Raw genomic sequence first — 110,293 nt, 5'->3', positions numbered from 1 at the left:
ACCAAGTGTGTCTTGACACAGGTGAAGAAAAAGGAGCAAGTCTGGAGAGTCTTCACCCGCATGGACTTTTATAGGATACTGCCTTGGGATCTACTGCTGTAAAAAATATGTAATGCCTTGTTTTTCCCCCTTTGTATTTTCTAAGCAATCTTGGCTTTATCATCTATAGATTGTATAGGCTTCAGATTCTCAGAAATCTGATCTCTACTATTGGCTGAGAGTACAAGTGAATTCCAACTTATTAAGGAGCTGTGCTTTAAACCCAACAGGAAAGCAAAAACTGCTCCTAGTCAAAATTACCCTTGAAAACCCCTACTAACTATTAACGGGTGCTATTTGAGTTCAAGCAATACTTTTCCCTTTGGAAATTGATAAAAGCACTGCAGTTGGCTCCTGGGGAGACGTGGAGAATCTTGTTGGTTAACCCTAACAGGACCAGGGGTACAGAATACATACATACATGTCACCATCACCCAATATATCTAATTTAGCCAGGTTTTCCAGCTAACAGGAGTAGGTGACAAGGGGCTATGTCCCAGGAAAATGCTGGGCAGATTTCATGTGGTGTACTCTTCCCACTGGAGGCCACAGGGTCAGCATAAGCCAGGGGATAGGATAGCACTCTCCAGGGGACATGTTTGTTGGGACCAGCACATAACTCCCTGACTGAATCCCGAGCTAAGGGCCCATTTAAATGAAGTCAAATGAAGTCTAGGTGACTAAATGACCTTGTGTGGCTTTCAAACTTTTTGACTATGACCTATAGTAAAGCATTTTACAATCCAGTCAAGATATGCATATATACCTTAAAACACATTTCAAAATTGGTACTTACCCTTAACAGATGTGATGAACTGATTGATCTAGTCTGTACTATTCTGTTTTTTAAAAATGCTGGTGACAAAGCTACACATGTGATAAAAATGCATAGAAATAACAAAAATGAGTGCATGTGAAACTGGTACAATCTGAGTGATGCCAGGACTATAACCACATCAGTTCCCTGGCTATGATACTAGCTATACAAGATGTTACCAGGGGTGAAAGGTACACAGGATCTCTGTATTACTTCTTACAACTGTATGTGAGATATAATTATCTCAAGATAGTACAGGAAATGAAAATGCTGGTTGTGATTCAGTCAAGAAATTTCACGATTCATTAACGAGCCTCAACCCAGCTTGAGCATTAGATGGAGACAAATTAAAAGGGAAAGGAGCCTGGATGGCATGGCTCAGTGGCTGAGCGTTGACCTATCAACCAGGAGATCACGGTTTGATTCCAGGTCAGGGCACATGTCCCAGTTGCAGGCTTGATCCCCAGTGTGGGGCCTACAGGAGGCAACTGATCAATGATGATTCTCTCTCATCATTAATGTTTCTTTCTCTCCTCCCTTCCTCTCTAAAATCAATAAAAATGTATTTTCTAAAAACAGGGAAAGGAGATAGAAACCATAAGGATGGCCCTCAGACCACTTTAGGTGCTCCTAAAATCCTCCTGGTAGTTTTTTTTTCCTTTTCCTCCTGATAGTTCTTTACCAAACAAACTTTCTGAACCAAGTTTATTTTAGGGATCAGTGTCCTACTAAGGGACAGCATACTTTGCTAGGCTCTGTACTATTTGCTAGGTAAGAATCTCCCAAAGTGAGTTTTTTTGGAGTGCCAGTTTCTTGGGCTGTTTATATGAGAACCACTTCGTTTGCATCAGATCCACACCTAAATACCTACCTGCAGAATCACACACTTCCTGGAACACACTGGGGAAATGCTATACATTATTCATGATAAAAGAATAAGCCAGAACACACTTTAATGTGCCTATCACTGTCCTGGGAGTTTCTTGGCTATAGCCAGACAGACTTAGTAACAGAACTTTAGAGCAAACTTATTCAAGTTTAGTCAGAAATACCAACCAAGAGCTCACTAGCTAGCCATTCTCTCTAAGCAGCGGTTCTCAACCTGTGGGTCGTGAACAATGAAAATACATCCTGCATATCAGATATTTACATTACGATTCATAACAGTAGCAAAATTATAGTTATGAAGTAGCAACGAAAATAATTTTATGGTTGGGGGTCACCACAACATGAGGAACTGTATTAAAGGGTCACGGCATTAGGAAGGTTGAGAAACACTCTAAAGGAAGGCTTGAGGGGCTCTGGAGCCTGAGGTTTTCCAGTTCAGGTCTGCAGATTCCTCATCCTCCATCTTCCTCTCTTTTGGACTCACAGTCTAGAAACCCAGCAAATTCTCATGTAAGATAGAAAGATTTTCTTTATTAATGACCCCAACCGTATTTCTTTAGATACAGGAGTTTTGAACTCAAATACTCAAGAGAAAACAAGTTAAGATTGCATTATCCTGCAACTCATTACCAGTAACATATTGCAAAGCAAAAGAGCTTGGTAGGAGGGTGGAAGGGAAGGGGAGTGAGGAGGGGAAGATAAAGAAAAGGAATTAAGTTGATCAAGTGGATTTTTTTTTTTTTTTTTTAATTCTTGGGAACTATCAAGTCCTTGCAAGCACAGCTCGTTTCTGCAGATTATTTTCCAACGTGTACAAAATGGAACCTAAATGGAGAATCCCTTGAGAACCTGAAGAGGTGCAACATTAAAAGCTACGATTATCCAGTAGCAAGTGTTCCATCCTTCAGTTGCCAGCCACTTCCTCTTCCTGTTCCCAAGAGTTAGCGGGATGAAAACGTCTTCCCCCTTTAAAAGCAGAGAATAAGTGTAAAGGCTAGTTTCGGGTTCACCTTACCTTCGACCCACACTCCTGAACTAGGGATGGGGTCCCAAAGAGACACTAAGCATGAGGTGGAAAGGTTCCACCAGCTCTTTCATTCTATTGAATACTTTCAGGTACCAGGAAAAACCTGCGCTAAGTCCATGAGGACATTCAACCTCCCCAGTAGAAAGGAGAATCATTTGTCCAGTTTCTGGATGGCCTAGATCTACTTGTGTAACAGTGGGCTCAAGCCTTTTCCTGGTAGAGATCAGGCTCCTTCTACACAGCTTATAGCTTTTTGGGCAGCAGATGGCAATCCCATTTTAAATCTTTCACCATGGAGGCAGAATGATCAAAGAAGTAACCCTCAACTACACTGTGGGTTACAGAACACCTGCCTGGCTAGGCTTCTGAGTTGTGTTCTACCCACTAGTCCCCCACAAGGGCAGCTTTGAGAACAGGTAGGTTCTCAATGACAGAGTAGTATTTGCTAAAGCAGCCTGGAAGCAAGAGCTGAGAACTATGGGAAATTTTTCCTGCCCTGAATGTCCCACCACCCCGAAATGAAGCCATCCCACCTTTAATAAAAAGCTCATGAGCATTTGATTCTGGCAGAGCACTGTGGGTGCTGATGGTTGGCTTCTGATCCAGGCCATTTCTTGCAGCTGGCCTGCCACCCTATTACATGCTGTTCATGGTCCTGCAGACCCCTTCTGCTCCGTTGTACCAGGGAGTGAGTGTGTGTGTGTGTGTGTGTGTGTGTGTGTGTGTGTGTGTGTGTGTCCTGGCTTCTCCTGCCCAGCTGAACCAGTTAACTCCTGCCCACCCTTAGTAACAATCTGGTTTTGGGGATGGCTGCAGTTGTCTGCCTCCCCCTTCCTTCTGCGGCCCACCTCTGCCAAAGAGAGGCTACGGGACAGAAAAAGGCAAAGCTGCTCTTTGTAAGTCCCAGGGAGGATGTTTATGGGCAATTTATTCATTTCAATGACTCATCCTTTCCAAGTTCCCCCATCAGGATAGAGTTGTTCTATCCTGCCCCTCAGACAACTGCACTCACTTTGCAGCGATCCTCAGGAGCACCTGTTGGCGTGTAGCAGGGTGCAGGAGGCATGGGGGAGACACTGGGCAGTGGCTGCCTAGTGGGCTCATCTCCTGAATGGACAAGCAGGCAGCCCTGTGACTCCCTGTGATGCCCAGTGTTTGGTGTGTGACAGGCTGGCCAGGTCAGGCTTCCTTCTGCTGTCCCTAGCTGCTTGTTTACCTCCTGGGCTCTACCAAACTGCCTTCTCTCCCCTGAGTTCTGAAAGTGGCACAAAATGGGTTGCCTCATACTCAAGGTCACCAAAGTGGTGCCTGATGAGAAAAGTACTCCTGTGGAAAGTGAGCAGAGAAAGAAGGGAGGTTGTAAACTCCAGGATGGAGGCAAGGTTCTGGAGGGGCAGAAAGAACATGTGTGTCTCAGCACTTATACCTGTTTCTGCCTCCCCCGCATTCGCCACCCCATTTTAGGATAGGCCAGAAGCTGCAGAAGGAATCATGCTGCCATTTTGTTGCCAGAGTACCTGGACATCTCTCTAAGCAGAGGATCTAGTTACAGGCTGAACAGCACTCGGCTCTGGGCAGGAGGCACAGAGCTACTCCAGAGAAAGGCCTTTGGTACTAATTTCCTAAAGAGACCAGAAGTCTCCAAAGCCTTTGCCTGAAGAAGTCAGGGGTGACTTTAACTGCTGTCTGGTGTTTCAGAGGTTGAAAACCCTCTACTCAGGCACATTAAGAGCCAGATACTCCTTTCATCCAGTTAAGTGGCAGCAGAAACTAACTTGCCAGAGGAAACTAACTTGCTTTATGCATACCACACCTACCAAAGTTACCTGCAAGAGTGCTAGGTGTTGGCAAATACACTGGGTGTGAGGGGCATGGGGGGTGGGGGGCTGCAGGGGAATGTGGGAGGGAGGCTTAGGTCCCCTCAATACTGTAATTCAATGGGCACAAAAGACAGCAAATAAGCACCTATTACCTTATTTTAAGAAAGGGATTGCCTAAACATCACCAGAAAGGGAACCAAGGCCTGGCACCTAGCACAAAGACCTAAATCTCCAGGCTCTATATCAAGAGGCCTCTTCTGTACACACTCACCATTTCCATCCCTGATAAAGACAACCTCTTCTCCATGCAAAATGCCTGCTGAGGAGCAGACCAGGAAAAAGAACACTGGTGTGTGTTTCCAGGCCTATTTACTCAAGTAAATGTTGTTAAAGTAAATTGCTCCTTCTTCAGGAAGACCTTGGGAAGGATAACACTGACCTCAACACAGGCCCAAAGAGAACACAGCCTATCTGGGTAAAAGGTCCCGTTGTGTTCTAGCTGCCATTCTTCTAGCTCACAAGCATGTGGGAATAAGGAAACACAGCCCCGCCCACTCAGAAAAGAAAACCTGTTCACCCCACCTTTAGTCTGTCTGGTAGCTGAGACCCAACCCTGCCACCTCACATATGGATAGCTCCTGCCCAGATCCCTGAAGGGCCAGGCTACCAACACCCACTATTTCCTGCTTAGTGAGCTCAGGAGAGGAAGGTGGTCTTGCTGTGGGCTTGCCCTACTCACGTGATTGTTTTCATTTCTTTCTTCTCGGCATCTGGGCGTGCACGGTTCAGCACCTTGAGGAAGTCGGATGTTTTTGCCCGCATACGTGTGTGAATATAGGCCTGGAGGCAAACACATTGAGTACTGAAGCAGAGTCCTGTACTAGAAAGATAGCTTTGCTTTCACTAGAAGTTATCAGGAAGGTTTGGAAACATACCCTGGACTGACACAGGGCCTTGCAGGGAAGCAGGAGGCATAGATTCATCTCTCTGCCAGGGGGAGTGGTGGTAGGGGGAGAGATGAACAAGACTATGATTTCCTGACCTCTAGAACCATCTACTTAGAGTTCACAGCAACAGCCTGGACTACTGGATGACTTTTTGTTATCAGCTCTGGTGGAGAGAATGACCGAGAGCACAGGAGCCGAGACGTTGTGGCTCCTCTCACCTTAGAGCACTTGATGTGGTAGTGCAGGTAGTCCCGGAACGTGTGGATCAGGTTGATGGTATTGTCTCGAGCGCTGGCATTGGTGTGGCGAGGGAACAGCACTGGGGGGCACAAACAAGGAGTCAGCATGTAACACCAATGCCAAAGGCAGGAAGACTAGTAACCCACGGTCAGTTCCCATCTCCTGCTTAAGTACCATCCACTCGTTTCATGCCCAGGCTGTCAGATTTTCCTCCTTGAGACCAGGAAGGGATAAATACCTTAACTAGGGCACATGCCAGCGAGTGCAGGTGGGGGACACTGAGAAAAAGGAGGAGATCATGGCAGAAAACAGAGTTCCCCAAGGAATGGGTGTGGCCCTGGCATTCATCCCAGGTCCGGATTCTGTGGCTTTGCACTCCCAACATAATAAAACCTTGCCTGCCACATGCCCACTAGCTCCTGCCTCTGCAGCTCAGCAATCTCTTTGAAAGGTGATACTAGTATCTACTAACTTTGGAGAAAACACTTTAACTTAAGAAATCAGGATTAGGCCCCAGTTGGTTTGGCTCAGTGGATAGAGCATCAGCCTTCGGACTGAAGGGTCCCAGGTTCGATTCCAGCCAGGGGCACATGCCCAGGTTGCAGGCTCGATCCCCAGTAGGGGGTGTGCAGGAAGCAACTCATCAATGATTCTATCTCATCACTGATGTTTCTATCTCTCTCTCCCTCTCCCTTCCTCTCTGAAATCAATTAAAAAATATGTTAAAAAAAAGAAAAAAGAAATCAGGATTAGGAAACCTATGCCTGTCCTATGTCCTTGGTACTGAAGTAGAGTAAAACTTCGGAGAAACTAGATTCAGACAAGACCCTGTATTCCTGTGGTGAAAACCAAGCATTACGGTATAAACAATAAGGACCTGAACTTTCTTGATGAGGACAGGCAGGAGGGACTGTCTTGGATGGAGGCTGAGAAAAGCAGCTCCCATGGCACTGACCACCTAAAGACCCGTGCAGGCACTCAGCCCTCTGCACCTGCACCCCCGCCCCTGCCTGCTTTGGCCTCTTGAATCCTATTTCCTGCACCTACTCTACTCAGTGGTTTCACCATCAGCAAAATCCTAAGTATGAAGTTTTGCTGAAATGAAAAGGAATGTGCCCCGAAAAGAAGTGACCACCAGGGATAGGATAACTACACTGTACAGAACCTAAGATGCTCATGGCTGGAAGTTTACCATCAGTTTATGTACCATAGAGACATGTACTGCCAATTAAACTGCCATATGCTATGAAATGTAGCTGCATCCTGACCTCATGAAAAGAAAAAATGTGTAGCTTAGATGTAAGGAAACAGGGTAAATCCACTCGCTCCTTTTAGCACTGAGGTGAATTAATGAAAACTTCACGAAAGGGGTCATTTTAGGGCATGAGGTACAGTGTGTGTACACAACGTTATTCCAAACTGTCAGCTCTAACAATGAGCCAAGCCAGCTCACTAGGCAGAAGCAGCTGTAAGATGGGAAGACCTGAATTCCTTCAGTGGAAAAAGTGGAATAAGTGAATCATGGTTGGAGCTTCAGCCTAACTCCAAAAAAAACCCAAGATATGCCAAATGACACAGAACTCCCACCAGCTGCTCAGCAATGCTTACCTCCCAACACTTGACATCAGAGGCTACCCTGCCCCCCTTAGGTTTTAAAACAGGAAAAAGGAGAGATGACTACTGTACATGACCTGTAATTAGTGTCTTGTGACACCCCCCCCTTACAGTCATGGCAATAGGAACAATTTGGTATGCTTGCTTTTGCCCCCTCCCCCTTTAACGAAGGTCTGTCCAGGGCAGGCAGTCTGCAGTCTGAACGCATCAAAGGCACACAAACATGGCGACCTCACCCTGCTTACCGAAGGTAATGTAGCCAATGTTGTCACCCACGGCAGCATCGGTGTCTTTCAGCTCCAGAGGAGGTTCCCTGTGGCTAAAGAGGACCTGTGGGGCCGTGTGGCTGGCTCTGCGTCCTTCTTTGAACTCCTGCCAGGACAAGCAAAGATAATCTGGTGTAAGATGAATAGAACTTATGTTACGGGGTTTGCCCTAGCTCCCTGGACCAGTAGATGACTAAAACTCAACTATACCTAATGTGAAATATTACAAGTGCTGGCTGCTAACAACGCACTTCAGATTAAAAAACGTAGAAGTCACAATGTACTTAAGTTCAATATTCAAAATGCGATGAAAATCATTGTTAATCTTCCCTTTCTCTTGTTTTAGAATATCATAGGTGATAGAATCATATCTGAGATTAAACAGATGACAAATTGCAAAGCACTGCGAGAACCAGATTACGTTTAAGATAAGGGCTACTACTTAATAGTTTTGTCGATTCAATGAGAAGGAGGTAATATTTTTCAAGAAATCTTTAAAATTTCTGGATGAATGGAACCCAAGCTTAAACTTGGTTAAGACTTCAAGAGCAAGTCTCAATTCCTTTTATCTTTGCATATACGCCCTGATGAGCAGACCAATTTTTTTTATCACTCCCCTCACCCGCATCTCCACTTTTTTCAGTCTCATGAATACCACATTTTCTCTGGGCTCTGGGTGTTAACACAAGTCTTGTTTCACTGAAATATCTTAGATCCTGTTACTATTTAGAATTCATCAATGAGAACTTTAGACGAAATTTAAGCTGTTCATGGGGCAGAAGACAACGCAGTTAAAGAAGCTGAGTTGTCCTAGTGTTCACTGAGACAAGGAGACCGTGTCACATGAGAAATGAAAACCTAATGTTTAATTCTGGCTCTTGAATGGCCCTGGACTAAATAAACAGCCACCATGCTGCATAAGAGCTCATCACCTTTAACAAAACGAGCCCACCCATCCTTATCAAACTACAGCAAAATGACTGAGGATAAGACAATCAGCCACTCCATCCTTGTTCAAATCTCCAAGTCTCAAGCTTTTCCAATCCATACATTCCTGTGTAAATAGAAAAGTGATACAAGGCATCCCTGTCTCAACCCAGATCTGTAAGAACTGAACTAGATTTCCTAGCAATGCCAGTAAGACCAGATGATCCAAAGTCACTGAGAGATGGCAGAAGGATGGAACCAAGGGCTTAACCAAGACCTGAGTTTTATGAGCACTAAAAGCATGTTTAAACAGCCGCTCTTCTACTACGCTCAGCTATGACCTCTTTAATAATGCCATCCCCAGCAGTCTGGGGCAGCTGGCTTCTCTCTCCTTTGGTTTCCCATGTCTTTTCTACAAACCTCTACTATGACACTGCACTATTTATTAATGCAGCTGGCTTCCCTACCAGGTTGTGAGTTCCTCAAGCCAAGGATTCTGCTTTATTCCTCTAGCTTTTCCTTTGTCCTTCAAAGAGGCTGCCTAGCACATGGATTGCTGAATAAAAAAAAGCATTTCTACCCTAGCTGACTTAGTGTCATACATTCTACAGGAAGGAACAGAAACTATATTTCCTTTTGGAGGTAGGAATAATACACATTGATCAGGAAGCCCCCAGCAAATTAATGGCAAAGGAAGGATAACACTTGAGGAGTTCTAAAGTCTACTCTGGGATCTCAGTTGGTGGAAAATAAATCAACATAGCTAGGTTAGGTTACTCCCTTTTGAATTTTGTTCTCCAAAAGAAAATTATTTGGAGAAGCTGAAAAGGAGTTAAGAGCATTCAAAATGGAAATTCCTAAAGCAAAACTCTAGAGATTGCCCATCTCTAGAAAACACCTTTCATTATGCAAAGTGGCTGGGAGGTTTTCTAACTTCTATCGGTTTTACTCTTCAGCCTCAGGGGAGAAAACAAAACAGATAATAACCATCTGCCAGCATTTTTTTGTGTTTAGTAAGTTTATCGAAGGCTCCAATTCACTTATAAATGCGGCATTCATATCCAGATAGGGTATTTATAAATCTGAGGTGAAACTACTATTTCATTAGTTCTGCAGACAGAAAATAATACATTTAAGACTTAACAAATATACAGTATTCTCATTTGGGACTATCCTTCAGAAATGTCATGTCTTTCTCTTTGGTTCTCTCTCTAAACACTTAAAAATCAACCCACCAACCCACCCAAATAGTTTCTTTCCTTAGTGTCTTTGCTACATATGTATCAGCAATACTATCTCTTTTTTCTCCCTCCAGGTAGGATGTTTTGAGCATCACAATACTATTTTTCTTTTCTGCAACAGCACAATTTATTACAGAAGTTCAGAATAAATCCAAGTATCTACAGAAGTTTAGTATATGATACAGGTAGCATCTTGAATCAGTAGTATACACATGGGCTTTCAAATTATTGCTATTGGGACCAGTAGGTAGTCATGGCTGGCTGGCTGGGTCCATCTTTTATGTTACAGTCCAGGAGAAACTCCAAACAGATAATAAAAAAAAAATTATGTGTAAAATGAAACTACAAATTCTAGAAAAATAATACAGGTCAATTTCTTTTCTTTTTTTTTTTTTTTTTAATATATTTTATTGATTTCTTACAGAGAGGAAGGGAGAGGGATAGAGAGCCAGAAACATCCATGAGAGAGAAACATGGATCAGCTGCCTCCTGCACGGCCCCCCACTGGGGATGTGCCCGCAACCAAGGTACATGCCCTTGACCGGAATCGAACCGGGGACCCTTGAGTCCGCAGGCCGAAGCTTTATCCACTGAGCTAAACCGGTACTGGCCAATTTCTTTTTTTCTTTAAATATATTTTTATTAATTTCAGAGAGGAAGGGAGAGGGAGAGATAGAAACATCAACGACAGGAGAGAATCATCAATCGGTTGCCTCCTGCACGCTTCCTACTGGAGAGCAAACTTGCAACCCAGGCATGTGCCCCAACCTGGAATTGAACCGTGACCTCCTGGCTCACAGGCCCAACCACTGGGCTATGCCGGCCAGGCTAGGTCAATTTCTTTATAATCTTGAAGTAGGAAAGGAGTGTCTATGACTCAAAATCAAGAAAGCCATAAAGGACCAGATTGATCAATGTAATTATGTGTAAATAAGCACTTCTGCATGGGGGAATAAAAAGACCACAAAATCTAATGACAAACTGGGGGGAAAAATTGCAACTCTTATCACAGACAAATGGCTAATCTCCTTACTATATAAAGAAATAGAGAAGCCGAAACCGGTTTGGCTCAGTGGATAGAGTGTCGGCCTGCGGACTGAAGGGTCCCGGGTTCGATTCCGGTCAAAGGCATGTACCTGGGTTGCGGGCACTTCCCCATTGGGGGATGTGCAGGAGGCAGCTGATCGATGTTTCTCTCTCATCGATGTTTCTGACTCTCTATCCCTCTCCCTTCCCCTCTGTAAAAAAATCAATAAAATATATTAAAAAAAAAAAAGAAAGAAAAGAAATAGAGAAGATCAATAACCCAACTGAAAAATGGGTAAAGAACATAAAAAGACATCTCACAAGAAGAGAAAAACAAAAACCTTCAACATAATAAAATATGTTTTGACCTTGCTCATAATGGAACATAGATACCATTTAAAAACCATTAGATTGAAAGAAATCCAAAAGTCTGACAACACTTTCTGAGGAAATGGGCATGCTAAAACGGGTGGAAGGGAAAATGGTACACCTTCTGTGGAAGAGGGCTTGGCAATATCTAACAAAATTACTGACTTTGGCCCTACCCAGTTTGGCTCAGTGGATAGAGCATTGGCCCAAGGACTGAAGGGTCCCAGGTTCAATTCTGGTCAAGGGCATGTACCTCAGGTGCATGCTTGATCCCTATCCCTGTTCAGGGTGTGTGTGGGAGGCAACCAATCAATGTTTTTCTCTTTCCATCTCTTCCTCTCCCTTCTACTCTCTAATCAATGGAAAAAGTATCCTTGGGTGAGGATTAACAAAACAAACAAAAAAATTACTGACTCTGACTCTGTTCCTAGGTCAGGAAAATATCTTATATCTATATATATAAAAGCCTAAGTGACCGAATGACCGAAAAACCAAACAACCAGTTGCTATGACCGCACTGATCATCACAGGGCAGACACTCAATGCAGGAGCTGCCCCCTGGTGGTCAGTGCACTCCCATAGCCAACCTCCCTCAGCCCCTCCCCTGCGCAGCCAACCTCCTGTGGCCCTTCCCCCTGGCCAACCTCCTGCCACCCTGATCAGCCCCGATCGCCGGCCAGACCAAGGGACCCCACCTGTGCACAAATTTGTGCACCAGGCCTCTAGTATTATTATATAATAAAAGCCTAATATGCAAACTGTCCCCTCAACCAGGAGTTCGACCACTCGCTATGATGTGTGCTGACCACCAGGGGGTGGTGCCAAACATGGTGGGTGTCGGCAACATGGCGCTAGCAGTGGGCCACAATGGAGGTGCTGCCAGTCATGATGGGCCCTGTTGAGAGCAGGACTGTGATGGGATGGTGGAGCAGGTGAGTGGGTGGCGCCAAGCCAAGGCAGGTGCGAGTGGGGCTCCCAGGTGCAGAGTGAGCTGGGCAGGGGCCCGATGACTCAGACAGAGGGGGCACGCGGGGGCCCAGGGGCCCAGAGATCAGCTGAGACCTGCCCATCCACACCAGACACTCGCGCTTCGATTGCTAGCCAGGCCTAGAGGTCGCACCCATGCACAAAATTTCATGCACCAGGCCTCTAGTATATTATATATAATCACACATATATACAGATAGCGAGGGTCCTCAAAATATTATCTTCACAACTATCTAAAGAGGCAGAATGCTTGTGTCTTGTCCCTCAACATACAGAACCCAGTGGTTTCCATTTAACTTTTCTTAGTTACTGACTTTAAGATCTAATACGGAAAAATTCTAGTTTACCATACTCCAATCTCCAAGAGTCATTAATTGCTTCTCACAGAATAAGCATTGAAATGATGACATCTACGAGCCTTTCTCTTTGTGGGCATACATCAGCTTATAGATAGGCCTACAAAGATAATGCACCAAATCCAGGCACTAGATCATTTATGTGAATGGGGACTGGAAACTCCGTCTTTTTTCTACAGGCAGTAGCATCCCTCAGAGTGTGTCTGCCAAATGACAAAAGCAGGAATTGGGTTCTGATCAGGCTGAAAGTGCGTGTTGGCATGGGAAAACCCAAAGGCCCACAGCAAGCAGACCAGTGACCATGAGGGACTCCAAACAGTGTCCCAGGTCACAGCACTCCGTGCCAGGCATCCATGGTTCTTTCTCCTAGAAATTTAGAATCACTGGTCCAAGAAAATGCACAGATTATTTATTTTGGGGGAAAAACTGGCAAAGTCAGTCTAGGTTTCTATAGTCATTTCAAATAAGTGACCCCAGACTTTAAATTTGGAGAGGGAGGCAGGCAGATGGCTTCCTGAACACAGCCATTCCACATTCCCAGACACCATATGAGTCTGCACAGTGCCAGGCTGGTCACTAACTGGAGATACTGTCAGTGCAAAAATGCAGAGACTTTGTTTTCTCTTTTAGACAAGTCCTCTACCACATGTACTGTGAGGGACGAGTTTACATTCATACACAAAAAAAGAATACACAAAACTCTCCTGGGAAACAAATCTCCAGTACACTCTCCAAGATAAGATCTGTTTAGAGTATAAAAAGAAGCTAAGATGTCGCCTGGAATAAAATGGAACAAGATTGGTAAAAACCAGCCAAATCTAAATATATACTTCATAGCTTTTAAAATTAGTTCGCTGGTCTGGATTTACCCCAATTTCTGAGCTACTGCATTTAATTCCCGTCAATTCTGCACAAAAATATATGAAGCTCATGTCTGGAGGCTTACATTTTGGACCCAAGATATATATATATGTATGTATCTATGTACATACACACACACACACACACACACACACACACTTTCTCTCTCTCTAACATACACACAAAATTTATTACTCTCAAAGGCTGGAAGTATTCATATTCTAATTCTTCTGCATAGGGGCTACAAAATTAGAGTTTCTGATTCATTAGTCTACACACAAAAAGCCATGACAGATGGATCAAATTGAGATCACTTTTGAAGATTTCCCTAGCCACGTCGTAATAAAGTACCCTCACTATATTAAGCACAACTATCTTTCAACCCAAGACTCTGTCCCAGAATTCTTAAATCTCATCACCCTGCTAAGGAACAGAACGAACATAAAGTTTTTTGAAAATTTAACCACTATACTAGGTTTTGAATGCTAAGCCATTTCAGGAGGAATCAGCCTGGATACCACTTCATCATGAGCTCTCATGTCCCAGAGCCAGCAACTGATTAGCAGGTATCAGACCCAGAAATCTAGTGACACAAGTCAATAGACCTTGCCAGAAATCTGATGAATACAAGAGGATAGGAAGTGTGACCAAGCTTTAAATCAAAGACCCCCATGGCAGGAAGGATGCTTAATATTTTAGTCATATTGTTAGTATGTTAAATATTCAAATCACCCTCTAGTCCAGTCCTACAAAGGCTAAAACCACTAAGATACATTCAGTGAGTTTGGTGGGGGCTGTTTAATTAAATCTTCAACAAGGTCCAACATCAACAGAACTGAGAGTTCTCTTTCCTGTGCCTATGGTGGGTTTTGGTGCCAGGTTATAAACCACCACGCTATGGTTTTGCCCCAAGATGTTCGCTCCATACCTGCATGAACACCTTTCCAATGACCACATCGTCGTCATCCTTAAACACTGTGCTGAAGACTACCGTGACTCTGTCCTTTTTAGACTCAACATACCTGAGGGGAACAAAACCCATGAGTAAGTACAGAATCAGAATGGGGTTTTGTTAAGAACTTGATCTACAAGTAAATTAGGAGGGTAAAGTCATAAATCTCTTAATTCATAAAACAAGGTATGCCCAGTGAGACTAAGTAGTTATGGCCAACAAAGTCCGTATAATAAATGCATGGCCTGAGAGCGGCAGGAGATGAAAATCACCAAAGTAGATGTTATTAACTTTGTCTATATGATATGAAATGGAATCTCGAGTTAGTGATTCTCTGAACACCACTTTAGAAGTTTTACTTATTTACATTCAGTGAGACTCACAGCATGTAGATGACGCAAGAGTTGCAATAACACAGAACCTATGGGCACCCTCTACCTCCTGATTATCTGGCTATATTACTGAAGGGGACTCAGAACTATGGTACCTTTAAGGAAAGCACTGGATTCTCTTTTTATCTTTTGCCAACGTTCAATACTGGAGACTAGGGAAGTAGCCTCCCCTCTGACCTCAAATCATACATCCTGGCTTGAAGAATTTATGAGAAAGACACTTCAGAGGAGGAGGGTTCACACAACAGTCTAAGGTTTGACTTGGCTGTATGCCTTTTGATAAGCGTGTGCGACAGCCACACCCAAGCTTCAGGACCATATTCTATACTCACATGGTCTCATCATCCCTATAATGGATAACTGCCCTGTTCTCTCCTTCCTTGCCCTCTTCTTGGAACTGGAAGTATTTCTCAAAGACAGAGGCAAAACAATTTCGTTTCAACATGCCAGCCTGATGCACAATGGAATCCTTGGATGCAGGCAGATTTTCAAGGTCGTATAGCAAAGAGACATTGTATCCTGGAGGGAAAAAAACACCCAGTATGATATTATTAAAAAAACAAAAACTTTCCAAGTTCTTAAGACATTTTATTTTGTCTCCATGATCATACTTTTAACCCCGGTAGAATGCTGTCCATTCCCACCTACCTCATAGGACAAATGAGGTGAAATAAAATCTCAATTCTTGTAACATCACTGTAAATATATACAGCTAATTAACAAATGCTATGCAAAATTTGAATCAATATTGAAGATGACTGATTACAAATAAATGGATGACACACTCTGGAAAATTTGATTAAAAATTTAGTGTTCTATGCACAGTTGTGAAGGGGACTGAGTAAAATTTTTGAGATTTAATGTACCAAGTGCCAACAAACTGGGCATCTTTTTTTTTTTTTAATATCTCCTACTGGGGATTGAACCTGAAACCCAGGATTGTGCCCTGACTGGAAATTGAACTCTTGGTTCATGGGTCTATGCTCAACCACTGAGCCACACTGGCAGGGCATTGGGTATCTTTTTGATAATAAAAATACCTCCTATGTAACATTCCAAGTCCTTTGTGGAAGGAGGCAGAAAATGGAAAAATCTAGAAAAAAAATATCTCCAGTAGTTTTTATTTGTATACACTACATTTTTCAAAATGTTTGAAAATATTTTATTTCATTTGGTCTCCATAGGAATTCTTTGAAACAGGCAGGTCAGATGTTTATTCTCATTCAGAGGGAAAAAGAGCTTCAAACAGGCAAAGTGCCATGACCAATGCAGCATGATGGAGAGGTAGAGGCACCTCTATTTGGAGCTAAACACAACTGGAGCCAAATCCTGGCCTTGCCACTTTTGTGACCTTGGACAGATTGCCTAACCCCTCTAACTCTTGCATCTGTTAAAAAAGGGGGTGGTGAGATGGGGGAGACTATTGGGAGACTTAAGAGAAAAGTACAATATTTAAAGTGTCTGGAACACAGCGAGTCATCAATAAATGAGGCAGAACAGGACTGAAATCCAAGGCTGCTGACCACTGCACTATCCTGGCTCCTTACAGCATACCGAGTACAAATGCCAGCACACAAGGCTGGCACACTTGACTATATAGTGATATGATTAATATGTGCCCAAATGCCTATAGATAAATATCTGTACATCACTGAGGATCATTTCATATTCTAGGCAACTGATGGGAATACTTTTACCAGAACTGCAAAGGATTTCATATTGCTGAACATCTTGAACCTTTAATTTAGTTTTTTCCCAAGAACATTCCTCAGTCTGTGTTTTTTGTTGAGTCTATCCTCATTGAGAGCATGAGCTACGTAAATCTCTATTCTAGATAGTGCTTAGCACATTTTTGGCCCTCCAATATTAAATAATATCAAGCATTATTCCTTTTTAGGGACCCAAAAACCAGTAAGCAAAAGACTACAAGATTAGATAAAAAAGGAAAATATTTAAAGTTGAGGTTTGCTAGCTTTAAGAAGCCAAATAAAACAAAATAAACAAAACCATTGCTGAAGTCAGACTTTAAGTAAGGCTTCTGATATGATGAAAAGAACATACTGAGGATGAAGAAAATAAAAAATCTAGTATGCCCTGCTGCGTTTTCCAAACTTGCCCAGATAAATCCATAGAAAAAGAGGAGAGACACTATTTTCACATGTTTTGCACTTGTGTGAACACAGGTCTGTAATCTGACAATGTCTGTGCTTTAGCAGGGAGTGGAAAAAAGGCAGGTACAAAGCATAAGCTCTCTGTGTTTACTCAGGTTATCCTGATAGATTTTAGGATCTGAGCTGTGACAAGCATGCCCAAGAGTTCCTACGTGATTTTTCTGTTTTAGCTCTGATTCTTCCTTCTCTTCTCTTCTCTTCTCTTCTCTTCTCTTCTCTTCTCTTCTCTTCTCTTCTCTTCTCTTCTCTTCTCTTCCTCTCTCTCCTTCTCTCCTTCCATCCTCCCTCAAACTCCTTGATTCCTCTTAAAGTCTACAGTGTTATTTACCTTTGTTTTTTATTTCTGCAATATATTGGTACCATCAATTTGGAGATTAACACATTTCAGCATTCCTTATGGATGACAGTTAAAACTCCCATCCACAAATACTCCTAGTAACAAGTTACATTCCAAAGGTACCTTTCTGTATTTGATATTTTGCTTCTAAGCAGCATATAGGAGACAGCAAGTATTGTAAGGGGAGTGGTGAGTCAGGGCCATATCAGAAAAAAGAAGTCAATATGCTAGCAAAAGTAATTGCTATTAAAAGAAAGTGACAGACACATCTTCCTTCTTAAAACAATGTATTAATCAAGGTACCACAGCAATAATATTTGAGTAAAAAACAATACCCTTAAATGGTCTTACTACCTGGTCCAACTATGGGGCCCAGTTAAATGCCTCAAAATTTGAGATGATCACTTAATCATTCAGGGATGAAAATATTGCTTTTCTACTTTAAACTTCCTTTAAAGCAGTATAACATAGCTATTCTAATCAAGGATGGCAATGGAACTTTTTAATTCCTGTGGCCATTTTTGTTATTTAAAAATGTGAGAACAATTGTGAATATTCCTTTTCCTTCTCCAAAATGTGCTGTGTACAGAAAAAGGTATTACTAGGGATTGGGGTGGGAATCAATATTTGCTTAGTCTTTTCAAAAGGCATCTTAATCACCACAAAGGGGGCTCTCTGGCTGAAAGAATAATAAGAAAGTCAACTGGCCCCTTTAAATAAATGTGAAAAAACATACACCATTACTGTACACCACTCTGTGTACCATTATTGAACAATGCAAAGCCCCTTAAAAACTATTTTTATGGAGAGTTGAAATGGGAACTGGGGTCATACAGAAATATTTGCAAGATAATAAACAAAATCCACTGGCTAAAAAAAGCATAGTACAAACAGGGCAGGTCTCTTTTCGTGTCTGTCCAGTCATATATATTGCCACGTACCTGATTCTGGATTTACCAAGAAGCTCCCATACACTCTCTTTAGTAACTAGAAAATACAAAAACAAATATGTTAATCCAAAGGTCATGATAATTTCATTATTTTTAAAGCACTGTGTTTGCCAAGCTTCTCCTAAGCCAGCATTTTTCATTTCGTTCGGTAGATGGGAAACGATAGAGGGAAGCAGATTTATCTGAGATACCAAGCAAGTCACTCACAGAACTATTAAATCCAAAAGGTTAGCTTAGGACCTGATTTTCAATCAAGGCTCATCCTTTACTCTTTTAGGACTTGGTCACAACCTCCAGATCATACACTGCAGGTAAACATCTTTTTTTCAATAGAGCAGAAGGATGCATGCTAAGTGAATATAGATAATATTAGTTATCAAGTAAGTACAGCCAAACCATTAACCCAGGTGAATAAAGAGATAAAATCACAATTTTTGGGAACTGATTCTAATTAGCCTGCTCATTTTGAATACTTTAAAATTATTTTGCTCATCACCAGCTTTTTAAAGGCAAGACAATGGATAACTGAATCTTAGCCAGTTATTTATACTGATGGGTCCACAGAAGACTCTCTAAAGGCATTTTCCCCAAAACCAATACTTACTGCTGGCTACTTTCCAGCTTTTTGAAGTAAATGATAAAACCTTTTCACACCTCCCATTTTTTCTGTGCTAGTGTGACTGCTTCACCTGGTGGAAATTGCTCTTAGGCTGCCATGGGTTAAGAAACAAACTTTTTATTTTGGAAGGAATTGTTCTGACTTAATGTTACATTGGACACATTAAGCACTAAAAAGATAGCTATTTGCCCAGCTGACGTGGCTCAGTGGTTTAGTGTTGACTTATGAACCAGGAGGTTACGATTTAATTTCCGGTCAGGGCACATGCCCGGGATGCAGGATCGATCCCTAGTGTGGGGTGTGCAGGAGGCAGCCGATTAATGATTCTCTCTATCACTGATGTTTCTCTCTCTCTCTCCTTCCCTCTTCCTCTCTGAAATCAATAAAGCACAAACTTTTGTTTTAATTATAGAAGTTATACCTGCATGTTTTAAAAAACTGCATTCGCCAAAGAAAAGCACTGTAGACACAGGCAGCAACAGAGTGGAGCTCCATGGGGGCAGGCACTCTGCTGTTCACTGCTGTGGTCTCAGTTACATATACCCGCACATCAGGACAAGCAATAAATAGATGTGACTGAATATCAATGTTTTTCTTCTAATCTTATTTTCAAGGTGCTCTCTAGGTATTTTTTAAAAAGCAGCAGACCATATATTTTATGTCCCATTTGAGAAAATTATAACATGGTGAGGTTCTCCGTGCTCCCATTCTTAGGTATTCCTTAATATTTCACATATTATTTAACCATTTTCCTTTAGCTGGAAGAAATTCTCAAACTGCAAAATTCGGATAATGGGGTGGACCTCAAAGCATGAACCAGTGATCAGATCAGTTTGTATAAAGGCAAAAAATAAATAATGCCACATATAGTTCCTATTTGGTGACCATATAGCCACTGTGAGGTATCTCTTTCACAGAAGAGGAACTGAAGGGGAAAGGTTCAAGGTCTTGGAGTTTCTTGGTGGCAGAGAGTTCTGATCTTCAGGTGTCTTATATGCTTCTTATAAAGAATTTCTGGGGGAAAAATAACATGCACATCTTACAAGAATCTTAACTGGCACACTGCTCCTGAGCTACACTTCTGTACTATGTGCACTGTTAGTATTTGGAGGAAGCGGAAATCAGATATGTCAGAAACCACAGCCCCTAAGATTAGGTTTACTTCTAGGGTTACTAAGGTCTAAGATCTAAAAGGTTTTTAGAGCCAAATTTATAACACATTCAACTCCTCTGTTCCCTCCCCTTGATCAAACCAGCCAACGCACCTGGTTTACTTCACTTGCACTTTTAACTATGATTCACTTTTCAATTTGTGCCCACTCTTCCAACCTAACACCAGGAGATGGTATAGATAACCTATCAATCACCCCATCAAACCTTCCCACCATAGAGGCGGAGGCCTTACGCCTTGAAAAAGGGCCTGTGACAAAGTAACAAGCTTCCTGTGGTTATTGCAGGCTGGTCACTGTTTAACCAACCCAGGGAGCCACTTACTGTGCACTCTGCTCCAACACTGTGAATGTTACTCACTCCACCCACTTGAGTGGGTGGGGTTGGTTCTTTGACCCTTGTGGTAGCTCTAAGAAGAGCAATGTGTTCTGGTGTTCCATTGGAAGGAAAGCACAGACTGGAAGGAGATTTAAGAAATCTAGCTTAAGTAACACTTCTTTCCCTTCTAAAGATTATTATAATTATTGCACCTAGATCTTTACAGAGAGAGGACTGTGTAGGGAAGATCATTACACAATTTGGTTGGCTATTCAACTGTTTAACAATTATTTTCAGGTCGCTATTTTACAGATAATCTAAGCAGGGCCACTTTAAGAGTCACTTATTTCTTCTTGCTCTCTATCTGGTAAAGAGAAGAATCAGCTACTATCTTTAATATTATCCTTTATATGATTAGATCTTCTTCCTGAAGCTTTTCTTTCCCAGGTAAAATAACTATGAATACAAACTCTTTAAACATTTCTTCTTCCTTTGAACTTAAGAGGCAAATCAGAAAAGGTTTTGACTCTTCCCTTGAATTTATGGGGCAAATCAACTGCATATGAATAACTAAGGTAAGTGACTACCAATGGCTTTTGGCATTGTTTGGTTAACATATAATTTTAGTTTTTAAACTAAAAAATTATTGAGATTTCTATCATATTCTTTTGCAAACAATCTTTTCATTACATAAATTTTAAATAATCAAAAGCTACTACTCTTAATCGGAAAAAAAATAGAAATGGCTGATTAAGAAGAACCTAGCTTGTTAAAACTAAAAGATATTTGAAAACTGATTCAGGAACTGAGTCATACTTCCTGCTTTGAGACCCAACCACAATGTGCGCACACTGGTGTAATAGCAGTTTCTTTCTTCCATAAATGGCTCTCCTCAGAGCAAATATAGTTCAACAGGAACCAAACCTGCTACTTTAACTATTGAAAGAAACCAGTGAATAAGGCATGGCCACCAAGGGTTTCACAACGCATGGACAGCCTTTCATAGTTCCCCTAAGGCAGTCATAGAGAAGAGGAGGTACTTTAAGAGGCCAGCTCTAAAGAATGTTAAATGTAAAAATTTAAATGGAAGATTTGTGCCTACATGTTCAGAATGAAAAATTATGATTATAAACTTTAAACAGGCCAGAATTAATATACCTGCTTGACCTGTTATAGAAATAGAAAGGAACCCATCTCATTCTCATGGTAGCCATTTTTCTATCAGTCAACGAAGAGTATTCTTTGCTCTAATTTTAGAACTAAAGCTGTTTTTGTTTTCAATGGTTAGGGAACATCTTTATTTCTCTAGAGTAAAAAGCAAACAAAAAACCAAAACCCTGGTTAGGTGAGCAAGCTATCCAGAGTGGCCAGTGCCAGTGGGGGAAATTCAGTGCCATGGATCTTTTCTCTGGGTGGCAAGTTGTCAACAAAGGGAGCGGAGAAAAACAAAGGGTGAGTCCCAAGGAAAATGATGTGGAACTTACCTCATCAGCACCATGTGCCTGAAGTTCCTTGTAGAATTTCAAAGAAATACTGACCATCACTTTTGTTTTGTCTCCATTAGGATTTGAAATATGATAGAGGACCCCATCAAAATCTGTAAGTAAAGTAAGTAAGATTGCTTAACTTGGGAATGGGGAATAATATCTCAAAGTACCTATCTGTTGCAGGCCATAAGAAAGTCCCTCTTTTTAGAAGGCATATAAGTAAATTGACATTTATTTTATTTATTTATTTATTAATATATTTTATTGATTTTTTACAGAGAAGAAGGGAGAGGGCTAGAGAGTTAGAAACACTGATGAGGGAGATCGATCTGCTGCCTCCTGCACGCCCCCCACTGGGGATGTGCCCGCAACCAAGGTACATGCCCCTGACCGGAATCGAACCTGGGAACCTTGAGTCCGCAGGCCCACGCTCTATCCACTGAGCCAAACCGGCTCGGCGACATTTATTTTAAATCCACGTGGGCAGTCAGCAGAAACACTGGGAACTGTTAAGTTCCCATTTCTTTGCTCTTTTCTAAAATTACAAAGCTATCCTTACCTTAATCACAGCTTGGTATTGGAAAATTTTTTTTTTTTTTTTTTTTTTTTTTTTTTTAAATATATTTTATTGATTTTTTACAGAGAGGAAGGGAGAGAGATAGAGAGTTAGAAACATCGATGAGAGAGAAACATCGATCAGCCGCCTCCTGCACATCTCCTACTGGGGATATGCCCGCAACCCAGGTACATGCCCTTAACCGGAATCGAACCTGGGACCCTTCAGTCCGCAGGCCGACGCTCTATCCACTGAGCCAAACCGGTTTCGGCTGGAAAATTTTTTAATAAAACTTTTATTCTGACCTACTTTAAATGTATAAAAGTTAAAAGAACAGTATAATGAACCCCTATTCCTATTATGACTTCAACAATTATCAATACATGGCCAATCTTGTTTTATTTAGACACCGCCCCCCCCAATGGACTTGATTCTAATCCAAATCCCAGACATCACACCATAAATATTTTAGAATGTTTTAGAATTTCTAGAAAATAAATAGACTTTTAAAAAACCCACAACTACATCACCACTATCATGCCTAAGATTTTAAAATAATTTCCTAATATCGAATATCTAGTCAAATGTCCAAATGCTATCTCAAAAAAGTTTTCTTAATACTGTTTTCTTATTTGAATTCAGATCCAAACAAGGCCCACATACTGCATTTGGTTATCCCTTAAGTTTCTTCTAATCTATAGGCCTCCTTTCTCTTTGGCTTCTACCTTCCTGTAGTACACAGAGAACTTGCCCTACATAGTTCCTGAAATTAGGTGATGACTGCCATTTCTTTAGGGACATCTAGCATTCCTAGCTAGGAGGGTATGGGGACTGTGCCTACCTACCGCCAAAATCACAGCACTTCAGACTTCAGCTTCCAAGATCATCTAGTCAAGTATTCTCATTTTACAGAGGGTGGCTGTATAACTCAAAGTTCACAGAGCAAGAAAGTAGTATTATCGCTTAATTCTTTGCAGGGAATAGAAAACAGTAACATCTCTAACTTTTTGAATAGGTCTCTGCATTTTTGTGTTTCCACACTACTCTAGTTCTAGGCAAACTGAGATGGCTACTTGAAGATAACATCTCAATATTTCAAAATTAAAAAAACCCCTTATTTTGTACCACAAAATTAAACCCAAACTTCCAAGATAACAGCAGGCAATTTTATACAGTTCATAAATTCATAAAATAATTATCTATAGCCTGGCTGGTGTGGCTCAGTGGTTGAGTGTCAACCTATGAACCAGGAGGTCACAGTTCAGTTCCTGATCAGGGCACATGCCTGGATTATGGGTTTGATCCCCAGTAGGGGGTGGTATGCAGGAGGCAGCCAATGAATGATTTTCTCTCATCACTGATGTTACTATCTTTCTCTCCCTCTTCCTCCCTCTCTGAAACAAATAAAAATATTTTTTAAAATCATCTATAATAAAGACCTCATAACGATTTGACAATTTAAGGGATAGTGCTCCAAATGTCAAGGCTTGTTTGAGGAACAAATTTGTTTTCTATTTTTTAAAAAATATATATTTTATTGATTTTTTACAGAGAGGAAGGGAGAGGGATAGAGAGTTAGAAACATCGATGAGAAACATCGACCAGCTGCCTCCTGCACACCCCCCACTGGGGATGTGCCTGCAACCAAGGTACATGCCTTTGACCGGAATCGAACCTGGGACCTTTCAGTCCGCAGGCTGATGCTCTATCTACTGAGCCAAACCGGTTAGGGCTGTTTTCTATTTTTTTATTGTGTCTTCTCTTTATAGAATTGAGATAAAGACACTTACCTGCAAATGTTACTTCTACTGCTTCTGGTTTGTTTCTGCAAAACAAAAATTCTTTAGTTAACTGTATTGCTGCTTGCCTTCAAGGGGACTTGCAAAGGCTCCTGAGTTTTATTTAAGATCAGACCACTCTGATGCAATCTTATGCTTACTGCTGATCTGAATACACAATTCATTTTTTCATACACCTGAATCTTTGGATTTACTTAAGGTGGAGGATAAAAAAAGGGAAGCAGGACAGATGCAGCTTTTGTTTCCCAGCCGATGTGGAATCTCTGTTGTGGCTGGTGCTCAGAGCTATTGTGGTTCAGCTCTGAATTCCTTAAGATCCTGATATACATGTTTATATTTATGAACCACAAGATGCCATCTTTTGGTCAGTGCCTCCCCTCAGGACAGTAGTGATGGAGGTAGTACATTCAGCAGGAAAACTGCTAAAAAAATATAGAATGCTTTTAATTTATTCAAAGTAAAAGGATGATTTCAGGCCATAAAGCAAAACAGAAAGTTCTATTCCATTTCAAAGCCAATATAGAAGTCTTCCTGCACATCTCCCTCTCCCTTTGTATCACCGAAGTACTCACCGCTCTCCTTTATGAAGCCACCTTTGACTGGTTCTACCCTAGTTTTGTTTTGTAATTGCAATGCTATACTTCCATAGAAAGTGTAGCACAAAACAACATTGTGAAACCGCTGAGAACAGTCAAGACACTTGTTTTCCAACTGTAGCTTTTTCACCAGGACCATATTTTCAGACAGATTATTATCCATAGTGTGTATTTTCTGATCTACCCATCTATAAAATGAAAGAACACAAGTGATCCTACCTACCTCATAGAACTGCTAAAGATAAAACAAGAGAACAGACACGAAAGAACCTGTCATGGAAGGCAGGCAGCCTCATAAGCCTAATACTCTCTGTGCACTTTCCAGCTTAGTCTGGTACATGCACTTCTATTTGATAAATGCTATTGAGCTATTACCTAGAAAGCATGACATATATCCTGGCTATAAACAATAATAGTCAATTAACCCCCAGTGAAAAGCTACTCTACATGCTCTCCCCACTTCTCAAAGCCCGATGGTAGGAAACAAATGAAAACTGTTTACCAGCTGGCTACCACTAACTCAAATGATTCTACTTTGTTTTATGGGCCAGTAGATAAGATAGACACATTTTCACATTTATTCTTGCCTAACTTGCTCAGGATTTCATGCTCCCTCACCTGTAAAAGGAACCAAGACTGAGTTGCCCTCCAGGGTTGCTGGGAAATAACGGGATATATAATGTGGTTTATGGCTCGACTATTTAAAAAAGCTGCTGCAGAGGCTCAACAATACCTTTCAAGGAAACTGGCTTCTTTTGAGTATATGTTAGCTCTGTTGAAAAATCAAAGCCATCCATATTGGAAAAACATGTTGGTATCTCTAAGAATGGAAGCATCAAGTGGGTTTATGAAAAAGCAATGAGTTCAGAATATGATGAAAAGAATGAGATGAACATTTAAATTGCTTCTGATCTTTCATTTGAAACTGGAGCCAAGAACAGAAGCAAGGAATGGCCAACAACCATTCCTTATCTCTAGAAAAGAAGAGCAAAGAAGAAAGAAGTGCATTTTAATCTGTGGTCCATTTGAATGAGATGTTAAGAGGCTGCACAAACAGGAGGAAGCACTGAAGCATATTTTCCTGGAGAAGGCTGGCTGTGCCAGAAAGGGTGGAGGGTTTATAAAAGTTGACATTGCATCATGTAGTAAGTAGGTGGTGGTGGTTTTCTTTTTTAACCTTTAAGCTTTAACTCAGCCAATGAAAGACTGAGTTCCTCACTCTCCCACTTCATTAACAGACTGAGAAGAATCAACTAGAAATAAATCACCTTAGGGTTCCAAAGAAACATTTTGACTCTGAAATTTTACATTTCTCTAGTCTGTAGAGTTCCCTGAGCACAGATCCCTAGGAGAGAAGTCGCTAAGATCTGTTCTAAGTGGTTTCTGCCTGACTTGAGAATATTTGTCAAATCACTGCCATTAATATTTTAGTTTACTATTTATGGCTGCACAAAAGGTTGCAGAGGAGAGACAGGCTGCAGAGAGCACTAGGCCAAAGGAGTCTGCGAGAGAAGTCATCTGGGAGTTAGAGGTCCGAGAACTGTCCAAACAAGGAGACCATACTGAGTATGAAATATCCCATAATAAGATCTATCTCAATTCTAAGACCAGGTGTTTGTTGTTTACTCCTGTGGCTTAAAAATATCATGGAGCAGAGGGGTGTAATATTGGTCTGCATCTTGGTCCACTTAACCTTAATAGGCCAAATAGATAAACGGTTATTTTCGGTTCTACCATCTGCTGAAGTTTCATATAGTGAGGGTGAGTTTAATCACAGAAAAACCAAGTTCTTCAGAGCTGACGGTTCAATGCAAGTTCTATCACCTACTGGCTATGTAACCACAAGCAGTGTTACTCTAATATTGCTGAGTCTCAAGTTCCTTTTCTAGAAAATGGAGATTAAAACACCCACCTCACAAGGCTGTTGTGAAGACTAATTGAGATGATCCGGCACAGCAAAGTTTTGTAATCAGTGTCTTATGACTAAGTTAAAGCTATGCTGAGATAATGATCCCCACAGCCCTGAGGGCAGTCCAGTGGCAGGACCTTGAGGCTAGGCCATTTACCCAAATGTACCAATCTATGTGTGACATATCATAAATAAGGTCAGGAATCACCAGTGCTGGGTGCACGTGCACAATGCTTAGAATGTATGTCTACTCCCCATAACTCTCAAGAGCAGTTTTCCCCACTGTAAATGGGAACTTCTGTCAAAGTGCACATTTGAAATCAAATGAAGCCATATTACAGCTTATAGCAAAGTGCCTGGTTCACAGAAGGTAACCAATAAACTAGTTTTTCTTCTAGGTGATGTCAGAGGAGACCAGACTTTGAAGCCACAATTGGGAAAGGTTTTGGAATTGTAATTCCAAGAATAAGCAATGGATCAGCAGTACAAGCCAGCTGAAGATGTCCTCAGGGTTACTGACTGGACAGCACAAGACACTAAAACATAGTATATTCATTCAAGAACTGTATGGATTTCAAGAACTGTATTATCCAATCCTCTTTTTCCATGAAGAATTTTGGAGTTTTTTACTCCCAAATATATCCAATTCCCTTTGGGCACTTAAGTCTCTCTTCTAGTTATCCCTTTCCATAAATTGAAGGAATTATTGAATTCTGCTCACTATCTTACTATAAAGATAGTAAAGATCTGCTAAAGCCATATGTCAAAATACAGAGGAGAGGATCTAAAAGCCAATTCACACCATGTCAGAAAAGCAATAAACTCTTAAAGAAAGTAAGAACCATGCTAGCTGGCTTTATCTACTTCAAGAAAACATTTACCAAACTGACAATATGTATGTGAGGAAGCCCGGTGGGGGTGGGGAAAGATGACTAAAATGACAGACCCTGCCCTGAAGGAGTCATCAGTTGGTGGAGTGTAGCTCTGGGGCTTCATGCCCAAAGCAGTCCCAAGGAGGCCAGAGGACAGGCAACAGTGTGTAACTATAATGACCCGTAAAAAGACCAACCAGATCTTTTTAGCAAATCAGCCACTACATACAATGTCCTAATTCCAAGTCATTTCAAACCAGTTTATCTCTGAGGACATATGCAGTATAGCTGGGAATGAGAACAAGGTATCAGCAAGATTTAATTTATTCCTTTCTTTTTCAAATATCTCTTCCCACAGTTCTCACCCACACCAATTGGCAATGCTTGCTTACTGAGCTTCACTCCCCCTCACAGAACTACAGCTCCCCACAATATGCACAGCTGTGGCAAGGAGCCAGAATGCACTTAAAATCAACAGCAATTTGCATCAGACAGCATTTTCTCAATCTTGGACTCCAGACTCTAGCTAAGTTGACAGCTTAGCTTTTGAGGCTGAAAAAGTTCTTGGTGTGTACAGAGTAACAAAAGAATTTAATTAACTTGACAGATTACTTCTATTTCAATTGGGGGGTCTGGGTAAGAATTCCTAACTGAAAAGGCAAATGCTGTTGACAAGACCTTGCACATGAGGTTATTTGCAATGTTGAGTATAGCTTTTTAATCAGTCACTTTCTCTTAGTTTGTAGGCTATTGGGAAGACAACTTACCAATAATCATCATTTTGTGAGGATATATGAATCATTCCAATAAGCCATTCTCCCAGGAGTGTGGTAGGGAAAAATAAAAAGCAATTTGTTTGGAATGAATCTTAGGCTTTGTCGGAACTGCCTCCAAATTAAAATGTTATCATGACTAAATGTATTCTTAAACAGCATAGATGATAGGACTGCTTTACCCAATGAGTGACTACCAAAGGAAATTTAGCTTTTTAGTAGGATGTCACAGGCAAGAAGACCCAATAGGATGATCTGAGGTGCATCATGTAAAAAAAGACCAACCTCAAAAGGAAAGCTACTGCCAGTGTTCTGAATTATATGCCACAGAACGGTTTCAAGGCTATCTCATGCTTACATTTTCAGTAGCTGGAGGAGTGCTTGCTGTCCATGAGAATATTCTGCGAGAATGGAAATGTTACACATCTGTGCTGTTCAAACACCACAGCTTCTAGCCACATGGGCAAACTGAGCACTAGAACTGTGACTAGTGTGAGGAACTTAACTTTATTTCACTTTAACTAGCCACACACAGCTACTGGCTACCATATAGGATTATGACAGAGTTGGAAGATTCACTCTGGAGAGGGTTGATCTGAACTATAATCTCCCAAATGGTTTCTTCTGAGAAGAGTAAAGGAGGGTGGAGCTGACCTCTCTAGCAGGTTTCCGCACAGGCAAAGCCTTTCAAAACTCCAGGGTTTCTCCTCCAAGCTACTCCTTTTCCTTAATTTAGTTCTCTGATCTTCAACCCAACACATTTCACCCCTTAGCTGCCTCTGCCATTAGGCTCTCGCAGAAAGGCCCCCCTTTTCTGTCCTGCTGGTGCTGAGCACTAGTAGGACCCCATACATGTTTATGATGATCACACTAGTTAACCTTTGCTGGAAGTTCTACCCTAGGCATGTGCCTTAATAAATACTCAACTACTTCTCTGTTGCCTCACCTTACCTGTATGCCTGGAAATTCACACCAGGGTGTTACATGTGCAATCCCAGGAAAGTCCTACTTCCTAAACTGGCTATCATGGTCTCGTTTCAAAGATTTTCAAAGTGCTTTTCAGCAGAATGTTTTGAGCCCACTTATTTAAAGTCACGTCACTAAGGGAAGATGGGCCAGAATAAAAGCCAAACCTTACTGCCCTGCCCCAATATCCAACACTGCTACAACATGTACTTTGTAAGAAATGCCCTAGAAGTTATAACTTATGCCTTCCAGACTTGAGTGACTACTTTTAAGTCCTCTAAATTGGTTAGTTGGTCCTTTTAAGAGTACTTTTCTAAAAAGAATAGAGCTGAAGTTCTGAATAATGGGCTATATTTTGGAACCACAAGTTATTAGTACACAAATAGATATGAACAGACTCCCACAGTACAAGGCATGCTCCTACTTGAAAATGCACCAGCTTATAACCACCTAGGTCTCATTTCTTTACTAGTCTGGACTTGAGAATGCACTTAGGATCAGCTGTGAAAATGCAGAAGTTAATTAACTTCCTCTTGTGTGCTACACTGCTCTAAAAGTAGAGAGCAATCACCCAAAATAAGTCTGAGCTGATTCGCTTCAACATTTAAAATGTAAAGGAACTGGTAAGTGGAGGCTTAAGACAAGAAGCAAGTTAGCCTAAAATATAAGCAACTGCAGCCCCTGGCAGGAAACAAAGCTGCCGTTCACTGTATGCATTATTTCAAGGAAAGCTGTTCTTGGTTTTACAGATCAAAATCGGTGGCCTTATAAAAGATATAGGAGACACAATATGTTCAATTTCAGCAGTGGGTTAGAAGTATCTGTCTTTTAATGCCTCCAAGCCACCGGTTCCTATGACTACTTACAATTTCCCTTCTGCCAATCCTCTCCCATCTATGGATCGCCAAGCATCAAGTTTCCTTATTACCAGTTCCGTGCTCACCAGAAACAGCCTGCACTTATTTCCTCAACTGTGTAACCAAAATGTGAAGCCCCGTCCTCACAGATGGGGAAATGGGCAACGGGACTAACCACAGGGCGCTACAAATTAGAAGCTAAAATCCCCTGCCTCATGTTTTAAAAGCAAAGCAGCTTTGGGGGAGGAAGGAGGCTGTCTTCCACGGAGTCTTACGTTTGACGGCGAAGGCTGCCTTGGCAATGTGTCCCAAGCCCACGTTTAAAAAGGCCGGTGGTAGAAAAGGTTACCGAGGCCCTTCACACACCGGACGATTTCAAGTGTGTACCTGGGCCAGAATTACCACAGAAGAAATCACAGATCAGGGAGCTGGAATAAGAACGTAAGAGATAACCAGATAAAGCCTCATGGGTGGGGGAAAAGAGAATGTGAGCCTAAGAAGAGAGATAAGGAAGGGGTGTGGATGGGGAGACTATTAGCTTTGCTTGAGAAATAGAAAACAGAATGGCCAGTGTCTCTCACAGTAGGGTTCTGGGAAGGGGAACTAGAGAGGTGGCGTGTGTTTTTTCTGGCAGCGAGACTGGGTCTGCTTTCAGGCTTCCCTCCTGCTCCTTTAGACGAGGAGCTGGGGTGGGGTGCGAGAAGGCTGAACGACCTGAGCCTGCAGCTCCTGCCCTCCTCCAGCCCTGGGAATTCCTGCAAACTCCTGGAACCCAATGCGTAGGGACTGTCTTAGGTTCCTAACAATGACGGGGAATACGGAGAGGAGAGGTCCCACGCTTGCCACAGAGGGCAGTGGCACCCTCCGGTGAGAGTTCCGGCCCCGGCTGCCCTCACGTCCCACAGGTCGCCTGCCCTTTAGCACGCGCACTCCTGTCCACTCACCGCTTCCGCATCCTCCCCGGAGCCGCTCCCCACGCACCTCTGCCCCTCACCCCTCCGCACCCAATCGCCTCCCACGTCTGCTCCGCCGGGCCAGTGCCCACACCCGGCCAGGTCCCCCATCTCTCTCCTCCCCACGTCTCGGGGGCTGAACGCTGGGGATCAGCAGGGGTCAACTCTGCCTCCCCCGCCACCCTCCGTCCCCGGGCGCGCGCTCACCCGGCGGCCGCGTTCTCGAACTTGAGCGCGAGCGTCTCCTCGATGATGCGGTTGTTCACCTCCAGCAGGATCATGGCGGCGGCTGCCCCGGGCAGGGGAAGGAGAAACAAGGGCGGGTGAGGATGGGTAAGGGAAGGAAGGACAGAGGGAGCGGCCCTGCTGCCCCCTGAGGAGGGGTCTGGGTGGGGTAGGAGGTGAGGGAAGAAGGGGAGAGGGATCGGGGTAGGGAAAGGGGAAGATGCACGCACTGACGGTGGAGACACCCACCCACCCACCGGACCGACCTGGCCCCAGATGCCTGAACCCGCCTGCCGAGCCGCCGCCACCGCTGCCGCCGCCTCACCCACAAGACCGGTCCCCGCCCAGCCCCCGGCTCTAGCCGGCCACTTCCGCTCTCACACCCACTTCCGCTCGCCGCCCGGACGCGCGGCCCCGCGGCGCCATTTCCGCTTCGTGCGCGCGCGCGCAGCGCGCGGGGGCGGGCGGCCGGAGGGCTGTGCTCGCGGTGCCGCCGCCCCACCTCCAGTTTCCTACCGCCGGCTCACGCCCCGCCCCTGTCGAGCTCCGGTCTCGCTGTGGTCCCCAGGCCGGCCTCACTGTCCAGCCCCTCCCTCCCGCCCGCTCGTTCCAGAGGTCCAGCTCCATCTTTCCGCTCCTGTCACTTCAGAGAACTCGCAAGTAGCGCGCCCTTGTCATCTGCCAACCGGCTTCTTTGCTCTCGGCATGTGTTTTGTCGACGTGTTCCTTCCTCATGCCACACGAATGACTGTCCAGTGGCACACATTTCTCCAACACTGCTTAGTGGGCCCCTGCTCTGGGCTGGGGGTGCAGTGGTGAATGAGATAGGCAAGGTCCTGCCCTAGTGGAGCTATAGTCTGGTAGAGCGAACAGACAGTAAACGCCCAATTATATAATTAGAAGTTGCTTAAAGGGCAAGGAAGGACAGGAATGCGAAGTCATCTAGGTGAAAAGGCACCTGGGATGGGCCTCCTTGGGTTCCTGAGCCTGGGGAGCTGCCTCCCGTCCGCCAGCCAGCGGGGTTATCTTTGCCGCCCCTCACCCCCCAGGACCTCGGCCACACGTACCTTCTCATCCACGCGCGCGGAATCTGAACTCACACAGGCAGTCCTCCGGTTAAATTGACTCCACTAGGTCGTTTCGTGGTTACGTGGCCATCTCCCATTTATGTATTAAAAAAAAAAAAAGTTCCGTCATTTCAACATATGTACATATGTGCTTTATGTTTTTTATTATTTACCACAAGTAAAGGTCAGGAATTGTTATCTTTCTTTTAAATTTTTATTTTTTTACTGTTTCACTTGATTACTGTTGTGTATGTGCTCCATGTGAGTGCCGTAGGTGCTTATGTAGGTGGGAGAATCGCGCTATGTCGCACCATGGGAACGGATCTCCGAAGTAACCCGAGGACCTACTGTATTTGTGCTTCATCTGCACCTCCTGCCTGAGTGTCGCCTCCAGGGAGAATTTAACAAACTTAGTTGATTTATTCTCTGCTAAGTGCTCTTGGGCAGAAGGGGGGATTAGGATCCAAAAAATGAACAATAACAACAACAAAACACAACCCTAGCACCTGTCCTCAAGGCCCATACAGCCCTTTAAAACAGATTTCCTTACTTACCAGCCATGGGTAAACTTCAAGACATTGTCGGTCCCCCCAAATTATGTGTTAATGTTTTGACATTAATGTTTTTAAATAATGTATATTTAATTTCCAAGATCTTTTTTCCCCCCCAACTGGCCCCTCCCTGTATTATTTGATCCTTGTTTTATGGACAGGAATATCTTCTATCTTTCTGAGCATAGTATATGTTTGATGGATAGTAATATCTTCTCTTTGAGGACATTATAATATACTAGGGGCCCAGTGCCTGGATTCGTGCACCTTGAATGGAACTGTGGACTGTGAGGCTGCAGGGGGCACAGGGTTGGGTGTTGGCCCATCCTCCACACCCCCACTGACCCCTCCTGCCACGGCACCCAGCCCCTGTCTGCTGGCAGCCCCACTCCCTCCGCTGCTGCTCCCACACGCTGATGGCACCAGCCCCACTTGCACCTGCTGACAGCGCAGAGCCATTGGGGCCAGCGCCATCAGTGGGTGTGAGCAGTGGTTGCTGCCCTGATCACCCCTCAGGAGGTGGAGAAGCCCTGAGGGGCAATTGGAGCCAGAAGCCGCTGCTCACACCCACTGATGGCACTGAGTGATTGGGGCCAGCACCAGGCGCCTGCAGCAGGTGCGAGCAGGGCTGGTGCCAGCAGCAGGTGTGAGCACCTGCAGGACCGCAATGTGCAGGAGCAAAGAATTTTTGGTAACCACCAGAGGCTCGCCCCGATGACAGTGACTGGCACCCTGCCTTGGTCTGGCACCACCCCCCCACCCCCCAACCTGCTCCACTATCCGGCCGTGGCCGACGCCCACCATGTTCCTTGCACGCCCCCTAATGGTCAGTGCATGCCATAGCGACTGGTTGTTCCGCCATTTGGTCTATTTGCATATTAGCCTTTTATTATACAGGATATGTTTTTAGTTATTCTTCTCCTTTCTGCTTTGATCTGTTTCTTTGGGTCCATCTTTATGCTAATTTGTTATGTTATTAGCCATCCTCAAAAGACTGGCAACACTAGCAATCTGTTCATATTTAAGGACAAGGAGGCTGTAAAACAATCGGATGGAGGCTGAGTGTTACTCAAAAGGGACTAGCATTGGCTTCATTGGGAGCTTTTTGGAAATGCAGAATCTCAGGTCCCATTATAAACTACAGCTTTTGGAATCTGCATCTCAATAAGATCACAATGCACATTATGTTGTGAGAAGCACTGAATTGATGGGCTTCACTATAAGATGCACCAATGATGTGCCAGATTTCATTAGGAGCCCACAAATATCAACATTGGGATATCTTTTCTCCAAAGAAGAATCATCCAGTTGTATTTAGGGTTTACAAGCTTGGCTGTGAGTATTCCCAGAGTGTATGAGAACAGGGAAGAATGTTTTGAGTCCCAGCTGACTTCCACTTAATGCCATTATCAGCCCTGTGCCTATCCACTGCTTTCCACTGAGCTAGAGTCTATAGCAAATGGACCTCTGGTGGAGGAGATGAAGGAAGATGTGTGAGATAGGCTGGGTGGGAAAAGGGATAGTTTACTTGACTGCTTGGGCATCTCAAACACATTTTCAATCATTGTCTTCATTTCGCTTTTGGTTTATTTAAACTAATGACAAATAGAACAAATAAATACCTTTGTACTCACTACCCAGCTTCTTTGTACAGGTGTGAAGTTTCTTTAGAGTATGGTCTTAGGAATGTAACTGTGGCCTACAGACATCTTCAACTTTGCTAGATGATGCCAAAATGCTCTCCAAAGTAGTTGTACCAATTTATGCTTCCATGAGCAATGTATGAAGGGTATTATTACTTCCTGCCCTTGCTAGCACTTGGTATTGTTAGCCTTTGAAAAGAATGGATATGAAAAATATATTTGATTGTTCTTTCTTTTTTTTTTTTTTTTTAGAGAAGTTATTTGAGTTTATTTGAGCCAAACTGATGACAGAGCAAGATCTCAAATGTTCCCTGATGGTTATTAAAATAAGAATTATCCCAGCAGATAGAGAGGAATGAATGAAGACTCAGGGCCCAGATAGCATGACATCTTGCAGAAAGTGAAAGATCAGTAAATTGTGGCATGCACCTGGAAGGGGGAAGTGCCAAGAGATGGATGGCTGGAAACAATAATGGCTAACATTTATTGAGGTTGATGATTTATTCTGGGCTAGATGGTACATATAGTAGCCTTACATGTACCATCTCACCAAATCCCTGTGACAACTCTTAGAACAGTACTTCTCAACCTTCCTAATGCCGCGACCCTTTAATACAGTTCCTCATGTTGTGGTGACCCCCAATTTCATTGTTACAAATTGAACATAATTAAAGCATAGTGATTACTCACAAAAACAATGTGTAATTATATATGTGTTTTCCGATGGTCTTAGGCTACCCCTGTGAAAGGGTCGTTCGATCCCCAAAGGGGTCGCGACCCAAAGGTTGAGAACCGCTGTCTTAGAAGAAGGTACTACTACTACTACTACTACTACTTCATTTTGTAGATGAGGTAACTGACACTCTATTTAAAAATAACGAGAACAGATTCTTGATTAAACTCTCATTCTGCTGAACCCTGTTTACCAAAGTAGAAAAACCTGTTCTAAAATAGCCAGAAATGTGCTGTTTTTAGTCTTAAAGATAGAGGCTGGAGGTCATCTTGGAGGTGGGAGGGGCTATCTGGCTATCTTCCATTTAGTCCTCTGGATCTACTCTTCCCTCTTCTCCACCCCCACATCAACTGGGTCCCCTGGCACTTGGGCTTTGGTGGGCAATAGGAAGCCCCAGAAAGAGGGAGGGAGGGAGTGAAGGGAGAAGCGGGGAGTGAGCTGTTCGGGGGTAGAGAGAGAGAAAAAGAGAGAGAGAGAGAGAGAGAGAGAGAAATCAGAGTATTCAATCCTCTTTTTCATCTTCCTTGTGAGGTTGTTGCCTCAGGCTGACCAAATGCCACTGCTTCTCTCAAGGTGGCTACCTCAGCAAAGCTCTTTCCTTCATTCCAGGTCCTGATAACCATCCCCTCTCCTCAACCCTTAGGGCCTAGGTGTGGTATCAACTTAGCTGCATCCACATTTTTGTAACACACAACTTAACAATAGGGATATGTTCTGAAAAATGCATTGTTAGATGATTAAGTCATTTTGCAAACACCATAGAGCACACTTCCACAAACCTAGATGGTATAGCCTGCTACACACCTAAGTTATATGGTATAGCCCAGAGGTCCTCAAACTTTTTAAACAGGGGGCCAGTTCACTGTCCCTCAGACATTCCACACATGCACACTGCGGGCCCTGGACGAGTCGGCTGCTAAGCAGGACAGGCAGCGGCGGCAAAAACACCCGGTGGGCGGGATAAATGTTTTCGGTGGGCCGCATGTGGCCCGCGGGCCGTAGTTTGAGGACCCCTGGTATAGCCTATTGCTCCTAGCATGTTACTGTATATGACAACATGAGCTTAAATCAAGCACAGGAGAAAATTATTTAAAAAATTTTAAAAATATATTTCTTTATTGATTTCAGAGAGGAAGGGAGAAGGAGAGAGAGATAGAAACACCAATGATGAGAGAGAACCATCGATTGGCTGCCTCCTGCACACCCCGCACTGGGAATCAAGCCTGCAACCCAGGCATGTGCCCTGGCTGGAATCGAACCTGGGACCCTTCAGTCCACAGGCTGATGCTCTATCCACTGAGCCAAGCTGGCTAGGGCAGGAGAAAATTATTTAATTAGGGTACTTGGTAAGCATGAGATATATGGGGCCACTACTGGCATAACAATGCATACTGTTTATTTTCTTAAAAATTAATATATTTTTATTGATTTCAGAGAGGAAGAGAGAGGGAGAGAGAAATAAAACATCAATGATGAGAGAAAATCATTGATTGGCTGCCTCTTGCATGCCGCCCACTGGGGATCAAGCCTGCAACCTGGGCATGTGCCCTGACCAGAATCAAACCAGCAACCGTTCAGTGCACCGGATGACGCTCATCCAACTGAGCAACACTGACCAGGGCTATCAGTAATTACTTTAAGTGTAAATGTATTAAACTCACTTTATTAAAATTAAGAAATCTGCAGGATGCATTAAAAAAAATGCATGATTGAACTATATGTTGCTTATAAGAGTCTCACTTTATATCCAAAGACACAAATAGGTTGAAAGTGAAAGGATGAAAAAAGATATTCCATGCAAATAGTAATCACAAGAGAGATGGGGTTGCTATACTATTATTAAAAACAACAAAAAAGATTTTAAGTTAAAAGTTTTTATAAAAGACAAAAAAGGACATTATCTACTGATTAAAGGGCCAATTTATCAAGAAGATGTAATAATTATAAACATAACAACAGAGCCCCCAGACTATATGGAGCAAATATTGATAGAATTGAAGGGATAAATAGCCAGTTCTATAATAAGATAGTTGGAGTTGTATTTTGATATCCCACTTTCAATAATGGATTAAACATCTAGACAGAAGATTGATGAGGAAAAAGAAGACTTGAAGAACACAAGACCAATCAAACCTAACATACATATGTAAAACACCACTTCCAATAACTGCAGGATATACATTCTTCTCAAGGGTACATGGAACATTCTCCAGGATAGACCAGGTGTTAGGTCATAAAAAAATCTAAATAAATTTTAAAAAGACTGAAATCATAAAATATTTTCTTCAACCATTAGAGAATGAAGCTGGAAATCAATAACAGAAGGAAAACTGGGAAACTTACAAGTGCATCGATATTGAACAACACACTTTTATTTTATTTTATTTTATTTTTTATCAGCACAGAAGTCTTTTTTATTTTTTCCCACTTATCATGCCATGAATTCATAGGGAATGGGTTCCAGCAGCTCAGGCTCCTTTCCATTGGTTCTCACAAAATGTGCTTCTCTGGGTGGAGCAGGCTGACGCTTCAGTTGAACCCAGGTACCTTTCTCTTTGGCTTCCTTCTTTTTCTGATCATTTTCCTTCACACGTTTCAGGAAGCTGTCTCAGCTCTTAAGAGTGCTTAATATGCTCAATACGTACATTAATTCTCTAGGCAAGAATCTTGCCCTTAACTTGCTTATTCACAATTATGCCCACTGCATGCTGGGTGACATTGCAGACTCTTCCAGTTTTGCCTTGGTAACATTTGTGGGGCATTCGTTTTTGAACAGTGCCCATTCCCTTGATGTCCACAGTATCACCTTTCTTGTAGATTCGCATGTATGTGGCCAAAGGAACAACTCCATGTTTTCTAAAAGGCCTAGAGAACATATAGTGGGTGCCTCTCCTCTTTCCCTTTGTGTTAGTCATTTTGGCGAATTACTGGAAGATGGCGGTTCCGGCCGAAAGGCAAACAGCACGCTTTTAAACAAACAATACATTAAAAAAGAAATTGCCAGATAAATTAGAAAGTACTCTGAGATAAATAAAAATGAAAATACAATATACCAAAACTTATGGGAAGTAATGAAAGCAGTGCTCAGAGGAAAATTTATTGTTTCAAATGTTAAAAAAGAAGAAAGATACCCTAACTACCCTCTGAAAAGATTAACAAAGTTGATAAGATTTTGGCTTGATTGAGACAAAAAAGAGAGAAGATGCAAAAAACTAAAATGAGAAATGAAAATACACACCTTACATAAATTAAAATAATTAAGAGAATATTATGAACGACGGTATACCAAAAAATTAAATAATGTAGATGAAATGAACAAATTCTAGAAACACACAAATTACCAAAACTCAAGTGTAGAAAATATCTACAGACCTATAACAAGATATTGAATCAATAATCAAAAACTTCCCAAGAAAGAAAAGTTTAGGACCATATGGCTTCACTGGTAAATTCTGCCAAAAGTTTAAAGAAGTAGTACCAACTCTACTCAAATTCTTCCAAGAAACAGAAAAGGAAGGAGAACTTCCTAACACATTCTATGAAGCCAGTGTTACCCTGATATCAAAGCCAGACAAAGATACCATAAGAAAAGCAAACTATAGATCACTATCTTTTATGAATATAGATTCAAAAATCCCCAACAAGCCCTAGCCGGTTTGGCTCAGAGGATAGAGCATCGGCCTGCAGATTGAAGGGTTCTGGGTTCGATTCTGGTCAAGGGCATATGCCCGGGATTCGGGCTCAATCCCCAGTAGGGGGCGTGCAGGAGGCAGCTAACCAGTGATTCTCATCACTGATATTTCTGTCTCTCTTCTTCCTCTCTGAAATCAATAGAAAAATATATTTTTAAAAATCCCCAACAAATTACTAGCAAACCAAACTCAACAGCACATTAAAAAGATTATAGCCCTAACTGGTTTGGCTCAGTGGATAGAGCATCGGCCTGTGGACTGAGGGGTCCCAGGTTCGATTCTGGTCAAGGGCATGTACCTTGGTTGTGGGCACATCCCCAGTAGGGAGTGTGCAGGAGGCAGCTGATTGATGTTTCTCTCTCATCGATGTTTCTAACTCTCTATCCCTCTCCCTTCTTCTCTGTAAAAAATAAATAAAATATATATTTTTTTTAAAATTAAAAGAATAAAAAGATTATATACCACGATCAAGTAAAATTTATCTCAGGAATGCATAAGAATTCCTGCAACCAAGGTACATGCCCTTAACCAGAATTGAACCTGGGACCCTTGAGTCCGCAGGCTGATGCTCTATCCACTGAGCCAAACCAGTTAGGGCTATAATCTTTTTTTTTTTTTTAATATATTTTTATTGATTTTTTACAGAGAGGAAGGGAGAGGGATAGAGAGTCAGAAACATGGATGAGAGAGAAACATCGATCAGCTGCCTCCTGCACACCTCCCACTGGGGATGTGCCCACAACCAAGGTACATGCCCTTGACTGGAATCGAACCTGGGACCCCTCAGTCCACAGGCCGACGCTCCATCCACTGAGCCAAACCGGTTAGGGCAGGGCTATAATCTTTTTAATGTGCTGTTGAGTTTGGTTTGCTAGTAATTTGTTGGGGATTTTTAAAAATATATATTTCTATTGATTTCAGAGAGGAAGAAGAGAGAGACAGAAATATCAGTGATGAGAATCACTGGTTAGCTGCCTTGGTTCAACATAAGAATATCAATGAATGTAATGCATCCCATTAATGGAATGAAGGAAAAGAAAAAAGAACTCAGTAGATGCACGAAAGACATTTGACAAAATTCAGCACCCTTTCATGATAAAAATACTCAGAAAATTAGGAATAAAGGGAATTTTTAAAACATGATAGTGGAATTTATGAGAAAAACCTCAAAACTATTATCATACTCAATGGGGAAAGACTGAAAGCTTTCCTCCTCAGATGAGAAAGAAGATAAAGGTGTTTGCTTTCACCAGTGCCATTTGTCATTGTACTGGAAGTACAATGGAAAACAAGAACTCAACTATCTCTATTTGCACATGACATAATTCTGTATAAAGAAAATTTCATAGCTCTAGCTGCTTTGGCTCAGTGGATGGAGCTTTGGCCTGTGGACTGAAGGGTCCTGGGTTTGATTCCAGTCAAGGGCACATGCCTGGGTTGCAGGCTCTATCCCCAGTAGGGGGCATGTAGGAGGCAGCCAGTCAATGATTATCTCTCATCATTGATTGATGTTTCTATCTCTCTCTCCCTCTTCCTTCCTCTCTGAAATAATTAAAAAAGTATATTAAAAAAAAATCCCATAGAATCCACAAAAACTGCTAGAGCTAATAAATGAATTCAGTAAACTTTTAGTGTTCAAGATCATCAATACACAAAAATCAGTTGTGTTTCTATACTCTAGCAAGAAACAATCTGAAAAGGAATGAAGAAATCAATTTCATCTAAAAGAATAAATTACCTAGGAATAAGTATAACCAAGAGGAGAAAGGTCTGTACACTAAAAACCACAAAACAGCTCTAACTTGTTTGGCTCAGTGGATAGAGCATCGGCCTGCGGACTGAAGGGTCCCAGGTTCGATTCCAGTCAAGGGCATGTACCTTGGTTGCGGGCACATCCTCAGTAGGGGATGTGCAGGAAGCAGCTGATCAATGTTTCTCTCTCATCTATGTTTCTAACTCTCTATCCCTCTCCCTTCCTCTCTGTAAAAAATTAATAAAATATATTAAAAAACAAAACAAAACAAAAACAAAAAACAAACCACAAAACATTGCTAAAAGAAATTAAAGACCTAAATCAATGGAAAGACATTCCATGGTCATGAATTGGGAGACTACTGTTAAGATGGCAATACTCCCCTAAAGCATCTACAGATTCAATGCACCCTTTATCAGAATTCCAGTGGCCTTAAGCTGTGGTTCCTTTACACAATGGAAATACTCTCTATTCAGCCATAAAAAAGAAGGAAATCTTACCATTTGCGACAGCATGGGTGGACCTAGAGAGTACTATAGTAAGTGAAATTAGCCAGTCAGAGAAAGGCAAGTACCATATGATTTCACTCCTATGTGAAATCTAATGAACAAAATAAATTAACAAACAAAATAGAAACAGGTTCATAATGGCTGAACCAATTTGCATTCCACTGTGGGGCTCAGCGGCCAACAGTGCATGAGGATTCCCTTTTCTCTACATCCTCACCAACACTTGTTTGTTGATTTATTGATGACAGTCATTCTGACAGGTTTGTAGTTCTTCATTTCTTTTATCCAGTACCTGTTGCTCCTGACACATTTAGGTGATGAATAGAATGAATGAATGAGATCTATGAGATATGAATGAGTGAGAATGAATGAATGAGATCTATAAGACATGTGGCCATAGCGATGAAGCAAATGTCACCTGGAGGACATTGGTGTTTATACAGTGATTAACACACTGTCCTGGATGAGACTGCCTAGGAAAGAGGGTACAGGAAGAAGAGCAAGGGTCTTAGGACTGTGTGCTGGGAGCCCCAACAGTGAGAGGTCAGGCTGGAAAGGAAACACTGGTGGAGGATACCATGAAAGGATAGATACAAGAGAGTGATGCTAAATGCTATTGGGAAATTGAGATAGGACTGAGAGGTGTCCAAGGGGAGAACTGGCTTTGGTGGAGGGGTGGGGCTCAGTGGCCAACTTGATGGGCTGAGAATTAGGAGAAAAAGGATGGAAAACACACAGTTCTTTATAGAAATCTAGCTGTAGGGGAGGAGGGATTGAGTGGTAACTGGAGAGAGAGGATTCATCCACCATTGACATCATACAGGTTCTAACATCAAGAGAGATACCCTAGCTGGTTTGGTTCAGTGGATAGAGCATCAGCCTGTGGACTGAGGGGTTCTGGGTTCAATTCCAGTCAAGGGCACATACCCGGGTTGTGGGCTCGATCCTCAGTGGGGGGTGTGCAGGGGCAGCCAATCAGTGATTCCCTCTCATCATTGATGTTTCTAACTCTCCCTCTCCTTTCCTCTCTAAATCAATAAAAACAAACAAAAAAACAAACAACAACAACAACAAAGAGAGAGCCATCCAAGGCAGGTGCTGTGGCCCACAGGACTGGGTCAGCCCTTTTGGTAACAGGGGGAGAGAGCACCTTCCCTGCCTATCTCATGATCTTGCTTCTACACTGCTGTCTGTATTATTTTAAAAAATACATTTTTATTGATTTCAGAGAGGAAGGGAAGAGAAAGAGAGAGAAACATCAGTGATAAGGGAGAATCATTGATTGGCTGCCTTCTGCACACCCCGCAATAGGGATTGAGCCTGCAACTTGGGCATGTGCCTTGACCAGGAATTGAACCATGACCTGGTTCATAGGTCGATGCCAAACCACTGAGCCACACCAGTCGGGCTGTCTTATGTTTTTATTGCAGTCAAGCTACCATGCTTCTTCAAAAATGTTAAGAATGTCCCTAACTGGTTTGGCTTAGCGGATAGAGCGTTGGCCTGCGGACTGAAAGGTCCCAGGTTCAATTCCGGTCAAGGGCATGTACCTTGGTTGCAGGCACATCCCTAGTAGAAGGTGTGCAGGAGGCAGCTGATAGATGTTTCTCTCTCGTCGATGTTTCCAACTCTCTATCCCTCTCTCTTCCTCTCTATAAAAAAATCAATAAAATATATTAAAAAAAGAGAACAAATCATCTTAAAAAACCCGTTAAAAATGGAGCCCTAGCCCTAACTGGTTTGGCTCAGTGGATAGAGCGTCGGCCTTTGGACTGAAGGGTCCCAGGTTCGATTCTAGTCAAGGGCATGTATCTTGGTTGCGGGCACATCCCCAGTAGGAGGTGTGCAGGAGGCAACTGATTGGTGTTTCTCTCTCATAGATGTTTCTGAGTGTCTATCCCTCTCCCTTCCTCTCTGTAAAAAATCAATAAAAAATATTTAAAAAAAAATGGAGCCCTAGCTGGTTTAGCTCAGTGAAGGGTCCTGGGTTCCATTCCGTTCAAGGGCACATGCCAGGGTTACAGGCTTGATCCCTAGTGGGGGGCATGCAGGAGGCAGCCGATCAGTGATTCTCTCTCATCCTTGATGTTTCTATCTCTCTATACCTCTTCCTTCCTCTCTGAAATTAATAAAAAAATATTTTTTAAATAGTTAAGAATGGAGAATATACTCTAGAAGCCTCTTTCCTCCCCCATTCTCTCCTTCTGTTCCCTTCCTTCTCCCTCCTCCCAGATAATTCTGTCTTAGTACTTATTTTCTTCCTCCCTCCCATTAGTATGGAAGAGAGTTGAGCAGTTTTCTTTGTCCACAAATAAGCGGCAAGAGACAAGAAGTGGAAGATAAAGCAAAGACAATAATGAATAGTGTGAGGCTTCTGAGAAATTGGGAGATGGAATCTAAGGGTGGCCAAGGGACAGCAGCTCCACTGTGGCAGGAGCAAAGGAGGAAGGTGTGGACAGTGGGTCCAGCAGTGGGACCCATTGGGTGTCAGGAAGTAGAGAGAGGTTCTCATAGCTCAGCTCTGATTGTCTTTTGTGTCTACCCCAATCCCTGAGACACCACCTTTCACATAATCAACTATTAATATTTGTCAAATGAAAGGATACATGCAGAAATCCTTTAAAGCACAGCATAGATAACATATTTCTTAGTTTTTCAAAATGAAATACTTATTAACTTTAGTTATCGTACAAGTAACATATGTCCCTAGAGGGGGTGGGGTTCTATTCTTTTTTAAAAAAATATATTTTATTGATTTTTTACAGAGAGGAAGGGAGAGGGATAGAGAGTTAGAAACATCGATGGGTGAGAAACATCGATCAGCTGCCTCCTGCACACTCCCCACTGGGCATGCGCCTGCAGCCAAGGTACATGCCCTTACCGGAATCGAACCTAGGACCCCTGAGTCCGCAGGCCGATGCTCAATCCACTGAGCCAAACCGGTTAGGGCTGGGGTTCTTTTCTTTATAACCCTGAGCCAAGTTTTGGACACACTTTATTTTTGTTTTAAAATATATCTTTATTTCAGAGAGGAAGGAAGAGGGAGAGAGAGAAAGAAACATCAATGATGAGAGAGAATTGATTGGCTGCCTCCTGCATACCTCCTATTGGGGATCGAGCCCGCAAACCTGGGCATGTGCCCTTGAGTGGAATTGAACCCAGGATCCTTCAGTCCGCAGGCTGACTCTCTATCCACTGAGCCATACCGGCTAGGGCTGGACACATTTTATTTTATTTTTATTTTTTTAAAATATATTTTATTGATTTTTTACAGAGAGGAAGGGAGAGGGATAGAGAGTTAGAAACATCGATGAGAGAGAAACATCGATCAGCCGCCTCCTGCACACCCCCTACTGGGGATGTGCCCGCAACCCAGGTACGTGCCCGCAACCCAGGTACATGCCCTTGACCGGAATCGAACCTGGGACCTTTCAGTCCGCAGGCCGACGCTCTATCCACTGAGCCAAACTGGTTTCGGCTGGACACATTTTAAAGTGTGTTTTCTCCTTTGTTCTTTAGCAGTTATTATCCTTAGTTTACACAAGAGGAAAAGGAGGCACTGAGTGGTTAAGTTGCCCAACTTAATGTAATTCTAAACCAGGTTTTCTGACAACTAGTATGTTCTTTATGCCATCTCTGTACTCTTAGGAGGACCATCTTTAAGGGGAAATGTTTATTCCTTAAATAGCATCAAGAGGACAAAAGGAATAAATAGACGAGAGATGGGTTTCCTCTGGGGCCTGTCAATGTCACCCATCAGCTCTGTTTCTGGGTTGTGTCTAAAGGCAGGGGGCAGCTTGACTCTGTCGTGCATCTGGGTTTCAGAGGCCTAGGGAATGTTTAGTTTCCTGCTTGTCTATTTCCAAACTTTAGGCACGTAATTTATTGTCTTGATTACAATTTAACGTGGCTGGAAGCTGTGAGACATTCGAGTTACAGATTTGTGTGAGAGGCACAAGGACAATCAGTGCATTTGGGAGCTATGGCTCGCCTCCCTTCTCACGCCATGGTCTCTCTTGGGGAGACCTCAGCCAGCCATGGCTTCTTACCACCACCGAGTCAGTGCTGGCTCCCAGGCAGCGGCTTGTCTATTTCTGTTTTAAACGTTGTTTTTTTTGATGAGTAGAAATTTCTGATTATGATGAAGTCTAATTTATCAAAAAATTTAAAAAATGGTTGTTGCATTCTTTTATTTGTATAAGAAGTCTTTAGCTTACCCCCAAGTTATGAAGATACTCATTCATGTTTTTCTCTAAAGGCTTTACAGTTTTAGCTTTTACATTTAGGCCTATGAGTCATCTAGGAATAATGTTTGTGTACTATATAGGGGTCAAAGTTTGTGTTTTTCCCATATTTAGTTATTCCAGCACCATTTTGTTGCTAAAACTTTCCTTTCCCCATTTGATTGCTTTGGGGTTTTTGTTTAAAATCGGATGGTGTTTTTAGGATCTCTTCTCTGTACCAACTTAGCAGGTTTCCCCCCTCCCCCATGGCTCAGTATTGCCAGATCTTCTAAATTTTAGAAGAGGACATAGAAACCCAGATTTTTTTAAATATGAAAAAGTTTAAATTTTTAAGAGTTGGGAACCAATTTTAATTTAAATGAACAAGGGAATCAATTCTGTGCAGGCAAAGAAACTCACCTGCAGTCTGATTGCATCCGTGGCTTTAGGACTACTAGTATGAGAGGTAATTTCAATGGAAGCTGGATCTATGTACAGTCAAGTATAAATCAAGTGCCTTATTTTAAATGAAAGAAAATGGGGATGTTGCTAGGGCACATAAGAGGGTTTCAATAGTCAATGCAAGTCAGTGGGAGTTCATTGCCAGGGCTAGATTAAAACCCAGGGTGTGATGTCACCTTGGTGCCTAGGAGACTGTAGGAGCACATTCATGGAGCTATCTGGAATCACATCTGGAAACAACGCAGGCAGAGAGGGCCAAGAGGGAGATGAGGAGATGCCAGGATGCCCTGGCTTGCAGTGGAGGGACTGACGAGAAGCTAGACAGACCAGTGACGGGAAGGAGACAAGGACCAAGAGAGTCCAGGGTGAGCGGATTTGGATTCAAGGGTCTGCAGTGGAGGGAATGAAGAGAAGCAACGGGTCTCTAACCTGGGGCCCAGCCAGGTGCTTCCTGGAATTGGCCGAAGGCCTCCTTGGCTCCCTGGGTGAAAGTGGAGACAGAGCAGCCAGAAGACATACAGCTGCAGACACCAGCGCTTAAAGGAGATGCTTAGCAGCACCGCATTTCCCCACTCCATGTTTAAGTTCGTTTTTAACATTTTAGGTTTATATTTTACACTTAATATTTAAATAGGAACCAGCTCACACGTTTCAAAAATTAAAAACTATTAATGAGCCAAATCGGTTTGGCTCAGTGGATAGAGCGTCGGCCTGCAGACTGAAAGGTCCCAGGTTCGATTCCGGTCAAGGGCATGTACCTTGGTTGCGGGCACATCCCCAGTAGGAGGTGTGCAGGAGGCAGCTGGTTGATGTTTCTCTCTCATCGATGTTTCTAACTCTCTATCCCTCTCCCTTCCTCTCTGTAAAAGAATCAATAAAATATATTAAAAAAACCCCAAAACTACTAATGAAAACTATTCTTCCGACCTGTTCCCTCTCTCCCCACCCAGTTTTCATCTCCAACCCCTCCACTCCCAGGTAACTATTTGTATAGTTTGTTTTTACTGCAACCAAGGATACTACGTTGGCAGCCACGCCTGTCAGACAGACTGTTGCTTATGCTGGTTGGGTCACATAGGGTAGAGCTCTGAGTAGTTTCCTCCATGTAAGAGAAAACAAGCAAGCCTGCACTAAAGACAGACAGAAGTTTGTTGGAACTTGCTAGAACCTTGCCTCATGAATATGTAAGAGAGCGAGTGCTACAGGAGAAGGAAATCATCCTACTCAAATTGTGATGCTGTGCTTGTTATGGCTGAATGTCTGTGTCTCCTCAGAATTCTGAGGTTGAAGCGCCAACCCCCAATGTCATGGCTGTTGGCTGGGGGGGCCTTTGGGAGGGAATTAGGTTTAGATGGACTGATGAGGGTGGGGCCCCACGATGATAGTAGTGTCTTTATAAGAAGAGGAAGAGACCAGAGCTCCTTCTCTCTCTGCACCGTGCAAGCAAACGGCTGCATGGAAGATAGCTGCCTGCAAGCCAGATGGAGAGCCCTCACCACAACACAGGCTTGCTGGCACCCTGATCTCAGACTTCCAGCCTTCAGGCTGTGAGAAATAAATAGCTGTTGTTTAAGCCACCGAGTCCACGGGATTTTGTGATGGCAGGCCGAGCTAAGTGCTGGAGGACCAAAAAGTGAGCTAGAAGAAAATGGAAAAATTTTTAGTTCTCTGAACTATACCTTTTCATTGCTTTGCCTAGAGTATCCAAAGGTGCTGTTTGAAAGTAAGGGTTCACACTGCTCTGGAGGAAGGGCCAGTGGACTGGAAAAGGGGATGACCATAGGGATAAGACTATTAAATTCTTGAAGCCAGTGATTAGTTGAGTGACATATGTGGGTGACAAACCTCAATCGCTCATCTCAAACTGCATTCATACTCTGGCACTTGCTAAAGTCTAACCTGGAAGGACTTTAAGGGGAGAATGGAAAAGGTTTGCAAACTTCCAAGGGTGGTGTTAGGTGCAAGATGCTCGCTGTCTAATCCAACTTCTAGGGAGTACAAGGTATTTTCACCTGGATTATTTCACCACCCCCACTGAAGATAATGCTGCCCTCTGCTGGATTGCTCTTGCAACTACAGACCCTGGCAACCAGGCCTAGATTCTTTTTAAAATCTCCTTTGCTTTTTTTTTTTTTTTCAGACGAAAGCAACATACAAATTTCATTATTTTATTGCAGGAGTATAATAAAATATGAAACAAATGAGCTGCCGTTGATGTTCTTTAGAACTTGGCTTATTCCTGTGTGGTTCTTAATCAGCTGTGTATTTTAGAATCACCTGGGAGAATTTCAAAACCCCTGAGGAAAAATCTCCTTTGCTTTATCTAAGTTGGTTTTCCAGTATAGCTAGAGATCTTATGTTCTGCTAAATCATTTCTTTACGGCCATGGTGGAGTCAGCTTTCCCTCCAGCGTTATTTCCCAGAGGCTGGAGGTGAAATAAACAGAAGGCAAGTCACTGTGGGTCTTCCAGTCTCTAGAAATATAATCCATCTTTCTTCCCTTTGTTTTTCTTTCTCCAAAAACTTTTTATTGAACCCTAATTACTAAGATGCCTCCTAGGCCCTTGAGATACAGTGATCAAAATAGAAGCATAGTGTTCCACTTTATAGCTCTACTATACTTTGTATAAAAGTATTTTGAAAGACATTGAAATGATTACCCAATTTTATTATGAACAATCCTGTGATAAACTTGTCCTTCCACTCTTCCTTCCCTCCTACGTTCCTTCCTTCTCTTATATTAGGTGGGATTGTAGGGTCAGGGTCTGTATTGTTTAGTGTGTTTGGTATCTATTTCCCCAATAGGACCATAAGAATTTTGTATAAAGACAGATAAAAGTGATTGAACATTTATTATCAGTGAGATGCTGTGCTAAGCACTTTACATGTATTCACTCATTGATCTTCATATCAATCCTATAAGCTAGGTGCTACTTTCATTCTCATTTTACAGATGAGAAAATTGAGGCCCAAGGCAAGTATCTACTCTTCCCGTGGACATACAGGCCACGGGACAGAGTTGGGATTTGCATGGAAGTGGGTGGTTTGGCTCTAGATCAGTGGTTCTCAACCTTCCTAATGCCGCGACCCTTTAATACAGTTCCTCATGTTGTGGTGACCCCCAATTTCATTGTTACAAATTGAACATAATTAAAGCATAGTGATTAATCACAAAACAATATGTAATTATATATGTGTTTTCCGATGGTCTTAGGCGACCCCTGTGAAAGGGTCGTTCGACCCCCAAAGGGGTCGCGACCCACAGGTTGAGAACCGCTGCTCTAGATCCTGCACTCTTATCTCATTCATCATCACAATAGAACCATGAGACAAGTTTTATTATCCCCATGTCTATGGATAAGAATACTTTGATACATGTTAACAAACTTGTCCAAGATCACAAACTAATAAAGTGGGGGAGGGGGGGAGGCAGTGTTTGAATTACGTTCTGACTTCAAAGCAGGGATTTCTGGATCCTTCATGTGCATTTCTGAATTCACGCAGGAGAGTGCCCTGAGATGGGTTCTCAAGTACTCAACTTTCAAAGTTCTTCTCTGGCTTCCACCAGAACTTGGCAATTGGGGGCAGGAGGTCTGCACCTAGGAGGTCATATCTCTGTTAAGTCCTGCCATTATCCTGACAGTCACAACCAAGACCCTGTGATGCACTGACATTCCTCTTCTCTCCTCTCATTCCAGATCACCTTTTTTTCTAGAACTCTCTCAGTTGGGCACAGTTTTGGTTGTGGGTAACAGAAAGCTTTACTTGAATAGGTCTTAACAATAAAGAGAATTTATTGCCTCCTGTAACTGAAAAGTACAGAGAGAAGATGACCTCTGTGCATGGTTTGTTCAGGATTCTGGCTCCTGTTTTGCTGGTTCTCTGAGCTCTGCCTTCCTCTGTATGTTAGTTTTTGTCCTTGGACTGGTTTGCCATTTATGGTAGCAAAATGATGTCCAGCAGCAACAAGACTACATACTTGTTGTTTCCACTGTTGTTAAACAACCAACCTGAACTTGGCTCTGAGTGGATCATCTTAGGCTACATGCTTGTCCTTGAACCTGTCATTTGGCAACGGGGGTAATCCCTGGGGAGGGGGGTGAATCCTCTTCTCCTCTTCCTTTGCCTCCACTTTGGTCCCCAGGTTTAAGTGGATTCTCCTGCAGGAATGTGAAGAAATGCCGATGCGGACATCAAAGCTGACACGTGGCAACATCGATATACTCACAGCCATACTGTGCTGTTCCCGTGGTCTTGCATAGAAGCTGCCATTTAAAAAGCAGGGTGACAAGAAGAGGTCTCCGCATTTTGCCATCAGAGTGGCATTCAGGCTTCACATATCACGACACATGACCTCCATGTGTCTTTGTGGCATTGGATGCTATGCACAGAAAGGAAAAATGCTTTCCCATTAGGAACATTACAGATCCGTTTGTGATGGAGCGGTTAGAAGTGGGAAGTGAGGTTGGAAGATAGCTGGGTGGATAGACTTGCTGGAACATTTTCAAGTGGGTAAAACATTATCTCATGCCCATGTACGTGTGCCCTTCCCCCTCCTCAATGAAATGCTCTTTCTTGTCATGAAGGCAAAGATTCTTTTTGACTCTTGACCCCCAGATCATGTTCCCACTGGAGACCTAAGGTACCACTGCTGCTCCTCCAAGCTTGAGGGTGGACCAGACTCTTTTCTAATTCTCAGACATTAGTTTAAATAGACTGGAATGTTGAACCGGCTTGACTGAGGGCTTAGGAAAAGCAGAAAGAAATTAAACACAAGGGGCTTAAAATAGATACTAAGATATGGATGATCAAAAAAAGATATGGCTGCTTGTTCTGGTCTTTCTCAGTGGGTCCCTTGCTGCCCTCTGGTGGCAAACACTCTCTTTTACTGTAGCTGCAGCTTGACCTGCAGGCATTTTGTAGTCCACGCCCCAGTCTCTTTTCTTTGTATCCAGTCACTACTTTCTGCTTCATGAGCTACCTTTGCCTCTAGATCAGTGATTCTCAACCTGTGGGTCGCGACCCCTTTGGGGGTCGAACGACCCTTTCACAGGGGTTGCCTAAGACCATCGGAAAACACATATATAATTACATATTGTTTTTGTGAGTAATCACTATGCTTTAATTATGTTCAATTTGTAACAATGAAATTGGGGGTCACCACAACATGAGGAACTGTATTAAAGGGTCGCGGCATTAGGAAGGTTGAGAACCACTGCTTTAGATGATTAATAGGGGGAATGTGCACTCCCTTCAGGGACTTTCCATCCTCAGGTCCTTTTTAGTCTAGGCATTAGATCATAGTAGTCTCAGGGCAGTAAAAGCAAAGCATGGGTAGCCCTAGGCAATGGTCTCCTACACTTCCTGCTACTAGTTATAAATGATAAGAGAACCAGGTGGAGAGCATGACTTAGCCTTAAAAAAAATGCTTGCTCGGGGCAAAATGGTAGGCACCAGTGGCATGATAAATTTGGCATTTATGGGTAGGTGCATAATTTGCACTCGAACAGATGGACACTGACTTTAAACAATAGAGGATGGTTGGGAAAGAACAATGCCAGACAGACCAGCCTGGCTGTGTGCAAGTGAAGCTTTCAGGCACACCTTAGGCATGACCATGTGCCCGCAGTAACAGACACTCTGAATCCTAGTGATGATCCATGATCCATAAATCATAGGAGGTATGTCTAGTGTCATTGCACTTGTTCCCTGGCGGAGGATCCAAAGATGACTCAGAGAGGGTCCCTGGTCTAGTGGGGAGGTCTGACTGGTAAAGTGGTAAACACAGCATCGCAGTACAGGAGGTTCATATGATAATGGAGAAGTGATTAAAGAGGTGTAAAGCCAGGGGACGACATTAGCTGCTGGGGCAGCTGAGGCAGGTTCCCAGCGAAGCCATCCGTCAGAACAGAGAGAGGAGCAAAATGACATGAACCCCACCTCCTCCATTCACTAGTTGCTCCAATGATCCCCCTGTTGTCCAGCCAGACCCCAGGTGGCCTATGCCCCCAGCCCCAGGGCCATTCTAATCAACCAATTGTTGGTAGTGGTTGTGCTAAAGAAGTGCTGGTGGCTGGTATGGAGGGGGTTCAATTTTTCCTCCATATCTCCATCAACATCTCCACCAGCCCCCAGGCCACCCCAAAGGAGCTTACAATATAAGTAAAAATTGTGTGCTTTTTCTGCAAACACTGTTTAAGTACACAGTCCTTCCCACCAGATTACTCCCAAATTCCTCCTAAGTGGAATACTCCTGTGCGCCTTCCTCCGGTGGACTCCTTCTGAAATCTACTGTAAAAAGTCAAATCCTTTCCCCTTTTTGTGTGTCAGGCAAGTTGGAAGCTTTTAAAGGCAGTGTGCTAGGGAATGTAAGGAATAAACAAGTGGAAATAAATATTAGAAAAGGAAGAGAATAAGCATTGTCATCCATAGAGTGGAAAACTCAGATAACTTTATTTATTTTTAGAGAGAATGGAAAGGAGAGGGAGAGAGTGAAATATGGATGTAAGAGCAAAGCTTCAATTAGCTGCTTCCTGCACGCCCTCCACTGGGGATCGAGCCCGCAACCCGGGCATGTGCCCTTCACCAGAATGGAACCTGGGACCCTTCAGTCTGCAGGCCAATGCTCTATCCACAGCAGGGGTCCTCAAACTTTTTAAACAGGGGGCCAGTTCACTGTCCCTCAGACTGTTGGAGGGCCGGACTATAGTTGAAAAAAAAAACTATGAACAAATTCCTATGCACACTGCACATATCTTATTTTGAAGTAAAAAAACAAAACGGGAACAAATACAATATTTGTATTTGCATGTGGCCCGCAGGCCGTAGTTTGAGGACCCCTGATCCACAGAGCCAAACCAGCTAGGGCTGTTCTCACATTCTTGATGGGAGTGACTTGAATCTGAGTTATAAGTCACGATTCTTTCCTAATTTTTCAATTAGATCAAATATAGGCTTCCTTCATGTAATATGAATGGGATTACTTTGAAAACGTTACCCGCACACCATCCACAGAAAAATATTATAGCCTCTTCTCATGGACACAGACACTCAACAGGTATGCTGTGGTTGTCATCTATGCCCTGGTCTTCCTGCTGAGCCTGCTGGGAAACTCCCTGGTGATGCTGGTCATTTTATACAGCTGGGCCAGCTGCTCTGTCACTAATGTCTACCTCCTGAACCTGGCCACGGCCCACCTGCTCTTCGCCCTGACCTTGCTTATCTCGGCTGCCGCTAAGGCAAAGAAAGGGCTGAATCTTTGGCACACTCCTGTGCAAGGTGGTCTCACTCCTAAAGGAAGTTAACTTCTACAGTGGAATTCTACTACTGGCCTGCATTAGCGTGGACCGCTACCTAGCTGTTGTTCATGCCGCACGCACTCTGACTCAGAAGCGGTACTGGGTCAAGTTCATATGCTTAGGCAGCTGGGCTCTATCTCTGATCCTGTCACTGCCCATCTTCGTTTTCCGTAAGGCCTATCAACCATCTTTATCCAGCCCAGTCTGCTAGGAAGACCTGAGTGACAGTTCAACTAAATGGCACATGGTGATGCGGGCCCTGCCCCAGACCTTTGGCTTCCTCCTGCCGCTGCTGGTCATGGTGTTCTGCTATGGGCTCACCCTGCGCACACTGTTTCAGGCCCACATGGGGCAGAAGCACCGGGCCATGCGGGTCATCTTTGCTGTCGTGCTAGTCTTCCTGCTCTGCTGGCTGCCCTACAACCTGGTCCTGTTGTCAGACACCCTTCTGAGGATCGGGGTGATCAAGGATAGCTGTGGTCGCCGAAACGACATTGGTTGGGCCCTGGATGCCACTGAGATTCTGGGCTTCCTCCACAGCTGCCTCAGTCCCCTCATCTACGCCTTCATTGGTCAGAAGTTTCGCCATGGACTCCTCAAGATCATGGCCATCCATGGCCTGATCAGCAAGGAGTTCTTGGCCAAGGAGAGCAGGCCTTCCTTTGTTGGCTTTTCTTTAGGGAACACTTCTACTACCCTCTAAGACCCCTGCTGCTGTTGTAGTTGGGGATGGAGTAGGTTCAGGAATGGGATTTAGATCAAGGTTGGGATTAGGGTCAGGGTTGAGGTTAGAGTCAAAGGCGGGAGCCAGGCATGGTGTGGCAACTTGGGATAAGGTGGAGGGTCAGAGTATAGGGAGAGACTCAGAAATAGGGAAAGGCTGGCAATGATGTGAGTGAGATTTAGGGAGGTTCAAGATGGCATTGGGAGCAGATATGGAAGGAGGCTTAGGAATGGGATGAATGTGGGGGTTGGTGAGTCTCAGGGAGAAGTGTCAGAAATAGAGTGAATGGCTAGGGTGGGTTAGTGACTACAACAGTAGCCACTGCTATTTAGTCCAGTTAGTGGCTGGAACAGAAAGCCATCACCATCTCTAGAGTATTGTCTAAGATGCTCTTCCAGGACCAGGATGGAGATACTTCTGCCTGCCTTAGCTTAAGACTCTCCAAATAGGATGGTGAGGAAGGAGTTAGGGGCTCAATCCCTAAGAGCTGGATTTGATGAAGGAGAGATGATAGAAGAATGCAGAAAGAATCCAGGAAGGAAGGCTGGGAACTGGCCCTGGGAACCTCCCTTTCTTCTCCTTCCATCCCTGAATCCTCTTCCCACCTTCCCTACTGTATCCCCCAATGCTCAACTTCCTCCATCCAAAAGACAACTTCATCAGGGGCTTCAGTAAGTTAATATCGGGCCTGGGGAAATACAAATACACATTTGAAAAGATGCTTGGCCTCATTAGTAATTGAGAAGAGGCAATCAAATAGCAATAAGGAGAGAGGTGGTGTCAGAACTGTCTTCAAACAAGTACACCATTGTTCAGTTAGATTTGTTAAGGCAATGTGTAATTCTCTAGGTATAGCTCAAGACATAAAAGGTTTTGATTTTGGATCTGTAAAAATGCCAGGATATTGGTACTGAAATAACATAGCATATCCTATATAATAAAAGGCTAATAGGCAAATAGACCGAACAGCGGAACAACCGAACAACTGGTCACTATAATGTGTGCTGACCACCAGGGGGCGTGTGCAGAACATAGCGGGCGTAGGCTGTAGTGGGATGGTGGAGCAGGTGAGCAGTGGCGCCAGTCGCTGTCATTGGGGCGAGCCTCTGGTAGTTACTGAAAATTCTTTGCTCCTGCATGCCACGGTCCCATCTGGCACTCACACCTGCTGCTGGCACCGGCCCTGCTTGCAGCCACTGCTGGCACTGGAGCCACCACTTACACCCACTGCCAGTGCCCAGCGCCAGCTCCAATCGCTTGGTGCCATCAGTGGTGCAAGCGGTGGCTGCTGGCCCTGATCGCCCCTCAGGGCTTCTCCACCTCCCCCTGCTCCTGAGGGGTGATTGGGGCTGGAAGCCTCTGCTCGAACCTGCTGACTGCGCTGGCCCCTCTTGCACCCGCTGCTGGCACCGGCCCCAGTTGCTCCGTGCCTTCAGTGGGTGTGAGCGGGGCTGGCGCCATCAGCATGTGGGAAGGGCAGTGGTGGGAGTGGGGCTGTCAGCAGACAGGAGACGGGGGGAGGGGGTTTGTGTGTGGGGAGGGCTGTGGTGGGAGGGGCCAGGTGGGGGCACGGAGGATGGGCCGAGACCCGCCCCTGTGCCTACCTCAGCCTCGCACCCACAGTTCCTTCCAAGGTGCATGAATTCGTGCACTGGGCCCCTAGTTAAAATATAAAAGACTGGTATTTCGATCACTACATAGGATAAGGATTAGATACCTAGTGAAGGTCAGGCAGAGAGTTCACCTCAGGGAGGAGCTCAATGTTCAGGATGGTGCTGAAATCAGGGATGGGGTGCATCTTAGGAGAGGAGTCAGGGGGAGAGGTCAGAGATGGCAGAGAGTTAGGGACAGTGTATAAATGTGGATGTGAACAAAACTAACTCCATTTCTGTATCCCGGATTTCTTTCATCTCTAAGTTTTCATGTTGTGATCTCTAACCAATGTTATTGCCATTAGCAAGCATGATTATCTGTGTTCCTTAAACTTACACAATGTAGCCTTAAATATTTTTGTTAGTAAGAGTGGGAATGGCACAACGACTGAGATAAATATAAATGTCAAAATGGTGATAGTATTTATGATGAACAATCATCTATCATAAGACCACGAGGAGGTATGACTCCTAGCATGCACTGCATTCTTTGTCCTTTTGTCTTGTCAATCATTAGTACCTGAGTTACACTATAAAACAAGTACTGTAACAGGAGCCTGTTAGTGGAGAATAATCTATGCAAGTTGCTGGGTTGTTGTCCCTCTGACCCTACATCACTTAAGTAAATGACCCTATAATCAATTGTGTTATATTCTGTGAAGTTGCCTGCATTATTTTTCAGTCTTAAGATACCTTCTTGATCCCTGACTGGTGTAGTTCAGTTGGCTGGGCATCCTCCCATGCACCAGAGGGTTGCTGGTTCAACTCCTGTTTGGGGCTCATGCTTGGGTTGCAGGCTCAGTCCTGGTTGCGGGTGGGAGGGGGGTGTGGGAGGAAGCTGATCGATTTTTCACTCTCACATGGATGTTTCTCTTTGGGTGGCAGCGACTCCGAGAAGTGCTCCTACTCGCAGGGCTCCGCAAAGAGACAAGCACTATATGCCTGTGGTACCTGCACCCCCAAGGGAGAAGAGCCAGCAGGAATTTTCCTAGCTTGCAGTTATGAGTGTCATGGAAGTCATAAACTATTTGAGCTATATACAAAAAGAAATTTTCATTGTGATTGTGGAAACAGCAAGTTTAAAAATTTGGAATGCAAATTATTTCCTGACAAAGCAAAGATAAATTCTGGCAATAAGTATAATGACAACTTTTTTGGATTGTATTGCATTTGTAAGAGACCTTATCCTGATCCTGATGATGAGATTCCAGATGAGATGATCCAGTGCGTAGTCTGTGAAGACTGGTTCCATGGAAGGCATCTTGGTGCCATGACCCCCGAGAGTGGGGATTTCCAGGAGATGGTGTGCCAGGCCTGTATGAAGCGCTGCTCTTTCTTGTGTGTAGGCTTACGCTGCACAATTGGCAGTAACAAAAGTATCTGCTGAGGATGATGGGTTGGTGCTGAATGTCGATGGAATAGGTGATGAGGAAGTTACCAAACCTGAAAATGGAGATCATCATGATAGCCCCCTCAAAGAGGATGTTCTAGAACATGCAAAGGATGCTGTCAAGGCAGTTAAAGCAGAGCAGACTAATGAACCATGTGCCAGCTCTAGTTCTGAGTCTGATCTCCAGACAGTGTTTAAGAATCAACATCTCAATACAGAATCACAGACTGGCTGCAAACTTCAGGAGCTTAAAGCCAAGCATTTTATAAAGAAAGACACTGCCACCTTTTGGCCCCTGAACTGGCGTAGCAAGTTATGTACCTGCAAAGACTGTATGAAAATGTATGGCGATCTAGATGTCCTGTTCCTGACAGATGAATATGACACAGTTCTGGCTTATGAAAACAGGGGCAAGGTTGACCAGGCGGCTGGCAGGACAGATCCTTTAGTGGACACCCTTAGCAGCATGAACAGAGTCCAGCAAGTGGAACTCATTTGTGAATATAATGACTTGAAGACTGAACGTAAAGACTATCTGAAGAGATTTGCTGATGAAGGCACGGTTTTAAAGAGAGAGGACGTCCAGCAGTTCTTTGAAGAGTTTCAGTCCAAAAAGAGAAGAAGGGTGGATGGGATGCAGTATTATTGCAGCGAGACTGGAGTACGGCGCCTTCTCAGCCAGGCGGTGGAAATGCCACTTACTGATCCAGGAATAAAAGAGACATATTTCACATTTGTTCCTCTTCCATCCTCTCTTTGAAGAGGCCTCCTCTGACCTTGAGCTTCCTTCACTCTCCTTAACTGCAGTAGCCACAGTGTTTATGCTGATTTCACAACCAGCATTCTTTCTGACTCAGTTAAAAGCAACTCATTCCACAGACTTCAGCCCCCACCACACCCCCAGTCTATCCAGGGTTATTTGCTTATAAGTTTTAAGAAGTTTGATTTGGTTTTGAGAGAGTAAACTAGTTGCTTTTCTAATTTTTTTGGTCTTTAACTCCCAAATGTGTTTACTCTGCCACAGAGCTGTTGTCTTCCAGGACCTGCTTTGGGGGCATCTTCCTGCAGCTAGAACCTCTCTAGGTCCCCTCACCCCTGTGATTGTGGTGCCTTGGGCCAAAGCTTCCTCAAGCATGGTCTGCTCCTTCTCCCACATCCCTGCTTTCTGAGGTTGGGTCACGGCTTACAAGGGATCTCACAACTTGTTTCCTCTGGGCTCAACCTCTGGAGTGGCCAGGTTGATGGTTTTGTGGCCTGTTATAGGCAGGGAGATTGGCTGATGGCAGGATTGAGGAAGCCAACCTTTGATAGGAATTTTACTAATAAATTTAAAGTGAAAATGTCATTCACAATTCTGCTGGCACTAGCATGTTAGAATTTCAGAACTGTGGTGCTCACAGGGCTTCCTGGAGAAAACATGCCATACAGTAGTCCCTCTCCTGATGCCTAGAAACCAGGCCGGGCGCTACCCTGTGACATCTCAGTGGTTTACAAAGTCCTCTGGATTTCTTTATATTATCAGGGATATTCGTAAGCATATATTAAAAACAAACCTATTTTGATATTGTTCTGTTATGAAAATGTTATTAGAGCCCTAATAAATTATTTCCCCCCTTAACTTGTGCTGAAGGAAACGATACTGGCTTAAGCTTACTTGTGAGCAGGGCAGAGAGAGCCCTTTTGTGGGAGAGGCAGACTCCCTAGGTTGTGCGAATGATGAGCTTTATGTATTAATGTGTTTATGTATTAATTTAAGTGTTAATGCCCACAACTGGTTCCCTAATGACTAAGATCTTTTGAAGAACCTCAAGGAATGCTGTATAAAACCCCGTATTGGAAGGGAGGTCCTTTCAGTTGGTTTGAAATCTCTTTAAAGCCCTTCAGTCTATGGGGAAAACACCCTTTGATAAATGGAGTTGCTCCCCCTGGAGCAGGGCTGGGCAATGTCTGGCCCGGGTCATATAAGGCCCATGGAAATCATTGGGTCTGGCCCTGCCAAGGCATTAGGGGTAAGCTAATTAAATGTTTGACTGACTACACCAGGCTAATTTTTAAGTTGATAATTTTGTATGGCCTGTGAATAACGTTATAAATACCCAAATGGTCCTTGGCAGAAAAAAGGTTCCCCACCCCTGTTCTGGAGGAACAAAGTCTGTCCTGACAATAGATGACAAACTTTGAGTTATGTGACTACAAGCATTTGAGGCTTTGGGGCCACAAGTGTTTATTAATATCCCTTTGTGTGTTCAGCAGCCATGTAGACGAGTGTCCACTGATCCCTGGATGCGGTGAATGAGAACTACAGAAAGTCAAGGCCTCAAAGAAATGATACATCCCATGTTTCTCTGCATCACACCCAATTACAGATCCTCATGAAGAGTGGTGTGGAGCTGGAGGTCTTATGGCCACAGAAGATGCTGTGTGCCTGGGGCTGGCCTTGTAGAAAAGGGTGAAAGGCTAGGTTGGAAAGCTCAGAGCGTCCTTGAGTTTGTTTACAACCCCAGCTAGGGAACTCTTCCAAGTCAGGATTTCTGCGCCCCCTCTGCAAGGTTGCACAAGTAGTGGACCATTGTGGCCTGCAAGTTTATATCTTCTCAAATGTGTAACTACCAGAATGTTCCTCCTTCTGACAGGTCAGGACCAGGTCTGAGGTGACGCATTACATTGCAACACAGTACAAATCCCCCAGTGCTGAAGGGCTTGTGAGCCCTTTATGACAAAGGGCAGATAGTACCTATCTCTGAAAGGTACTGTTCCTCCTTTTACACTAACCAGAACACCTCCTTTTGTACCTGTTGTTCATAGCTAGTTTTCTTGACTGCATTGGACCGTTTCTTCTCAGGGAGATGGATTTTGGCCAACATGTGGCAGTTAATGCATGTTTTATGCAAAAGACTATGATATTGTTGCTTTGAAGGAATTCCGGCATTGTATGTCCATTTTTGTAGAATTGTTACTGGACTTATAACTACATATCAAACTCCAATCAGGTTTCTGTAAGATTAAATAAAACCAATTCAAAAAAAAACACACAAAAAAAAACGAAGTCAGGCCTTGGAGGGAGTTCCGAGTCCCACTGTGGAAATAGGGGTCCTGCCATGAAGGTCTGGGCCCCGAATTAAGGTCTGATCCTGGGATGGATGTGTGTGCCTCAGGATCAGGGCTTGGATTCTGGGATAAAAGTGTAGGCCCCAACATGGAGGTCTGGGCCACGGGATAGATGTCCCGGGCCCAGGTTTGAGGTCAGGGCCTCAGATGTAGGTGAAGTCCCCGGATGGAGGTCTGAGTTCCGCCATGGAAATAGGGATCCTGCCATGAAGGTCAGGGCCCCAAAGTAAGGTCTGATCCTGGGATTGGTTTCTGGTGTCCGGGATGGGGGTCTGTGTACTGGGATGGAGGTCTGGGCCCCATGACAGGGATCCAGGCCCCAGGATTAAGGTCAGGGAACCAGATGGAGATCAAGGCCCCGGATGTAGGTCAAGGCCCCGGATGGAGGTCTGAGTCCTGCCATGAAAATAGGGGTCCTGCCATGAAGGTCTGGTCCTGGGATTGTTGTCTGGCCCCAGAATGGGAGTCAGGGCTCGGTGATAGAGATTTGAGCCCCAGGATTGAGGTCAGGGTCCCAAATGTGGTCAAGGTCCCGGATGGAGGTCCTAATCCCGCCATGGAAATAGGGTTCCTGCCATGAAGTTCTCGGCCCCAAATTAAGGTCTGATCCTGGGATGGAGGTCTGGGCCCCAGGATTGGGGTCTGGATCCCGCGTAGGAGTGTAGGCCCCAACATGGAGGTCTGGGCCACAGGATAGATGTCCCGGGCCCAGGTTTGAGGTCAGGGCCCCGGATGTAGGTGAAGTCCCCAGATGGAGGTCTGAGTCCCGCCATGGAAATAAGGGTCCTTCCATGAATGTCTGGGCCCCGAAGTAAGGTCTGATTCTGGAATTGTTGTCTGGCCCTGGGATGGGAGTCTGTGCCCCGGGATAGAGGTCTGGGCCCCATGATAGAGATCCAGGCCCCAGGATTGAGGTCAGGGAACCGGATGGAGGTCAAGGCCCCAGATGGACATCAGGGCCCCAATGGAGGTCAGAGTCCCACCATGGAAAAGGGTCCTGCCATGAAGTTCTGGGCCCTGAATTAAGGTTTGATCCTGGGATAGAGGTATGGGCCCCAGGATCGGGGTCTGGATCCTGGGTAGGGGTGTAGGCCCCAGCATGGAGGTCTGGGCCCCATGATAGATTTTCAAGCCCCAGGGTTGAGGTTTCGCCCCGGATGTTGGTCAAGGCCCCGGATCGAGGTCCGAGTCCTGCCATGGAAATAGTGGTTCTACCAAGAAGGTCTGGCCCCGAAATAAGGTCTGATCATGGGGTGGAGGTCTGGGCTCCAGCATGGTGGTCTGGGCCCCAGGATGGTCATTTGGGCCCTGGGATACAGATCCGTGCCCTGGGATTGACATTGGGGCCCTGGGATGGGTGTGTGGGTCCCGGATGTAGGTCTGGATTCAGAATGGTGTCTGGAACCCGGATGTACCAGGTATATCCCACATGTGAGTGAGATCATGTGATATTTATATTTCTCTGAGTGGCTTATTTTGCTTAGCATAATGCTCTCCATTTCCATCTATGCTGTTGCAAATGGTAAAAGGTTCTACTTTTTTTATCGCGCGATAGCATTCCATTGTGGAGATGTACCACAGTTTTTTAACCCACCCATCTGCTGATGGGCACTTACGTTGTTTCCAAATCTTAGCTATTGTAAAATGTGCTGCCATGAACATAGGGGTGCATATATTCTTTCTGATTAGTGTTTCTGGTTTCTTGGGATATAGTCCTTGAAGTGGGATTACTGGGTCAAATTTGAGTGCCATTGTTAACTTTTTGAGGAAACTCCACACTGTTTTCCACAGTGGTTGCACCAGTCTGCATTCCCACCAGCAGTGCACAAGGGTTCCTTTTTCTCCACATTCTCGCCAGCACTTGTTTATTGATTTGTTGATGATAGCCATTCTGGCAGGTGTGAGATGGTATCTCGTTGTTGTTTTGATTTGCATCTCTCAAATGATTAGTGCAAGTCAATACATTTCTAAGTCTACTTTTCATTTCTGGCCCTTAGAAATCTCGCTCTCTCTTTTCTCTTTCTCTCTTTGCTTTTTGTGTCAGATATTTAAATATTAAAAATATAGGTTATCTAGCATTTCTGTGTAGTGTGTGTGTGTGTGTGTGTGTGTGTGTGTGTTGTTGCTTCCCATGCTTCCTGAGTCCACCATCATGACATGATGTCAGTAAAAATTCAAATAGCACATAAAATCAAAACAATTTCCCTTCCTGTTCTTTATATTTCCTTTTCTTAAAGATAAGCACTGTTAAAACTTTCTGCCAGTGAGTTTTATTTATTTTTTTAAATATATTTTTATTGATTTTCAAAGAGAAAGGGAAAGGGAGGGAAAGAGAGATAGACACATCAATGATGAGAGAGAATCATTGATTGGCTGCCTTCTGCACGCCCCTTACTAGGGATCAAGCCTGCAAACCCAGGCATGTGAGCTTGATCAGAATTGAACCCAGGACTCTTCAGTCTGCAGGCCAACACTTTATCCACTGAGCCAAATCAGCTAGGGCTGCCAGTGAATTTTTTTTTTTTTTTGCCAGTGAATTTTAAATGTCAGTCTGGAAGGCACATTGACCAGATTTCTAGTTAACTCACAGTGTGTATGTCTATGTGTATGTCTAGCATACACATCTGTGCATATATGTGTGTGTTGGAAGTGAGTGACCTCATGTTATCTCAGAATCAGCACCCCCGTATTCTTTTAAATTAAATTTACAGGGGCAAAAACATTCTACACGTTTTAGTGTACAATTCTATAATACATCATCTATATATTGCACAGTGTGCTCACCACCCAAAGTCTAGTCTTCCTGTGTCACCATCTATTTGACTACCTTTACTCTCTTCATTTCCTGCAATCCCATTTCCCTCTGGTAATCTTTATACTTTTAGAAACTCCTTGTTTTAACCAGGTCCATATCAGTGGGTTGGGAGAAGCAAGATAAAGAAGGTGAGTGGGAAGGTGCTTCTGAAGAAATCCAGTCACTTCCGACATGGGAAGAAATCATATTGCCCAACAGAAACCTATGAGGCCACATCCGTACCTCTCTTGGTTCCTAAATTGTAAACAACAGTGCTGTCTTCCTGAAAAAGCTGGCTTTGCTCCAACTTTGAAAATAAGTGTTAAGGATGGAGGGAAACTAAGCAAGTAAGGCCTAAGGGCCATGCAGTGCCCCGCCTCCCACTCTGCCAGCATTCTTGTACATTCCGTTAGCTGGGATCCTGATGATACTTAATGGGTATTGTGTCCTGTCCACATTCCCCAAGGCATTATAGAAAACACTAGAGGCCTGGTGCATGAAATTCATGCACGGGTAGGGTCCCTAAGCCTGGCTGGCGATCAGGGATGATCTGTGGGGTGACCGGTGGGACAATCGGGGGGGCCCCGCTGGCACCTGCCTTGCCTGGCCTGGCGCTGCCCGCTTGCCGGCCCTGCCAACTGGTGGGGCGATTGGGGGGGCAGTGCCGGCCCGCTCGCCAGCTGGCCCTACCCCTGATTGCCCTGCTGCTGCCAGTAGTCTCCCTCTGCGGGGCAAAGCCCCCTGATCGCCCTGCTGCTGCCGGTTGCCTCCCTCTGTGGGGCAACTGGCGGGGCAATTGGCGGGGGTGGGGGGTGGGGGGAGCCCTCTGGCACCTGCCTTGGCTGGCCTGGGGCCTGCGGGCTGGGGGCAACTCCTGCGTTAAACGTCTGCTCCCTGGTGGTCAGTGCATGTCATAGTGACCAGTTGTTCCACCGATTGTTCCGCTGTTTGGCCAATTTGCATATTAGGCTTTTATTATATAGGATATATTAATAAGAATCAAATAACTAGTTAACTGATTATGTATCAAATGCCTGCTATGTATCCAACTTGTGCTAGTCCCTTAAAACAAGAGCAGGTATTACAGAAACAAAATTTAGGAGACAAAGGAAATTTGTGAATGGTTGATATGTGAGGAGTTCATGAAATTTCTTGTAGCATCAGGGTAACTGGTACAAAGAGATCTATCTGGGGGTCCTAGTGCACCACAAGCTGAATCTGAAGATTTGGAAATATGATTCTAATTAAGTAAAAGAGAAAGAAAAGACTTAGTAGCTATGTGACCTTAAATATTCACTTCAACTTTTTGAACCTCAGTTTCCTCTTCCATAAAATGAGGTTTCATTAGGTAAGCTCCAGTTCTAAAAAGAGATGCTCTAAATCCAAGAATCTACTGAGATGTACAGAGAGGGCTATGGCTCTGTATGAATTTAATATGAAATTCTATTTTTGCTCAGATCATGATTATTAGTAATTAGGTGCTCCAAAGGAGGCCACTTCTTAGTGTGTGCCTTCCAGATGGCTACTGACTGCATCTACCATGAGGAGTTCCTGAGAGGTATCTCAAAGATGAATAAGCTCTAGAGATCTGCTTAACAATATAGTACCTGTAATTAAGAACACGACATTGTGCACTTAGAAATTTGTGAAGAGGGTAGATCTCATGTTAAGTGTTCTTATAACAAAAAGCAAAACCCAAAACCCCCACAAAAACACAAGGGACACTAGGAAATGTTTGGAGGTGATAGATACAGTTATTATCTTGATTACTGTGATGGTATCATGGGTGCATTCATATGTCCAAACTCATCAAATTTGATACATTAAACACCTACAGTTACATCTCAATAAATCTGTTAAAAATGTAAAATAAACACACAAACAAAACCTCTGTATGATTGTATGGCTTCTTGGCATTAAAATCTCTTGCACGAAGCTGTCCTCATGCCAATGTTCACCACTAAACCAGCTCCAAATGTTTACCTGCTTCGTGTGATGTATGGGAATGCACGAATAAATGAAGGAGTAGAAATTTTTTTGTTAATCCTCACCTGAGGATATTTTTCTCATTGATTTTTAGAGAGAGTGGAAGGGAGAGACAGAGAGAAACATTGATGTGAGAGGGACACATCGATTGGTTGCCTCCTGCAGGCACCCTGACCAGGGCCAGGGAACCTGCAACCAAGGTATATGACCTTGACCGGAATCAAACCAGGGACTCTTCAGTCCACAGGCCAACACTCTATCCACTGAGCCAAACCAGCTAGGGCTGAAAGGAGTAACTTTAGGACTGTCCTCTGAGTTATTGTTTTTGTGCTTTCTTTCCCTCTGAATCTTTATCTACAGGTACTGGAAGGAAATGATCATGGGCATAATCTTACGGGTCCTGCCGTCAGTCCTATGGGTCAGTCCCCAGTGACTTGAGAGGAGGTTTCCTGGTATAGTGAAGAGGGCAATGGATGTGGAAACCTGGAGACCAGGGGCCAGTGCTGCTCTCACTTGTAGTTCAAGACTTTTTGGCAAGTGTTCACCTGCTCTGGGCCTCAAGTTGCTCACCTGTCAGTTTAGAAGTAGATCTTTTAAGCTCTCTTCTACCCAGAATAGTATAGATTTAGGAAAAGTAGTTCAGGGATACCACTCAGAGGTGGCAGGCTGAACACTGTATAGCCCAAGGGCGTGCCATTTGCACAGAGCAAGATGTGACTAACACACATTATCTGTGTATGCCCTAAGCTGAATTAGCAGAATCTTTCCTTAAACATAGTGTTTCTGTGCAACCTTGAACCTGATCCCCAGGAGCTGCCATGACATGGAGATCCCTGAGCCCTTCAGAAGTTCCCTGGAAGTCCTCCTCATGCATTTTTGGCGACTGAGTTGGACCCTTGAGCAAGGTGTTGTTAGGCAGTGGGCAGCAGAGGCATCCAAAGTGCCATAGTTGGCTGTGTAGTCTTAGTGTGTTAAACCCCTTAGCATAATGCTAAACGTCCTAGAAAGTCCTCTAGAAATACTAGTTGGTATTATTACTGTAGTGGAATCGAGAAAAAGCATGGGCTATCCAGCGGTCGCCAACCTTTCGGACCTCACAGACCACTAGTGGTCCATGGACCACTGGTTGGCGACCGCTGGATACTACCTCATGGGAATCAGGAGTTTGACCTAACCTCTGGGTCCGGCTTGGCACGGAGCCAGTTTTGATAAGAATCGGAGCCTGTTGTTTATGGCTAGGGGAATGTGTCTGACACCAGACTTTGCAAGGCTCTGTTGGGAAATCTGTGGTGTGTCTGTCTTCTCCAGGAAGGTGCCTTTTGCCTGTCTGTGAAGCTGCTGGGGGAGGGGCCTTGAGTTGAGGCAGTGATCTCAGGTCCTTCCCACATCCCCTTCCCACCCCCCACTTCTTCTTTTTGAAAAATTTTATTGTTGTGTTTTTTTTGTTAAGAGCGAGTGGAAGGGAGAAAGGGAGAGAGAGGAGAGAGAAAAAGAGGGGGGGGGGGGTTGGAGAGAGAGAGAGAGAGAGAGAGAGAGAGAGAGAGAGAGAGAAAGGGAGAGAGAGAGAGAGACATTGATGTGAGAGAGAAACATCATCAAACCCACAGTCTGGGTATGTGCTCTGACTGGGAATCTAATCTGCCAGCTTTTGTTGTATGGGATGATGCTTCAACCAACTGAGCCACCCTGGCCAAGGCTAGTTTTGCCTTTGAACTTTGGGTTGGGCTTGGTTGTCCTTTTAACTGTCCAGCCTGCTAGTCAGGAATAGGATGACTCCATCTGAGCCTGCTCCACATCTGTGCCCCTAACCTTATCTGGCCCTTTTGTCAAATGATTGAGACCCTAGCAACCTCAGCACTGGGCCCAGAGGATTTTTTAAAAAAATATATATTTTTATTGATTTCAGAGAGGAAAGGAGAGGGAGAGAGAGATAGAAACATCAATGATGAGAGAGAATCATTGATTGTCTGCCTCCTGCACACCCCCTACTGGGGATTGAGCCCACAACCTGGGCATGTGCCCTGACTAGGAATCAAACCATGACCTCTTGGTTCACAAGTTGATGCTTAATGCTCAACCACTGAACCACTCCAGCCAGGCCACAGGAGTCTTGGCACTGAAGAAATTGGCTGTGCCTACCTGTGTGAGTGGAATGCTCTACGAAGTTCATGTACTATATATTTTCCCATATGTTTGTCAGGTGCCTGAAATGTCACCATTAGAAAAGCAAAATATCTAAACAATGAACTGAACTAGGAATTTTTATTCCAGCTCTGCTACTATCCAGCCAGGAGATTTTGGTCAAGTTGCTTTGCTCGGGCCCCAGTTTCCTCACTTATATATTGAAAGGGGTGACCCAGGGGAGCTCTAGGTCTCTCTGGCTCTGCTATGCATGTGATGTTGTTCTCCATGTGGCTCTACATGAAATGAGTTTGATGTGACATGCAAACTGGAGTACTTCTTCATGTTGCCCGAGAGACTGGAGGGTGTTGCTATTTCACGAACAAAGGGAGCACATCCTGCAGATTCTGGGGAAGGGATTTTGATGGAGGAAGACGTCATAAACTCAGGGGACAGAGAAGAAAGACAGATGATCTTAGTTTAAGTAGAGAAACATGTTTCTGGAAGCAAGACTGAGCAGGCAGCTCTAGGCAGGATGGTGCTGGGCCCTGACACAGGGACTCAGGCCTGGAAACATGGGGGGTGTGGTAGGGGGGTGTGGAGAAATCAATGACTCAAAGGCAGGCCCTGGGTTTGTCCTGTCCTAGAACTGGCTTGGTTGGTAGATATTTGTGCCAAGACTCTGTGTGTGTGTGTGTGTGTGTGTGTGTGTGTGTGTGTGTGTGTGTGAGAGAGAGAGAGAGAGAGAGAGAGAGAGAGAGAGAGAGAGAGAGAGAGAGAGGGATATTGAAAGAGAAAAATATGGAAAGAGAAACAGGGAGGCAGACAGAGAAAGAGGAATATTAACAGAGCTCACATAAGTGCAACACTGTCTCTGCCTCATTGTTTCTGGGCTTATTTTATCTTTTTATTGGCCATGGGGAGCCAGGTTTCCTCTAGCCCTTGTTGGAGGAGGAAAGAGCAGAGTCCCAGAACCAGAGTGAAACTCGGTTTGGCCTCCTCCCACTGACAGTCATCTCAGGTAGCTGTCTGGTCGGTCTACCTTGCCCTGTCAGAACACCACTGGTCCCTCCAGCAACCAAGGTGTTTGGTAAATACTCATTACCCTGCCTTCCCTCCCGTTGAGTCAGAACTGTTCTGAAGGCTTGGCCAGAGCAGCACAGCTACTCTTGATCCTGAGCTTAGCACAGTGCCTTGAGTAGCATGAGCTTGGAACAAGGGATTATTGTTGCTGAATTAATCCTGTTTGCTGAATGCAAAAGGAAAAGCACTTTGATGATGCACTAGCTGGTTTGACTCACTGGATAGAGCCTTGGCCTGCGGACTAAAGGGTCCCAGATTTGATTCTGGTCAAGGGCACGTGCCCAGATTGCAGCTCCATCCCCAGTGGGGGTTGTGCAGGAGGCAGCCAATCAATGATTCTCTCATCATTGATGTTTCCATCTCTCTCTCCCTCTCTGAAATCAATATATATATATAAAAGTTACCTGCCCGCCGTGTGCTCCAGTTCAGAAGTTTGCTCTGCTTTCCCCATAGGCCTCTTTTCATAGCCGTGGCTGCTATCCCCTTGCTAGTTGTTACCATGAAGAGAGTGGAACCTGGTAAAAGCTTGGTGACTATGAAGTTTGGGTCCTCTTGCTTTCTTACTTCCTTAGCAGGCTGCTCAGAGCCAGAGGCCCTTCAGAGATAAGGCCTATGACCGCGAGCTCTGCCTGGGTTTTGAGATAGAGCAACAGGCACTCATTACACACTGTAAGGAATGAGTCAAGTCCTTTGTTTGTCTAGGTGACATCTTCTTAATCATTTCTCCATCTGGGGTTCCCTTTTGTTAAACCCTGAATGGTGTGTGTGTGTGTGTGTGTGTGTGTGAAGGGTGGGAGACAGAGTGAAGTGAAACTCAAAGTTGGGAGTTGCTGGTTGAGCTCAAGAAAGCGCCCTGGCTTCCTGCTATCCAATCAGCTGATTGGGTGGACTTATGACCAAGCACATCAAAGTCAAACTCGCAGCAGGTGGGCCGCATGCCTCGTTTAAAGGATACAAAATTCAGTTTGGGGTGACGAAAAGGTTCTGGAGATGGAGAATGGTCGTAGTTGTGCCCTTCTGAGTCCCAGCATTGACGCACCTGACTACTGTTTCACCCAAGGACAGGAGAAGCACCAGATGATCCTGGGGCACATTTCTTTCCATGATATGTGTCAGTAGCAGGAGACTTGGGCTGAGAAAGGCTAGTTTCAGTCCTTCTCTCCATGCACCTAATACACAGCAAAGGGATTTTATTTATTATAAAGACCCCCCAAGAGGGACCTCTGCTCACCCTGGCCCGGCTTCTATATAGCAGTTTATATGCTTTTTGTTGCAAGTAATGAAATACCCAATTAAAAGTGATTTGTACATGCCTGACTGGTGTTGCTCAGTGGTTGAGCGTCGACCCATGAACTAGGAGGTCATGGTTTGGGTGTGCAGGAGGCAGCCGATCAATGATTCTCTCTCATCATTGATGTTTCCCTCTCTCCCTCTCCCTTCCTCTCTCTGAAATCAATACAACAACAATAACAACAAAATATAAAAGTGATTTGTGCCAAAAAAAACATTTATTTCACTTAACAGGAAGTTATAGGTAGGGTGGTTCCAGGGTTTATCTTTTTGAAGTAGGTTTTTTTAAAAAAAATTGTGGTTAAATATGCATAATGAAGCTTAGCATTTTAACTGTACAGTTTAATGGCATTAAGTATATTCACATTGTTGTATAACTATAACTACTATCCATCTCCAGAACCTTTTCATCATCCCCAACTGAATTCTGTATCCTTTAAACAATAACTACCCATTTCCCCCTCCCCCAATCCTCTGGTAACCACTATTTGACTTTCTGTCTCAATCAGTTTAACTATTCTAGGTACCACCTATACATGGAATCATACAGTATTTGTGTCTGGCTTATTTCACTTAGCATAATATTTTCAAGGTTTATTCATGTTATAGCATAGATCAGAATTTCATTCCTTTTTAAGACTGAAAAATATTCCATTGGATATACACCACATTTTATCCAGTCATCCATTGATGGACATTTGGATTTTTTCCACCTTTTGGCTATTGCTGGAATAATGATGCTATGAACATTAGTGTACAAATACCTATTTGAGTCTTTGCTTTCAGTTTTTTTGGCTATAACTCAGAAATGGAATTGCTGGATCATACAATAATTGTATGTTTAATTTTTTGAGGAACCACCATATTGTTTTCCACAGTGGCTGCACCATCTTACATTCTCACTAGCATTGCACAAGGGTTCCAGTGTGTCTCCATCTCCTCGCCAACACTTCTTTCGTTTGTTTTAACAAAGGTCATCCTAATGGGTGTGAAGTGGTGCCTCATTGTGGTTTTGATATCCATTTCCATAATTATTAGTATATACATTTCCATAGCTATTTGTATGTGTTCTTTGGAAAAATTTATGTTCTCTAAATCCTTTGCCCATTTTTAAATGTCTTTTTGTTTTGTTTTGTTTTTGCTGTTGAGTTGTAGCAATTCTTTATATATTCTGGATATTAACCCCTCATAAGGTATATGATTTGCAAATATTTTCTCCCATTCTGTGGTTTGCTTTTTTACTCTCTTGAGAGTATCCTTGGATGCACAAAAGTTTTTAACTTTGATAAAGACCAACTTCACTGTTTTCTCTTTTGTTGCCTATGTTTTTGGTGTCATATCCAAGAAATTATTGCCCAAATCCAATGTCATAAAGCTTTTACCCCTTTGTTTTCTTATGAGATTTGTAGAGTTTTAGTTCTTATGTTTAGGTCTTCAATCTATTTTGAGTTAATTTTTTTTATCTGGTATAAGGTAAGGGACCAGTTGTATTATTATGCTTGCTTAGGTTTATTTGTGGGCTCTTGATTTTCAGGTTCTTTTATCCTTTGGCACCATCAACCTATGTATGTTAGGCTTTTTGCCTCATTGTCACACAATTGGCACCTCAGTGCCACATATCATATCCTATAACCATATTACAAGGCAAGATTCAAAGATGTGTAAGTGTGTGCATCTCTCTTTTTTTAATCAGGAATATCAGGAATATTTCCCGAGAGTCCCCTGGCCCCAGCAGATTCCCTTAACAATGTTTTTGCTGAAGCCAGTTTGTACCTGCTTGTGGAAACAGATTATTACATTTTCTACCACCACCCTTGAAATTGCCATGGTGGGGACATTTATAACATGAGACTTGGCAAACACTACAAATCAGGACTCCCCCACCCCAGGAGACTGGTTTATTAGCACACTCTTGCCTGTAAGTCTTTCTACCCATAACTGGATGATGTGGCCACTCCTAGCTTAGGGAAATCATAGAAGTGAGTATTTGTCAATTTTGGCCTCTCTTAAGGGAAACAGACTTTGCTAGCAAACAAGGAGAGTGGGAGTTAGGGAAGCAACTACGGTGTTTGTCACTAATGGCTCCCAAGGGTGGGAACTTTTGGAACTCACTTAAAAGGATGTCTTTGAAATGTCTCAGAGGACAGAGTGCTATGGGCTCAGTGGTAGGATGGACAGAGCTCTAGCAGTTGACATAGTAATTACAGTAAGGGGTGGGGAGCCGGGCAGGCTTTCTGAACCAGATCAGGGCACCTGGTAAAGTCAGAGCCTCAGCAACTTTCTGTGACCACAGTGTGAGGCTGTCTTGACACAGAGACTGTGAATAGCCAGTGGACTATAGTCATGAGGCTTGGGTACTGATGGGAGGGGAGGAGCCCAGTGGGGCTACAACAGCAGCAGGGGTCTTAGAGGGTAGTAGAAGTGTTCCCTGAAGAAGAGCCAACAAAGGAAGGCCTGCTCTCCTTGGCCAAGAACTCCTTGCTGATCAGGCCATGGATGGCCATGATCTTGAGGAGTCCATGGCGAAACTTCTGACCAATGAAGGCGTAGATGAGGGGATTGAGGCAACTGTGAAGGAAGCCCAGAATCTCGGTGGCATCCAGGGCCCGACCAATGTTGTTTCGGCGACCACAGCTATCCTCGATCGCCCCGATCCTCAGAAGGGTGTCTGACAACAGGACCAGGTTGTAGGGCAGCCAGCAGAGCAGGAAGACTAGCACGACAGCAAAGATGACCCGCATGGCCCGGTGCTTCTGCCCCATGTGGGCCTGAAACAGTGTGCGCAGGGTGAACCCATAGCAGAACACCATGACCAGCAGTGGCAGGAGGAAGCCAATGGTCTGGGGCAGGGCCCGCATCACTGTGCGCCATTTAGTTGTATTGGCACCCAGATCCTCGTAGCAGACTGGGCCAGTATTAGGCGGGTAGACGGCCCTGCGGAAGACAAAGACGGGCAGGGACAGGATCAGAGATAGAGCCCAGATGCCTAAGCATATGAACTTGACCCAGTGCCTCTTCAGAGTCAGAGTGCGTGTGGCATGAACAATGGCCAGGTAGCGGTCCACGCTAATGCAGGCCAGTAGTAGAATTCCACTGTAAAAGTTAACTTCCTTCAGGAGTGAGACCATCTTGCACAGGGGTGTGCCAAAGATCCAGCCTGTTGCCTTGGCGGCAGCCCAGATAGGCAAGGTCAGGGCGAAGAGCAGGTCGGCAATAGCCAGGTTCAGCAGGTAGACGTCAGTGACAGAACGGTTGACACGACTGTATAAGACAACCAGCATCACCAGGGAGTTTCCCAGAAGGCTTAGCAAGAAGACCAGGGCATAGATGGCCACCAGAGCATACTTGTTGATATCCAGAGATTCTGGCTGACATGGGACAGAGTTTGGCGAAATGGGTATGTCAGAGTAACTGTAATTTTCGAAGTCTTCCCAGGTGTAATTATCTGGAAGTTCTTTTATAATCATGTATGCCATATTTGTAGCCTAGAGAAGAGAGATGAGTGTTAATGCATAATAAAGTCTTTCCAGATTCTAGCCTTTCTGCTCATGAAGCTTGGATAGGATTTTTTGCATTGACTTGTATATTACATGAAAGTAAATTTCACTTCAGGAAATAGTAGGGGCACTAACTCTAACATTCTGAGGCACATTTAGTTATAAGCAGTACATTTCATGAAAGAGTATAGTTCCCTTCAAAGTCAGAGAGAGGTTCTTAAGTGGAGTGGTCACTTTTCATGACCTTGCCATCACTCAAATCACTATGGAAACTTTTCTTTTGATAATATCTACCAAGCCTATTTTCTTGGTTAACTTCAGTGGTGAGCATCCCTGATTGTGGAGACTGAGTTTAATGTCAGAAACATGAGGCGCCATTCAGTTCTCAATGTGGGGGATTAAGTAGGCAATCCAACTGAGTTTAACTGTAAACTTTGAGAATAATCCCTTTGTCCAACTTTCTGTAAGTTATTTTAAAAGGAGTGTTCTAGAAAAACTGAGTGGTAGCAGCATAATGTTTCGTGATCCTTGAGCTAGAAGCAAGTTTACTCATTTAGCATGTTCCAGCATTGTTCTTTTGGGAGGCAGGAGGTCTTCTCTGAGCATATTTGTATAGTTTGTAAAAACATATTAAAAGTCATAAGCAGGTGGTTGACTGACTGATTCTCCAAGTAGGTGGGAATGTAACAGATTATTGTGGGAGCTCTGGACAGTCCTATTCTGCCATGCAGGGGGCCAGAGAAAGCCAGGATGCTCCCAGAATAAGGAGAAGGGGCGGCAAGAGGCAGAGAAGGCAGGTAGAGACATACTATCCTTGTTTTGGTGGCTTCCCAGTCCTGGTGGGGACCCTTCTTGTCCTGCCAGTGCATGCCTTCATCTATTCCTAACTCCCAGCACACTCAAATAAACCCATCTGTTGATTCTGCTCTTGTTACAGGATCAGTGGAGAGCTTGCTTCTGGGGGAAGCTTCAGCCTCTCTAAAATATTATCCCAGTTTTCAAAGAGGAAATGAACTAAAGTAAACCAGCTACTAAATTGACTTTCTTTTGAACCACAAACTACATCACCATTGTGCCATTTTTTTATTATAAGCTATGAGCATCCTGTGACCATATGCAAGTCTCTAACCCACCTCCAAATGGAACCCAGTGTTAAAGAGAAAGACATAAAATTACAGTGTTGTTCACGCTAAATGGGTGACTTTAATGGTATGTTAATTATATCTCAATTTTAAAAAGATTAACCAAAGACGTATAGCCTTACAAAGCAAATACAAATCAACATCATCAACATCATCAACAACAAAACTAGGAAGTTTTTTGCTTTAGCAGAAGAAAGCCTGTTATTGTCAATCATTTGTAGCAAAGAAGAAAGCTTAGTGATGTTAAGAGAAATTGGAAAAATAATGCCCCTTTCTCCTAGAGTGATGGAATTCTTAGTCTTCACCTTTCTGAGAAGGTATTACTTTCTCCCCTAACTGATGGGGGCCAGATAAATTGCCTTCTCAGCACATGGAGACCACAGATAGAGCAGATTCAACCAGCCCATGAATGTAGAAAGATGTGATGATAAGGATGAAGTGAGTGGGGTGGTAGGGGGAAGAGGCAGATAATAAGAGCTGGTTTGGCCAGTGTTGCCAGCAAGACTTGAGAGAAATTACTGGCTCTGTAGTCCCTTGAACAAAAGCAAGTTTGCTCAGAGCCCCAGGGTTAAGTCCAGTTTACTTATGAGATCAAGGGTGACTCACCTCTGTGAGCTGATGATCAGAGATGTGCTTAAGGGAACAAATGACGTAGGAGAAGACCCACTTTTGAGAGAGACTGATCATTGGTGGGTGCAGAGAGCTTGTGCCTGCAGAGAGAAGAACCCCACATCTATGCACACCAGTTGTGAGAAGGCAGGTCTGGGGCAGCTGCAGAAACTTCCCTATGAGAAGAGGCAGTAGCAGGCAAACATGCTTCATTGATTGTTAGGGGCAGACATAGAATATTGGGGACCAGCTACAATTATAAGAAATATTAATCATGCTCTGTTAACCATGGAGGTTCTATTATGATTAGAGAAAGCAGATTCTAAAATACCAACAGCATATTTCACAGACCTAGAACAAACTCTCCAAAAATTTATATGGAATAAAAAAAAAAGACCCTGAAAATAGCCATAGCAATCCTGAGAAAGAACAAAGTTGGAGGGATCACAATACCAGATATCAAGCTATCTTACAAAGCCACTGTTCTCAAAACTGCCTGGTACTGGCACAAGAACAGACATATAGACCAATGGAACAGAACAGAGAACCCAGAAATCGACCCAAGCCATTATGCTCAATTAATATCTGACAAAGGAGGCAAGAGCATACAATGGAGTTAAGACAGTCTCTTCAATAAATGGTGTTGGGAAAATTGGACAGATACATGCAAAAAAATGAAACTAGACCACAAACTTACACCATACACAAAAATAAACTCAAAATGAATAAAAGACTTAAACGTAAGAACATAAAAATCTTAGAAGAATCCATAGGCAGCAAAACATTAGAGAAAGCACGTTCTAACCTCGCTGAGAGTTGTACACCTTGGGACATGGGAGCTAACATCGGAATACAGTCCATCCTCCTTTCCCAAGAACTGCCTATCATTATTGAAAAATTTACAGCCTCCAGGCCGAAATACTCTAATCCAGGAGGTGCCTGTTCTTTACAACCCCCACCCCTATTACCTGTAACCTGGTCCTGGGATGTCCGGAGGCACCCACCCTCCTGCAATCCCTGCCCCAGCCTGCATGACTTGTAACCTGTAATGATTATTCTGTGCCTACTTTCCATGCCTGTAATTCCTACTTCCCCACGTAATCTCTGTCCCCTTACCCACTATAAGCAGCTAATTTATGATCGAGTGCAGAGAAGATTTTTTTGGATGACCTGCTGCTCTCCTATTCTGGAATAGGTTTATTGGAATAAACACTCATATATGATTCAACCCTGTCTCTGCTTAATTGGATGAAGTAGTGGCAGGCAGTCAGGACTCCTTGGTTGTCCTGTTATAAGATGAGCCCTCATTCTAGAGAATCTGGTGCTCGGCTGTGCTGAGGCCAGGCTGCAGGTATATGGGTGAGCTCCACTCCCATGCAAGTCAGGACAGAAGCAGAGATTTCAGAAAGGAGAACCAGGCCACGCGGCCAGGGCCATGGCCTCCAGCCACTGGCCAGGTGTGGGGGTGGGGATGAGTGGAGGGGGGTGGAGAGAATGTTTTGTTGTTTGTTTGTTTTGTAACCAATCCCTAGAGGTGATGTTTTGGCTGTTAAAGGGAGAAACTAAGGAAAGGAAGATAGGAAGATGACACTTGAGATCTACTTTGTGTCTCACATGTACATGATCTCCCTGGATTGTTACAAATAGATATGATTAAGCCCCTATTTAACCGTAAGAAGACAGACACAGTGAGGCTCAGAGACCAGTCTGTGGTCCCAGAGCCTAGAAGTTCTGCAGCCAAAATTCCAACTAGGTGCAAATGGCCCCCTCCACATTTTCAGTCTGCAGACCTGCTTCTTAAAAAAAAAAAAATCACACCTCTGAGCTTTAGGATCAGAGGAGGCCAAATGCAACTTTCTTCATTCATCCCAAATTCAGGTTCTTCCGATACCAGCCCCCCTCCACCATGTCCCCTAAGTTCTACCTCAATGAGATCAAAGTTCTGTATCTGAGAGTGGGTGCCATATCTGCCCTCCACCCCAAGGTCAGCCCCCTGGATGTGTCTCCCAAAAAGATTGGTGATGACATTGCCAAGGCAACAGGTGATTGGAAGGGCTTGAGGATAACATTGTAACTGACCATTCAGAACAGACAGACCCAGCTTGAAGTGGTAGCTCTGCCTCTGCCCTGACCACCGAAGCCCTCTCTAAGAGACAGAAACAGAAAAACATCAACCCAGTGGAAATATCACTTTGGATGAGATTGTCAATATTGCCTGACAGATATGGCACCTGTTTTTAGCTAGAGAACTCTCTGGAACCATTAAAGAGATCCAGGGACTGCCTAGTCTGTGGGCTGCCATGTCAATGGCCATTACCCTTATACAGAATAGATGACATCAACTGCAGTATGTCTGATAGAATACCCAGCAAGTTAAGAACTACACAGGATCATTTGACAACAACAACAACAACAACAACAACAACAAAGTCATAGGTCACATATTAAATATATTTGTAAGTTAAATTCTTGAGATACCATTAGCCAACCTGTGTATAGTACACTCCTATTGTTTGATGTCTGTACATTGCTTTCTTTGCTATTCCTTAAGCCCAGAATGAAAGAAACAGCCCTTTTAGGAATGATAAACCAAACTCCCTGGAACTGGCTGGCCCCTCCTGATCTTGCAGTCATATTCTTGGTGACCCAGCAGGAGATTCTCTTTCAGCAAATTTGCCAGCTCCTTAATGACTCACGGTAGTTCAGAAAAAACATGGATGGGATGATTCTAGTTTATTTCATGAGGATGCTATAGAATGAGGACTTTGTAAGATTCCAAACATTTATAGCAATCTTTTTAACAACAGCAACAAAAGTCTGTCATTTTAATACAATTCCAGTATTTTTTATCTCTATAAATACCATTCACATATATTTGCATTTAATATATGGGAGGAGGGACTACAGTGTCTGGTCCTTTCTCACACCACTTTTGGCCAAAGCAAAGAGAGAGAGCTGGCTGACTTGGGAAGGGAAGGGGGTGGGAATTGAGTTGCCCTAAGTGGTTGTTGGAGAGAGGTGTAGGGGAGAGGGGCAGAAGCCCTCTTTTTGAAGACAGGGTAGCCTAAAGAGAGAGAATAAAGAGACCTACGGGTGTGGGTGAGACCCACCAAGAGTAGGGAAAGATGCCTGGAATAAATGGGAAGCTGGTGTCCAGGGAGACAGATAACGGAGGGAGACATTCTGAATGGCAGGAGGGGTGAGTGTCCCAAGACTTACCAGGATTCTGGGCTTTTCACCTGTAGGACACCTCTGAAGAGCAGATGTGCCTGACTGCAAGGGTGGCTGTAGTGAGAACCCAGTGGAGGAAGTGAGTGGTGGATGAGATTGCTCAATTGTGGGGTGGAGTCCTGGAGGGTGAAGGATACTCTTGATGACGTGCATATTTAAATCCCAGGTCAGATCTTTGATCACTAGACATTTTATGGACTGGTAGGGTTCATACTGGGAAAGGACCTGTGGCATTTCCTAGACAATCTTTCATTTTCACAGATAAAGAGACAGATCCACACAAAAGAAGTGGTTTGCCCAGGACTGCACAGATTTCTTTCATCTTTCCCCCCACCCTTCTTTTTGTTACTCCTCACCCGAGGATATTTTCCCATTGATTTTTAGAGATAGTGGAAGGAAGGGGGAGAGACAGGCAGAGAGAGAAACATCAATGTGAGAAAGACATATCCATTGGTTGCCTCCTGCATGCGCTCTGACCAGGGCCAGGGATGGAGCTTGCAACTGAGGTATGTCCCCTTGACCAGAATTGAACCTGGGACTCTTCAGTCCACAGGCAGGCTGATGCTTTATCCACTGACCAAACCAGCTAGGGCAGATTTCTCTCATCTGTGCCCTGATCTCAGCAGCCTCTGTTCTGACTGACTCTCTCCACACTCTAACTGCCTTGGGCTTCCCTGGGCTTACTATCTAGCAGCACTACCTTTCTTAAACATCTTTCATACCTGAAAGAACAGCTCATTAAGACAAAGGAGATGGAACAAGTTACTGGAGAGTCAGGTAGGTTTTTTCCTTGGACCTAATGCCCCCTGTCTCCATCCCATTTACCCCAGGAATCTTTAAAGCCTCACAGATTCCTTCTCTATGCCACATCCCTTTGAGAACCCCTAGCCCCAAACACCTCTCCTTGTCTTTCACCTCACTCCCCAAACGTCTGCTTTGACCATGAGCCCCTCTTAGGTCATTGCTCTTCGTTCTTGGCTTGTATACTTGGGATTGGGTCTGCAGCAGCTATCAGCTTTGGAGCCAAGACCATCTAATTTGGAAAAGGAAGCTTTTTGGTAAAAGTTAAAATTCCATCCAAGTCCTAACACATTTTTGAAAACAGTGTTGAGTGACACTAAGAATATATTTTGTCACAGTTGCTATTGATTGCAATTGAAAGGATAAATACAGGCAGAGTAGTGAACATAAATTCACCACTCCTTCCTAAGCTCACACCTAGCAACCTCAATCCCTCCACCACTCCTTACGCCAGTCTCTCGCCCGGTGCATGCTCAGAGCCTGTGGCCAACTCACCCAAGCTGCCTACCCCAAGGAAAGAACCTTTGAGTCCCACTGTTTAGCAAACATTCTTTGTCACATCTTTCTTTCCCATGTTAGAGAAGAATGCAATGACTCCTGGTCAAGTGATGCTAACTAACATCAGGCAGGAGCTTGTTACACACAGAGAGAAGAGGGTGGGAGTGGTGGTTAAGAACTCTGCTCGCTGAGCAACTCCTGCATGTGACCTTTCCTTTCCGAGTCCCAGTTTACTCCCCTGTAAAATGAGGCTGAGGCTGGAATGAGAGATTACTGGAAAAGCACTTAAGACAGATATAAAACATGGTATTTGCCTTTATTGTTGTGATCATTATTACTGAAATAGTTTGTCAAGTAACAGCATGTTGTCTCTCCCGCTACATCCCCAAGCAAGGGAAAGCAGCTAGTCCACTGTCCAGGCTGACTTCAAGGCACATCTCACTCGGATAACAGTCGTCACACTAGCTATACTGTTTAGTGCCTCTGAGGGTCTAGTTTCTGAAAAAAGTGCTTTTCAGAATCTGTATCATTTAATCCTCATGACAACATGCGCTTCCTGAATGAGGAAACTAAGACTCTAGGACTTAGGCAACTCACCTAGAATGACACAGATGAACTGGTTGTTAAGCAGTTTTAAAGATTTTTTTTTTTAACCTGACCCCAAATTGTATATTCTGTCCACTATCACAAGGGGCTATATCTCAGCCTGAGGTTTCTGAACTCCATTAGGTACCTCCCTGTCCCAGACAACTGAGTATGAAAGGCATAGAAAAAAGAGTCCAGATTTGACATTTCCCAACCCGCCCACTTCTTGATTCTCATTTGGTTGATTTCATTTCCACTGAGCCCACCGCATGCATGTTGATGGTGGGGTGAATAAAGAGCCAGCTTCCAATCCTGGTTCTGCTGTGAATGGTCAGCGTGAGCTTGGACAAGTCATTTGTCTCTGAGCCTTGATGTGTTTCATTGGAAAATGAGGATATTGTTCTAGATCTGCATGGCCCAAACTGATGGCTACTAGCCACAGGTGGTTACTTAAATTTAAATTAATTAAAAAAAGATTAGTTCCTCAGTCACATGAGCCACATTTAAGTGCTCAGGAGCCACATGTGACCAGTGGCTATCATACTGGATAGTGCAGATGGAGAATATTTCTGCTTTTTTCTATAAGCAGAAAGTTCTTTTGTACTGTGCTGTCTGGCAAAGACAGTTACCTTTAGCTCTAAGGGTCTGCAGTTCATCACCTCAGTTCTCAGGGGACCCAGACTGAAGTTTCCAAGTCCCTTCCATCAGAAATATGTCCCCAGTAGTTCTAAGACTGAACAGCCCACTTACCTGCTGTTGCTGCTATGGCTGCTGTTGTTACTGAAGTGATTTCGGTACTTCCGCTGTGACTCAGGGCTCGGTAGCGGTCAGGGCTGTTGGGCAGGAAAAAAGTGAATCAGAATTTATGGGGACACTTCTGAGGCAAGGCTGCCAAGGGGGAAATCTGAGAGGCCCACCAGGGGAGGTGTTCCCACAGAGGACCAATAGGTCTGTCCTAGGACTCTGGCTCCAGGCCAAGGCTCCACCAGGAGATTCTGGGGATGTGAGCGCTGGGGATGTTCACACCTTCCTGCCTAATGGCTTCTGGAGGGGACTGCCAGTCTGAAGGTGTAGGTTTGCCCTAGTCCAGCTCTGACTCTGTGCCTTTTAAATCTTCACCTCCTTCTATAAAAGGAAGGGGCAGGCAATCCCAGACTCCAGCTGACAGACTTGCCTGAACTCGCCAGGCACTTTGTTCCTTTCTTGTAGGGTCAGCATGAGCAGTGTCCCTCCTCTCTTTCTGGTGAATTCCTGCACCTGGCTGTGGGACCCACTGCCTCTCACATCCTGGAGGATCCTGCCTCCCGGCGCTTTTCCCTTCAACCACCTTCTTTATGTCTTTCTCTCCTTTCCTCTGTACTAGGCTCCCTTTAGGTTCTGCTCCCCTATGCCCTCCTTTTCACAAGTAAATTTCTTGACAAAGCAGCTGTGTCCACTTGGCCGCTTCTTGTTCACTGCTCAACCCACTGAAACTAGCTTCCTTCTCACCGCTCTGCTGAAACAGCTTTTGCCAGGGTTACCAATGACCTCTGGGTTACTGAACCCAACAGCCCCTTTCTTAAATAAGACTGCTTTAATGTTATAAAAATGAAGCATGCATATTGTCAAGAATATAGGTGATACAAAAGCCTATACAGTAAAACTTGAAAGATTCCCTTCCCTCCCTCTGTTCACTCATATTTGCCTTTCCCCAGACTTCCCCATGCAGATACAAACATGTTTTCTTTCTTTCCTTCCTTAATAAAAATATAATGTATTTAACTATTTATATTTTCTGCAGCTTAAGAATGTATCATGGCCTGGCCAGCATGACTCAGTGGTTGAGCGCTGACCTATGAACCAGGAAGTCCCGGTTCGATTCCCGATTCCCGGTGTGGGCACATGCCCGGGTTGTGGGCTCGATTCCCAGTGTGGGGCGTGCAGAAGGCAGCGGATCAATGATTCTCTTTCATCATTTATGTTTCTATCTTTCTCTCCCTCTCCCTTCCTTTCTGAAATCAATAAAAATATATTAAAGAAAAAAGAATGTATCATGGATCTATTCCTCATCATTACATAGAGATCCATCTCACTCTTTTTTTTTTTTAATTTTTTTTAAATATATATTTTATTGATTTTTTACAGAGAGGAAGGGAGAGAGATAGAGAGTTAGAAACATTGATGAGAGAGAAACATCGATCAGCCGCCTCCTGCACATCTCCTACTGGGGATGTGCCCGCAACCCAGGTACATGCCCTTGACCGGAATCGAACCTGGGACCTTTCAGTCCGCAGGCCGATGCTCTATCCACTGAGCCAAACCGGTTTCGGCCATCTCACTCTTTTTAATGATGACATAGTGGTTCATGGTATGTATGTATCATGATTTATATAATGATTATCTTATAGATGAATACTTAGCTTCTTCCTATGAGCATCTTTGGGAATGTTTCTGTAGCTTAAGTATAATTTTGCTGGCTCATATCTAGGGATGTGTAAATTCTTTAAACTATTTTTTTTTGAATTCTCACGTGAAGGTATGTTCTGTTTTATTTATTTGGTGAAATGGTTACTGTTCAAGTGCTATTTTATTTGATCTCTGCATCACTTAATCCCACTGACCCCATTCTCTTCTTTCTCCTGAACCTCTCTTAGTTTCATTTGTTACTTTATTCTCAATTCGTTCCTGAAATCAGATGTTCCTCTTCTCTACCTGCTCTCCCTAGGCCAGCCCACCTCCTTCCTTGGCTTTGGCGACCACCCAATTCGTCAGTGTCTCTCATACCTATAATTCCCAACCTCTCTTCGAAGCTCTCTCCTCAGCTCAAACTCTAACATGCACTTACTTCATAAAATCTTCCCTAAGGTTCCACAGATGCAAACTCACACGTGCTTCTCCTCCAGAGCTCCCTCTCATCCATGCCTGTCCCCACGTCTCACACTCCCCTCCCTCTTTCTCTCCTTAACATCTCTTAGTTATCTTCTCCTCACCATCTTCTCTGGCAGGGTTAGGCAACACTTCATTCTCCCTGAAGCTACTGCAATAGTCAGGTGATAGTCCAGGTTGCATGGCTCAGCAGTTGAGTGTTGACCGATGAACCAGGAGGTCATGGTTCGACTCCTGGTCAGGGCACATATATGCCTGGGTTGTGGGCTTGATCCCCAGTGTGGGATGTGCAGGAGGCAGCCGATCAATAATTCTCTCATCATTGATGTTTCTATCTCTCTCTCCCTTTCTCTTCCTCTCTCTGAAATCAATAAAAATATATTAAAAAATAGTCAGGCAATAACTGTGGATTCCACAGCCGGGCTGTTTGAGTTAGGATACCAGCCATGTCACTTACTGGTTGTAGACCTTGGGCAAATATTTAATCTCATGAGGTCTCAGTTTCATCAACTGTACTAGGGGGATAATGAGGGCACCTACTGTTCTGTGGATTCAATGAGTCTACCTGTGTGAAGCACTTAAAATGGTGCTTGGTAGTGTTGGCTGTTGCTGCTGCTGCTACTGTTACTACCACTATTCTCCTAAGTGCTCTCTGCCTCAAGTCTCCCCCCTCAATTCATCCTCCACTCTGCTACCAGAATGATCTCTCTAAATTAAGGACCCCCCCCCCCCCATTACCCTCAGCGTAAAAATCCTGTCTTGTGTACCTGGTGCTCCTGCATCTGATCCCTGGGTGCTTCTCCAGTCTCATTTCAGGCCACACCTCCATGAACCCTTAACTTCAGCCACAGGGAACTACTTGTACTTCCCCTAGGAACTATTCTGGTTCCTCCTCAGGGACTGGAATGCATTTTCCTCCCCTGGCATGCTCTTCCCACGCCCTAGGTCTGGCCAACTCCCCCTTTCCTTTCAAATCCAGCCCAGTGGTCACCTCCATGGACAGCACACCTGGGTTTCCTCTATCATGTCTTCAATTACAAGGCTTTGTAATCATCTCTTTGGCTGCTTCCGACTCCCCACTGTGAGGTTTGTGAAAGCAGATATAATCCTATATAATAAAAGGCTAATATGCAAATAGACCAAATGGTGGAACAACTGAACAACCGAACAATTGGTCACTATGATGTGCGCTGACCACCAGGGGGTGCATGTGGAACATGGTGGGTGTCAGCCGCAGCGGGATGGTGGAGCAGGTGAGCAGGGGCACCAGACCATGGCGGGGTGCTGGTTGCTGTCATTGGGGCAAGCCTCTGGTGGTTACTGAAAATTCTTTGCTCCCACGCACCACGGTCCCACCCAGTGCTTGCATCTGCTGCTGGCGCCTGGCGCTGGCCACGATCACTCGGCACCATCAGTGGGTGTGAGCAGCGGCTGCCGGCCCCAGTCACCTCTCAGGGCTTCTCTACCTCCCCCTGCTCCTGAGGGGCGATCAGGGCAGCAGCTGCCGCTTGCACCTGCTGACAGCACTGGCCCTGCCTGCACTGGCTGCTGGCGCTGGCCCTAATCACTCTGTGCTGTCAGTGGGTGCAAGTGGGGCTGGCACCGTCAGCGTGTGGAAGCGGTGGCAGCAGGAGTGGGACTGCCAGCAGCCAGGGGACTGGGGGCTGCGATGGGAGGGGCCGGACGGGGGTGCAGAAAATGGGCCGAGACCTGCCCCTATGCCCACTGCAGCCTCGCGGCCCACAGTTTCTTTCAAGGTGCACGAATTCGTGCAGTGGGCCCCTAGTGTGTGTGTGTGTGTGTGTGTGTGTGTGTATAATCTCTGTATCCCCAAACCAATCAGTGTTTGGCATATCCTAGGTGTAAAATACAATCTTCTTGAGCACTTAATGGATTGACAAAGTGGGGAAACTGATGTATGTTGGAACTTCTGAGTGACATCCAATCCTATATAATAAAAGGCTAATATGCAAATCGACCAAATGGCAGAACGACTGGTCGCTATGACATGCACTGACCACCAGGGGGAAGACACTCAATGCAGGAGCTGCCCCTCTGGTGGTCAGCACGCTCCCACAGGGGGAGTGCTGCTCAACCAAAAGCCAGGCTCACAGGTAGTGGGCCTAAGCCAGGGGTGGGCAAACTTTTTGACTCGAGGGCCACAATGGGTTCTTAAACTGGACCGGAGGGCCGGAACAAAAGCATGGATGGAGTGTTTGTGTGAACTAATATAAATTCAAAGTAAACATCATTATATAAAAGGGTATGGTCTTTTTTTTTCAATAGTTTTATTCATTTCAAATGGGCGGATCCGGCCCGCGGGCCGTAGTTTGCCCACAGCTGGCCTAAGCCATCAGTTGGACATCTCCTGAGGGCTCCCAGAATACGAGAGGGCGCAGGTCGGGTTGAGGGATACCCCTCTCCCCGAGTGCACAAATTTCTTGCACTGCACTTCTAGTTAAAGAAATAATTGTCGCCTGGGGCACCCCCAGCCTGTGAGCAAAGGGGACCCTCTGGGGAGTAGTGTTAAGCTAGAGGCTGGTTCCCAGCATTGCCCTCCATCACTCCCAACCAGGGGGATTTTTCTCCCATTCTTGGCCCCTGATTTCCTCCTGTTGAGTTCTCATCCAGGAGCATCTTGCTTCTGCTTTGAATTTAGGCTTTTCTGCTAGGTCTTCTCTACCCCATTAGTTCACCAGGCGGGTTTGAACTCCATGCTCTAATAGAAGTATCTGAGCAAGTGTGACCTCTGGGAAGGCATGCTGATTCTTTTGACCTAACTGCGCTGGGAGTCCCAGCTCTGCCCTCCTCAACCCTTCCCTCCCTCCATTCCCTGACCCTCCCCCGCCCACCTTGTTGCTGACCCTGCTAAGGAGAAGTTCTCATCAGCTCTCCAGGGCAGGAACTGCTGTTGCAAAACTGTTGCTCCACAAGATGGTAATGGGATGCAACTCTAGGTGGCCCTGACCCCAAGAGGCGGTCCACAGGCTCTGGTCAGAGCCACAGAGTTGCCCAACTGCTGCAGAGGCTGTGGCAGTCCTGTGAGGCAGGGGACAGCCTGCATGCCTGCTCGGGGCAAGAGAGTCTGCCCTGTTACAGAGTGGGGTCCATGTTTCTTCAGAAACAGTATTTTCGGAAACACCACAAATGGGTGCCCAGTAAATGAAACGAGTTGTGTAAGACTTCTTGGACAGTCAGAGGATATAACTTGTACCACAGAGCTACACGAATCCTTAACTGTCTTTATTAAAATCTAGTGAGTGAGCACTGCACAGTCACCTAGACTTAGCCCCTCCCTCTAGCCTCACAACTTGGGACTGTTTACTTCACCACAGTGGTTGGAAGGGAAGAACAGAGAGGCCCAAGTTCCATGTCTGTGTCTCTTCTCCTGCCCCCAAACCAAGTGCCCTGGGGAGCAGCTGGGACGCCCACACCCTGCTGGTGGGATGGTACAACATATAATCTTTATGGGAAATAACTCAGCAGTTTCTTAAACATATACCTGCCATATGACCTGACCATTTCATTTTTAGGTATTAACCCATGAGAAATACAGGCATATGTCTACACAAAGATTCGATGATTATAGGAAACTGATCTGTAATAGCTTCAAATTAGAAACAACCCAAATGTCTGGCAACAGGTAAATGTGTGAACAGATGGTGCTATATCCAGGCGGTGGAATACTACTCAACAGTAAATAAAGGAACTGTGGGCATGAACAACAATGTGTATGAATCTCAAAATAATTATGCTGAGCGAAAGAGAAGGCAGACCATATGATTCCATTTATATAAAATTCTAGGAAATGCAAACTTGTCTTTAGTGAAGGCAGGTAAGTAGTTATCTAGGGGTGGGGCAAAGGGAGGGGGATGGAGAGATTCCAAAGGGCAGGAGAAAACTTTGGCACTAACGGATGTATTCATTATTTTGAATATGGTGGTGACTTCATGGGTATAAATTAAAGTAAAAACTCATCAAATTGTACAATTTATGTGAATTGTGTTGTATGTTAGTAGTGCCTCAGGAAAGATGTTAAAAACAAAGTGGGACAAAAACAGAGCCCGAAGCAGACTCCAGACGGGAAGCTCCTGAGGACCGGAGACAGTGCAGTGTGGTGAAGGGCACTCTGGGTGAGCAGGGAGTGTGGAGGAGAAAGTCAAGGCCATTGGGTCTTATTCTTAGTCAAGGATTATCTGAAGCCAAAGGGACTTTAGAGTGGATGACGCCCGACTTCCTCACGTTACAGAAGAGCTTGCAGAGCTGAGTCGCCCTGCTCATCAGTGGGAGATGCAGGGCTTGAGCCGTCTCCTGACTGCCAGCCTGGCCCTTTCCACTCTCCACACCACAGTCTGGCTCCTCAAGTGCCGTCTGCCTAAGTCACCAAGTTCTGGAAGGTAGTACTGGTCAGATCATAGCTCCTGAAAGTGCTGAGGGGCGGGTGGAATGGATGGCCAGTCCTGATTGGGTCTTTGTTAGACAACCTGGGCTTCTCCTTTCTGGGCACAGGGTGGGCAGCGGCGCTCTTGCTTCTTATAATCCAGAGAGCAGGCATGGCAAACCAGGCCTCCACACAGCCTGGGAGCAAAGATGGAAAGAGTGGGGAGCACATGGGTGTGTATAGGGAAGAGGGTCATGGGGTTTGAGCATCTTTAAGTCCAACTGTCTGTCTCTCATTTCCTAGCAGAACTGCCCTGGCTCTGTCCCAGGAGGCCTCCCCTTTCCCAAAGGGTGACCCAATGCTCCACTCCTCTAGGGTCCTCTAATTCCAAATGGCAGGTTCTCTCGATGGCTCACTTCCCCTCTCTCCTTCTGCTTGTCCTGCGACTGTGTTCCCAGAGGGAGGCTGGGGGAGCAGCTTCCACTGTACATGAAATCTCTTCCCAGATGAGAAGCCCATTAATCAGTCTATTCTCAGAAAGATTGCACCATTCCATCTTCCAGATGCCCATCCTGTTTTGACCTTTCTCTGTTGTTCTCGTTCATGTCTCTGCTAAGTTCTGGGTAATATGAGTGGCCAGCTTTAAGTAGCCTTTCATAGACGCCCAGTTCCTGTGTCCCTCCCTTCCCTGGAGTGGGCAGGGGACTGTGGGCTGGTGGAAACTGGGCTGTCCCACCCATTACCTGCATGGATACCGCCGAGACAGCCGGCCAAAGAGCTTGCTACAGCTGACACAGCATCCAGGGGCCACAGAAGAGAGTTGCTGCACCTTCTGCCACAGGTTGTCCTTCTCTCTGATGGGTAGATGGAGGGGGAGGAGAGAGAGAGAGAGAGAGAGAGAGAGAGAGAGAGAGAGAGAGAGAGAGAGAGAGAGAGAGATGGAAATGGCACAGATCGAGAGACAGAGACAAAAAGAGATGGAGAAACAGTGAGGCAAAAAGACAGACACAGAAATGGGGAGGGAGACAAAGAGGGACAGAGGGAGAAGGTCACTCAGAGAGAAAGGGAGTCAGGGTGTCAGAGAGGGAGACAGAGACACATGGAGAAGTAGAGAGACAAATGCAGTGGGAGAAAGACACAGGGAGAAAGATGCAGAGACAGACAGGGACCGAGACACAGACAAAGAGGGAGAGACAAATACAGAGAAAGATGGAGAGACAGAGACATAGTGATGGCAAGAGAGAGAGAGAGAGAGAGAGAGAGAGAGAGAGAAGAGAGAGAGATGAAGACAGTGAGAGACTCACACACCTAAGAGTGAGACTCCAGTCTTTCGAAGACTGGATGGATGGTGACAGGTCCCCGTGGCCCATCATAACCTTAACCCACTATTGAAGAACCTGTTCACAGCCTGCCTCCTCGGAGGAGTGCTCCCTGGTAGTAGAGGGCCCCGGGCTTTCTTGCTCCAGACTCCTATAGCATATAATGCCTATGATCTTTTATTTGGCACTTGGTACAAACTGCTTTGGAGTTATAGATGTTTATGCCCCCCCCCCCCCAAACAACAACAACCAAAAAACACAAAACCTATCTTCATTGTTGTTTGTTTTTTTTAAAGGATGTGTTAAGAAGATGGGTGGTTTTGCCTGGTTGGTGTAGCTCGGTGTTTTAGTGTTAACCTATGAACCAGGGGTCACGGTTTGATTAAAAGTCAGGGCACATGCCCGAGTTGCAACTTGATCCCTGGGGTTGGTGTGTGTATGTGTGTGTGTGTGTGTAGGAGGCAGCGGATCAATGATTCTCTCTCATCATTTATGTTTTTATCTCTCCCTCTCCCTTCCTCTCTGAAACCAATAAAAATCAAAAGAAAGAAAGAAAGAGGATTGTTTTAAATTTTTATCAGAATGATACATGCCCATGATGTAAAAATTGAACAGCACAGACAATAGACACTTTCCCATTCTCTGTGGCAAACCACTTACATCTTTTAGCTCTTTCTCCTGATAGTACTTTCATACTTAATTAACATGCTCATATGCCTCCTTCTTGCTCTTTCAAGAGAGAACATCTATAGAGCTCCTTACCTTGATGTCAGAGGACAGCTTATGATCATTTCCATTAAATCCTCATCCTTCCTCCCCATGTAGTTATATCCCTGTTTTTGGTTCCTCTACTGGTTACTACTGGACTTCTACTGAATAGTCTCACACATTTATTTCTCACTCATTCTATTAACTGTAGGTAGTATCTTAGGATTGCCATTCTGTAATACAGTGATGCCAGCATCCCTTTTTCCTCCCACCTCCTAACTTGTCATCTATTCCTGCAATGTCCAGTAGGATAGCTGTCAGCCACCTGTGGTTTTGTAAATTTATATGTAAGTTAATTAAACTAGAATAAAATGAAAACTTTAGTTCCTCAGTCACACCAGTCACATTTGAAGTACTCAATCACTATATGCGATTAGTAGCTACCATATTGGGCAGGACAAATATAGAACACTTCCATCTTCATAGAAAGTTCTATTGAATTCTGTTCTATAATATTGTTTAGGTGGTAACATTTATATTTGTTGTATAATTATAATCATTTTTTGGGCTTTGGTGAAAAAATCAGTGACTAGTATTTATATTATTAGACAATATGTAAGCATATTGCTTCAAGTGAGTTTTGTTCTATGATATTTCCCTTCTTGGGAATTTGTTGTTTTTCTAGGACTTTCTAATTGCCTTTCTCTTACAGAGTTTTATTTTATTTTTCAAAATTACATTTATTAAGGTGATTTTGGTTAATACAATTATATAAGCTTCTAGTGAACAATTCTATGAGACATCATCTGTATATTGCACTGTGTCTAATTGCCTTTCTTTTTTCCTTGCATAACTTGCCTTAACATAGCCTAATTATTATTATTATTTAAAATATATTTTTATTGATTTCAGAGAGCAAGGGATAGGGAGAGAGATATAGAAACATCAATGATAGAGAATCATTAACTGTCTGCCTCCTGCATGACCCACACTGGGGATCTAGCCTGCAACCTGGTCATGTGCCCTGACCGGGAATCAAACCATGCTCTCCTGGCTTCATAGGTCGATGCTCAACCACTGAACCACACTGGCCAGACTAGCCTAATTATTCTTGCCCACCCCAATTCTTCATATCAGGCATTTTGCTGATTCTCTTTCTCCCCTGAGACCTTCCTCCTGGGCCTGCAATAATTCTGCTACAGCCTGGACTGACTGCTTCCCGGCCTTGCTGCCCACTAGTCATGTTGGAAATTCCCTTTTGTTCTCTCCTGGCCTAGAGCTACTGTCTCCTGAATTCCACATCTTCTCCTTTCTTGGCTTGCTTCCTTGTTTTTCTGGGACATATCCTGAATTATCTTCTTAAGAAAGTCTGTGTGGGAGGTGACTTTTCTGTGATCTGTCTGTCTGAGAATGTCTTTTCCTCTATCACCTTCCCCACTTGCTCCATAGTTTAGCTGGACATAGAATTCTAGGGCAAAACTCAGCTTTTTTCAGATCTTAAAAGTATTACACCATTGATTCTTAAAATTTGTTGTGTTCTATTTCTTTCATAAGTGGCCTGTCTTTTAGGATAGTCTTCCTATCTTTGTTTTACTGAAATTTCACAATGATATATCTAGATGTGCCCACCACCTTTTTCATTCATTGTGCTGATCACTCAATGAAATCTTTAAGATCTATGTCCATTAGAACTGGGAAGGTCTCTCACATTTTTATCTGATAGTCTTCTCTATTTTCTTCTCTCTCCCTCTCCCTCTCCCTCTCCCCCTCCCCCTCTCCCTCTCCCCCTCTCCCTCTCCCCCTCCCCCTCCCCCTCTCCCCCTCTCCCTCTCCCTCTCCCTCCCCCTCTCCCCCTCTCCCTCTCCCTCTCCCTCTCCCTCTCCCTCTCCCTCTCCCTCTCTCTCAAATTCCTTTCAGTTGGAGAAGATATTGGAACTCCTGGATTGATTCTTTATGTCTCTAAGTATTTCTCTCATTTGTCCCATCTCTCTATGCTTTTTATTCTACTTTCTGAGAGATTGACTCATCTTTCTCTTCCAATCCTAGTGAATTGAGAAAAATTTCAGTGATATTTTAATTTCCAAGAATGTTTCTCATCTTTGGGTGGTCGCTTTTCACAGCCTCTTGTTTCATGGGAGATTGAACTTTCTTTGTTTATCTTTGTCTCTCCCTTCTGACTCAAATGCTTACGAAAGCTTGGTTGCCATTTCACATTTAAGAAGAGGCAGTAGGCTGCTGGAGCTCCAAGTAATGGGTTGGGGTGGTTGACTCGGGCTTCCCTTTAGGAGGCACTGGGCTGGGAGGTACCTGCCACATGGGTCTCTCAAAAGCCAGAACACACTGCTCTTTTATTTGGGGCATCTACCTTTCTCCAGATAAGGACCTTTGAATTATTTGCTTGGCAGATAAGCCCGTCAACTGTTGGGTGTTGTGCAGTTGGGGAGGCAGGCAGAAAGCAGGAGGAGTACATTGGTCTTTCTATCCACTTCTTCAGTTAATTTCCCTGATTTCTGCACCTCATCTCACTTCTGCCGTATGTGTTCCTGGTGTCTCTGGGCCCTGAAGTTCTAACTGGGCTTCTCCATCCATTTTTTGGCTTCTGGAAGTTAGCTGGAATCTCTCATCTCTGGTTGGCTCCTCCACCTTTCTCTCTGTTGGTAGTTTTATTCTTTCACAATCATTTTAGTGAGATCTGAGGATGGAGAATAGATGATGTGTGGTCGGTCTAGCATCTTGAGGCACAAGTCAACCTCCTTGGCTCCTCTCCCCTCCCCCCACTTTTTACTTAGGGCCATATCTCCCAAAATGCTTATGCAAGGGACATTGTCCTATATAATAAAAGACTAATATGCAATTTGTCCCCTAGACTGGGAGTTTGACCAGGAGTTTAACTAGGGGGTGGGGCTGACTGGCTGACGGCCCACGGTCCCTCCCACTGGCCAGCCCCCAGTGAATTTTAGGCAATTTTCTGTGTTTCCCTTTTTTATTCTGCTGTCAAGATGCTCAGAACTAAGTTTTAATCCTACTCTGAACACTTTGGGAGTATATATTGTTCTTCCACCATGAAATCTTCTATTTTCCTTTAATAATCATATATCTTGCTCTATATGTACCTTTTATTGTTAGAGAACTTAAATTCTTTTGTGAGATATATAGCTAAATTTTTATATACCCCTTCCACCCAGTTGACAGTTCCTTGGAGGAGATCACTCCTTAAATTTTTTGTTTGTTCCTTTCAGGTTCATCTCTCCTTTTTTCACCTTTATTATCACTTGGATTTTGTGCAAGAGGATTTAGTCTTAGATGATCTTGCAGAGTTCCAATTCTAATGGAACCTGAGCGTAGTGGTCTGAACTGGGTAAAGGATGACACACCTGTGAATTATCTCCCCACTAGACTGAAGAGCAGAGACCAGGCTTTACACATCTCCATCCCTCAGTGAGCTTAGCAGCTTGGAATTGATTCTGGTGAGCTCAGCCTTTGGAACCTAGGACAGCTGACCTGGACAGGCCCACAGGCCCAGTGATCTGAGGAAGTCCAGTGGGCAGGCTGATGTAGGACATGCGATTACCTCTTGGTTAACCTGCCCCTTCTCCCAATTCCTTCTCAGCCCATGGGTTCCTTTGCTTCTCCTAACTTTAGTAGGTATGTGTATATGTGGGCTGGGTTGGGGTGGAGGGTATGCCTTAGAGTCAGAGGACTCTATGCAGTTTATATGCTGTGTGTCCTTGGTGGCCAAGTCAGCCTCTCTGACCCTCAGTTTGTAAAATGGTAATAATAGCAGGTCGTTGCTAAAAAAAAAAAAAGAAAAAAAAAGAAAAAAAAAAAGAAAAAGAAAAAAGAAAAAAAAAGGAAATGAATTAGTATATACAAAAGGCCCAGAATCCTGCTTGGTAGTTGTTAGTGGAGCAGAATTTTCATTTCCCAGCCTCTATATCCCATACCATTTCCCATCTGCACTCCTGCCCACTGTCCCCCACTTACTGAATCAGTTCCAGCACCCGCCTCTTCATGGCATGGATCAGGTCCCGCTGCCCTGCAAGCTCCTCCTCATACATGGCGTCCCTCCTTTCAGCCTCCTGCTGCCTCTGCTCCAGCGCTGCCTGCAGCCCAGCCCGCTCTTCCTGACACCTGGGTACAAAGGGAAGACTGAGTTCTGAGGAGAAAAGCTCAGCTTTGACTGAGCCAGGCTGGGCCTCTGTCTGCCAGAGAGCCCTAGAGGAACTGGTGGTGCCCCCTGAAGTTGAAGTCCCTCTCCCCCTCCCCCGACACTACACATGATACATACACACACCACACAATATACACACACTCACACTACACACACACACACACACCACACACCACACTATACATACACACCCACACTATTCATACACATATCACCCTACAATACCCCCCCACAAAACAAACACCCCACACCCACACTATACATACACACGCCACACACTATAGACATACATACACCCCTCTACATTATATACACACAGACCACACTACACATACACATACCCCACATTATACATATACACACTACACTATACATATACATTACATTATACATACACACTTCACATTGTACATACACACATCACCCTACACACACATACCACATCTACCAACCCCCCCCCACTATACATACACAAACACATCACATTGCACATATACACACACCATATGTCAAATATACTTACAACACAACACATAACAACACACACATTGATAGCACAGCACACATACCACATGGCACACACACACACACCACACCACACACATCACATGTACTCACCACACATACTAGTACCACATACACTTACAAAACACCATGCACATTCTCAACATAACACATACCACACTCCACAAACGCCACACCACACACCAAACTGAGCACTGTGTGGACTGACACATAGGCTGACTCCTCACCAACTTCAGAGAAATGAAAACAGGGTCCAGTCTTGTGTCTTCCTTTAGAGGAGTCAAGCCAACATTTGTATTTGTTCTCTTTTAAAAAATATTTCCATTTTATTAATATTTTTTAAAAAATTAAATCTTTATTGTTGAAAGTAGTACATATGTCTCCCTTTCCCCCCCATTAACCCCTTTTAGCCGCCCCCACTACCTGCCCCAGGCTTTCACCACCCTATTGTTTGTGTCCATGGTTTATGCATAAATGTGCACAAGTTGTTTGATCTCTTCCCACCCACCCACCCACCCACTCACCCTCCCCGACTTCCCTCTGAGGCTCTGCAGTCTGTTCTATGCTTCTATGTTTCCGGATCTGTTTTGTTCATCAGTTTATTTTGTTCACTGGATTCCACATGTGAGTGAGATCATGTAATACTTGTCTTTCTCTGTCTGGCTTATTTCACTTAGCATAATACTGTCCAGGTCCCTCCATGCTGTCCCAAAGGGTAAGAGATCCTTCTATTTTTATTGCCACATAGTATTCCATGATGTAAATGTACCACAGCTTTTTTATCCACTTGTCTACTGATGGGCCCTTGGGCTGTTTCCAGACCTTAACTATTGTAAATTGTGCTGTTATGAACATAGAGGTGTACATGTTCTTTCTGATTGGTGTTTCTGGTTTCTTAGGATATATTCCACTAGAAGTGGAATCACTGGGTCAAATGGCATTTCCATATTTAATTTTTTAAAATCACAAAATTGTTTTAATCTGGTACATATAAAACATACCTCAGGATCTGTAATTCATGAGCATATGAGGAAGTTAATTCGGGCAGCTGCTATTAAGAACCTTAGGCAAAGCTGCTAGAACTAAGACACTGGAATTTTCCCCTTAGACTCTGGACAATGTTTGCTGATTGGGAGATGGGCCTCTCCAAAGATAGTCATTCAGTTTGTCAGAATCATCCTACGGTGTCAGATAGGGTGAAACCCCAAGTTTGCCGCTCACTGGCTTTTTGGGAGCACGGACTATCCAAAGAGTAAGACGTGTTGTTGCTGCTGACATTATCAGAAAAGCCGCATCCACAATCTTTGGGTCAGATTCCTTTCTACGATTGTGAGATAGCTCTAACTCTGACTCATCTTCTGACTTTATTTCCACATAGTCATCTTCGTCTCCTTTAGTCTCTTTGAAATTGGAAAAATAGTTCTGTGTAGCTATTTGTGCATTTAAGGGCAAATTTCTATTTACTACCAGAACTTTTTGTGAGTCTTGGAGAGTGAGAGCTGAGCGTTTTACAATACCCTGTTGACATGAGTCACCTATACCTGGCAGCAAATCCTGGTGACTCTCACACCTTGAACTGTTGTGTAAAGACAACAGCTGTTTCCTTCCCATTTCATTAGGGTAGTTGATGGAGTCCGCTGACTTGTTTACTAAGATGGAGGAAGATGAGGACCTGTTATAAGGCTGAGATTTAGCGCTGATTCCTTTCCGACTCAAAGAGTTATAAAGATGGTCTTGACATGAGTTCCCCTTGTTGGGCTGACTGACCACCACACTGTGTCTCTGCATGGAGCCCAGCAGATGGTTGGAGGTTTGCAGAGAAGGCACGGAGCAAGCTGTGGACAACTGTCTTGGAACATTTTTTTTGTGTTTATCTCTAAAATAGGATATTTTGGCTTCAAGTCTTGCCCTGGCTGATAACAGAAATCTGCTAATTCTCCATTACTATAGATCGAATGCAAAGGATTTTAGCATCTATGTTTATCAGGATATTGTCCTATAATTCTCTTTCTTTGTAGTGTCTTTGTCTGGTTTTGGAATTAGGATAATGCTGGCCTCATAAAAAGAGCTTGGAAGTGTTCCTTCTTCTTGGATTTTTTTTTTTTTTTAATAGTTTGAGGAGTATAGGTGTTAGTTCTTTGAATGTTTGGTAAAACTCCCCTGTGAAGTTTGAACCAGGGCTTTTGTTTGCTGGGAGTTTTATGATTACTGCTTCTATTTCATCAGTTGTTATTGGCCTATTCAGGTTTTCAAATACTTCCTGATTCAGTTTTGGGAGATTGTATTTTTCTAGGAATATGTTCATTTCCTCCACATTGTCCAGCTTGTTGGCATATGGTTGTTCATAATATTTTCTTACAACCCTTTGTATTTCTGTGGTGTTTGTTGTTATTTCTTTTTTTTGTTTTTCCGTTAATCCTAACCTGAGGATATTTTTTCATTGATTTTTTTTTTTTTTTTTTTAGGGAGAATGAAAGAGAGAGGGAAAGACAGAGAGAAACATCGATGTGAGAGAAACATATTGATTGGTTGCCTCCTATATGAGCCCCTACCAGGGTCTGGGCTGGGGAAGAGCCTTCAACCAAGGTAAGAGCCCTTGACCAGAATCAAACCTGGGACCTTTTCATCCACAGGCCAACACTCTACCCACTGAGCCAAACCTAGGACTCGGTTGTTATTTCTCCGCTTTCATTTCTGATTTTATTTACTTGGGTCCCCTCTTTTTGTTTCTTGATGAATCTGGCTAATGTTTCATCAATCTTATTTACCTTTTCAAAGAACCAGCTCTTGGTTTCATTGATCTGGAAGATCTATCCAGTGAAGTCAGCAGGGTGTTAAAGTCCCCCACTATGACTGTATTGCTATTGATCTTTCCCTTAAAGCAGCGGTTCTCAACCTGTGGGTCGCAACCCCTTCACAGGGGTTGCCTAAGACCATCGGAAAACACATATATAATTACATATTGTTTTTGTGATTAATCACTATGCTTTAATTATGTTCAATTTGTAACAATGAAAATACATCCTGCATATCAGATATTTACATTATGACTCATAACAGTAGCAAAATTATAGTTATGAAGTAGCAACGAAAATAATTTTATGGTTAGGGGTCACCACAACATGAGGAACTGTATTAAAGGGTCATGGCATTAGGAAGGTTGAGAACCACTGCCTTAAAGTCTCTAGAAGTCTTTAAAATATATTTAGGTGCTCCTATATTGGGTGCATATATGTTTACCAGGGTTATAGCCTCTTGTGGGATCGATCCCTTTAGTATTATGTGATGACCTTTGTTGTCTCGTGTGTTGCCTTCATTTTGAAGTCTATTTTGTCAGATATGAGTATTGCTACCCTAGGTATTTTTTCATTTCCATTTGTCTGGAAAATTTTTTTCCCATTCCTTCACTCTCATTCTGTGTGAGTCTTTTGTTCTGAGGTGGGTCTCTTGTAGACAGCATATAATTGGGTTATGTTTTTGTATCCATTCAGCTACCTTATATCTTTTGATTGGAGCATTTAATCCATTTATATTTAAGGTTATTGTTGATAGGTACTTACTTATTGCCATTTTAATTCTGTATGCCTATGTTTCTCTATTTCTTCTCATTACAGCAGTCCCTTTAACAGTGGCAATGCTGGTTTAGTAGTATAAAACCCTTTAGCCTTTTTTTTTTTTGTCTAGGAAGCTCTTTATTTCACTGTCTATTTTGAATGAAAGCCTTGCTGCATGTAGTAATCTTGGTTTCAGATCTTTGCTTTTCATTACCTTGAGTACTTCATGCCATTCCCTCTGGCCTGTAGAGTTCCTGATGAAAAATCAGCTGACAGCCTTAGGTGAGTTCCTTTGTAGGTAACAAATTGCTTTTCTCTTGCTGCCTTTAAGATTCTCTCTTTTTCTTTAATTTTTGGCATTTTATATGATGTGTCTGGGCATGGGCCTGTTTGGGTTCTTCTTGCTTGGGACTCTCTGTGCCTCCTGAATTTGTATGACTTTTTCCTTCACCAGATTAGGGAAGTTTTCTGCCATTATTCCTTCAAACATGTTCTTGATCCTTGCTCCCTTTCTTCCCCTCTGGCACACCTAGTATGTGAATATCATTATATTTCATGTTGCCCCACAGCTCCCTTACGCTCTTTTCCTGTTTTTTAATTGTTTTTTTTCTTTTCGGTTCTTTTGTTGAGTGATATTTTTCCCTACCCTGTCTTCTAATTCACTGATCCAATCCTCACCTTTCCCTAATCTGCTGTGTATTCACTCCAATGTGTTCTTTATTAGTGCTATGTCATTCTTTATTTCTGACTGTTCTTTTTTCATAGTTATTATATCTCTTCTCATGCTGCTGAGCATCTTTACCATCATTATTCTGAACTCTATATCAGATAAATTTCTTATCTCCATTTCATTTATCTCTTCTTCTGGGGTATTTTCTTGTTTTTTCAATTGGGGGTTGTTTTTTTTGTCTCTCCATTTTGGCTACCTGTTTGGGTTTGTGTCTATGTATTAGGTAGATCTGTTATGACTCCTAATCTCTAATGCAGAACAATGTCAGATGCTATTTCTGATTGGCCCCGAGTGCCCTATTTGGGGCTACCAGCAATCCACAGCTTGTGGCTCCCTCTGCTGGGGCTGGATGTGCACTTCATCCTTCCAAGATGTACACCAGGGTCTGTTTTTCTTAGCCCCAGGCCCAGAAGGAGTCAGGCAAAGACTCAAAGCCTCCAGAGATCTGTAGTCTGATTGTTTTCAGCCTTGATTGGCCTTGGGCTATGGACCACAAGGTAGGGCCAGAGCTTTCCCAACAGTGTGTGGCAACTATTTTTCCCCTAGGCCAAAACCACCTGGAGAGCAAAGGTCTGTAGGAGAAAGATGTCTTCAGCAGCATGAGGGAATGACTCAGCACAGGAAACCAGGGTGGCTGCCCTCCAAGCTCCAACCCCAGAGCCCCCAACCCTGGACTCTCCTCACACAGCTCCAGTCCACTCTGCTTTCCCTCTAACAGAGCCCAAGGTGAGTGGCTACACACAAAATTTTGTGTGTTGGCTCTTTTAAGAGTGTGCCTGCATTTCCAGCTGTCTCTGGCTGGCAGATAGTAACCCTGCTGCTTTTCACAGCTTTCTCAGTTCTGGTGGTCTGGGCTGGGGAGCCCAGTTCTGGGTTTAGATCCCAGAGTTCTCAGTGGGAACCCCCCCCCCCCCACAGCTGAGATATCCCTACTGAACCTTCAACTGCTGTCTGTGGGAGCCCAGCCACCCCTTTCACATCTTTGCCCTTCCTACCAGCCTCTACTTTCTGTCCTTGGTGATCAGGCTTCTCTCCAGCAAGTCTTCAGTTGATTTTTCATGGTGTTTTTTCTGTATTTGAGTTGTAGTTCCAGTTTCATCTTTGGAGTGTCAGTGTAGCTTTCACTTACTCTGGCGCTATTTTTAATAGAAATATTTCCATTTTAAAATATCCACAATCATGGCAGCTCTCTTGGGGAGGTGAGCATCTGGGAACCAGGCTGGGCAGGCTGTGTCCAGCTGAAAATAATTTTGGTGCTTGGAGAAGGCAGGAAAGTGGTATAGAATATGGAGTGATTTTTTGGTTTTAAAATATTTTGAAAAATTATGTTACATTGTCTTTTAAATTATAAAATGTAATATTAAGCATATGACTTCCTTAAATTTATGTTTCAGTTTCGGGCTTGGAACCGCCTCAGCTTTATTCTTGCCTCTTTTTGTCTTTAGTGGCTTCCTGGAAGGTTCCAAGAAATCTACTGAACTAACTGGCAATATAAAGGTCCCACTCCTTACTCCATCACTCTGGTGGTACGTGTCCCATGACCGCTGATGTATGTGCCCACGACCCTGGGCCTGAGTGTGTTTGGGGGAAGAAGCTTGACAAAGAATTGAAGTATTAATTTTTAAAGTGCTGTCATGTAGCCTGCTCCAGGGGAAAAACCTGGGTGGGCCATGACATCAAGCTGACAACAGCGAGCCACTGGAACTCCAAAAAGCCCATCCCTGCAGCCTTAAGAAAGAGTGTTTTTGTGCTTGGGTATTGGATCAGGGCCATGTTTTTACTTTTCATGAATATTCTAGTCTTCGGCTTCCTCATTTCTTAGCTGCTTATTTCATTTTTCTGAGATAGTTTACTTGCCCAGTGACCCCAGGGCAGTCCCATATCTCAGTTCCAAGTGTATTTTCTTTCTTTTTTGTTAATCCTCACCCGAGGATATTTTTTCCATTGTTTTCTAAAGAGAGTGAAAGGGAGGGAGGGCAGAAAGGAGAGCAGAGGAAGGGGATGAGAGACAGACAGACATTGATGTGAGAGAGACACATTGATTAGTTGCTTTCTGCATGTGCTTGGACCAGGGGTAGGAATTAAACCTGCAACTCAGGTACCTGCTCTTGACTGGGAATCAAACCTGTGACCCTTTGGTGCATAGGCTGACACTCTAACCACTGAACCATATCAGCCAGGGCCCAAGTGTGTTTTCATAGGAACTATACCACTGGTCCTCAAACTTTTTAAACAGGGGGCCAGTTCACTTTCCTTCAGACCGTTGGAGGGCCGGACTATAGTTTAAAAAAAAACTATGAACAAATTCCTATGCACACTGCACATATCTTATTTTGAAGTAAAAACCAAAACGGGAACAAATACAATATTTGTATGTGCATGTGGCCCGCGGGCTGTAGTTTGAGGACCCCTGAACTATAGGATGTTCTGCTCTGGGGCCTGCTGCTGGGATGGTCTGCTGTCCTCCCTATACATCTAGCCTGGGCTCTGCACCCCGCCAACTCTCAGTCTATTCTCCACAGTATAGCTAGAGCAGTGGTTTTCAACCTTCCTAATGCCACGACCCTTTAATACAGTTCCTCATGTTGTGGTGACCCCCAACCATAAAATCATTTTTGTTGCTACCTCATAACTGTAATTTTGCTACTGTTATGAATTGTAATGTAAATATCTGATATGCAGGATGTATTTTCATTGTTACAAATTGAACATAATTAAAGCATAGTGATTCATTACAAAAACAATATGTAATTATATATGTGTTTTCCGATGGTCTTAGGCAACCCCTGTGAAAGGGTCGTTCAATCCCCAAAGGGGTTGCGACCCACAGGTTGAGAACCGCTGAGCTACAGCCATCCTTTAAAAACCTAGGTCAGCCCATGAGAGCCCCTGCTAAAGACTCCTAGGCAACTCCTCTGCTCCAGCCACACAGCCAGCTTGTTCCCAAGCACACTTCTCCTGGCCTTCGCTTTTTGCTGGTCCCCAGCCTGGAGGATTCCTCCCCAGATATCTGCCTAGTCTAGTTTTCCCATGGTTGGGGTTTCTCCTTAAATGTCAGAAGGGTTTTCTTGTTCCTAAATCTAGAAGGCTGTCCTGCCTCTCTCTCCCATTTCCTTCTTTCCTGGGTTGATTTTTTCTCCACAGCGCCTATGACTACCTGACACTGTATTTCTACTTGTTGATCTACTGTCTGTCTCCCCAGGTCTGTGAGAACAGACATTGCCTGTTCTGTTCACTGCTATCTCCCCACCCTTGCTCATGGTGTAGTAGAGGCACAATAAATATTGTTGACTGACCAAATGGACCCCATATCACTTGTGTTCTTTGGTGCTGAGATAACCTGTTACCACTTTGATGCCTCAGGAGCTTCTGTCACTCACCACCCCGTTTCAATGGCTCCCAATAGACCCTGAGCCCATGCCTCTTTCCTGAATGGCACACTTAATTGCCTCCTCAAAGGCTCCACTTGGGTGTCTAACAGGTGTCTCAAACTTAACATGCTCCAAATTAAACTTTTGAATGTTCCCCACTAACTTACTCTGCACAGCAGATGGTCAGTGGTGATTCTAGCTTTCCTGGCCAGGAAACTCGGGGTAATTCCTGACTTCTGTCTTCCTCTCAGACCTCACATGCAATCCCTCAGGAAGCCTGACCTTACACTGGGTCCAGAATCCAGCAGATTTTCCACACCCGCACTGCGACCAGAGCAGTCCCAGGCACCATCGCCCTCCCCTGCACGGCGGGGCAGCTTCCTCATTGGTCTCCCTGCTTTCACCCTTGCTTCCCCACAGACTAGCTTCACAGAGCCCTTGAAAACACAGGTCAGTCCAGAAGAGGCACATCTATAGACAGAAGGCAGATTAGTGTTGCCTAGAGCTGGGAGGTTAGGTGGAAGTGGGAGTGACTGCTAATGGGTACAGGGTTTTCCTTGGGGGATAAAATGCTCTAAAATTGATTGTGGTGATCCATGCACAACTTTGAATACACTAAAACCATTGAGTTATTTTAAAAAACAAATAAGCATGATTTTTTAAACATTAAAATAGTCATGTCTTGTCCCTTCCCTGATCAGAACTCTCAGTGGCTCTCATTTCACTCTGAATTAAAGTCAAGGCCTTTTTGATGCCTACTAGGGTCTCCCTAACTTGGTCCCCATTACCTGCCTGACCTTTCCCTACATCCCCTTCTTTCTTCATTCAACTGGGGCCATGATGGCCCCCTGATGTTCCTAGAACCTGCTATGCTCATTCCCACCTCAGGGCCTTTGTTCTTGCTGTTCCCTCTGCCTGGAATGTTCTTCTACCACACATCCAAAGGGCTCACGCCTCACTTCCTTCAGGCTTTTACTCAAACCTCACCTTTCCAGGGAGGCCTTCCCTGACCATGCTACCTTATTTAATATCACCCCAATACTTCCTATTCCCCTCCCCTGACTTATTCCCTCCCCCTTTAGAACCTATTGTCATCTGACATTCCATGGATTTTATTTGCTTATCCTATTACTGACTGCCTCGCCAATAGAATGTAAGCTCCTTGAGGGTGGAAATTTTGTCTGTTTTGCCCCCAAGAGGATTTCAGGCACATAGAACAGGCCTGACACAAGCACTTTGAGTGTTTGTGGAATGACAATGATGGATGGGTTGACCGGTGGCAGGACAGCAATCTGCAGGGAGCAGCCTGGGGCTGGAGCCTTCCAGCTTAATCCCCAGAGAAAACCTTGGGTGGGCAAAGCCCTGCATTCACTTTGGGCCTGAATCATGGGAATCTTTAGCACCAGGAGCAGCTGCTAAAAAAGCAGGAGAGTGAATTGTATAGTATTTTCGAGCTTTAGTTCCTCATCTATAAAATGGGGGTTTTAGAGAACCTATCTCATAAGGCTGTTATGAGGAAGCAGCTAGAACAGTGCCAAGGACACAGTGCCAGGTCGTTCTGATTATGACTACCCAGGGTGTGAAAGAGAGGTTGTACAACGAGGAATAGGAAAAGGAGAGACAGAGGAACACAAGGAGTGTGTGGGGCAGGGAGGCAGAGTGGATTGCAAAGAGAGAGGAATCGCCCAGAAGAAGCAGCAGAAAGAGGCCAAGATGAGTATGGAAGGGAAGGGAGGGACCGGAGGTATAGATCTATCTTGGGGGCTACATAGGGAGGCCAGTGAAGGAGGAGGCAGGCAAGGGGGAGGGGAGGGATAGGAGGGGAAGGTGGGAGTCCTTGAGAGCAGGAACAATGCCCTGTATGCCTCAGAATTCAAAGTTGTGCCCTCACAGGGCTTGGTGCACAGGAGGAGCTCAGAAGATGCTTACTGACCGTGAATGCCAGTAGGAGCCATGAAGCACCGCCTGTCCCCCCAGCCTCCTGGCTCTCACTCCCATGTGTGCTAGTGGTTGCCAAGGTTACCTGCTGAGCTGCTCCTGCAGTGCCTTCAGCTCCCTCTCCTGCTCCTTCAGCAGCTGCTCCTGGTGCCAGGCTTGCTCCTTGGTCTTCTGCAGCCTATGTCTGAGGGTCTGGAGGAGGAGAGGAAAGAAGAAAGGGAAAGGGAGCTGAAAAAGAGGGTCAGAGACCCCAGCCCCAAAATGACTTGACAAAGGACCCCATGAGACTTCAGACCATGTGAGACCACCCTTGGGTGGAAGGCAGGACTGGGGATAACACTGGGAGCTGTGATGCCTGGCTCTGCCCCTGGGTGAGCATGGAGCCACCATGTCTTCCTTCATTGAGGGGTGGGAGTTACAAAGCTTAAGGACCCAGAAGACTCTGGCCTTAGGAGGAGGCTGAAGGAAGGCTTATAAACAGTCTTGGGTGACCTCCAGAAGACCCATCTACAACAAGAGCAACTAGTTGAGGTCTGCAACAGTAGGATTTACATATTGGCAGGAAACCTGTTGAGAACGAGAGCTTTGAAACCTGAGAAAAACAACTGCCCTGGAGAGCTGTTGGAAAGGTATCTCAAATGCAAATGTCTTTAGGGGCAAGGTAGCAGTATTGATGAATAAAATGAGCCTGGTATGAGGCAATGGGTAGAGGTGGGGACTATGGTGAATTAAAGAATGCATAGCTTTCAAAAGACATCCTCAAATAACAATAATCCTAATCCTGTATGGGCTAATAAATATTGATCTGTGGGCTGGAATGATCCCCAGGCTACCATTGAAGACCTCTGACTATGGGCCACTTTAGATTGGGGAGAACAGACAGGTACAGAGCTCAACTGCTCTCACCTTGACCGCATCCTGCAAGGCCACCTCTGCTTGCTCCTCCTTCCTGGTCACACTGATCACTCCTGTTTGCTCTTGTGGCTTCTCTGTGGTGGAGCCTTCCTTTGTTCCCAGGCCCTGAAGGACGCTGGGCTCCCCCAGAATGCTAGGCTCCTTGTTCTTCTGCCGGTTTGGTGACATGGAGCCCTCATTCATCCCTCTGGGGCTGGAGACCAACAGCCCCTGGTTGTGACCCCACTCTGCTTCTCTTTCATGAGTCCCCTCTGTTCTTTGACCCTCTGTACTCAGCAGGACCCCTCGGCCCTCAACCTCTGTCCCTACCACCTCCTTCAGAGCCTGATTGGCCGTCTCCCTCGGCCCCTGGATGCTGGGTGTTGAGAGTTCCAGGCAGATCTCTGTCTGTGGGGCTCCCATCTCCTGGTCTTGCTGTAGCCCCTCCCCCTCTGGTTCCCACATGCTGTGGAGGGCCCTGAGGCTCCTGGGATCTTCTTTCTTCTTTTCCAAAAAGGGAGAAAGATGCCTATGTTGCTGGGACATAGGGAGTCCAGCCAACCGGTCTTCCCCTGGTGCATCTTGCAGACAGCTGGCTTGGCTGGTGTGTGCCTCCTCTGGCTGAACTCCTTTGGGGCCTCCATTTACAGCTGAGATCTGCAGAGAAGCCCCAAACCCATCATCATCCTTCTCAGCACCAATTCACCAAGCTGGTGCATGGAAAAGGCCACAGCCCTGATGCAACAAGCTTGCTAAATATGTGGATTCCCAGGCCCTCCCAACTGGAAATGCTATCCAACAGATCTGGGGGAGGGTCAGGAATCTGAATTGTTAACATCCGGTGATCTGATCTGAGGCCCCAGCTTTGACCTGATCAGGGAGCAGCAGCTCTGCTCTTCTCTTCTCGATGTCCTTTCCTCCCTCACCGCTAGCTCACACCCTTCTCCCTCCTTCATTTCTATCTTCTGCATGAATCTGGTTTCCCCTATGTTCTTCCCACCCCCTCCTCTGATCTTTCCCTCCGAACTTGACTTCTTTATATTTTCTTGTCTGCAAAATGGGAATAATCATACCTGCCTTGTAGGGTTGTGATGAAAACTTAGATTGACCAATAGTCTGTTAAGAGTCACCTCTGCCAAGAAGCCTTCTCTGGACCCCATGTTCCCCTGTGCACACCCCTATGCTTCACATGTTATGTTGCAGCGTGTTCCTTTAGGGTCTGCCTCCCTGAACAGACCTGGAAATCCTTCAGGTCAGAGACTGAGTCCTCATAGTTTCTGGACCTGGTGCCTGGAAGCTGGTGGGGGTGCAAAGCGAGCTCGTGGAATGATAACTGCAAACTACCCCTTACTGAGCATGTGGCAGGAGCCTTGCTCTGTGCACACATGGTCTGTCTCAAGGCATCCTCACAGTCGCCCTGCGGGCATGGCAACTAATTTGCTGGAGGACCGTGGTTAGTAAGGGCTGGAGCGGGGATTTGAACCAGGTGATCTGGCTCTTCTTCAACCGCGCCCTGAACTGAACTGAGACATTTGCAAATTTTCCAGAAGAGGTTGTTTCCCTGGACTGTTTCCTATAAGCTTCTGGTCACCCTCTCTAGCACCTCCCCCTCCCCTGGGCCCCACTGGCTTCTGCAGATGATGTCAGCCATTCCTTTCTCTCCCCGATATCCCCACCACTTAGGAATATGAGCCTTTGCTTCTGTGGGTCCCCAGTCCCCAGGTCCACACATTGGCCTCTCTGTCTGTCTGTCCAGTTGGTACAGGGCTCAGTTACTGCTCAACCCGAGGGGTCCCAGCAGAGATGGAGAAGAGGCAGCTCAGAGTGAAGGTCAGGCAGAAGCACCTCCTTTGGGGAGTCTTTGGTTTTTCTGGGTCTTTCCTGGGTCCGGCTGGAATTAGAGCAGCGGGACCTGAAAGTAAAAGGGGCAGGGAGACCCTGGTCCTCTCTCCAGAAGTGGTCTTGGCTCTTGGATGCAGGATATTCTATCCCACCACCCATTCATCCCACCCTCCTTTCCACCTTCCTCCCCTCCCACCCTTGTGCACGCATTCCCCTCTTCATCCATCCCTGTGTCCCCACCCTCCACATATCCACCATCCCACCACCCATTCATCCTTCTAACACTCTATCCCAGCCACCCAACAACTCTTTAGAGAGTATATTCTATGCAACATCATGGGGCATCATTAGGTTATCCTGAAGGCTAGGGAGGTGGAGATTCAGGGGCTCAGAAAGCAAGAAGGGAGGGAGAAATGGATGGTGCTAGAGGCTGAGGGCTTGGGGCTCGCTTGGGGTGGGTGGTAGCTGTGGCAGCAGGCATGAAAAGAAGCTTCCCTCCACGTGTACCCACTCACTCTGAGAACATGGGCCAGGCCCCATCCAGGTCCGACCTCTGCAGATCCAAGTCGAAGGCCACCCCGTTGAGAGCATAGAGGGAGTCCAGGATGTCCTCCTGGAGTTCAGGGCACAGCAGAGGGCTCCGGGGGCCATACCATTCCCTGTGTTCACAGTGATCAGCATCCTTGGCCTTTGGCCCTGGTACTATTGCCATCCCCAACCTCAGAGAATCCACCTCTGCTGCATACCATAATGGGACAATTCCCCAGGCAGGGCTGTGGCCCTTGGGGAGTGAGGGGCCTAAGTATCATGATGAAGTGTCATTCATGACTGGGCTTCTAACCTCCCATCTGCTCTTTTTTCCTTGACTTTCCCCTCATCTCTCTCATTTGATATTAAACCATCCTTGTGGGGATGAAGGGGGAAGTTTTGTGAAGGAGGGACAGTGGGCTCAGGTACGAGCAGGAGCATGCCCCACCTGGTGAGCTCTGGGTTCAGGAGGCAGAGCTGCAGGCACTCGGCCAGCTGTCCGTGGGCAAGGCAGAAGCGGATGAAGGCACGGCCTTTTCCCAGAGGGGTCTTCAACTGCAGAGTACACAGGGGGCAAAGTGGGGTGGTGTTAGGCCAGGGGAACTCAGCCAGCACAGAGAGGGCATGGGTGGTTGATGAGAAAGGGTGTCATGGGAGGAAAGGGCAGCTGGAGGGGTGCTGAGAATAGCACTAATGAGAGTTGAGGGCCAGCGAGGGGGTCTATGGCCAGTGGAGCTGGGATGGATAAGAGAAGGGCCTCTGGCAGGCCTCTGTCCCCTGGCCCCCAAGTGATCCCCATCAAGGGCCTGGTGGCAGGACCCCATCATCCTGGGGCCAGCATGCCTGCCACTTGGCCCTGGGTACCTTGTCCTGTGAGTGAACGAAGAGGGCCGGCTCTGTGTCCCCCCGCTGCTGCCTTAGGGCAGTGCAGAGAAAATCCCAGTAATCCTTCTGAGGTCGCAGGAAGCTCTTCTGCTGTTTCTGGTCAAACTGGGAGCAAGAGGAGGGAAGGAGTCATAGAAGTGCTTCCTCCTAGAACCTACCCTGTGCCCCAGCATGCTGAGCGGGCACATGGCAGAGGGGCAAGGGCTTGTGAGACAGACCCGGCTCAGTGACTCTGCCCGTACTGGCTGTGTGGCCAGGAGCAAGCTGCTGGACCTCTCTGAGACCTCAGCGTTCCCATTCACTCATTCCAGACATGCTGAGGACTCACTATGTGCCAGACTTGTTCTAAGTCCAGGGGAGACCGCAGTGAACAAACTGACCTCGTGGGCTTATATCTTGGAAGGGGAGACAGAAAACGAACAAACTGAAAAAGTAAAAATGTATACTGTTAGATAGTACTGACTGCTAAGGAGAAAAAATAAAGCAGAAAAAGTGACTAGGAATTGGGTGGTGTGTGCACGCATGTGTGTATGTGATGGTATGTATGTGTGGTGCATGTGGTATGTGTGTATTAAAAATTTAGATTAGGTGGTTAGAGAAAGCCTTTCTGAGGAGATACTATTCAAGTTGAAATCAGAAGGAAATAAAAAAAGTGTACCATCTAAAGTTGTGGGGGAAGAGCGTTCCAGGCAGGTGAAATTGTACGTGCAAAGGCCCTGTGGTGCATGCATTCCTGGTGTGCTTTAGAAGATCAAGGAGGCCAGTGTGACTAGAGGGCAGCAGATAGAGGGCAGGCTGGCAGGAGACTCACACATACCCATATCACATATACACAAACCTCACGCACTCACACCCATACCCGCCCCCACGCCACACACACACACACACACACGCACACACACACATAATCAGATAAGTAGGAAGGGTGTACATGTAATGTGGGAGATGGGCAGATCATGAATCACTTCAGGGGGTTAGAATGAGAAGTGCATAAGGTGGGCACGTAAAGGCTTAGCCTGGCACATAGTACATGCTCAGTAAAAGCTAGTGATAGTGGTGACTGGGGCTCTAACCAGCAGCAAGGAGGGCCAGCTCTAGGACATCTGTGCCTCTGACACTGTAGTCTTCAGAGCAGGGTAGTTGCCCCCAGCCCCTCCCTGCCCCAGCCCTGCCTCCCCACCCCTCCCAGGCTACATGAGTGAGGTTAGATGTCAGGAAGGTCTTGCTAACTGAGGGGGACAAGGTGGTACATGGTAGCAAAGGAAGGGTGTCTCTTCCCTCAGTATCTGGGAAAGCCCTCCTGGTTATCTGAGCCTGGAGAGAGGGGAAGGGAGGAGACCCGAGGTGAGGACAGGGCAGGGCCCCACCTGCAGCAGCCGCTCCAGGCAGCCACAGAGTCCATGCAGCTCAGCGCTGGCGTCTGTCACCCGATGCCCACCCCCGTAGCCCTGGAGGATGGCAGAGACAGCAGCTGTGAGGAGGATGGTGGACATCAGGCATCAGGGAGTGAGGTCTCTGAGGGAGAGGCTCCCAAGACCCCTCACTTCTCTTTCAGTTCAGTCCTGGAAAATCTCTCGGGACTCACTCACCTTTCAGGTCCCTGGTGACCTTAAGGGCAGCCCCCTCTTCTGCCATGAATATTTGAAAATGATATGATTCCTGTGGCTCTGGAAGTTCACCCCGGAAGGAGCCTCTGGGTTCGGCTGTTTGATCCTCTCCTTACACGAAGGAAGAATCAGCCTAGAGAAGGAATTGGATGGCTCTAGGGCTTTGATGGCGAACCTATGACACGCGTGTCAGAGGTGACACGTGAACTCATTTTTTTGGGTTGATTTTTCTTTGTTCAATGGCATTTAAATATATAAAATAAATATCAAAAATATAAATCTTTGTTTTACTATGGTTGCAAATATAAAAAAATTTCTATATGTGACACAGCACCAGAGTTAAGTTAGGGTTTTTCAAAATGCTGACACGTCAAGCTCAAAAGGTTCACCATCACTGCTCTAGGGTCACAGTGAGTTAACTGGCAGAATAAAACCCCAGCTCTTTCTTGTAGGCCCATGTGGGAAGGTGATGGCATGGCCCCCACTTACGGAGCAGTTCCTGGTGCCTGACATCTTTGTCTCACTCAGTCCCCACAATAATCCTAGCAGGTTATCAACTCCATTTTAGATAAGGTGAAAAGGGGGCTCAGAGAGGGTCTTTCACCCAATGCCACAAAGCGCTAAGTTGTGAAAATAGAATTTGAACTCAGGCCTGTGTGCCCCCAGGGCCCGTGCTCCCAGCCCTGACTTGATGTGAGTGAGCCTGTTAGTGCTCATGCCATGTGGATGCTGGGCTGAGGGACTGTCACCCCTCTTCCCATGGGGAGCCTTACCAGAGAGTCATCATCCTTGAGACACATTCTCATCCTTTCCTGAGCCCCAGCTGAGCGGAAAATATGCGTTCTTTGAGGAGAGGGAGGCAGAAGTAAGGCAAGGCCTGAGGGCTGGGGCTGGGGTGTGGGGAGCAGGACACCTGGCTTTAATCCTGCTGCTCTCTCCCAGTTAAATATCAGCTTGCCCCCCTACCCCCAGTGGGTCCTGGAGCTCAGGGAGGAATATTGTGGCCCCTGAGGGCCAGTGGGCTTATTCTGAGAGCCTGGAGCAAAGACTGGGCATGGGGTAGGAAACCCAGGGGTCTTGCCTCCCAAGCTGTGGTTGGTTGCTGGAATTTGGGGGTGGCTGAGAGTGAAGAAGCAGTGAGGCACAGTGGAGAGGGTAGGACGGGGAAAAGGAGAGTAAGGAGGGAGGGTGGGTGGGGGATGGCAT

General features: G+C 44.7%; 3 protein-coding genes and 2 pseudogenes across 6 annotated transcripts; 1 reads left to right on the top strand and 4 right to left on the bottom strand.

The window, feature by feature from the left end:
• Positions 1 to 2,255: 2,255 nt before the first annotated feature.
• Positions 2,256 to 32,077, bottom strand: ARPC2 (actin related protein 2/3 complex subunit 2). Of its 2 annotated transcripts, XM_081095368.1 has the most exons (11): positions 31,594 to 31,783; positions 31,310 to 31,391; positions 24,168 to 24,202; positions 21,819 to 21,931; positions 18,219 to 18,264; positions 15,102 to 15,288; positions 14,354 to 14,447; positions 7,638 to 7,764; positions 5,757 to 5,857; positions 5,331 to 5,431; positions 2,256 to 2,710 (listed from the first exon to the last, which is right to left on the bottom strand). In XM_081095368.1, the coding sequence occupies exons 2-11, from the start codon at positions 31,381 to 31,383 to the stop codon at positions 2,686 to 2,688; spliced, it is 903 nt and encodes a 300-aa protein (XP_080951494.1). In that variant the 5' UTR covers positions 31,384 to 31,391; positions 31,594 to 31,783; the 3' UTR covers positions 2,256 to 2,685. The 2 variants fall into 2 exon arrangements, with proteins under 2 accessions (XP_080951494.1, XP_080951495.1); XM_081095369.1 differs by having other exon boundaries at positions 31,310 to 32,077.
• A 5,675-nt stretch (positions 32,078 to 37,752) lies between these two features.
• On the bottom strand, positions 37,753 to 38,886 carry LOC308522448 (large ribosomal subunit protein eL21-like; annotated as a pseudogene). Its single transcript has one exon. The product of its transcript is annotated as a large ribosomal subunit protein eL21-like (transcript).
• A 12,517-nt stretch (positions 38,887 to 51,403) lies between these two features.
• Positions 51,404 to 53,961, top strand: LOC308522536 (C-X-C chemokine receptor type 2-like; annotated as a pseudogene). Its single transcript has 2 exons — positions 51,404 to 51,443; positions 52,975 to 53,961. The product of its transcript is annotated as a C-X-C chemokine receptor type 2-like (transcript).
• A 15,653-nt stretch (positions 53,962 to 69,614) lies between these two features.
• On the bottom strand, positions 69,615 to 72,882 carry CXCR2 (C-X-C motif chemokine receptor 2; the record flags this gene model as incomplete). Its single annotated transcript, XM_081095137.1, has 1 exon — positions 69,615 to 72,882. The coding sequence occupies one exon, from the start codon at positions 72,880 to 72,882 to the stop codon at positions 71,812 to 71,814; it is 1,071 nt and encodes a 356-aa protein (XP_080951263.1). The 3' UTR covers positions 69,615 to 71,811.
• A 12,975-nt stretch (positions 72,883 to 85,857) lies between these two features.
• RUFY4 (RUN and FYVE domain containing 4) lies at positions 85,858 to 109,115 on the bottom strand (the record flags this gene model as incomplete). The annotated part of the gene is made up of 11 exons (XM_081095998.1): positions 85,858 to 87,212; positions 87,759 to 87,869; positions 93,027 to 93,173; positions 103,417 to 103,523; positions 104,238 to 104,882; positions 106,071 to 106,137; positions 106,583 to 106,726; positions 107,044 to 107,150; positions 107,460 to 107,585; positions 108,848 to 108,951; positions 109,070 to 109,115. The coding sequence occupies 11 exons, from the start codon at positions 109,113 to 109,115 to the stop codon at positions 87,110 to 87,112; spliced, it is 1,707 nt and encodes a 568-aa protein (XP_080952124.1). The 3' UTR covers positions 85,858 to 87,109.
• Positions 109,116 to 110,293: the final 1,178 nt, after the last annotated feature.

This window comes from Myotis nattereri (assembly GCF_964212035.1).
Source record: "Myotis nattereri genome assembly, chromosome: 7".
NCBI classification, from domain to species: Eukaryota; Metazoa; Chordata; class Mammalia; order Chiroptera; family Vespertilionidae; genus Myotis; species Myotis nattereri.
This window is presented reverse-complemented; position numbering and strand designations above follow the sequence as displayed.

Coding starts and splice junctions, on each gene's coding strand:
- ARPC2 (XM_081095369.1), bottom strand. CDS start 31,383: ATGATCCTGCTGGAGGTGAACAACCGCATCATCGAGGAGACGCTCGCG. Junction 7,765..14,353: donor TTGGAAAGGTGTTCATGCAG/GTATGGAGCGAA, acceptor TTGTCCTGGCAG/GAGTTCAAAGAAGGACGCAG. Junction 5,432..5,756: donor ACCACATCAAGTGCTCTAAG/GTGAGAGGAGCC, acceptor GTTTGCCTCCAG/GCCTATATTCACACACGTAT.